Source organism: Barbus barbus (assembly GCF_936440315.1).
Source record: "Barbus barbus genome assembly, chromosome: 23".
NCBI classification, from domain to species: Eukaryota; Metazoa; Chordata; class Actinopteri; order Cypriniformes; family Cyprinidae; genus Barbus; species Barbus barbus.
In genome coordinates, this window is record NC_136751.1 from 6,162,366 (window position 1) to 6,299,119 (window position 136,754).

A 136,754-nucleotide genomic window follows, 5' to 3' on the forward strand; every position below is an offset into this window, starting at 1 on the left:
GTACTAATATGTGCATTTTAGAGATCCATATGAATTTTAAGGTACCAATATGCACACCATTTATGGTTAAAATGGTACAAAGACGTACCTTTTGTCCTAGGTTTCTTCCCAGGTATTACCGTTTGTGTCTTTTTTTCTGAGAGTTTATTATTAAATATTAAAGCAACAAAAACTAATAAAAGTAAAACTCTAAAAAAAAAACATTTCTAAAAATCAGTCTAAAAATAAAATATGTTGTAGCATTAGTTGGAGCTTATTCAATATATTTATTATATATTGCTTCCCAACAAAGTTTTAATATTGTGATTCAAGGCATAGGACTCTATTGAAAATGTTTTTTAAATTAAGAAAATAAATGTGGAAAAAAACAGAAATACAGCAAAAATGATACTGAAAAAGTGGGTGGTCTTTGTTGCTCTTGTCTTCTTAAATCACCAAATCTAACGGAAAATAAATGACCATTGGTTGCTTTATCATTACAAATGGCTGTCAGTGTGAATGTCTCTTTATAGGCTGTCTTATGTTGCACAATTGTTTTACACTAGTAGCATTTCATTCTACTGCTGCTGTCTTTCAGTTTTGGTGTAATGGAAAGTTTAGAATTGCATATGTAAATTAGTTGGCCAAAGTGTTTTAAATTCTTCCTTCTTTCCGTCGACTGAATGCTCATTTGGAATTTGACATCATTAGCATCCTAGCGTGCCCTGTATTTGTGGCCGATTCTACCAGCTCCAATTAGGCTGAAGTCTAATTACTTTCATTTAGTAAGGTATTAATTCAGAATTCACCCTCCCCCCATTCTCATTAGTTCCGGCACAATCTATCAGACGGTATAATTACAGTTGCCTGTTTGGAGTATAGAAAAGGGGAGGAAAAGAATGAAACGTGCCCCTATGACATGATGATATTCATCGACTGACATATAAACATGATTTCTGTTGCTTTATAGTTCACTTCGGTTGTTTTGTTTCCTTGGTTGACATTTATGTAGTTTTGGTAGTTTTACATCTGGGTTATAGGTGGTGTGACTGAACGGTATAACCCTTTAAGGAGTTGTTTGAGCATTTGGTTTATTGTTGCCATATACATCTGGCTTGTTTCACCAGACCTTGAGAACCGCCGCAGGTCATCAGACATCCAGGAGCTTTCCTGATGTCACACACAGATAGATGTGCACTGCTGTATGACCCTTTAGGCCGTACAAGATATTGTCAAAGCGATCTTCCTGATATGTTGTTCTCTCTTTCTCTCCCTATCTCTGAGGACAAAGTGAGTCATTGTTCTGTTGTGCACTTTGTTGAGTAAATCTGCACTGCTTGTGTGTTGTTACTCGAGCTGGATTATTTTTATTACCTGTAAGGCATCTATGAACACCATCATCCATGGCTGTAGATCCGAGCAGGACATGTCCACACGTCCACACCAACAATCAACAGTGCAAGATGCCCCTGGCCACCCCTTATTGTCCCTCTTGACCATAGATCTTGTCAAAAATCTTGTCTCAGTACATTTAATGAAAGGCTATAATCTTATTAGATCTGTCAATCCATCTGAACATGAACATCTAATGTCTTTTTTTTTTTAAGTTTTGGAAAAACTTTTTATTTTTTGTCTATTTTGTGGACACATTAATGTTTTTAGATTTGTGGAAATATTGTGTGTATTTTAATGGAACTGGTATTATTAGAATTATTATAATTTAATATAATCCTATATTATTATTATTCATGTGGTTATTCAATAATTGCACTAGATGTACATTTTAGCTTCAGTATTTACTGAAAGCTATATAGAGTGAAACTGAGTGATATATATATATATATATATATATATACATATTTATATTAGTGCTGCCAAACGTTTAATTCCATCCAAAATAAAAGTTTTTGTTTACATAATATATGTGTGTGTACAGTGTTTATTTATTATGTATATATAAATACACACACATACAGTATATATTTTGAAAATATTTACATGTATATACATTTATATATTTATATAACTATATTTAATATATAAACATAATTTTTTTCTTAAATATATACATGCATGTGTTTGTATTTATATATACATAATAAATATACACAGTACACACCTTTTATTATGTAAACAAAAACCAAGCGTGTGTGTGTGTGTGTGTGTGTGTGAGAGAGAGAGAGAGAGAGAGAGAGAGAGATATCCTGGACCACAAAACCAGCCATAAGTGTCATTTTTTTCGAAATTGACATTTATACATAATCTGAAAGCTGAATAAATAAGGTTTGTTAGGACAGGACAATATTTGGCCGAGATACAACTATTTGAAAATTTGGAATCTGAGGGTTCCAAAAAAATCGAAATATTGAGAAAATCGCCTGTAAATTTGTCCAAATTAAGTCCTCATGCATACTACTAATAAAAAATGACGTTTTGATATATTTACTGTAAGAAGTTTTCAAAATATGTTCATGGAACACAATCTTTACTTAACATCCTAATGATTTTTGACATAAAAGAAAAATCGATAATTCTGACCCATACCATGTATTTTTGGCTATTGCTACAAATATAGCCGTGCAATTTAAGACTGGTTTGTGGTCCAGGGTCACATATATGAAATTATATTCATGTATTGTTTGATAAGGGAGATTTTTAGTGAGCCACTGACCTAATTAATGAAAGTGTTTGAAGGTTGAAGAGTAAAGTCATTACACAGGCTACAGCAGGTTTACGGGTGTTATCTAATGTAACCAGCAGGAGTCTCATGATCTCAAGCTGGCTGCTGCAGAAGTTTGATGAAAGTTCAGAGCGCGGAAGTGAAGAGAAACTTTCGCATGAATCTCTGCAAGAGAGCGACACTTTCCGCGTTTGAGTGTGGATAAGGATGATAAGGATGACACGGATGCGCCAGTGTTTCTGAGGAAATACCGAGTTGAACTGTTTTGTGAGGCTGTATTTCAGGTCTGATCATGGGGTTGCCGACTCTAGAGTTCAGTGACTCTTTTGTGGACAGTCCAGACTTTAGAGAGAGACTCAAATGTCACGAGTTCGAGCTGGATCGAACTAACAGCTTCATCAAGGAGCTGATTAAAGATGGACACCAGCTGATCTGCGCGCTCAAAAGTGAGTACACAACACATCAATACAAAAACACCCGCATCTCTAATATCACCGATCATGTGGGCTGTAACTCAATACTGTGCTGTCTACTTAGAGGGCATGTGGTCACTATAGCGCGTGGGATGCTCAACAGTGGTGTCTATGTTGGCATCTAATAAGAACTATTCGAGTTTGTTTATTCTACCCTGTGATCACTAATAGTTATAATAAAACATTAAAAACTTGCAATGGAAATATTACTCTTATTTCCATAAACAGATGTCCCAGTTTTTAAATCGAAAAAAGAATCACTGATAAAAATTACTGTATCTAACAATTAAAACAGCATGAAATGTGGCTGGTTTTAATCACATCAAACTAAATAATTTTAGCCTCACCTCACTTTCTTTGCTGTATTAAAAAAAACTATTTCATTGAACAATGTGATATTTTAATTAATTTAAAACATAATATTTATCTTAACCCTGTTACTGAATGTTGTCCCTTCCATTTAAAATAAAGCATGACAGGAAGACATGTAAATAAATCAGTACACTTTATCAAATTATGCACACATTTATCAAGGTTTCTAAAGGTCAACTACATTCAACACAGTTAACAAACACAAAATTACCAATGAAACATTTTTCTTGAATTTATGAGACATTTACTTAATTTTAAGTTGAATTGCAGCCGTTATTTACAGTACAAACTTGTTACAGTTGATCTAAAATTCTACTAGTCAATGTTTATTGCTTTGAACTTCTGATATGGACACACAAGATTCTAGTCTTAGTTTGCAGCCGTGAAAGTGACACATTAACAAATGTTATTTCATTATAAATATGCTCATCTGGTCGGATAAGTTAATATACATCCAGTTATTTAATACGATAGCCTAGTTATAAAATTACAGACTTTTTTTTTTGCTGGTCAGGGTAGAGAGACAGAAAAGGAGAAGATACTTTGTGAAATGTCAACATTTCTATTTCAGTTCATGTTTGAATGTTTGTGAGATGGTATCTTCTCAGAGTTTATGTGAAGTTCTAAATGGCGAATAGTTTACTGATCAAGGTTACAGATACTTTGAGACTGTTGTGATTCTCAGTGTAGTCTGTCATTAGAGGCCTTAGGTTTATTAGCTGCTCAAACTGATCAGTGCTTTTCCTGAAAAAAAAATCATGGTGAAATGCAGGTAATTTTTAAAAATTCTTTTAGACCTGTGCAGGATGCCAACGGTGCTCAGATGGTGTATTTCCAACCTGATTTCATGGAAAAACATACGTGATTTCATACTATGTAAATTGACTTTTACAAGAAAGTAAGCAGGTCCACTAACCTCACCCTTAAATAAAATAATAACTGGGATGAAAGCAGATCAAACACATTCGTGCAAATCAGCCACTAATTTGCCAAAACATAAAATAGGAACTGCCATGAGATTGTGCAGGTATTTACAGTTCATTCTTGAAATATGCAGCTGTGCTTGCATCCATGCATGCTTTTTCAGCTACTATTTGTCTACCAAATGCATGAATGTAGATGTACTGTACTGTGTGTGGAATGCTGGAATTGTGATTTGAGATGATTGTGGGTAAATACAATATGAACCCCCTCAAGGTTGCCCCCCTGGATTATCTGATTCCCGTGCCAAGGCCGTGAAAAGGCTGTGGCTTCTTTTTGTGTATGTGTGTGTAATTGAGGCTTTCAATATTATGTGGAACCGCTGACCTTCAGACATCGAAACAAAAGATAACTTGTTTTCAGTGAATGCCACATTAGCTCTAAGATAACAGCAGACAATGGGAGAACTGTTTAATGTTGTTAAAGAAATAATTCACCCAACAATGAAAATTCTTTCATCGTTTAATCACCCATGTCTTTCAAAACTTGTATGACTTTGTTTCTTTTTTTCAGTACTGAAGGCTGTGCTGGTCTCTATTCCCATGCTTTTTTTTTTTTTTTTTATTATCTTACAGTGACTGTTTTAAAACTTAAAAAGGGACACACAAGTGCCATAGAAGTAATATAAGTAATATAAGTGCACCGTGTGACTTGTGGATTATATGCCAAGTCTTCTGGAGCCATACGATAACTCATTGTTGAGTCAGAGAGTCAAACTCAGTCAATCAGATCAGTCCGGTTTGTGAATGAATCATTCGGACCAGTTTAGCTCAACTGCTTCATTAATGGAACAGTTCACCCAAATAATGAAAACTTACTGAAAATGTACTCACTAGTGCTGTCAAACGATTGATTAATCGTGATTAATTGCATCCGGTTCGAAAAATTGACCCTTATGACAGTTTTTTTTTGCTCCAGGGTCACAAATATACACACATGCATGTATATATTTAATATGTTAAAAATATTTAGATATCAATTATTTGAATATAAATATATACATGGAAATAAATATAAATATAAAAATGTGTACTGTATGTGTGTGTATTTATATGTAATAAATATACACAGTATACGCACACATATTATGTAAACAAAAAAGACTTTTAATTTGGATTCGATTAATTGTGATTAATCGTTTGACAGCACTAGTACTCACCCTTACAAGATGAGTTTGTTTCTTCATCTGAACAGATTTGAAGAAATTTAGCATTCCATTACTTGCTCACCAATGAATCCTCTGCAGTGAATGGGTGCCGTCAGAATGAGAGTCCAAACAAGTAATTAAAAATAGTACAATAATCTACAAGTAATCCACATGAATCCAGTCCATCAGTTAATGTCTTGTGAAGTAAAAAGCTGCATGTTTATAAGAAACAAATCCATTATTAAGACATTTTACCTTTGAACATTTGCTTCTGGACAAAATATGAGTCCATAAACCATAATAACGCTTCCTCCAGTGAAAAGGTCCATCCCCTGTTGTCCTCTCACATCAAAATCCATTGACATACTGTATTTGTTTATAATGGTTTTGGACTGTTTTTGCTTGTGAATGGCACTTGATCTTTGCATATTTCTCTCATTCCAATGATACAAATGTTTCACTGGAGAAAGCAATCAGTCGTAATTCAACTGCATGGAAAAGAGCAAATAAGAAGATTTAAAAATCTACCCTTTTGTGTTCCATGCGAAAACGAAAGTCATGAGGGATTGGAATATCATGAAGGTGAGTAAATGATGACATGATTTTCATGTTCAGATAAACTATTCCATTTAAGTTACTTGTCTATTAACGTTAATTTCATTGACACTCAAAAAATTATCATGCCCTTTAGCTTACTTCACACAGAAGACTACTTGCAGTTTAATACACACACAACAAACTAACATCAGTTTCAAAAATTGTACAAAGACTAATTGTCCTAAAAGGTCTGTTTCAAATAGGTCTGTGATCCTCCTCTGTACAGTAAATTTGTTGCTTTAACCTTGTTTCTACCCAGCAGGAAACTTTTAAAACTAGCATTTCCTTTTATCATTCAGAGACGCTTTTAAAATACTTCTCTCCAGTCAAATGAACCCAAATGAATAATACTGTGTCTTTCACACTGATGTGTCACCGGGCGGCAGTGCAATTTTGTTCACTTCATTCAATGCTTCAGTGGGGTGCATGTTTTTGGAAAGGTCACGTAATCCTGTGGTTAACGGCGGCACATAGCGACTCGGTTAGAATCTGGGGTGGTAATTTTCTCTCGCTTTTTCTTAATGTAATACAATACACTATTTGTGCTTCTTTACCATATCTTCCCCTTCTTTGCAGTGGGACACAAACAATAATGTTTTTGTAAAGCAAGAAAAATACAATGTAATTGAAAATATGCAGTTGTTACCTTCTGACCCTTAAAATATACATTTAAAAGTACTTTATGGGTAGATGTTGAAATGTACACTATGGATGTTTGGATATACACTTAAAAAAGTTGAGCCAACTTAAAATTTTAAGGCAACAAGCTTCAGCAGATTTTTGAGTTCTCTCAAATTATTTTTGTAGGACATTCTCAACTTTTTGTCATATAAACTTAAAACAAGTTGAGAAAACTCAAAAATCTGCTGAAGCTGGTTGCCTTAATTTTAAGTTGGCTCAACTTTTTTTTACAGTGTAGTTACTTATTTTTTTATATATAAATATATTTTAGATATCTAATTCCATCCCCAAACCTTAGTATAACCATTTTGAACAGTATACAAAAAAAGCAGTCAGAATATATACATACTGTTTTTTTTATTATTATTAAAAATTAGGACTGTCAACGTTAACGCATGCAATTAATCTAAAAATTTTAACGCGTTAATATTTCTTTAACGCAAATTAATCGTTTCACAAGGTTTGACCCCAACTTCTTGCCGTCATTGCAGCGCGGAAGGTAATCTATCATTGCCTGCGTTCCAATGTGCATCCTAAATTCTAGGTGATATTAGTAATTTTCAATACTATTTAGGGCAGATAGGGTGTATAGTATGTACATTCGGACACAGGGATTGTGTGATTATGAGGCGCCAGGCTAGACAAAAGTGAAGCGAACGCAGAGAGAGAGAGAGAGTGCGCGAGAGATATGTATACTCGTATGTGATAAGGGTACAGCGAACCAGTGTTGCCAGGGTCGCGGTTTTCCTGCACAATTGGGCTATTTTGAAAATACAATTGCGGGAAAACTTACAGAGCCATTGGTTGCAGTTTTTTGGGCTACTTTTATAATGTACCTCGGCCGCCCAAACTGTATGTGTATGTGTACACATGTGATCGCAAAAGGAAGTTATTACAAACACTCGTTGGTGGTTTAAAGTGAGTTCTGAGTAAAAATGTACTATTAATCTCATAAATTGTCTTATGTAGCATGATGCTAATGTTAGCGCTAATGCACCTGCAGAACAGGTCCAATTCTTCTTCATAATGCATTTTGCCATAACTTTGTGTAAGGTCGCGAGAAAATGTTTTGTTGTATTTATTTAGAAATACTTTTGATAATAGTTGGGTAAATGTACGGTCGGATTGAAGCGATGTGGCTTGGTAAATGTTTTATTTCCAGTGGATGATAATGGCTGAAAAAAAGAAAAATAATAATAAGGATTATGTCTCATACCTGGCGGAAGTGTGAAAGGTTCTGTTTCCTTAAACTAGTTTGTCATGCATTCCTTTACTTCAACACTTTTACAGGTAAATCCTAGTATTTTAAATTTGTGATTGTCCATGACTATATATTTGTCCATAAATTGCATACTAGACACCGTTCCTAGTTATTTTTTTTTCTTTTGCATTGTTTTTAATACCTGGAAGAAACATGCATGCTTTCAGTATGTCACACTTGAGTCACAATTGTGATTGTTATTTTTTAGAGCTTAGTCTGTAGACTGTTAACTTTACTGTCCTTACCATTCATACTCAAATCTGCAGTTTACTTGATTAATGCATGTTGTTCATTTAAGTGTTAGTGTTTGATCAGTGCACATGTGAATCCAAACAATAATTGTTTATATTAGGAGCTAGCCATCATACATTGCAGCTGATATGTAACAAACCAGTCTAGCTCTGCTTCAGAGTTTCCCACCCAGCAATGGAAGTTTTAAACGAACCACGGCTCTTCTGCAAACATAATTAGTCCCATCTAGTTTTGCAGCAGAGAGTCTGTCAAGGTAATTAAGGGGAGCTCAAGCTAAAGAAACTACTTACCGCCCTAATGTGTTAGAGGTGCTGCCTGATCAAAAGGCCCTTTGCCTTATGAAGGTGATTAGTGATCTTCAGCTATGAGTAAGAAGGATGACAGGGTCGGATTTCTGTCCACATTAAAATAATGATGATCTATGTAACAGCTATACAATTTGCTCCTCATCTCTGAGTGAAATATTTAGGAAGAAGTATGGTATATTGGAGCCTAAATTCGTACAGGCTGGCGATTTTTGTTTCAGTTTGTGTTTTCTGACTGCTTCCTTGATCTTGTATGTGCAGTAATCGTGTGATCTGTTGACTAGCATAGGTTAAAATCCTAGTTTAAATGGTATTTATAGTTCCTGATGTTTAATAAAACAGTCTGTGTGACTTTGAGGAATATTGTATGAATAATACAGTTCAAAATGTGCATTGGTATGAAGGTTCAAGGTACTTTATTTAAATGAAAAACACTGAGGTGCCGAGGTTGCTGACCCCTGTGGTAAAGGAATGTGAATGTCTAGGTTAGTTGAGATCCATTTATAGTGTCTGTGATATTGTCGATTACCATAGAAAATAATGTTTACTTGTCTCAGAAAAATTGCTTTCGGTAATGGATGTGCAATGGAGATTACAGGTCACGGCACTCTGAAGGCTTTATACAACTCCAAAAATGTGTAAATCCTGCACACTACTCAAGCTTGCAGCATTACAACATATTTTTTAGCAATGTTTTGGTCAATCAGCCTTCCAAAGGTTTTCAAAACATGCTAAAATATCAGCAAATTGAAAACGACTCATTAACAGTAATTACAGCTTTTAATAATAACAAAGGTCACACCTATAATTATGCTAATTTGATGTAATACTTTTTAAACATTGTATATTTAACTAGCAATTGATACAATTATTGACTATATTTTAAGTTTTGTACAAGGTAAAGCAACAGTTTTTCAATAACAGAAGAATATGTAAAAGTATGGTGGCTGAAGTAAAAAGTGACTCTTTTAGGCCTAAAGGCACAATAATTGATAATAAACAGCTGGCTGACTTTTACATTTGTTGACATAATATGGTAAGATTCAGATGGTACAACCCGAATTTCAGAAATGTTGGGACGTTTTTTAAATTTGAATAAAATGAAAACTAAAAGACTTTCGAATCACATTAGCCAATATTTTATTCACAATAGAACACAGTTAACATAACAAATGTTTAAACAGAGAAATTTTACACTTTTATCCACTAAATGAGCTCATTTCAAATTTGATGCCTGCTACAGGTCTCAAAAAAGTTGGCATGGGGGCTACAAAGTTCTGAAAATGCAATCAATTTTGAAAAGATTCAGCTGGGAGAACATCTAGCAACTAATTAAGTTAATTGACATCAGGTCTGTAACATGATTGGCTATAAAAGGGATGTCTTAGCGAGGCAGAATCTCTCAGAAGTAAAGATAGGCAGAGGCTCTCCAATCTGTGAAAGAGTGCGTACAAAGATAGTGCAATAGTTTAAAAACAACGTTCCTCAATGTAAAATTTCAAAGGCTTTGCAAACCTCATCATCTACAATGCATAACATCATCAAAAGATTCAGAGAAACTGGAGAAATCTGTGTAAGGGACAAGGCCGAAGACCTTTGTTGGATGCCCGTGGTCTTCGGGCATTCAGACGACACTGCATCACTCATCGGCATGATTCTGTCATTGACATTACTAAATGGGCCCAGGAATACTTCCAAAACCACTGTCGGTAAACACAATCCGCCGTGCCATCTGCAGACTCCAACTAAAACTCCATATGTGACCATATGTGAACATGGTCCAGAAGCGCCATCGTGTCCTGTGGGCCAAGTCTCATTTAAAATGGACTGTTTGAAAGTGTAAAAGTGTTCTATGGTCAGACGAGTCCAAAATTGACATTCTTGTTGGAAATCACAGATGCTGTGTCCTCCGGGCTAAAGAGGAGGGAGAACTTCCAGTGTGTTATCAGTGTTCAGTTCAAAAGCCAGCATCTCTGATGGTATGGGGTTGTATTAATGCATAGAGTATGGGCAGCTTGCATGTTTTGGAAGGCACTATGAATGCTGAAAGGTATATAAATGTTTTAGTGCAACATATGCTCCCCTCCAGACAACCTCTGTTTCAGGGAAGGCCTTGTGTATTTCAGCAGGACAATGCAAAACCACATACTGCAGCTAATACAACAGCATGGCTTCGTAGTAGAAGAGTCCGGGTGCTGAATTGGGCTGCCTGCAGTCCAGATCTTTCACATACAGAGAACTTTTGGCACGTCATTAAATTAAAAATACGTCAAAGACGACCACGAACTCTTCAGCAGCTGGAAACATATATCAGGCAAGAATGTGACCAAATTCCACCAATGCCCAGACATCTTCAAACTGTTTTGAAAAGAAGAAGAGATTCTACACCATGGTAAACATGCCCCGTCCCAAATATTTTTAGACCTGTAGCAGGCATCAAATTTGAAATGAGCTCATTTTGTGCATAAAATTGTAAAATTTCTCAGTTTAAACATTTGTTATGTGACCTATGTTCTATTGTGAATAAAATATTGGCTCATGTGATTTGAAATTCTTTTAGTTTTCATTTTATTCAAAGTTAAATAACGTCCCAACATTCCGGAATTCGGGTTGTATAATAAAATAGCACATTTATTGTTACTACTGTAAAGCTTTGGCAAACTATTATAGGATGTTATTAGATGCTTTCAGAATCTTTACTTTTATATACATTATACACTATGGGAGAAGTGAAAAGCACATTTTTTGAAGGTATGCCTTTAGACCTGCTGTACCCTACCATCAAGTCTAAGCTGATTTTAAAAGCAGAAATATAAATGTATAAAAGTACTTATATTAAATAAAAAAAATGCTTATATTAAAGGTCAGAACTAAGCACTCATGAGCAAGGGCTGATTCCCGAAGAACGTGTTTTTCCATCCCAGTGCACTATTTTTCCATTGTTTTTTCTATGTAAACAAGAACCCCCAACACTGCACGTTTTTGATGTCTCTCATATCTGACACACACATTTGAGGTCTTGGGGTCTTAAATAATGAGCTGATGAGTGTGTTTGATTAGCGAGAATCTAAAATGTGCAGTGTTCTCCAGGACCAGGATTGGGAACTACTGATCCAACGCTCAAGTGAAAATAAGTAACAAAACCATTGCCTTTTGTCGCCGCTAGTTCTTTGAAATCGGCTTGGTGTGTCTTGGCTTTAATGGGGTGTTTATACGACAACCATTAGCAACTAAAAGCGGAAAACCTTTTATGTGTTTTGGCCATTCATTGACACAACAATGGCGTTTTAAGGGCCTGAAAACGCAAAACTTTGAAAACTGGTTTCAAAGGGCAAGTTTTTGAAAATATACCATTATTGTCTCCATGTAAACTATGAAAATGCAAATTTGTGAAAATGGTGATGTCATGCACAAACGTACAACATGTTCAGTCTATATGTGAATGTGCACAGGCAAATAGTATCGCCAACTACTGGCATGGCATGCATAATACAACTGTTTTAGTCAGTTTTGTCGATCTGTGTGAAAGTTATCGTCTGTACGTTAAAAGTTTTCAAAAACGCAAAGAACTTTTCAATTTTTAGTACAATCGTTGTCGTGAACTAAATATGACAAATTTAATTTTGAACTGTTAATTATTTTTGGCATTTATTACTGTAGTTTAAGAAACCTCATTTAGGAGCAACATTGCCGACATAAAAAAACATCAAATTCACATTGTGGCATTGACAAGTGACATTCGTGCTCCCCTCGCTCTCGCAAAGAACAAGCCACCATTGCACTAAATTTGAAAGCATTTCTCTTCCTCTATCCCTGTGTTAGTAAGGTCTCTGTTTGGATTTCACTAGTCTTCTGGGAGTGGTGTGTGTTTATGTGAGTAAGTGCAATGCTCCAGGGGCTTTGCCACAGGAAATACGCTGTAAACAATGTTGGGTAGGCTTGTCCTTTCCTCCCACACTGATAACTTTCCTCACTGACAGTACAGCAAGTGTGTGCCTGAGTCTGTGTTAGTTTGTATCAGTAGGACTCAGGATGCTGGGAGGCTAATTAATCTGAATAAAGATTGGATTGTGGGGAGTTATTTACACAGTGAAAGGTTCTAATTCTTCGAGGCTCTAAGAAACAAGTTACACAGTTTCCACTGTGTTAGAAAATGTTTCACTAGCCATTCCATCTATAACAATGTCAGCGTGAATACGGCTCTGACCTTTATAGATTCACTCCCAAGAGCTGTTGCCTGATATAACCTGGAGTCCTGGATGAGAGAAACAATCTTTATTGACTAAAACATCATTTAACATCTCAAGTGTTGCTAAAGGACGGTATTTTAACAGATTTTCTAAACCAGTGTTTCACTGTTTGTTTTTGTTATTCTCATTTCAGATACTGTAATATAGTACATCTTAGTTGCTGCATTGGTTTATTATTGTTATATGAGGTGCTGTTTACATGACAGTGTTTTAAACTAAAAATAGAAAACTTTATATTTGTTTTGGTCGTTAATTTACATGACAGCAGCATTTTGGGAGCTGCTGAAAACAATACCATTATCATGTATCGTAAACTACCAAAAAACAAATCTGTGAAAATGGTGGTGTCGTACGCATGCATATTACATATTCATTCTATAGGAATGCATATGCGAGTAGGCGCATAGTGTTTCTTTACAAGGTGACATCGCCATCTACTGGCCGGTCATGCGTAATACAGCATTTTTAGTCTTTTTCACTGATCTGTGTGAAAGGGATCATTTTGACAATGATGTTGTCTGTGTGCAAAACAGTTTTTTGTACAATTGTCATGATTTAAATTTATGCTAAAACTAAAACCATAAAAAAACGTTCATTACTTGAAATAAAATAAACATCAACTGAAGTAAAAAAAATATAAATAATTATTTTATTTCAGGTATAGTTTCCAAGGCAGCATTTCTCAGTTTTGTTCAATTTAATTTGAAGTACTAAAATAGCTAAAGCTAAAAACTAAAACTTAAACGTTTTTCACACTGATAACAATAAGAATTGTTGCTTGAGCAGAAAATCAACATATTAGAATGATTTTTAAATAATCATGTAGCACTGATGACTGGAGTAATGATGCTGAAAATGCAGCTTTGCATCACAGGAATAAACTGACTTTTAGAATATATTTTTATTACGGCTTTTGCAGTATTTTTTTATTAAATCAATGCAACTTAGTTGAGCATAAGACCTTTTTCAGAAACATAAAAAATTTAACTTTTAATTATTCTAAACTTGTAAATGCCATGTATATAGACATTTAAAAAAATGACAAAAACAAACAACAAGAGAAACTATAAAGCAAAAAAGATACAAAAATGTATAAGCACAAATAAAATGGATAACAAACTAAAAAATCTAGAAAAAAAAATAAAATAAAAACAATATCATACTAAAATAACTAACTTTTATAAATAAAGGATTTGCCCCTTTGGCTGGTGCATGTAGAAGTGCATGACCTGGATGCTGTCATTGTTGGTTAATGGCCATTCAGTTGTGAAAATGGCATGCAACTTATTGTGTATTAGAACAGCACACAGAAAAACATATCTATTCACACAGCAATCAGTGTTTAGCTACAGTATTTATATGTTGCAGAAATATGTTTGCAAAAAAAAAACATCTTTGGCCTACTTGATCAAAGCCTTGTTTTATCCTTTGAGGTTTTATATCAGGAAAAAAAATCTAAATCAAACCTATTTATATTTTTTGATCCATGTTCCTAAGTCTTACTGTGCATTATTCATCAGAGCAACAGTTATCTTTGTAATATTTTATCAAAATGTAATTACGTGCTCTGCCTTTGAAACTGCTCTCCTGTTCAAATGACTAGGAATCACTTTTACCTTTCAGTCACATTTTTCAACCACTTAGCTCTATTCTGGTATATGCCGACCACAGTTTATCTTGTTGAATATCCTGGTTCCTTTTGAAATACATCACATTGTTGAAAGTAAAGTTTCAATGTAAAGATACGGTGAGTTACAGAACTGAAAACTTCCTCCTCAGTCCAAACAAAACATTAACTGAAACTCAGCTGAACTTCCTGAACTAGGTACAGTTATACATCAGTATACCTTGATTATTTTTCTCAAGATGCTGCATTGTTTCTTCAGGCCCTTCTGCATATTTTAATCTATATATGAATGCATTCACAACATTTCTTACAATTAAATGAATGAAGCAGCAGGTTGTCTAAAGAATAAGGGTTACACTTTATTTTAAGGTGTTCTTTTTTACAGTGTAATTATACATTTAAGTACCGAGTATTATTAATTAACTACATATACTTGTGCTTACTGTATGCTTAGGTTTTGGCTTATTACTTGCATGTAATTATGCATAATTTGTTATTATAATAGTAAGTACATGTAATGTGTAACAAGAAAATAAAGTGGTGTCTCAGGTCTTTACGACAATCTGCTAAAATAAAAATGTGGTTTACCTTGAAATACATTACTATTGTACAGTAGAATGTACTTATTGTATTATTCATTTTTTTATTATTATGTACTCAGTCAACCTCTGTTGTGAAGAAGTACAGTGAAAAGTTTTACATTTTCACTTGATTACTTATTTGAAAAGTTTAATTATATATTCATTTAATTACCATCATTTTTGGCAGACCATTGGTTTTAAATCACAAGACAGATTTTTTTTTAAATAAAATTAAAAATGTATTATTTCAGTTGATTAGATGTTCTTTTGATTATTACATTTTAATTAAAACATTAAAATGGAATCCAGCTAAAGTAGATTTGGAATCCAGGTGGGGGGTGTTTATGAATTTTATGAATTTGTCACAATGTAATTGCAGACTTTTCAAAGAGGCTGTATTTGAATGATTGGAAAGTGTATTGGACAAGATAGCAAAGTAAACACTTTCTCATTTCACATGCAAATATGGCATTTAAATAAAAGCTTTTAAGGCATAGCCATAACAAACCTGCCTGTTTAATTCTAATCCTTGGCGAAAGGGAAGATGGTTATGAAAAGCTAAATCCTGTTGTTTGTTGCAAGAAATCCTAGTATTATCATGGGACCTTGACTAGCAGTATCACCCAGTGGCCTGTCTTTCATCTTACTGTCTTACATTGTCTTAAATCTTACAAAATCGTGCCAAGATCTGAAGATATACAGTACTGTATAATTGATCATTTATCCAGATGAATTCTCAGATGTCACTGAACTCCATTCAGCTAATGCATATAACAATGATCTTTATATAATCCCTACAGATGTTAATATTTGATGTGCTGTGCTAAACCGAAGTATTTCCCTTTGCTCAGCAGAAAGGAGCAGTTTGCACTAAACAATATGCTCTTTGCTGCTAATTAAAAGTGACACTGTTTGATGGAATCTGAATGAGATGCATTTGTTTGTTCTACTGGATGGCAGTTTGGTTTTGTTTATGCAATATATTTCAGGCATTGTTTTGCTTTTTGTGTATCTGGTGCATCAAAGCTGACACCTGGTTTTGTCATTCTGTCTTTCCTCTTGTAAACATGGCGTGATTACCATTTGAGATGCATGCCACTTTGCTTTTCGTGTAAGAGGCTTGTTTGTAAGACTTGTAAGAGTGATTCTATCCAGAATTAATGTATTTCTGAGACTGTTGAGCCACCGTGAACAAAGTTGTCCATGGTCTGTGGTTCTCATGTCTGACAGCTTGTATTTCCATCTGAATGAGGCTGATAATGGAGGTCTTGTCTTGCCGCTTCAACCCGTTTGATTGGCAGAAATCTTTTTGGCTGGTTGTTTATTGTTTTGCCTTAACCTCTCTTTAATGATGCAACTTTCTTGTAAGTTGGCAAATGTGTCAGAATTTTACATAAATTTTTGACTTGGCATGTTGAAGAAATTTGTCAGTGTGTTGATACCTCACTTCAGATTGCCAGAAACGTCTAATTAAGGCTCCGCTGGAAATACTGAGTCTTTAGGTACACACTCACCCACGGGCACAGAGAAATACAACCTAAAGGTTCATATCAGACATATTAAGTCAGAATACTAGAAGAATAACAGAGAATAAAAAAGTGAATGTGTATTAGCTTAGTGTTCAGTAAGGGGTTACACAGTTTTTTTTTTTTTTTTTCTTTTAGAATAGGGCTGAGCGATTAACTGCATTTGCGATAATATCGCGATATAAAAACGCGATTTTTCAACCACAGAGGCTGCGATTACACTCGGTCACGTGACACGCGAGAGCAAAGAGGTGTGTTCGACTTGAAGATTGATCGGTGTATGACATCAAAGTACGGCGAGAGAAAGCACAAGGAGACGTCCGCTCTCTTATAGCTCTCGCAGTATTTGATGAGACACAGCGATCGGTCTAGCTGCGCTGCTTCAAGTCGAATACATCTAAGCAGTCTTCAGAGCAGAGGAAGCATCAAGTTGGCACTCTATGTTGCCAAGTCCGCAGTTTATCATGCAGAATTGACGCACTACATGTAAATGATATCCTTTGTTGTATTTTCCTGTCAAAATAACGGAGTTCCTTTGGAATTCTTCAGCTTTTAAGAACTGCCGGGTTTTCCGGTAGTAGGCGGGACTAATGCACAAACGGCAATCTCATTGGCTGGCGCTCACCTATTATCCTCCCTGTTTTGATTTCAGCGAATCAGTTCGAGCGAACGCAGACAACCTGATTAATATTCATGAACCCAGCAGCTCAATAATCCTTAGTGCGTTTTAAATTGTTCTTATTAGTAGTAGAATTCGTAGTAGTTTTATCTTATCAGTATTATTTGTAGTGCCCCCCCCCCCTTTTTTTTTTATAGAAACACTAAATGACAAACAATAAACAGACCTAAGTTCAGTCAACATGACAAATATGCATTCATACATGGTTATTCTAATTACTAAAGTTCTATTATCATTTAATGTTAAATTATCATAATATCATATAATGTTTACTGACTGACGCTAAGTGAGATATTTATAAACTAAAAAAAATTACAAGCCAATGGAGATTCTATTGCCAAGGTGTCTATAGAGGGTTGATAATATTTACAATAATCAATTGAATTTGATGGGTGTCTCTCACATTGTCCCACAGAAACATTAAAATAGTGTAGATTAGTGTACACTGTTTTATAATAATAATAATTTATTCTATTTAGTGACCATTTCATTCATTTAACATATTTAATATTTGGGGGCATCCAAGTTATTTGACATATTTGAACATTTAAAAAAAAAAAGTAACAATAGTTACTTTCCCTGGTATTTACTTTCTTTTATAATGATGTAACTCAGTTGCTGTTTGTGAGAAGTAACTAGTAATATAACTAATTACTTTACTTTAGTAATATAACTAAGTAACGTGCCCAAAACTGCATACAGATTTATTACTTGTCTTTATTGAATAATACAGAATATAAAAAGCTTTAAAAAATAATTGCATATTAAATCACAATCACAATATTGGTTAAAAAAAATCGCAATTGGATTATTTTCCAAAATCGTTCAGCCCTATTTTAGAATATATAGGCATCTACTACTGCAAGAATGAAAAATTGGCCTACTTGCGATTTTTTTTTTTTTGGTAATAAATTGCTGTGTTTGAATAACTATTAATTGTGAGAGTCAAATTAAGTGCATGGGAGTCTAGATTGAATGATTTCAAAAGAGCATGGTGTTAGGATTATTCCAAGGGCCTTGCGTTAGAGGGGGCCCCCCGAGGGGGAACGCAATTTCAAATGAGGGGGACAAGGACACCTTTTTTTTTCTTCTTTTTTTTTTAACGTGGGGAACGCAGAAACACTATTTCTACCAAGGGAGAAAGAACGTGATTTCTACCACAACCCACCAGCGCCCGCACCCCCAAACATGATTTTTACAGAGGGGGGCCCGAGTAAATATGCAGTTTAGGGGGCCCACAAACCATAGAGGCGCCCCTGCATCCAGCACACCAGTGATTTCCTCCAGATAGTTGGCAAACTGAAAAAAAAATCATCTATGTAGGCTATGCTATACGTTCTGTGCAAAAATGGGTTAAAATAGATATTGTATTCTAAAATCTGGCCACCATAATAAGGTACTGGAACTTATGTATGTAAATTATATTTATATCTCATTACAAGTCCAAAAATGCATATTTAACATAGCAAAGTCAGAATTATTGTGCCGTCTGTTTGATGTGCATGCACACGCCAACATTCGTTCAGACAACTGAGAAGTTTAAAGGAGTAGCTCTCTCTGTTTTATATTTCTGATGCGCTTTGTCCATGGAAATGGCTGGTGAAAGTTTTCCATGGCCATCATTAATTATTAATCAAATTTGTTGTTGATCATTTGCATTAAAGGAATAGTTCACACAAAAATGAAAATTCACCCTCAGGCCATCCATGAGTTTTTTTTTCTTCACCAGAACAGATTTAAAGAAATGGACCCTCTGCAGTGAATGGGTGCCGTCAGAATGAGAGTTCAGATGATTGGAGGAAGCATTATTATTGATTATGGACTTGTATTTTGGCCAGACGTGACGGTTAAAACGCCTTAATGAAGGGTTTGTTTCTTACAAGCAATTAATGTTGTAATTGATGGACTTGAGTTGTGGATATACTTGTAGATTATTGTGATGTTTTTATCAGCACTCTCATTCTGACGGCACCCAGTCACTGCATAGGATCCATTGGTGAGCAAGTGACGTAATGCTAAATTTCTCCTAATCTGTCCTGATGAAGAAACATCTCCTCTACATCTTGGATTCCCTGAGGGTTGGTAAATTTTCTGGAAATGTCCATTTTTGGGTGAACTGTTCTTTTAACAATCCACATGATTTGATCTAAGTCACCTTGAAAAGTGCAAACATTTAACACTTAGGTTGTAAATTATATATGCTACAGGTGTCAAAAGTGGCACCAAGTTAGTTCCAAGCCGACACTTTTAAAGTGCTGTGGGCCCTATGAGATAGATCTGATGAGCTATTATTATGCAATAGCCATCCATCAGGTCTTAAAGAAGTCACCTGGCCATGTAAATCCAAAGATCAAATATTTATTACCCCTCCGTGTCTTTTTCGAGTTTCGAGGGCATGCAGTGTCGTTTAGGTTGAGATACAGCAGGCCTGACTGGGGGATCGGTGCTCAGAGAGGTGCTGACTGGAGGAGTGCCAGGCCTGATTTCCTCCGGCTGACACATGGGCACCCCCGCTGAGAGGCTGATGAGCGATTGTCATCGTTACCTGGAGCAAGACTCATCCACTTTCGATCCCCTCTGAGTGGAATCAAAGGACAGGGAACTCCTAAGGTTCGATGAGAGAACAATCCCTTGCTTCTTGTTAAGCTGGAGGTAGACGAGGGCCTCTTTGATGGGCCGCTCTCATGGCAAATCAGTACGGTCTTCCTGTCAAGAGCATCTGATTGGGTATCAGAGGAATACAAGTTCTCTCCGAGACGTTCCGTAATACATTACCTGTCAGTCTTCAAAAGAACATTATAATTTGGTGGCTCTGTTTCATGACTTTTATATGAACCTCGATCAAAGGAAATGCTAATGGTCCCTTCACGTGTGTGACAGTCTGTTATGGATAAATGATGTAAGTGGTCCTGCTGGTGTCCTCGTTTATGAAAATACACAGTAGACTTTTTCCAAGAGCTGTGGAATTTGTCAGACTGATAATACAGTTGTAGGTCTGTTTTTTAGACAAGGCTATGCTTTTAAAATGGTATAATTGTTTTGTGTACTTTGGTTTGACATGTAAAGTCATTTCAGAAATGCATCCACAAGCATTTAGAAATGCAACACACATACTTTATTATGCAGAAAAAAAGGCAAAAGAAAGGCAATACATTCTTTTTAATATTTTAAATAATTACGTTTTTAATCATTTAAATAGTTATTGTTTAAAATAATTTTCTGTGTTAAAATAAAGCTTAGACATTCCATAGATGCTTTGATTTTATGGGAAACAAAATTGTATTTTAAAATAAACTGTTAGTTTATGTCCCAGTTTATCAAAACCATGATTTACTGCTCAGTACTTTTAGTTGGTGACTGTGATATAGATGTTATTCATGCACTAAAAGTGACTCCCATTGGTAAGCGATTTTTGACATTGCAGTGTTTCCACATTCAGGTAGGTGGGAGCTGTACTTGCATGTACTTGTTCCCAAGATGGCCATGGAGTGAACGGACTTGCTATTAAAGGGACTTTTTCAAACACATTGTTTTCTATGAATGTATGCACATTGATGGTGACTACGACTCCAGAGGCTGATCAAAATCCTGCCATGAAACAGAAATTTCATGGAAATCTGTATGAATGGTGCTCTATGACATCTATTTGGGACAAATATATGTACATTCTGAGTTCACCCTAGGCTGAAAGATTGCCCATTTTGCCTATTTTTGGACATTTTTATTTATTTGTTTGTTTGTCACTTGAATAAAGTCTGTGCTTCATTTTAGATACTTAGATTCTGCCGCCTTGAACTTGAAAACACAGAAAGATGTATCAATGTGCGATACCTGTGAAATGTTTTAGGCACGGCTTATCTCATCTGGTATCATTCTCACTTCCTAGGTATCTGATAAATGCTACAGTTCCATGACTTATGTGCATCATTCTACAGATGCCATCAGCAACCTTTAGGCCTTTATTGTAATGTGCCATATTGCTTTCATTTAGAAACATTTGCCATTGATATACTGATGCGAAGGTCATGGGAATTTTATTATCATACAATTATTTGCTGGGATATAATTTTATCATCTTGGCATGATGGTTGGGGCATGACTTTTATTATCATTATCTCCTTTTGCGTGAGAATCAGTTGGCTTTTTTTTTTTTTTTTAATGGATGTCAGTGTTGGACAGGCTTCAATGCACTGTACCCTGACTTGTGAGGAACCTGATTATTTTATGAATTGAAAGCGTGTCAGCTAATCTTTAAGTGAGCTAAAATGCTGTTTTATGAGAGAAGTCACTGAGAATTTAGTCTTTTTCTTATTTTTTTATGATATCCTCATGATTGAGGCTTCAGAATCAGATTAAATTATATATATATATATTAAAATTCAAGCTGTGACTTTGATATTCTGTTTTTTTAGTTTTTTCTGAGATTTTTGTTTTGTCTAGTCTAATATACAGAGCCCTGGACTCTAGATATTAATATTAATAAGTATATGGGCCATGAATTAATGAAAATGAAAATTACTCCATGATTTACGTAGTGTTAGCTCCCGTGAGAAGTAATGAATGCGGAAGTGCAAAGGAGAGAGCAATACAAAACACTGGTCATGGATTAAGTAGAAAACAAGAATTTGTAAAGAAAAATGTTGGAGGATTTTGATATAAACCAAGAGGAGACTGGTTTTCCTTTGCTGTAAACAAAACCTTGTTCACTTTCTCATGAACGTGTGTATGACAGTTAGCAGAAACTAGAGATTACGCTTTATAAAGTTTTAAATATGGATTTTTTTTTTTTTTACACAAATGGATCAATTCGCTCAGAAGGCCTTTATTAACCCCCCTGTGCCACATGGAGCACTTTTTATGATGGATGAATGCACTTAATTTTACTTCAAAATATAGACCAACATTCACTGCCATTATAAAGCTTGGAAGTGCCAGGACATTTTTTAATATAACTCCGATTGTATTTGTCTGAAAGAAGAATGTCATTTACACCTGGCTTGAGGGTGAGTAAATCATGGGGTCATTTTCATTTTTGGTGAACTATCCTTTTAAATCCTGGTCACACTGTACTATACTACTTACATTTAAAGTTGTACTGCTTTAAATTAAACAAGGGAATGAATTAATAAAGTTTGGTAACCAATTAGTACATCATAGTCACAATTTGCCTAAAATGAGGAATTTAATTAATAAATCATGGGGAACAAATTAATATATCATAGGAATTAATTATTAATTTGTTGCATTTTTTTCCCCCTCTGTTTGTCATATCTGGGGTTCAATACTTAACTGGCTGATGAGTGAGAACATTAATTTCAAATCCTAATTAGCAAAATAAAATGGTATTTGATTGTCATTTTATGCTGACTTCAAAGCTTCCTTCAAACTCATGTTTAAATTTAGTATCATCCAGTGGAATTCACTGAACACACACTGCATGCTTTAAGCAAGTTTTACAGTGGATGCGCTCTCATTCTCTTTTTAGAGACTTTCGTGTGAGATTATATTATCGCTATAAAAGGTGTGATTGTCCTCATTATTGGCTGTTTTCCAGCCGATGGAATGTTTTGGAATGTGAAGACAGAACTGAAATGCCTTTTCTCTACACACACCCACCCACACATTAAAATATATATATATATATATACGCATACACGCAGCCGCCCACTATCTGCAACACACTATTAAACACAAGCACCATCACTTGTCTCTTATGGCTTGTTCTGGAGGAAATGCCCTTTTCCTAACAGGCAGTGAGCTATGGAGGCACTCTTCCATGGCAGGCTGTGTGGAGGTGTGACATCAGATGAAACCTGTGATAAAAGCAGGCTGGAAGCCCGTCATATGTGCACACTGCCACTGCTGCCAGGTTTCACAGCATGCCCTGTAATTACACTCGCTGCAAAATTGCATGCCAGATGCATTGTGCTTGTTAATGTCATAACAGGAATCTTGCTAAGTGGCGACATGCATGTTCTGTGCACATTGGATCATGTTTAAAGGGATAGTTCACACAAAATATGGAAATTCTGTCATTATTTACTTCCCCTCATGTTATTCCAAGTGCCTGTACTGTTATTTTTTGTAGAATACAAAGAGATTTTCACACATACTTTTTCCATACAGTGACAAGTCTGTCAAGCTCCAATAAAAAGGACAGAAAAGCACCATTAAAGTAGTATGACATCCATGTGTTATATTCCAAGTCTTCTGAGACCATATGATGATCTCCTATCACAACTATGATATATTTTTGTATATTTCTGAATAAGTACTTACTTTTTGGACTGTTCCTCAAACAAATCGTTATTATGGCATCAGAAGAGACTAGTCTATGAATATTGTATGAAAGAAGCAAGTGGAGATTTTTCTATGTTCCATAAATATGAAAAATTACCATACAAGTTTGAAATGACATGAGAGCGAGTAAATAATGACTGAATTTTCAGTATTGAGTGAACTATTTAAAGTTAAATGAGAGCGAATGTAAGAGAGAAAATGTCCATCCTCAAATGTAACGGTCTGAGAGGCAGCATGGTGGATGTATGTGACCTTTTAAGAAATGTCCTCTGAACATGCTCCTCTTCTGCTATCTAGTTTTGCCCTTTGAGCTTGTATTGTCTTGTAAGGGAATTTTCTTTTTTCTGTTCTACCCTTGAAACTTGGAGGTAATGACACATAGTGTCTCTGTGTGTTATAGGGAGTGGTTCCAGCTGGTTCTATGATCATTTGCAGCTTTTGCGAGTCAGTTTGAGTGTGAAATGCTTTGTGACAGCTCACACTGCCCTGTCATCCTTCTTGAATCCAGTATTCTATCTTATTCTTACTGATTTATTATTAAAACCCAGTGTGAACTTATGCAATTATGTAAAATCTTGTACTTGTTCTGACTGGCATATGTCCCATCATGCAGTGGTGAGAACAGCTAGTGTTACTCTTGGCAGTGTGTTCATTACACCAGATGTCTAAATGAAGAGATGTCCAAAACCTATTGAGATGCCTACCTAGGGAACATCTTTAGGCATCATAGTAATGCTGTTGAAAAAGATCGAGAAAAATTAGGCTCCTCAGAACATTACTAGTATGGGTCAAAATCTAAGGCAACATTGCATGTAGATGTGTTTTAAAGGGCTAGTTCATCCAAAAGTTAAAATTATGACATTAATTACTCACCCTCATGTTGTTCCAAACCTGTAAGACCTTCGTTCATCTTAAAATAGAACACAAATAAAGATATTTTGGATGAATTCCGAGAGCTCTCTGACCCTCCCATAGACAGCAAGGATCCTAACCCGATCAAGGTCCAAAAACGTAGAAAGGGCATTGTTAAAATAATCCATGTGACATCAGTGGTTTAACCGCAATTTTACGAAGCTACGAGAATACTTTGTGCACAAAGAAAACAAAAATAATAACTTTATTCAACAATTTGTCTCCTCCGCGTCACCCATTTTGGAGAGTATCACATACATAAAAAACGTATGTACACGGATACATTGTTTACATTTTGATCTGAATGTAAACAACACATCCACTGTCTATGGGAGGGTCAGAGAGTTCTCGGAATTCATCAAAAATATCTTAATTTGTGTTCTGAAGATGAACAAAGGTCTTACAGGTTTGGAACGACACGAGGATGAGTAATTAAATCCCTTTAAATATGGATCCGATATCCAATTTCCAAAAAAAAAAGAAAAAGATGTCTGAGAAAAATATCAGTAAATCCATTTTCGCTCGATCTCTACACATGAAAGACTATTAACAAAGTTGTTTCTATTTCAATCTATATTCCATTTAGACTAGGATGCTGACTTAGAAAGCAGCTGCTTACTAAGGCAGGGGCGGCGTTTCCGTATGGTAGTCGCCATACCTTAGCCCAGCCAGGTGTGCCGTGGAAAATTATCCAAACTTCATATCTCTATAATATTTCGTTATTATCATTTTAAATCAGTGCTAATGGTCTTCCTTATGTCTGTTTGAGGGTTATACAAATATTTAACCAATGAAAAGCTTGTCGGTAAAACTTCGTAACACCATTGGATCCTCAAACTATCAGCGAAACCTCGTAACTTCACGCCGCCTCCATTCAGATTGACGTGCCGCGCTCAGCCTGGAGGAGACAGATCTCCCGCTTGTTCGCAATGCAAGGGAAATAAATAACTTATGTTTGAATAAGAACATTGTTTTCTTTGCTTAAACACTATGTCTGGCTAACTAAAGGCTAAATTTTTGTGTGTTTGAAGAGTGGAGAAGAGTTACATTCGCTGTCTAGTTGTAGCCAATATACATGTGTACATTTTAAATATCCTGTGTATATAGCGCTTCATATCATGAGATTTTGGCCAAGTGTATTAAACAAGAAGAAAAACTAAGCGCCCAGATAGCTACAATAAACGTTATAACCTGTAAGTTGATGAAACCGTGATGCACTCAGATACAGCTGTTCTAAAGACAGACAAAACACAGATCTCCATTGTTCGCTGGTCAAAAACCTTGTTAACTCCATTTGAGCTTGATTTTCTTATAATGTTAAGTGCAAGTGTCTGATAAAACCACAATACCGACTCTAACAAGTGTTTAATTACTGATGAAAATCCCCCCCCCCTATATTTCAGTGCTTCAGTGTGTGATTATTTATTTATTTATATATTTATTACCCCACCCAACCCCGAGCATGCCATACCCTAAGGTTTTGTGAAACGCTGCCACTGCACTAAGGTTTGAAACAGAGCCAAGAACACCCCATTTACAAATCCCAGCTCAGCGATTCCCTGAAGGTACGAAGGCGGCATGTTGTGATGGACGGCATGTTCTACACTTAATGGGCGAGAGGAAGAAACGACAGCAGCTCAAAGTGACAGCTCTGTGGAGATGGACAGCAGATCTACAAGCCATTACCTATAGAGATAAAGAGACAGTTTGGAGAGCTGAGGTAATACAGGAGGGAAAAGGAAGCAAAATGGCCACTAGGGAGACCTCAGTGGCACAGGTGCGATTTTCCAGGTGTTAGAGCAGTGGGAGCGTTAGAGCATTGGACAGCAGCAGGTGTCCTCCCCCTTCTCCCCTTAAAGACATCCGCGTCCATTTTATTCAACCTCTGATCCCGTGTAAAGCCAGGCCTATTAGACATTAATGCTCTCAGTGAAGGTTTTAGGAAAGTACTGTGGTTGTGGATCAGCGCTGCAGTCGTGATGCTGTCTGTCGTACGAGAGGTGAAGGGCACTGCATTATTGATGGGGCTCATTCAGCTTGACTGAGCAGACTCACATCTCAAACAGATTATTGACCAGCACCCTGGAGTCTCAGAGGTGGTGCATGGCATGAGATGATATACATGCTCACTCAACACATCGGTGGATAACCTTGTTATGTGCTCTCAGTGCTTGGGTGACGCATAAGGCCACAGATAAAACCTGATATTGGATTAAATTCTTGTTTATCTCAGTTAGAAGCTATGCCTAGACTTAAGCATTTTCTTGTGTTGGACATGGTTTCTAGGGTACATGGATTCACTGCTCTACTAAGGTGAGATGAGGGGTTTAGTTTGTTGCTGTCACGCTTGGGCAAAAGTGGTCCCTATTGACTTCCATAGTATTTTTTTTATTTATTTAGTTATTTTTTTTCCATACTATGAAAGTCAAAGGGACTGTGTGGTTACCCATGTTCTTCAAAGTATCATCTTTGTGTTCAGCAGAAGATAGAAACTCATACCGGTTTGGAACTACTTGAGGGTGATTAGTTTGAGTAAATGATTAGTTTTGGCGTGAATTATCCCTTTTAAATATTAGCTCCCTTTCAAATCATGAATTTAATTTTAATTGGCCACACCCCATAAGATGTTGAATTGGAATGACAGGAAGAGAAATTTAATTCAGAATTCAAAAGATTCAACACAAGTAATGCCTTCTGGAAGTGTTAAAGGAGTCATATGATGTTGCTAAAAAGAACATTATTTTGTGTATTTGGTGTAATGCAATGTGTTTATGTGGTTTAAGGTTCAAAAAACACATTATTTTCCACATGCTGCACATTATTCTTGCTCCTCTATGCTCTGCCTTTCTGAAACACGCCAATTTTTACAAAGATCATCGTTCTGAGAAGCGAGGTGTGCTCTGATTGGCCAGCTATCCAGTGGGTTGTGATTTGCCGAATACCTCAAGCGTGTGATGGAATTGTTACGCCCCTTACCGTATTTTGATGCCGGTGCGATGAGACTAAAACAATAATACCCACTATAAACAAGGCATTTGTTGCATTCAGTGAGGACATAATTACTGATTATAATGACTCATACAGTCTTTTTACACGTTGCGCCACACCATGTCTGCATTTGTGATCGTAGAACCGGCAAACAAGCACTACTCTACACTTCTCAAAACTCGTGTTTGAATAGTCAGTAGCAAATTCTTTAAATATCGAAATGTACTTACAGGCTGTGAAGCACCAGACTGTTCTTTCGTCGTTGGAATTGCCCCACTTTATATTTTTCACAGCCATTCATAGTGTTCACATTGAAGGCTACTCTCTCCCAGGTTCAGGAAACAGTCCTCCATAAAATGCGCTGCACACACTCAAATATTTGCGTTGTACTGTTCTGGAACAGTGTTGTAACTTAACCACTGATTTCTAGTTGTGTACTTATTTGGAAGGCCAAAAAAGTACTTTCGCTTTCACAACGAAACACAGCGTCTCCAGGACATGGCAGCGGCAACAACAATACTACAGTGAGAATAAAAGTTACGCCTTCTTTCATTGCATATATGTTTAGGCGGTGTTATGCAAATCTTCCCACACAGTGACATAGACGTGGGGGCGTGTTTGAATGAGCCGTTTTAGGGGGGCGTGGCAGAGTCTTAACTTTTATAAAGAATATCTCTTTGGGTTTAATCTTTGCAACTTTACAGATCTTATTTATCCACAAAAAGCTTGTAATACTCCAAAGACAAAGGAAAACATGAAATGTTGTGTTAATTTAATTTACTTTAATTTATTTCATAACTGAACAATGAAAACTCAATGCAGATTTCTATAAAATGTCACGTTTCAAACATTCATTGGCACGTTACAAAGTTGTTGTTTTTTGACAAACTTAGCATTTCTAGTTTTTTCGTTGATTTTCATTTTGTTTTCTTATATACTGTTATCAAATTTCTACATCCTGTTTGCAACCTCAACTCAAATTAATTTCAATTGAAGGATTGATGTAGCATTTAAATGTCATTCTCAATCACTTTGAGAATAATAATATAATTGGATGTCATTACTCATTTATAACCATTTCTGATTACACTAGTCAATCATGAAAAGTTTAATTTATATAGATCTTAAATGCAGAAGATGCAACCTAGTTAATTTTACATGCTAAAAAAGGGAGTAAAATTGTTATGAAAACTATTTTAGTGTATAGCGCACAGTAAATTTCTAACTTCTGTTTTGTGTGCAAGAAACACTGACTAAAATTGTGACCTCAGGGGAACAAATGCTACAGAAGTGGATGATGCACTGTTGTTTTTATGGGATGTGGGAAAAATCACATCACATCCTGTTGCCCTTTGCTGCAATGTTTTCTTTAGTTAGGAATCATGGCTAATTTATCCACATAGAATCTGTAGCCATTAGAATTGAACCCTGTAAGTGGAATGTTCCAGTGTTTACTATAAGTGAGATTGCAGTGTTCTCCGTATCCTCCCTGAACTCTGCATTCTGCATGTATGTTTGATACGTGAGATTCAAAAAGCCAGAAGTTACAGAAATGTTATTTCTGTCTGCTCTGGACCTTGTTAAGTCAAAAAGTGGGCAGAAAATGAGCACAAATTGTTAGATGCAACTGAATGATGCACAAAAAGCAGAAATGGAAGAAAATTAAAGTCATCTAGTGCAAATTACGAGGAAATATGACCGTTCTCTTTTCAGTCCTCTCAGCTATTTTTTAGTGTTCAGTGTTAATGCTATTGATAGATTTGACCAAAGCGAGCCATAAGGCCCCAAATTAGACTTACGTTGAAATTAACAGCAAAGCAGTCATAAGATTGTGAATTGTATGGAATCAACTTTTGATCTTTCTGGAATTACAAGCCACCCTTGTGGCAGATCAGTTTCAGTCTGTATATTAATGCTGGTCTATGTAATAAGCATTACAATTCATCCTCATGGCCTTTCTTGATAGATGGTCAATGAAAAATTTACCAAAACAAAAGTGCAAAGTTAGTATTCCTCCCTGCCACATTGTGAATGCCTACGTATTGCTCTTTTGACAAATCGTATGCTCTTAAGCTTGAAAGAGCCATTTTCCAATCCTGCGTTTTTCCAAATAGAAGATTAAGGAAAAAGTCATGAGAAAACCTGAGTTTTCTTTGTCAGAGAGCTTTTGTTGGTATTTGGAGGAGCACTCGGGTCTATCACCTCTTTTAAGGCATGATGAAATGGCTTTTCTCTGCAGTCTCATTACCGTTTTTGATCGAGTTGCTTCGCATTTCCTGCTGAAGTCCTTTCCACCCACTCTTGATGACTGAGATGTACATTTAGCACTCCAAATGAGAACTCATTTACTCTCAGCAGGGAGTGAAGATTTTGTATTTGCCTTTTTATACAGACTCCTATAAGGTTGTGTTGAAAATAGGAGACACCTTTGACTCAAGTGGCTTTGATTTTGGTTTGATTTCGACTCTTAGTTAGCTTTCATGTGTTTCTAAAGTCTTTGATTGAATGTCATAGCTTAAGATATTTTATGCACCATGATAGTTCTAGTAAAAATACACTTTCATGGTTCGAATCTCTTTTTGTTTGTTGCAGACCTCTCAGCAGCCGTGCAGAAGTTCTCCCAGTCATTACAGGAGTTCCAGTTTGAGTGTATTGGTGATGCAGAAACGGATGACGAAGTCAACATTGGTAAGTGTGGGGTAAACTGCTGATTTGAGGCCTGCTACTTCTAATACTGATTCAGTCTTGTAGATGTATATGACAAATCACAAATGAGATTCCTTTAATATCTCAATTCTGTCTCCTAGACATCAATTAGAATAAATGGAGAGCAAACGCAAAAATTTGCTAAAGTCTCCTGTTTAAATGTTCTCAAGACAAAAAGACCTCATGGAGCTTCAGAAGACATCTCATTAATCACTCGAACTAGGGCTGTGCGATCAATCGATTTTTTTGTTTGGATTTAGATTTTGGCTTGCAGCAGTTGTGAAAACGATTATTTTCATTACAGCGGTGCATTTTCTACTCTCCGTAAAGTCCCAAATTTAGCATCCAAACCAGTCAAATCATGTAACAAGACTTCTGTAAAAAGGAGAGTTCAGGTACTTGGATTTGGGACTCGCACTCACTGACTTGTGTGGACTTGTTGTCAGACTTGACTCATTTTGGACTGGAAGTTTTTCAGAGTACAGACAAATTCATGTCATGTAAGTTAGAAAAAAAACAACTAATAATTAATAAACATCTCCCACTCAAACTCAATTAGTTAAAGACTGTCCACTTTGGAGAGTATTCACATAAACACTGTTGTTTGTGAATTTGTTTTGTTGTTTATGAATTTCAGTGTTGGGGAGTAACTACTTGCATGTAACAGAGTTACATAATTTAATTATGAAATAAATGTAACTGTAATCTGTTATAGTTACTGAGAAAAAATGTGTAATTAAATTACAGTTACTTAAAATATTAATGATTACAAAGCGGGTTACATTTGAATATTCACTCACACACACACACACAAAGATTTAATAGATTTCTTTCCCAAATTGCACTGACTGCTCTAAAATATGAGACACCAATGTTTCAGTTTTGGACACAGAATAGGATGCTTACTCGATAACTTGCATTGTATTTGCTTTATTTTTTAAGATTAAGGTTTTAATACTAAAACTAAAGTTTTAAGGGTTTTTTCCAAGGCATTGTTAGATGCCAGTGATTCCTAGCTATGCAAAGATTTGATTTCAAAAACAAAAATCTTATGATTTTAAATCAGTATTTAACCTCACAATGATCTCAAAGTAAAAAGAGGTGCTAAAGTCTGATTTTGTGGTGACTGTCCTTTAAAGTAATTTTTATAATCTTAATTTAAGTGATGAAGGATTTTGAAAGTCTTACAGTAATCAGTGCTGAGTACTACTGTAGGATTAGCCCTTCCTGGTTTAAATGTTTGAAAATGAATAATGAGAAATTTAGAAAAGTAATCAATTGTAATCAGTTACATTACTTTAAGTAATTGAAAAAGTTACACTACTTATTACGTTTCAAAAAGTGTAACTTGTAATCTGTAACCTGTTAAGTTTCCAAAGTTACCTTTCCAATGCTGGTGAACATTAAATGAACAATAACAGACGCTCAGACCTTTTCTCATCAAATACAAATATTCTTATCAAATATTAATTCCTTTAAAACTGAATTACGTATAAGGGCTATGCTGTCCACACTCTTTTTTTTTTTTTTTTTTTTCCTCTAAACTCTTACTGTACATCAACAGTTGTCTCATTTGAGTCTATTTTTATTTCCCATGGGGAGTTTTAGCAGAACGTCTGAGAAAGTTGATTCACAACCAAGAAGTCCATTAACTCGCCTAAGCTATGAAAGAGCAACATCAGAGCGATAAAATGTTCCGTCAAACCCATTAAAGACTATCTGCTTAACCATTCTAAGATCATCTTAATGGAAAGTTCTCCTAGTTTTCTGAGGAATAGTTTCCTTCCTTGATCCCAAATGTCCCACACACCGTCCCAGATGGCTGGGATTGTCATTTTAATCAAGACCTATCCCTGGAAATTCCATATGAGTTCCTTGGAAGAGTCACCCAGAGTTGAGTAGAATAGACAGATTTCTAGGCTCTTTTTTCTTCCACTCCGACTCTTTACCTTTCGGCTATCGATTACAATCTTTAGCATGTGAGCAGTCACAGAAGGACTTACAATTCATTGTTTTGATTAGTAAATGCATTCTTTTATGAAAGCAAGCATTGGGCATTCTGATATCCTGTCCCAGTCCAGATTTAGCTCAACAGCTCAAGGCAGGTCTCAGAGAGATTGCCTGCCCGGCATGCATAATGTATTGTATAGATTTGCTTACATTCCAGACAAAAAGGTCTCAGCTCAGCCCTTTAAGAGATCAGAGTAACTAATTGTGATTTGTGTCAGAGATTAAGGAAAATGCAGATCGCTCGCCCTCGGTGGGCACTGAGCAGATGTGCTGAGAATTCATACGCCCTGATGGGTTGATCACTCATTCTGTTCTGTCTCTTCTTGCAGCCATTCATCTCTTTCTATCCTTCTCTAGTTCCTGCGTTCTCTCCTTATGTGTCATTACTTTGTTTATTATCTTCCTGTCCTGCTCTGTGCATTGTGTGCTGGCTTGACACTCAGACCATCTGCATCTAACAGTTGGCTTCCAGGCTTTCGGTACTCTCAATCGCACAAGCAACCTGTCATTTAGCCTGCTACCTTTTCCTCTTATTTTCCCAAGCAATCTGATGGGAAAAATTTAATTAAATGTGTTGTGATGTGGCAAAGTACGCTAATAATGGAGTTCAATTTGGCTTTTTCCTATCCCCGTCTGATCGCCAAATAGGAATGGGGTGAATTTTTGCCATTTTTCCCCTATTTGTATGATTAAAAGGAATGTTGGGCGAGCTGGCCATAGCGGGGATGTTTTGGAAGGTAGCTACACAAAGGCATCTTTACGGCTGTTTAGCTAATGGACCGCTTTAATGGACAGAAATGTTCATAGGTATGAAATGATAGGGCTACGGCTATTGATTTACACGTGTAATGCGCCGGATGATTTTGGTTTGCATTCCATGGACACGTGAATGTTGATGAAACCTGTGGCTGCATGTTAATGCCATCTCTTGACATGAATCCAGCATTTTGTTCAAAGTCCTTACAGTGATACACTCTGTGAACAAAAATGGTAGGCACTACAATACTTTATATACTATATATGGGGGCACTTTCAACTAGGGGCACTTTTAGCCTTGTGAAGTTGAACAAAAAAAAAAACTTGTTCAAAAGTCACGTAACACAGTCTCATAAGTTTAATTAATTTGTCTAGTTTTAAGGTCTGTAAGAGCACAAATTTAGATTACAAGAGAAATTGTTAAATAAAATAATAATATGAACAAATGTAATTTCCACCACATCTCAATATACAGCTGTTATTTAAATATAGAATAACGTATGCCACTCAAGAATTGTCTAAGATCATTTTTGTAACTAGTTTTACCAGTTTTCCACAATGTACAATAATTATACATTTGTCAATGAGATAAATTAACTGCCCTAAAGACCAAATGCCGAACCGTACACCTGTCACACTCTGAAATTTAATGTTGGTTTGGGTAAGAGCTTATTAGAAAATAAATAACTTGAATTTTTATATTAAGTAGAGCATGATCTCATAAATTGTGGATACATTTTTAATGTGTGATGAGAACTTTTAAATATTATTTAAAAATACGTGGTGGTGGAAATGACAATGACTTAACGTGAATGAAGAGAAACAGCAGAGATATTTATTAGAAAAAGTCTTAAACTCATCACACTCATTAAACTCAATTCACAAAGTCATTAAACATATCAATTGTACTTTGAAACCATAAATGTCATTTCCACCACAGAGGCGGTGTGGTGGAAATGACATTTCTGTAGTTTTTTTTGTGAAAAAATGGAAGATAGCTTCATTGATTAGCTTTGAATTAAAACTTAGCATTTCATGTATGCAAAATACTCTTATTTAACTGAAAGTTTTAGCTTTTTTTAAAAAAACCTTGACGGTACAGCGTGTTTGGAAATGATGTAGAATAAATATATTAACTGATCAAGCAATATTTACCTTGATTTTTCTTCATATGTTGGTGAAAATTGAAATTCCCTCCATGTCCAACATGTGCTCTGACGTCACTGAACATTTCCATAGAAACCACCTAAACAATCTTTCACACAAACTTTTTAAAGGGACATTACTGTGTTGTGGTGGAAATGACACCAATGCTCTGCGACAGCTATATTTTGTATAAAAAGTAATATTGATAGGTGTCTCACATTAAATACTATAATGTATTTTGATTATTTTACTAGTGCTTAATTCAGGTACATTAATAGTTACCAGATATATCATATTTTTAAACTGTATTTTCATTGTTGAAGCTTAAAAGTTTGGGTGTGCGACAAGGAGAAAACAGTGATTTTGATAAGGCGGTTGAAAAGTATGAAAAAATCATAATAGAAAGGTAGTAAAAAGTTTTTAAGGTGGTTTTATCGTTAGTTTGACAAAGAAAGAGGAATTTGTCCAAAAGTATATGTATTTTTAAAAATATGACCAAAGAACATAAAAGTGCCCATAGTCTAAGAATCACCCATATATATATATATATATATATATATATATATATATATATATATATATATATATATATATATATATATATATATATATATATATATATATATATATGGGTGTGTATGTATGTATGTATGTATATATATATATATATATATATATATATATATATATATATATATATATATATATATAAAACAATCTAAGAAGGGACGTAACTATATATATATTGTTATGTCCCTTCTTAGATTGTTAAATGTCTAGGGATTAAGAAGGGGAACATTAGACCGGATCGGAGCACTGCCGGCATTATACACTGGGTGTGACTGAGAGTAACTACAACCGGAGACTAAGTCAAGCGAAACTTGTTTTATTGTTGAAGACTGTGACACTTACACTGAACAAAATTATAAACGCAACACTTTTGTTTTTCCCCCTATTTTTCATGAGCTGAACTCAAAGATCTAAGACTTTTTCTATGTACACAAAAGGCCTATTTCTCTCAAATATTGTTCACAAATCTGTCTAAATCTGTGTTAGTGAGCACTTCTCCTTTGCCGAGATATGCCACACCTGTGAGGTGGATGGATTATCAAGATGCTGATTAGACAGCATGATTATTTCACAGGTGTGCCTTAGGCTGGCCACAATAAAAGGCCACTCTAAAATGTGCAGTTTTATCACATAGCACAATGCCACAAATGTCGCAAATTTTGAGGGAGCGTGCAGTTGGCATGCTGACTGCAGGAATGTCGACCAGAGCTCTTGCCCGTGAATTGAATATTCATTTCTCTACCATAAGCCGTCTCCAAAGGTGTTTCAGAGAATTTGGCAGTACATCCAACCGGCCTCACAACCGCAGACCACGTGTAACCACACCAGCCCAGGACCTCCACATCCAGCATCTTCACCTCCAAGATCGTGAGAGACCAGCCACCCGGACAGCTGCTGCAACAATCGGTTTGCATAACCAAAGAATTTCTGCACAAACTCTCAGGGAAGCTTATCTGCATGCTCGTCGTCCTCATCGGGGTCTCGACCTCACTGCAGTTCGTCGTCGTAACTGACTTGAGTGGGCAAATGATCACATTCGATGGCGTCTGGCACTTTGGAGAGGTGTTCTCTTCACGGATGAATCCCGGTTTTCACTGTACAGGGCAGATGGCAGACAGCGTGTATGGCATCGTGTGAGTGAGCGATTTGCTGATGTCAACGTTGTGGATCGAGTGGCCCATGGTGGCAGTGGGGTTATGGTATGGGCAGGCGTATGTTATGGACAATGAACACAGGTGCATTTTATTGATGGCATTTTGAATGCACAGAGATACCGTGACCAGATACTGAGGCCCATTGTTGTGCCATTCATCCACGACCATCATCTCGTGTTGCAGCATGATAATGCACGGCCACATGTTGCAAGGACCTGTACACAATTCCTGGAAGCTGAAAACATTGGGATGTTCTTGCATTGCCAGCATACTCACCGGACATGTCACCCATTGAGCATGTTTGGGATGCTCTGGATCGGCGTATACGACAGAGTGTTCCAGTTCCTGCCAATATCCAGCAACTTCGCACAGCCATTGACGAGGAGTGGACAACCTGATCAACTCTATGCGAAGGAGATGTGTTGTACTGGGTGAGGAAAATGGTGGTCACACCAGATACGGACTGGTTTTCAAAGTTACTCAAACAACAACTCAATGTCACATAGAGACATAACATTATATGTATATGTATGTGTATATATATATATATATATATATATATATATATATATATATATATATATATATATATATATATATATATAATATAATATATATGTGTATATATATATATAATATTAGACCTGCACGGTTTCTGGATAGATTGAGAATCATGATTTTTTTTTGGCTCAAATGGAGATCACGCTTCTCCCACGATTCTGAACTAAACAAAATAATGTGTGACAAAATATTAATTGCTGTAGTCTATTTAAAATAGTTTAATTAATTTGAATGAATTATTAAACATTTTAATATATAATATATGTATTTAAAATCTAATGTTTAATACACCAAATTTTAATATTAAATTAATGAAAAAAAGTATTTTTTCAAAAAGTGTATAAAAGGCATAAAGTTGATCATACTGATTTCAAAGTGAAGGATTCATTAGTTTAAATATACATTGAACCAAAAACTATCATAACATCTTAGTTAATAATTCAGTATATTTTATTTTTGACAAAACATCCCATGTTTCGGTAGTGACTGCATTTTCAGTAGTGACAGTAATGCTTTGGTAGCAACCACATCACATTACATAATTTTAACTTGCATACTGAAACACTACGTAAACATACTCAAATACATAACTGTACTACAGTTTTTTTTATTTCACCCAAATATGAAGATTATATCCCTTTTGTCAATTTTATGGAATAACACCAAAAAAAAACAAAGATGTCACTACTGAAACGCCACCAAATAGTGACTGATTCGGTAGTGACAATTTTAGATACTTTTGAGCGTAGGTCAAAGATGCTAATCAGCACATGGTTAGGTAGCACAGTTCTGAACAGTTGTACACATATAAAAACTAAATGTTATGGAATAACTCCCCAAAAAGTGTGCTTAATTGCAGTAAAAAAAGGTGTTCGGTAGTGACGTTCCTTAAAGTTACACACAGATTTCTTGGTATTTTGAGGACATTACCTCAAAATGTTGGGGCCTATCTACTCACCATGTAGTTATGAGAGAGAGGGGGACACAGGAATATTTCCTGATCAAACATTTAGGGGTGTGGTTAAAATCAGTCATGGCCAATGGACTAAAACATACACTGTTTCAGTAGTGACATGAAAAATTCGGGACACTTTTTTTCCATGATCAAAGTTCCATAATTTACAAAGAAAATTTAAAAGTAATTTTTACTTTTTAAAATAATCAAAACGATACTTTTAAAAACAACAATGGAAAAAAAAATACAATACAATATCATTTTCATAAGTTGAAATTTAGGGGTTAGGGTTTGTGACAGCCACCTCCCAATTGAAATTACACAATACATTGATAATATATATTAATATATATTAAGTTTACTAATATTTTAAATGTTATTGTGGGTTTCAATAGATAATAGAAGGATCTTAATAAACATCTAATATTTGAATACTTAGATGCTTTTTAAATGTGTTGTTGGTTGTGGGACAGCAGTTTGCACCAATTCTGTAAAATAGCCTGTGTGTGTGTGTGTGTTAGTTTACACACAGACACACACACACACACACACACACACACACACACACACACACACGCACTGTATTAGTATTGTATATTAGTTTACTTAATTACTTTAACAATGCAAGGAGTATAAAAAAGCATAAACAATAATAATAATAACAAAATAAGGATTGCATAGGCAAAATATAGGGAGAAAAGGTTCAAATATTTGTTATGACGAGAACTTTACATAAGAGTTCATTGTGCAGCCAGACTTAAGGAAATACAAAAAGTGCTGCCACTTAGTTCGAAATGTATAATATGAGTTGGGCTCAAAAGAACATATACCCTCCATTCATATAATATGAAGCATATCATTCAGAGTTTCAAGACAATAAAGAATGAGTACCAGAATACCACAAAATCGCCAGCCCATGATCAAGCTTATTTGTTATATATTTTTTTAATAAAATATAGTTTTTTTTTTTATTATTATTTAAATAAAATACAAACTTTATTTAAAAATTCACAACTTTTAAAAAATACCAATATCATATCAGCCATCAGCTATTCTTTGCCTTCTAGTTAATGTCGTTTTTGGTATCGACCATTGAAACGCCATATCAGTTGACCAGTAGAAAAAAGTTCTCCTCCATCTATGTCTTCATGGAAAGTTTTCAAAGTATTTCAAGATATTTCTGTTGTGTTCTCATAGTGTCCCAACCCTAAAAGGGTAAGATTACACTCACTGAAGAAAAATGTAATTGTCTTGTGGAATCAATCTGGTCATCGATGAAAGTGAGCTTTCAGAGTGACTTGACCGGACCCCTTGTGTGCTGTGGGACCAGTATCTTGATGTAGCTGAGCTGCAATCTACTTTGAAGCTCCAAGCAGTCTGCGTCGCATCAGCAGTCTGTCTGGGAGTACAGACAGGGTCACCTGACCTCCTATCGATTTCATTCCATGACTTCCTGCTGTGACATTCACAATCTACACCAGTTATCCTGAAATCAATCTCACAGAAAGATTGATGTAGCTATAGAAATATTAATTGTCCTAAAAGTACAAGACTGTTTCACTTCAACCATGATGGGCAGATGACTGTTGCCGCTCATACTTTCTGTCCTTTTCTCTCTTTGTTGCTCTTCGGGGCTCTGACTTTCCCATTGTCTCAACAGATTGTCATGATGTCAATTTGTAGAATGACGTTGTAGGAAACTGTATAATGTGAGTCTAAAATTGTCATGTGGTGTAACCATCCGTTACTAAAATATTTTTAAAATGAATCAAACATTTTGAATCATTATTTGCAAGAATGTTTTAAAATATTTTTTCTAGATATTTCCAAATAAAAATGCCATATAACCCTCAAGCAAAAATTAATACCATATTTTCTTGAATCATTATTTTAAAGAATGGTTTTAAATGTATTTTTTATAATGAAAAAAGTTACATTTTTACATTTACAAATATAATTTATATATAATAAATATAAATGTAATGTGTAGAATTAATAGAATATTATAGATGAAATGTTTTATGTGGTAAAAATTTATACCACATTTTCCTCACTTCTTGAATAATTATTTTCAATGTTTTACATGTATTTTTAAATGTAAAACATTAATTTACAAATATCAAATATTATTGGTATATTAAATATTTAGTATACAGATTTTCGTTATTTTCAATATATATAAAAAAATTGTCATCAGACTTGTCAAATTAGATGATATTTTATGTTTTATATCAAAATGATTCTTAATACAAAAATGAAAAATCTGCTCATTGTAGAAATTATGTATTCAAGTGTTTTAATAGACAAAAAACATGGTTATGATGTAAATAAAGCCTAGTTATTAATAAAAAACATTAATTAATTTAAAAAAAAAGAAGGTACCGTCTTGTGCTTCCTGTTTCAATAGAAAATATTGCAAATAAAAATACTTCTCAAGTGATTTCATGAGGTTTTGAAGCACAGTCGTGTGCGACCGGTCTTGATTTATGGATAGTGCATTAGGGGTTTTTAAATGAGAGGGCGATTCCTTGTCTGCCTCTCTCATCAGTCCTTCTCAAATGTATGTACGTCAGATCTCTTCAGTCCTGAGCCAAAAGCCCATTTCACAGAATGACTCATCACTTCTGTCATTCTCTCTATTAACCTGTGAATGATACATACGCTCTAACCCCTTTTAGCCGCTACATCCTGCCTTAAGTACCTCATATAGTTCAACAGAGACATTTATCCACAGCTTCTGCTCTTATCTTCCACATCAAATCTCTCTCACTCTCTCCCTCTCGTTTTCTGTTCTCATCTTTTTATCTTTTCGCAGTTTCTCATTCTTGCAATAACTGTATCTGATAAATAATACACAATTTGTTTCTCTGAGTACAACTCTAATTTATTTGTTTGTTTGTTTTTTTTTATTTATATCATTTTAACATTTAACTTTTTTTCTAAATTCCACATGAAGGCATTAATAAATGTCCCCAAAGGAAGGTTTTTATCTGATTTGAAAATATTTGAATAAATGAATGAATGGATAAATAAATACAAACTAATACATACAACACTATCTATCTATCTATCTATCTATCTATCTATCTATCTATCTATCTATCTATCTGTCTATCTGTCTGTCTATCTGTCTGTCTATCTATCTATCTATCTATCTATCTATCTATCTATCTGTCTATCTGTCTGTCTATCTGTCTGTCTATCTGTCTGTCTATCTATCTATCTATCTATCTATCTATCTGTCTGTCTGTCTGTCTGTCTGTCTGTCTGTCTGTCTGTCTGTCTGTCTGTCTGTCTGTCTGTCTGTCTGTCTGTCTCTTTTTGTTTTTTGTTCAATTTGAATTTTCATAAAAAAAAATTAAAAACATAACAAAAAATGCAAATGTAGGATCTAATTGGGGTCAGTTTTGTCACCAAAACTATTGGTAAGTACATAAACATGAACACATAAACAGTGAGTATGGATAGGAAATATATGAAATATTAATTGACAGTTTTTGTAACAAAAAAAATTAAATTAATCAAAAATCAATCAATTATTTTTCAATCAATCAATCTTTTTCTTTTTTTTAATTTTCATTTTCGCTTAAAAAAAATTTTTTTGTCACCAAAACTATTGGTAAATACATACACATGAACACACGCGCGCACACACACACACACACAGAGAGAGAGAGAGTAGGGATGGGAAATTTATGAAATAATTGACCATTTTTGTAACCAAAAATAAATAATAATAAAATAAATCCATCAATCAACCAGTTAATCAATCAATCAATCATAACTGTGAATATTGCCATGTTTAAGGAACTTTTTAATTGGCTTTTTTTTTATTTTTAAAGTTCCCTAAAGACTGTGTCATTAAACGGGTTTCACAATCATTCCTTGTTTTTAAAGTTGGTGTGTTTGGTTCATTTCTGTGAATCAGTTCACGTTGTCCATTTCATTGACTACATTTGTTTACATTGTTGTGCTAAAGCATGCGTGGCATTTTCTATGTATTACAATCTTAAGATATAATATATAGGTAAATAATGCTGTTTCATCTATTTTTACATTGTAAAAATTCTAAAGTATTTATTTATTTGGTTGGTTGTTTGTTTGTTTATTGCATATTACATTTAATAGGTCCTCTTTACTTAATCATCAAAAGAAATGCTTGAAAAATAACATTGTCTCAGCCCTAACAGTGAGCGTTTTGTATGCGTGTCTGGCATCAGTGGTGTTTTTGGAGTCTTCTGGGACATGGCAGTCTTGCATTCAGCTGTCCATTGTTGCTAAAAGCCAAGGAGCGTAAATGGACACAAAGAGAGTGGACAGGCTATCTGGACTGATGGTTTGATAATTGTGTTTATAGAGTTGGCAAGCTGAACTTGACCAAGTGTCCAAGCTCAAACAGAGGTAAAGTCCATCCAGGCAGAGACAGCAGCTGTCCCTCATCCACAGCCTGTTTAAATGAAGTGAGGAAGCCATCAGTGGCTCACAGACACCTTTCTGAGCAATCACAAGCTGCCATTGTGTTACAGCAAGAGAAAGAGGATAGTGCCAATGCTGGATGATGGTGGGTTTTATATTGAAAAATCTGAAGTTTCTTAGTGAAGCACTAAACGCAATGGTCTTGTTATTCAAACTCAAGAACACTTCATTTAAAAATGTAATTTTGTCATTTATATGCTATGAAGGGGTCAAGGTATTGACTGGCCGTCATGGTACAGATACATGACAAATAAAGCACCATAAAAGGATTTCATAAGTTGAGCACTATATTCCAGAGTTTTATTTTTGTGTGAATTATAACTTTAACATTCAGAGTTATGGGAATGATAGATGGAAGACTTCATTATAGTCTATTTCTAAACATCCATCGGTTATTCTTTTTCTTACTTACATATACATATATATATATATATATAGAGAGAGAGAGGGAGAGAGAGAGAGTTCAGTAGCATGTACATACACTATATTGCCAAAAGTATTGGGTCACCCCCTTCTAATGAACATGTTTGACTATTTTAGTAATTTCTATGAGTACAAATCTTAATGTTAAAGCATATAATGATATTCTAGGGAATTGTGTGCTTCTAATTTTATAGCAACAGTTTGGACAGGACCCTTTTCTATTCTAACATGACAGTGCCTCGGTGTATAAGGCACGGTTCAAAAAGACATGATTGATTCAGTCAGTGTGGAAGAACTTGACTGGTCTGCAGAAAGCCAAATCCTGATCCCAGCTGTACACCTCTGGTGTGACTTTAAATGCAGACCTTGAGCCAAAAACTCAATGGTGATTGGCTATTTTTTTTTACCAACAGAGGCACGAGAGCTCAGCTCTCCCCTGGCCTCCTCCTCCCCTTCTCTATCACTTAGCGGTTGTAATACATCAGCAGATTCAGCACATTTGCGATAGAAAAGTGGCGCTTTCCAACTTCATATGTTATGTTATTACAGCTGTGAAATTACAAACAAAAAATACACATTCTGAGACATGAACTGAAATGAATTGTGAATTTTATTAACATTAAATAGTCCTCCTCCCATTTTCATCTCAAAATTTTGGGGAAGCTGTGCCTCCCCCGACGAGCTGCCACTGCTTGCTGGTAGAAGCCGTAACTACACTATCTGACAGCAAAACACATCTTTCTCCTCTGACAGCCAATTATTGATAGGCTTATATTCTGACATTTAAATCATAAGTATTTCATTATATTGCAGCAGATGTTTTACAAGTTCCCTTTTTTGGAGGCTCTTGGACTTACTGCATGATATAGCCCAGGGATCCTCAAATCTGGACCATTCCTGCAGAGTTTAGCTCTAACCCTAATCAAACACACCTGAACATGCTAATCGGAGTCTTCAAGATCATTAGAAAATCACAGGTAGGTGAGTTTGATAAGGGTTGGAGCTAAACTCTGCGACAGATTGGACCTCCAGGGTAAGATCTGAGGAACCCTGATATAGCCTATATTGAAATAAAATTAATATTGCTGTGTGGGTTAGTGTGATTGTCAAATCACACAGACTCCTATTTATTTAAATATGTTTTATCAGATTCAAGTGTGGCATTTACACATGTAATTCATGAGACAGTGTTTCAGTGTCTGAGAATGGCTTGGTTCATTTACTGTGAATCGAGCCGTTCTGAGACACTGATAATATGCTGTATGTGTGGACATGAACACAGACCCAAGCTTCATTCTAAAACCAGCAGTGCTTTTTTTGCCAGCAGCCCATCAAAATAAAAGTTTGATGTTTTACCATTTGAAAATGAAAACAATAAAACATACATATTAGTATTGCTGTCTGTCTGTCTGTCTGTCTGTCTGTCTGTCTGTCTGTCTGTCTGTCTGTCTGTCTGTCTTCCTTCCTTCCTTCCTTCCTTCCTTCCTTCCTTCCTTCCTTCCTTCCTTCCTTCCTTCCTTCCTTCCTTCCTTCCTTCCTTCCTTCCTTCCTTCCTTCCTTCCTTCCTTCCGCTCCACACTGTTTATTCACATGGTGTTTTCAGACGATTTCTTGGATGACAACAAATGTAAAAGTATGTAGCCTGAACTATACTGAATTTTCATTTTACATTAAACTTTAGCACCTGAAGTCTATCAGCAGCACCTAAAAGCCTTTAAGTGCTCTGTCTGTTGTGGATAAATTATTGAACATAGATATTTCATACCTTTTATGTGACCAAAAGTGGAGGAAGGTCATTCTTAACTGTTCCATATTGATTTAAAAAAAAAAAAAAAAATGGGGTCCATTGTTCATTCTGCATTTTTATTAAATGCTGAATCATTTATATAAGTAGCTGTGGCAATAAATCAATGCTAACAGCATTTACTTAACAGCATTTCTATTGACCCGCATGAATCAAGTTATTATTATAAGTCTGAACTTTAACCAGCAAATGCAAATGGATTAATAACTCTATTTTTCTTCTCCAGCTCAGTCCTTCAAAGAGTTTTCCCAGTTGCTGAACACCATGGAAGAGGAGAGAAGGCGACTGGTAAGTACTTTTTTTGGTTCTGATACCATAGCAATACAACATTGTTTTCCCCGCCATCATTGGTTTCTTGGGTATTAGGTACCAATGAAATTCCATGTTCATGCATTGTCTTGGCATCAAACCTATGACCAAGCACCAGGATTTGCATTGTTTTGAACGTATTCCTACTAATACCATTATTTTGTTTCTATTAAACATGCCTTATCCAGGAAATGTACTACCACGGTATTGTTGTAAGTACTTTGGATGGCCATGATACATGAATTTGGTAATCGTGCAGTACCAACATCCACAAAAAAAATAATAATAATACTAAGTTAAATAAAATAAGAAGTATTTGTATGCAAAAGCCACTTGATATTTTGTTAGTATTCAAACCAAACAAAATTCCATAATTGTAACTTAAGTTGTATACCATACCATACCATGATCATCTTATTATTAGGTGCTCCACCATGGTACCACAGTGCTTTTTTAAGGGACTATCCTTAACAAAAAAGCGCTGTTGTGGTACTCTGCTACTATCCAGAGGTTCGAAGAAAGTATTGTTGTTGTTGTTTCTGTTATCAAATTAACACCCCATAAAATCCTCATGATTAGCTGAGCTGATAATGAGGAAGCAAGTAAACAAACAAAGCCTGCTTTTTTAACTCTGATTGGTAAAACAGCAAGTCTGAGCAAGAATGAATCTCTCAGATAAATAATGTTTAATCACCCTGTTGGGGTTTATTTTGTGGTAATGACCAGTTAACGGTGCGTTATCTTGCTTTTACACGGCTACTTTACCAAATAAAAAATGATATTTTGTAAGAAAAAACAGACCAGTACAGGAAATCAAACAGTCAATTATACAGTCATTATATAAGAGGGATTAAACCGAATGAAGTGGCCCAAGAGCTGTGTAATTTTATTCAGCGTATTAAAGTAGACAAGTACACTGTAAAATAATTTTTTGAATATTATTGTATCATGTTTTTCAAGAAAACACTATTTGAGTTTTTCTGCTTCAAATTTTCACCTTTAGTTTAGTGTGCTACTCGCCATTTTTTTGTAATTATTTGTGAAATTTACTAGAAATTTCTGAGTGCAATTTGTTTCTGCAACAATTTTTCAGCGTAGATCATGGCAAGGATCATGGTAAAACCAGCCACAAACCATAACCACGTTGCACGCTAGACTTGGCCGTACATTGTGTCTGGTTTCTGCGGGTGTGTGTGTGTGTTTCAGAGCAGATGTGTCAGTGACATCCAGAAGAGATGGTATGGTTAACATGTTTGACGTGTGTGGTCACTCGTCACGACTTGCAATGACATCCGGCGGATATCACGTACAGTTCCAGTAATATGTTGTACAGTTCTGGGAATATGAACCCTTCCACTGTAGTTTGACACCAAAGGTTCAGTAGTTTGCATGAAGTCATTGGTGCGGGCAGCCCTTGGGCCTTATTTTCCGTTATTGTCCTTCCTGTTAAATTAAACGTTAAAATAGCAAACACTTCCAGCAAGATGCAGCCTCATTTAGACAAATGTCCTTAAAACGTAACCACAAAGACGTGAGAATAATACAAAATGCTTAATAGCTCACTTAAATGGTGCTTTAATGATGTGTGTGATTATCACACAGTTACCAGCTGCTCATTTAAACCTTTAAACTACCTAACTAAATGGTAAGACTAATACATCAGGGATGCATGCAGTCTTTAGCAACATTCAGTTTCAGACAAATACAAATTCAGGCCGAGCTGTGCTGTAGCTCCACCTTTCATTCTATATCTTTCTACTTTGTGGCGTCGCTAGGGATTCTGGACCCATTGTGCAGATTTGCTATGGAGTCTCAGTCGGCCCCCCAAAGGACATTGTTGGACACTGACTCCCTGCTTCCTACCGAGACCAGATAGACAGCAACATTACCTTTTGAAGATAGATGTGGTCACATTAGCAAATTTTTGTGGGCAAAAAGGTCCATCAATTCATGTGACCAACTTGAACTCGATGCAAAATCTGCGTGGGTGAACCTTTGCCCTCATGCGAAATTCCCAGTTGTGTGGATTTCTTTTGAAATGAGAAATGAGAAACAAATGTTGTTCCATCTCTCATTCTTAATTTTCCTACCAAGACCACATAAGGTAGTGCACTCAGCATGTTCCAAAAAATAGACAGCAAAATCATGCTACCTTTTTAAGAAACCTCATTACATTCATGAGATTTTGGTGGAATTTAGCAGCCAAGAAGTACATCACCTACTGTCAATAGTATAGCGATCTAGGAAGAACAGCTCACACAGAAATCACTTTCAAACCAGGCAGCTTTCTGTGGATCATACTCAGTACAGTGTATCGACATAACCAGCTTGAACCCGTGGTGAAATCTTTTGTCCTCATGTGAAATGTCCAATCACATGAATTCCATTTGAAATGACGAGATTTTGCTAAAACTGAAACGTAAGTTGCAAGTGTAACTTCTCTTTTCTTCCCTATTGCGACATGAGCGTAAACTGCGTTTTCAACAAAAAAAAGTTGATATTGTGAACTGATTGGATCATTGAAATGTTATTTGCTAATTGGTACGATTTCATGCAAGTAGTTTCTGGAGGGGAAGTCATATTGCCCCGCTCGGTGCACACGTCACCAGAGAAGAGAGGTCGTTGTGAGGGGGAAGGAAAGGCAATCCCAGAATGCATCAGGATGAAAAATGTCCTTAGAGATTATAATTGTACTCTCTTTCAGTGCCAATGTAAACTCTGATAATAGCTCAATCTAATTTAAAATGGACTATTTAGAGCTAACTAGAATGTGTTGTTAGCTTAGCGACTTGCTAACATCAAGCTTTGAAATGAAGTTGATTCATACACTGCATAAGAAATCATATCTTTTTGCTTTTAAACAGTGTTATAATCTGTCACTTAAGAGGTTAGATAACAGTTAGAATGTTGCCTTGGTAGACAGCATGAAAGCTCATATATTTTGAAACAGAGTTTATGTAGGCCTTTGTGTGTTTGTAATTGATCCCAACTGGGAGCATTAATGTTTGGTTCCTGTGAAATGTTTGGAGTCAGAAGATAAAGGAAGTTTGATAAAAATGTCTAATGGTTTGTTTTCGTGACCTATGTTGTTGTTTTTCCAGAAGTGTATCTCTGTCTCGAATGCCACTCTGAGGTTCATTTATATACTGCGACCCCTGCTCTCTGATCTCCATATATAAGGAGAAAAGCAAAGTCTGTTTCATTTCAGACAGTGAGTAATAGGGTGAATATTATAAAAAAAGGGACCTTTAAAATATACATTTTATTACTTTACTCCTAAATGCATAATTTATGGATTTATGGCTGGAATAAACTCATTTGTGTGGTCTCACACAGTCAGACACATTAGTTTTATTGAGAACAAAACACTTTTGATGAAAGCAGCCTCAGTGGATTTGATTTCATTTTCCTCTCGTTCATCTTAAACATCTAATCTCTTTTTAGCAGTCTTCATGCATAGTTTGCTGCAAAGACATTCTTTGCAAAGAAGAAACTCAGAAGATTTAGTCTGGGAGGAAGCCCACAGGACAGAAAATATCACAAATGAGATATCTTTATTATCTTTATCCTAGACAGCAATGAGGTTAAACGAATATCAAATGGGGAGGTTTAAAGGTACAGTCACACAAAAGCATGTGAAATGTTTTCGGAACCTGCATATATATATATATATATATAAGTTTTGAAGTTTGTGTTCTTAATATTGAATATACAGATATATATGTATATGTTAGGCAAAAAAGTATTTAGTCAGCCACCAATTGTGCAAGTTCTCCCACTTAAAAAGATGAGAGAGGCCTGTAATTTTCATCATAGGTACACTTCAACTATGAACTAGTCTTTCAAAGAGGGGAAGCTCATTTTCGGCCTACATCATAAAAATTGTCCATTTATTTATACGTAAATTCTGCCATCGTGTGCAGTTTGCTAGCTGGCTAGTTCACCGCCTGGCCTACTGTATGAATGAATGAATGAACAAACAATCTAAAAAAAACATTAAACTCGACGGAGGAAATGTGGGAATTAGGTTAAACTGAAACAAGGAATGTGGTGTATAATTGTGTGAAATGTATAATGAAAATTGGCCAGCAATTTTGCCAAGCAAATATCAAGAAATAGGTTGCAGCAGTTTGTCTTTTGACTACACTTGCAAAATCCACTATGGGACTGAGCTCGAATCAGTGTTGCCAACTTCTTTCGATGGAAAGTAGCTAAAGCCAGTTTGAAAAGTCGCTAAATGTCGCCAGATGCCGTCATGCGCTAATTAGCATATTAATTACGTCATCGCGTCATATTGCCTTTTACATTTGTTTGTCTCTCTGTGCTCATACTGTATTTTAATGCAGCCAAATTCTCAATAAAACTGTTCTCCTTTATATATTTTACTGTTTATGTTGTCAGTCAACGGGATAAATATGAAATAGCGACTGAAACGCAGCCCTTTAAGAATACATAACCAGCTCTCCCTCCCAAGAAGTTAGTCTGCACAAAAATCCTAATTTATAATCGAGCCGTCGTCTGATGAAATCAAATAATACACACAAGATAAGACAAGACAATTCCTGTGCTGTGATTTCGGCTATATTTGCATGTAAAATTAGAGAAGCAACATAATATCTATTTGAACTGAACACGCTGCTCCTCTCAGCCGCTCACTGAACAGAGAAAGAGGTGCGTGCGCGCTGACCTCGCGCCGTTGCGGCAGTACCAGCGATCACAGAGACTCGCTAAGGTTTGTTAAAGAAGTCGCTAGATTTGTCGCTAGTCACTTTTGGGGAAAAAGGTCGCTAGGGTGGTCTGAAAAGTCACTAGGGTGGTCTGAAAAGTCGCTAAATTGGCAACACTGGCTCGAATGGCTTCAGCATCAACGACTTCTTATAGGACACAATCGCTGTCAATCAAAAGGAGATGCAGTCTTTCGACAAACCCTCCAATCATCACGCAGAAGCCCAGAGTCCAGCCCCGCCCACTCCTCCATTCACCCCCAGAGACGCTGAGCGTCCGGGGGCGGGACATAATCGCAGCATTTATCCAATGACCGTCTAGTTTTGAAGCACTGAAAAAAACTGTTCAAAGCAGCCCCATTGAAGTCAATGGACGCTGGGCTTCAACAGGAAAATACACTGCTACGGGACTATATGAGAAGGAAATCGAGTTACCTGCTATATGTAGCTGATTCTGAACGAACTCGTCTTCGAGATTAACGTGTTCTAACGCATTTTTAATCAATAAAATGTTAACACAATAGTACATGTTTGACCATTAATTTTTTGACATTATAGGGGAAGCTGAGCTTCCCTTGCAGTCTTAAAGAAATCGCCACTGGTCGAAGGACACCAGAAACAAAATTGTAGACCTGCACCAGGCTGGGAAGACTGAATCTGCAATAGGCAAACAGCTTGGTGTGAAGAAATCAACTGTGGGAGCAATTATTAGAAAATGGAAGACATACAAGACCACTGATAATCTCCCTCGATCTGGGGCTCCACGCAAGTTCTCACCCCGTGGGGTCAAAATGATCACAAGAACGATGAACAAAAATCCCAGAACCACACGGGGGGACCTAGTGAATGACCTGCAGAGAGCTGGGACCAAAGTAACAAAGGCTACCATCAGTAACACACTATGCCGCCAGGGACTCAAATCCTGCAGTGCCAGACGTGTCCCCCTGCTTAAGCCAGTACATGTCCGGGCCCGTCTGAAGTTTGCCAGAGAGCATTTGGATGATCCAGAAGAGCATTGGGAGAATGTCATATGGTCGGATGAAACCAAAATATAACTTTTTGGTAAAAACTCAACTCGTCGTGTTTGGAGGAGAAAGAATGCTGAGATGCATCCAAAGAACACCATACCTACTGTGAAGCATGGGGGTGGAAACATCATGCTTTGGGGCTGTTTTTCTGCAAAGGGCCCAGGACGACTGATCCGTGTAAAGGAAAGAATGAATGGGGCCATGTATCGTGAGATTTTGAGTGAAAACCTCCTTCCATCAGCAAGGGCATTGAAGATGAAACGTGGCTGGGTCTTTCAGCATAACAATGATCCCAAACTCCCCGCCCGGCAACGAAGGAGTGGCTTTGTAAGAAGCATTTCAAGGTCCTGGAGTGGCCTAGCCAGTCTCCAGATCTCAACCCCATAGAAAATCTTTGGAGGGAGTTGAAAGTCCGTGTTTCCCAGCGACAGCCCCAAAACATCACTGCTCTAGAGGAGATCTGCATGGAGGAATGGGCCAAAATACCAGCAACAGTGTGTGAAAACCTTGTGAAGACTTACAGAAAACGTTTGACCTCTGTCATTGCCAACAAAGGGTATATAACAAAGTATTGAGATGAACTTTTGTTATTGACCAAATACTTATTTTCCACCATAATTTGCAAATAAATAAATCGGCCAAAACATTTGTGAGTTGCTGCCTAGGTTGAGCATTGCAAATCTTTTGAGGTTACATTTCATTTAGGATGATGTTGAAGGCAGCTGTACGTAGGTGGTAGACAGCAAGGCTAGGTTTTGAAACAGAGCCATTATCTTTGTTTACGTTGTGCGGCTCGCTGCTCCTGTCCATTCTTTGTTTTCGACGATTGACTTTGCTCACCGCTTAATCAGACATCCCGTAATCCAGGGCCAGCCGTGGTTAATGAGAAACCACGTGGAATGTAGCTAGAAGTCAGTGAAACTTTCCACTTTACTCAGTTTATTCACATTGCTTTTCATGTTGTCTGCAGCTTAGTGTTTCATCACCTTGGTCTGCAAGACAGCCTTTTTAATAGGACGGAATGGCTGCTGTGCGCTTTTTTAGGGGATACTTTTGTGATTAAAGCACAACCTGGAAGAAAAGGACATTTCAAGTGCTTTCATTACTCAATCTAGCAGCACCTTGTGTCTTAAATTTTTGAACAGAGGAATATGAGTTAGGGAGGAAGGAGATTTTCCAAATATTTTCCATGGTAGAGTTGCTAGTGCACTCTTGATCTCCTGAGCCCAATCAGTCATGGAACATAGAGCACTCTGCTGTCAGACTGAATCCTAGGCAGCCGTATATACATACAAACGTCAGTTCTCTTCAGTCGAGTGGGACTGAAGCCAGGCCCTTGTGATGCAGTAATGCTGTCAATAATGCTGACCTATTGACATGTGCCAATGAGAGAAGAATTGTGATTATCTGTCCATGTCTTCATTAGTATTTCCGTCTTGTGGAGATCAGAATGCTAAATGCTGTTTCAGATTTTAAGCTGTCAGTCTTCAATTCAACAAATCACATCTGTACCTATGACACATATGGTCTGCACCTATGACATGCACAAATACATGAAGACAGCTCTCTAAACACATAATAATAACTGCCAGAAGTATAATCATCATTTACATTGAACCGGAGTCCAGAAAATCCCTGAGGGCCCAAATTCAAGATACATATGAAGTAGCTACCAATGCGATGAGATACCTATTATGATGCAGTGTGAGTCAATTTCGATTCAACACAATGCGATTCAATGCAATATGCATCGTTAACTTCTATGCAGATGCACCGATGCAAATCGGTGAATCTTACCATATCTAACATACAAATCTCTAAATAGAATCTTGACTGTCCAAAATATAATAATCATTTACATTTAAGTAGGGGCCTCATGCTATATCTAGAGACAAGCACCCTTACCAACCACCCAGGGATGCATTTCCCAAAAGCAACTATAGTCGCAAGTTCCATCATTACCAATAGAGTTCAATAGAACTAACGACCATAGTTAGCTAACGATGCTTTTGGGAAACGCACCCCAGAACAGCATAGCAGCCATCTAGCTAAATTTAATCAGCCACCCAGTGGCCGGATACATAAACTGCTTAGACTAGTCAAGACTGGTTGTATCTTTTTAAATTCAGTTAGAAAAAGGTAGATTGGTCGAATTTGAATCTGAAAAGTAAGACTGATTACCTCCTGACCAACTACTAGTTGGACAAACTAGTTCTTAAGACACCGTCTTAACATCGTGGCTATGTTTATGCAACTGGCCCCTGAACCCCTTAGAAACCACCTGTCAGTGCCATATCAACCACCTAGCAACATCTAAATAACCACATAGACCAAACTAGCAATGCCTTAACAACCACCCAAGGGTGGTTTTCCCAAAAGCAACTATGGTCACAAGTTCCTTCATTAGAAATAAGAGTTTGACAGAACTTGCGACCATATCTAATGATGCTTTTGGGAAACTTCCTTGAAACCTTACAACGTCTTAGCAGCCAGCCAGAGCACTGAAGAAAAAACATAACACTACCTTAATAACCAATTAGCGACATCTTTACAACCTCCTAGAACATTCTAGCAAAAGCATAGCACCACATTAGGGAGCCACATTAGAACTCCTTTGAAATCATCTAGCGACATCTTACCAGCCACTCAGAATATTCTATAGCACGAATCTACGGAGAGGTTCATTTCATCATTCAGTCCATCGAGGTCAAACACAAGTAAAAAACATGAGTACCCTGGAGTGCCGTAACTAACAAAAAGGAACTTTGCAGTGGATATATCATGGGTCTTTAGTAACCATCCAGAATAGCCTAGCAACAACCCAGAACACCCTGGAAACCACGTAGCAATGCCCTTGCAACTGTCCAGCTAGAAAACTCTATCAAACAAAAAAGCATGCACTCACATCCCACCAAAACATCATAACAACCCCATATCAACCTTCTAAACCATTTAGAACACTTTGGTAATTGCATAGTAACACCCTGGCAACCACTGGCACTGTTGCAGCACTGTAACACCACTCCCAAATTCTTTTTTGACGTGATATGAATGAAATCTAGAATGAATGGATGGTTGAGGGAATTCACAAATAAACTCAAAGCAAACCCAGCATTCCAGATAAAATTTACTCAGCGGCGTTGCAAGCATGTGCTTTCACAAACTAGAATTTGAAACAAAATCCTCGGCCCCCCACGTCCCCTAGTCACATCTGGAGTCAATCAACAACCCAAAATAGAAAAGACACCAAGCGATAAGAGGCTGCTTTCGCTCACTGCCTCATAGATACATGTGTATCAAATTAGTGCCACTTCCTTTTTTAGTGGTTTATTAACAGAAATATATATTTTGGTGCCAGTACTAATTCAAGGAAATTTTGGAACGGTTTGTACGGTGAAGTTGAGTTATTGGCGCTGGACCGGCATGAAGGTTTTATTACCATCATGATGGTTTGCTTGGCTCAAAGCCACAGAAGAAATTGGTATCCGTGTGAGTGTGTGTGTGTGTCAGCCACCCAAGTGCACAGACTTATCAAATTCCACCGTTTTAAAGAGAAGTCTGGTTTAATTCCCCCGGTGTAAGACAGCAAGCCTTCTCAGCAGAAAGAGAGATGGAAAGCTTGTGTGTGTGAAAGAGAGAGAAAGCATTTTGTGCTCTGCATGGTTGGAGATTGTTCAAGGCCGCTGAGTTCTGATGGCATTCAGAGGCCAGGGGCCTGATGTTGTGGTGCTTTTTTAAAGGTGATCATATCCTTTAGGGAAATCCTCTTGAAGCTGTTCCAGAACAAATCTGTCCTCAGAGCCGATAATGTTGTGAAAGCAGTGAAATTCGGTTCCCTTTTTGTCAGTCTAGCCAGGTGTGGTTATCTTCAGCCCGCACCCTGTTTAGTAATTTCCTCACTTGCTTGACACTGTTCCTTTTGTGTTTTAGATGGCTCAAAGCACACTTTTACATCCCGTCTTGCATTAAAGCTATTAAGAAGACAGGCCCTCAGCTGTGTTCATTCATGTAATCTTGAGTTTATGCTTACATTCTGCCCTAAACCACTCAGCTTATTACACTCTCACATTAAGCTTCAATTTGACGTGATTTGCATTCAAAGGCACTCTTTTTGTGAGCTTAGGTTTGACATGCAGCTATATAGAAGTTCATCTGAGTTTCAGTGAGTGCAATCAAGTGCTAAAGCTGGAGTAAATCTGATGCAAAGGTGCCATATTTCATCTCAGGATCAAAAGAAAAATAAAATCTATCTATCTATCTATCTATCTATCTATCTATCTATCTATCTATCTATCTATCTATCTATCTATCTATCTATCTATCTATCTATCTATCTATCTATCTATCTATCTATCTATCTATCTATCTATATCATCAATCAGCATGTTATTTTCATCAGAAGTGCATTAAAGGGTTAGTTCGACCCAGGGCCTAAAATTAACACTTGCCAAGCGCCAAATGCGAGTAAAAATCGACATTGGCATGTAACATCACATAGCAATGCCCTTGCAACTGTCCAGCTAGAAAACTCTGTCAAACAAAAAAGCATGCACTCACATCCCACCAAAACATTATAACAACCCCATATCAACCTTCTAAACCGTTTAGAACACTTTGATAATTGCATAGTAACACCCTGGCAACCACTGGCACTGTTGCAGCATTGTAACACCACTCCCAAATTCTTTTTTGACGTGATATGAATGAAATCTAGAATGAATGGATGGTTGAGAGAATTCACAAATAAACCCAGTATTCCAAATAACTTTTCCTCAGCGTCGTTGCGAGCATGTGCTTTCACAAACTAGAAATTGAAACAAAATCCTCGGCCCCCCAACCCCCCACGTCCCCTAGTCACATCTGGAATCAATCAACAACCCAAAATAGAAAAGACACCAAGCGATAAGAAGCTGCTATGTGGTGGTATAATTGGCATCGACATGTAACAGTGTCAGTCGCCAGTTGGCAGGTACAACTTTTAAGAAATATAACAATGCAATCTAGTGAAAACAACAGCCAGTTTTTAAAGAGATCCACTGTTTCTGTGTAAGGTCTGTTTTGGGTTTGGTTTCATGTTCTCACGTCTTTTATTTTGAAGTTTAGTCACAGTTCCTGTTTGTTTCTTCTTCTTTGTTGTTTAATGGCAGTCGGCATCCAGCGTTAAGGCGCATTACCGCCACCTACTATACTGGAGTGTGGGCCAACTACCTCCCAGATAATACACACACACACAAAAATATTTCTCTTTCTGCCTGTTTGTTTCATGCTTCCCTTGCCCTCATATATTCATGCAATTGGTTCTCTTGTTCATTGTGTCATGTTCTCATTGGTTGTCTTAGACATGTGTCTTGTTTCCCATTGGTTTATTCATGTAATGTGACTCTCATTGTCTGTTATAAGTAGCCATCTTGTTGTCATTGTTCCCTGTCGTGTACGGATGTTGTAACCTGCTGTCGGTGAGTCTAGTTTGTCCATGCCAAATCAAGTCTGGTCAAGTCAAGTCTCGGATTATGTTTGTTGGAATTCATCTTTGTAAATAAACTGCACTTGTGTTCATCACTACGCTCGCCTCCATTGGAATGAATCGTTACATTCTGACATAAGCGAATAAAATAATATTTTCCAAAGACAAGATCATCGTGATTAGCTGTTCTGTCATAAGCGACAAGAGCGAATCAAATAATAGGATACTAACGGACTGATAAGGTCAGAGCAGTGTGATGGCCAGCTTGTCCCTAGACATGGTTCTAATAACTTTTAGCTGAGACGATTTTGCTGCTTCATTTTGGAAGATTAAATTTTCCCTTCTTTATCCTTCATAACCCGAGAATGTGGCAGTTACGAACGGTGCTTTGAAGTATAGTTTGAATGGCTGCACGTTCAGCTGTACGCACACCAGTAGCATTTTAGTGGACGAAAACACACAAAATTATGTGAAAATGTGCAGTTTTGGCGAGTTACCTCGTAAACGTAGTTTTAAATTAGTTCTAAAGTCTTAAATGACAGTAAAGAGTTCGGAGAAAATCAAATATGTGTTGGATCCGCGTCATGTGCATCAGGTTTTAAAGAGACAGCGCTGATTTAAAGTGAAACCTGCTGAAGTCTGTCATTGATGTAAATCAAAGAACAAAAGAAAAGGAGAAATCATTGGACTTTTCTAGTCGCTGATTAACTTTTATAGCTTGAATAAAGAGTATTCTGTATAGTTTATGCATATACAATTTATAGTTTGTGTTTTAAAATCACCTAAATTAAGTTGTTATATACACTAAACAAAATTATAAACTCAACACTTTTGTTTTTGCCCCCATTTTTCATGAGCTGAACTCAAAGATCTAAGACTTTTTCTATGTACACAAAAGGCCTATTTTTCTCAAATATTGTTCACAAATCTGTCTAAATCTGTGTTAGTGAGCACTTCTCCTTTGCCGAGATAATCCATCCACCTCACAGGTGTGGTATATCAAGATGCTGATTAGACAGCATGATTATTGTACAGGTGTGCCTTAGGCTGGCCACATTAAAAGGCCACTCTAAAATGTGCAGTTTTACTGTACTGGGGGGGTCCGTGACCACCATTTTCCTCACGCAGTGCAACACATCTCAGGTTGATCAGGTTGTCCACTCCTCTTCAATGGCTGTGCGAAGTTGCTGGATATTGGCAGGAACTGGAACACGCTGTCGTATACGCCGATCCAGAGCATCTCAAACATGCTCAATTGGTGACATGTCCGGTGAGTGTGCTGGCCATGCAGGAACTGGGATGTTTTCAGCTTCCAGGAATTGTGTGCAGATCCTTGCAACATGTGGCCGTGCATTATCATGCTGCAACACGAGATGATGGTCGTGGATGAATGGAACATCAATGGGCCTCAGGATCTCGTCACGGTATCTCTGTGCATTCAAAATGCCATCAATAAAATGCACCTGTGTTCGTTGTCCATAACAGACGCCTGTCCATACCATAACCCCACCGCCACCATGGGCCAATCAATCCACAACGTTGACATAAGCAAACCGTTCACCCACACGACGCCATACACGCTGTCTGCCATCTGCCCTGTACAGTGAAAACCGGGATTCATCCGTGAAGAGAACACCTCTCCAAAGTGCCAGAGGCCATCGAATGTGAGCATTTGCCCACTCCAAGTCGGTTACGACGACGAACTGCAGTCAGGTCGAGACCCCGATGAGGACGACGAGCATGCAGATGAGCTTCCCTGTGACAGTTTCTGACAGTTTGTGCAGACATTCTTTAGTTATGCAAACCGATTGTTGTGGGAGGCTGGTCTCAGACGATCTTGGAGGTGAAGATGCTGGATGTGGAGGTCCTGGGCTGGTGTGGTTACACGTGGTCTGCGGTTGTGAGGCCAGTTGGATGTACTGCCAAATTCTGTGAAACGCCCCTTGGAGACAGCTTATGGTAGAGAAATGAATATTCAATTCACGGACAATGGCTCAGGTGGACATTCCTGCAGTCAGCATGCCAATTGCACGCTCCCTCAAAACATCTGTGGCATTGTGCTGTGTGATAAAACTGCATATTTTAGAGTGGCCTTTTATTGTGGCCAGCCTAAGGCACACCTGTGCAATAATCATGCTGTCTAATCAGCATCTTGATATGCCACACCTGTGAGGTGGATGGATTATCTTGGCAAAGGAGAAGTGCTCACTAACACAAATTTAGGCAGATTTGTGAACAATATTTGAGAGAAATAGGCCTTTTCTGTACATAGAAAAAGTCTTAGATCTTTGAGTTCAGCTCAGGAAAAATGGGGGCAAAAACAAAAGTGTTGCGTTTATAATTTCAATTTTATTTGAAATTGCGTTTATTTGAAAATGCGTTTATAATTTCAGTTTTATTTGAAATTGCGTTTAAATTACTTTCAATTGTACTGTAATGTTGAATGGTTATAATTAATAGGGAAAATCGAGGGAAAATGCATTCAGTAGAGACACCAGTAGCAGGACAAATTAAAAACATTGTAAATTTAGTCATTGTAGTAGTAATAATCTATCTACAATCTCAATTAGGAGTGGCAATGTTCCATTTGAGTTTGTCAATGGTCTAGTTTGAGTTAAAAATCTTTGTTTGTGTTCTACTGAAGAAACAAAGCCACATACAATCCACCAGCTGTTGATCAAGAAACAGCTCTTATTATTATCAATGTTGAAAACAGTTTTTGCTGCTAACATTTGTAATATTATTGTACTTCTATTTAACTCTAATATTCAAAATCTATTTTTTAAAGAAATTAATACTTTTATTCAGCAAAGATGCAGTAAATTGATCAGTTGTGATAGTAAAGATTTTTAGAATGTTACAAAAGATTCATATTTCAAATAAATGCTGTTCTTTTGGACTTTCTAGTCATCAAATAATAAAAATAGTTTGGTTAAAATATAAACAATAGAAATCAGTTACTTAAAATTCTTTTAATAGCTCACAGTCTTACTGTTTTTACTGTATGTTTGATCAAATAAATGCAGCTTTGGTTAGCATAAAAAAAATCTTAAAGATTCTAAAATTTTGAACAGTAGTGTATGTGTATATGAATTGTTATACTGTATTTAAAGGCACCAAACACTACCGTATATAGATTATTTTATATTAATGTATCTATTTATTTATTTAAATATTCTTAATTACATGAAATGCAGAGTGAGAAATTTAATGAGTATATGTTAAGTATCTAGCTCTTGCTTGTTTGTGGTTAGAAAAAATGTCTCTCCTAATTTACAGTTTAAATCATATTTAATTTTTTTAATTTTAGAGCAGTAATGAGAATTTGGAATGGAAAATATGCTTAATTGTCATGGGAAGAAAATTGAAAAAAAATATAAGATCGACCACCAAAATTCCAGTAAAGTGCTAATTCGAAGTTCATGCAAACCATGACCTGGTTTAGGCTAGATGTGGTGAGTTGTCCAATCTCCTAGTGCTTTTGTTTATCCTCGCTGTGATTGTGTTGTGTAGTGTGGGTACGCAGTGCGCTGAGGCCAGTCTTATGGAATGTCACATCGAGCGTGACGACAGGGAGGGAAGAGAGACAGAAAAGAAGTGATTGTTTCCAAGGTTTACAGAGTTTGTTAATGGGACTCAAGAGGGCATTTATGGTGAGACACACATGGACTGTACTCTACTGTGACTCCGGGACTCGAGACGAAATCACTGCCCCACAGCTAGAACCAGACAGCAGTGAGGTTTATTTGAGTTTACTGTAACTAAGACAAATGTGTCTTTGAAGAAAAGACACCGCATGCCTCTCACAGCTAAATAAAATAAACAGAGAGAACACAGCTTTATGGATAAAGTCTTTACACTCCTTTTTGAAAGAAGTCTCATGCTCAGCAAGCTGCATTTATTCGATCAAAAATACAGTAAAAACAGTAATATTGTGAAACATTACTACAGTTTAAAAGAACTGTTAAAATATCTTAAAATGTAATTTATTCTTGTGATGCAAAGCTGAATTTTTCAGCAGCCATTACTCCAGTCATATGTTGCATCAGAAATAATTCTAATATTCTGATTTAATTATTAATTATTAGTAGTACTCAATTTTGAATAATGGTTCTTGTATGACAATGTTGAAAAACAATATTGCTGTGTGCAATTTTTGTGAAAATCATGAATGAAATGTGAATAAAATGTTTTTCAGGGTTCTTTGGTGAATAATGTTCAAAAGAACAGATTTATTTATTTATTTGCATGGTTGTGTATCAACAGTTTCCACAAAAAATATGAAGTGGCAAAAATGTTTTAACATTTATAATATTAAGAAGGTTTTCTTGAGCAGAAAATCAGCATATTAGAATGATTTCTGAAGGATCATGTGACACCTGAAGAGATGGGGGAATGATGCTGAAAATTCAAATAAAAAACTGCTTTTTAAAATTGTAATAATATTTCACAATATTACTGTTTTTACTGTATTTTTGATTAAATGAATGCAACCTTGGTGAGCACAAAAAACACAAAACAAATCATAATTATTCCAAACATTTTTAGTTAAACAGTTTTACCTAATACAGTCTGCCAAATTTCCTAGAATAAGTAAAAGCTCCATCAGGAATTGAATAGAATGTTGAAAAGTGCTTTATTCCCCTTGCACCAGAGGGAAGCGACCTGCCACAGCTCTCTCTTTTAACATCTGCCTGTTTTGGGCAAAACAGGACATTCTTCGCCTTACACCTCTACCAATGAGAAGTTTGAGTGCATCTTGCATTACCTTAAATGAGCGTGTAACCAGAGTGTGAAGGATGTGAGGGTTCGTTCAGGAAGCAGGCTAGGCTGTATCAGCACCTGAGGAGGCAGAAAGAGTCGGTGAGATTTGCGTCTCGCCAAGAGCGCGCTTAGCATAAGCACAACTTAATTGATGTCTTAATTGAGAAAATGCTGTCATAAAAAATCAATACGAGTTCATCATAGAAATTAGATGTACCTTGCTGGTGAAATGCCTTATGGGTAACGCTGCAGATCCGAAATGGATTTCCTTCTCTCTTTAGGTTTATCGGTGGCATGCGTGCTGCAAGATCTGTTGAACACCATCCAAATGAATTCAGCAGACATTTTTGCAGTCAACCTCACTGACACCAATTAGAGTCATATATAGATCACTGCCGACTGTTCTCAGGTGCCTGGGATGAACCAGGTGCTTTTGTTCCTTGCAGGCATTTGCTTTGATCTCTTATGAAAGGTTTTTATGAGTAACTTGATGAGTCTGTTATCATATGATTAAGTAAAAGTTTTGATTGCTATCAACTTCATGTATTTTCAGTGTTTTTTAAAAAAAAAAATAGAATGATGTCTTTAGTGTTTCATTAAAATTCATTAAAAAAATTATGAATTTTAAATTGAGTGTTAATTATTGAATACATTTAATTTTCGGTTATTTTCAGAATGCTTTTTATATGTATTTCGGTTTATATGCAAGAAAAAAGTAGGAACTGAGTTAGTTAGATCTTTTTCCAGACACATTTGCATTTATATCTAAAAGTATTATGTCCTTTTTTTATGGAGCATATGTTTATTTTAACCATACTACTCACAATAATATAACATAAAGCCATAAAGTATCTATATTTATTCACAGACACACTGTTTTCCTTTGTGCTTATGCTTTAGATTTTTTATTTGTACTTTTCTTTGTGCTTTTCACATCATCCTACATTCGGATCTTTTAGCGTTGTATTTTAGGCCTCGGGCATGACGTCTCTTGGGGCATTAAACAGTTCCAAGGAGTGAAATGTAAAATCATGCATGTATGTTTTACATAAACTTGCAGCATGATAAAGCAATTGCTTTTTGGATTTAAGCCTTTTTGATGTCCCTGGTGAAATGTGATCCCTACAGGTGAGACTCTCTTCAAAGACCCCGTCAAGACAGGCCATTCCAGATAAGGATGATTACGGCAGCTCATCCCGAAATTAATTCCAAAGGTCAAGTGTCCTGAGAACTGCCTCCACAACTACAGAGGGAAAAAATGCAATGAAAACCTACACTGTTGATATCAAGTCATTCAGATTCAGATTAGTCAAAGTGTCTGAGCACTGCAGCGCAGGGAAGTTAAGACGGTATGAAATCAGCCGTGAGGATGTTCCACTCCAAACGGCTAATAAAGTGCAGCCAAGGTGTCGATTCAACTCATGCATTAAAATCATATAGATCTGATCCCTTTCAGAGCTAAGGGAAGACACACACATGGACCTGTTTGTGCCTTACAGATTGTTCAGAGTTTCAAATACACATGCTTTATTCATTGGTCATAAAATAATAATCAAGGTATGAGCTGGAAATTGGAGTACTTATTGAGTTACTTTCCAGTTAGCCGCATTTAGCGTTTATCGTCTCCACTAGCCGTAGGGATGATGCTCGCATCGCAGTTCTTCTCTCGTGTCAGAATATTAATCTAACCAGTAATTCCTTTGATAAAGCTACGCTTTCAAAATTCTCCATTCAAGGCTCAGGGGGGCCGTTTTTGAATACCAATGAAGCAGTGCTTCCTAAATTGAAACAAAACAAAGGAATGGAATGAGAAACGGATAGAAGCCGTGCAGGGTTTGGGGTTTGCGGCTTATCACAGAGCGTTCGGATGTAGATGAGGTTTGTGTGCCTTTATCAGGCAAGGGTGAGGGTGACCGTGTGTTTCAGGGGGTTTTAGAGACGATGAAAACAATTCTTTTTGATTTATGGGTAGAGAGAGACGCTCTCCAGAGAGGGTGGAGGAGAAAGGTCTCTCTAAAATTAGACCAGGTATTATGTGCTGTGTTATAGCGTTATCACACCCTCATGGCGTGGAATAACTCTGTTAATCAAACCGAGTGTCGTGTCACACCGCCACGGCAGGTCTGCTCCACATACGCAGATGTGCATCCTGACCTGGAATGTTTGCATGTTTTGGGCAAGGAGCTTTATAATACCTGAAGAGAGAAATATCTCTTAGCATTCCTATTCATCTCAATGGCAGTTGCAATGAGCTGCAAAAAATACTTGAAGGAAATCTGTGTGACCAGTATTTAGCATTAGAAAGACTGTAAATACGTGATATATTTGCTGATTTGATGTAGCTTATATATTCTGGTTTCCTTTTTTTACATATATTTTTTACGTTTTTTTTTAAGTCTTCATGAAATTAACATGGGCTCTGTTTACTTTGAGGTGAACAATTAATCCATGCACATACAAGTTTATTTACTGAAAGGAAATTGTGTTTGTCTTAGTAATCTTTAATCAAAAACATTTGCTACCGCTCTGGAATGGCATTCCTTCTTTGATGATGTCAGTTGGGCAGAATATGCTTAACCACTCCCCTCCAACCATTATTTTGCTATGAGTGAGAGATAAACACTAAAATAAAACCCTCTATACAATATTCCACTTCAGTTGGAAACACTGTTATATATTATATTATATTATTCATCCATTCTGTATTGCTATATTATAATTTATTTTTAATCTTATGATTCATGAAGAAATCACTGTGTGATGTAGCCTATAGAGTGATGTTATATGTCCCTAAAATTCAAGATATTGGTGCAAAAATGCCCCTGTATGGGTTTTTGTTTCATATTTATATTATAAGGCATAGTTAAGCAATGTCACGTGAGCAACGAGTGCTGTTTTTGTCCTGAATAGCATGAATACAATTGTGATATTTTGGCATAAAACGTTTTTTTTAATAAGTTAATTTATTTTAGACACAGTATTGTATGTTTTTGCACACTTTTGCCAATGAAAATATTATCTATAAAACCACAGGAAAACTGTTGTGCATCATTTTTAGGTGAACTGCCCATTTAATACCCATTTAAAGCTCATTAATCTCACTGCATTATTTATGCAATTGCAGTGTAAATGTATTCAGGCCAGCTCTGAGGTGCAATAAATGGTCTATAAATGCATATTCAATTGCAGCAACTGAAAAAAAAAAAATCATGGCAATTGTAGCCGGTAAGTTTATGTGTAATAAATTCTGTGCTAAGTCAAATACAATATTTATTTCTATAGCTACTTTTGCAATGTTTATTTGATGAAAAACAGTGGATGACCAATCAGAATCAAGGACTGGAACTAACAATATATAATATAATATAATTAGGGGTGTCCCCGACTAAAGATTTTCATAGTTGAAGCGGAATTCTTGAATCTTACTGATAGTTGAATCATATGTTTGGGGGCGGGGGCAAAATACATTACCAAGAGTCAAGTCAGACATTCGTAACACAAAGGGAAAATGTGTAACGGACGCCTCGCAGATACAAAAATAATGTTTTATGGTTTGATTGAAAGTTTTTGAATCAATGGGATTTAACTCATCATTTATCTCATATAGAATATACTTTTTTAGGCTGTTTATGCAACATAACGGTATATTACGACTTATAGGCTATCTGCACAAAATGCCCCGAATGCATGAATGTGTTTGCACGGCTCTGAATGAACTCCTTTTGTAGACACATTCTTCACTGATCACCTGAAGAGAGGCGCTTTCAGCGCGAGCGCTTCAGGTGTAGAGCCTGCGAATCTGAGCGCAATGGAGAATTTGGATTTCAAACTAAAGTAAAAGACCGCTTCTTAAACCAGAGAAGGTCAACGTTGATATTCTTGTAGAAAAAAAAAAACAAAAAAAACATGCAAGTCCTGTCAGCGACAGCCAGATTAGTTTTTATTTTTGTTTTCGTTTTGAAAAGCTTATTATCTTTGCTGTTTATCTCGCATTATGCTATAGAGGCTTTCCTTTTTTCCTTTTTTGTATTATTATTCATTTGATTCCTCAGTGTTTGCTAAACATTCTGTAATTTAGGCTATTGGTCGGTAAATAATACAGCATGTGATGTGTCCTATGCCTAGTCTTATTCCTTTTTGTTAATAAATGTTATGTAAGCTAGTTGTCATTGTAACCTACTGTTTTATTGTTGTTGTGCTTTTTAATTAAGAATAACAATGAATCCATCTTTGTTTTAGTCTTAAAAAGTGAAAGGTGTATAGATACAAGCAAAACAGACTATTATCTTTTCTTGTAAAACGTGACACCAAGATCGAGAATTTGAACGTGAAAGTGCAGAAAAAAGGAATTCCTGATCACAAAATTTAAATCACAAATAATATAGGCTACTGATGAAAAACAACGGGTTGAATGTTGAACACTTTCATTACCATATAACTATAATATAAACTATGATAAAAGTTCATCAGCATGCTTGATTAATCAAATGTCGTAGCAAAAAAATTATAATAATTGCGACCAAATTATGTGCTTGTGCAACAAACTGAGAAAGTTAGTCGCAAAAGTGCGACCAGTGGGAAGAATGAGTCTAGAGCTCTGTATGGGTAAATAAATCCACACAAACTAGCAGATTAAATAAGTCATTTGAAAACAGCATGAGTGATTCAGCTGGAGCGCGTCTTCTCTCTCTCACTCTCTCAAAGCGGCTTCACATCTGCAATACGAGCTGCTGCACGCTGTCGCTGATCCAAGGCTTGCGCTCGCATTTCAGGACAGATGTCAAAATTGTCACTTGCTTAATCGGGTCATTGTTGCATCGTCACAAAAATTTGCACGTCTTTTTAAGCCAATCGGTACTCGCGCTCCAGAGGCTGTTTCAAGGCTGAGCGCTCACAATCACATCCAAAGCCGCTTGGCCAGTATCATATTGAGTTATTTTTCGTAGTTTGTTGTTGAGTTTAAGTGGCCAAATACACACAAAATTATGCAAAAATGCTAGTTTTATCCAGGTTTTTTCTTAAGTAAATGTGAACAGCTGAGAAAGAAAACGCATGTGTATAGGCTATGGATCCGTGCATGTCTTGTGAGAGCAGAGCAGTTCACATGTCGCGTCTTTTGCGTGCTCAGGTTCTTTATTTCAAATGTAGATGTGCCGCAAGCGTGATCATTATAGAGGATTTTTCATATTATGCACATTATAGGTCAGCACAAACATCTTTCATTGGCGCGTGAGAAGGGGGATCTGACAAAATGAGGTGCCGGATCGGGTTTCGGAGGTGCCGGATCCAGATCCGACTTGTTCCGGCACAAATTAAGCCCTGGTTCTATGTGAAATTAGACATTTGAGCACCCCTGTATAGCCAAAATGCATGATCATAACGAAATCTCAGGTTTTTCTCGGGTGTATGTATCTGCACATGTTCTTTCAGTCTGTTGACATGACTACCTTGTTCTACACTGTAGTGAGCTGGGGCTCTGGGAGTAATGCTGGAGATGAACAAGCTCATCAAGAAAGCAGACTTTTTCACTGGAGAGGAACATAAGCATCTGGAGGTTGTAGAGGAGAGGAGAATGGTGTCCAAGCTGCTGGACAACATCATGGACAGCACTCTCCACCTCCTCCATGACATGCCTGTAGGAATGAACAGCATGTTCAGAAGTATGGCTGATTCAGCTGTGCAACAGAAAGCACTACAGGAAGCCAATCATAGACCTAATTCATCAACCATTTGCAGAGGCACCATTTACCTTTAGAGAATTAGGACCATGCTCTCACTTAAACTTGGGCCCAACATGAAAAACCTTAAAATGCATGCATGCAGTTTAAGGTTCTGTACAGTTAAAGCTGCTTCTGGCTTTCACACATATTCTGGTTATGACACATGCACAATAGATGCCTTTTGTGATACCTGTGCAAACTGTTAAAAAAAATGTTTATTCTTCTATAAAGGTTACTTTAATGAATGAATGATGCATTTATATAGCGCTTTATTGTGTATTGCTGTACACCCAAAGCACTTTACAATCATGTGGGGGGGGGGGGGGGGGGTCTCTCCTCTACCACTACCACTTTAAGCATTATATGTAATTATTATACATCTGCCAGGCGAACAAACACACAGTCTGAAGCTTTAACTAACATTGTCTCCTGCTATCTCTGTCAGTGTGATGTGAGAGGCTTTTAGAGCTCATGATATAGAGATATAGAGACATATTTCATATTTTAAATGCATGCCTACTGTATCCGTGTATGTAAAACTCCTACTCTGCTTGCTGAGGGCCATATTTCTCTCAGCTCTGACAACGTCTGTGTGTTTCATGGCCTGTTTAAAACAAAAAGCCTTTTTCTCAAATTGACAGTGTTCATATTATTGCTCATTTTCCTCATTTTAATAGTCGTGGAGCATACTGCAGCAGTGTGCTCTGGAGTTCTAGTTAAATGAATACTGATTAATGAAGTTTTATCACACTAATCATTACTGATCTCCTGAAGTGTTGGTGTGAATGTTCTCACAAGCAGAAATGTAAACTCGCACCACAAATTTGCTCATAATATAAGCTTGTTAAAATTCTCAGCTTTTGGCGTTAATGTTACATGTGCCTTCTAACTTTAATTCAAGCTGTGAACTTCACAGAAGTTAATGTAAGGCAACCACAACAATGTGGTTTAATAAAAACTGCTTTCTCATGAAATAACTTGCGTCTTTGCTTGACTGTTTGCAGATACAGAATGCCGATGATGTTCTGATCACACCCTTGGAGAGATTCCGGAAAGAGCAGATCGGAGCAGCCAAGGTAAGTCATCCTATATCACTTCAGATAATAACCAAAAATTCTCTGGTATTTGGTCTACTACCAGCGAGGCTAAAACATGCTACTGACTTATTTATGCTTGTGTGTGTGTTTGGAAACGTGTTTGCGTTTAGACAGGACAAATCTTGTTTGGAATATATTCTGCTAAAATCTGTTACAGGGTTATTTATGATTTAAATTATTCCTTATAAGGTTTTTGCTGTTAGCATGTTTTGATGGATATAATAAATACCTGAAGATAGTAATATTTTATGCATATTTAGCCATTACAAGAGTGCCTTAATACCTAAAAAGTACCTAAAAGTGCATGTTTGCCCTGCCATTTATTATTTAAAGTATCTTAGAATACCAAGTAAATACATAGTATATGAATACGGCAACAATTCACTATGTAGGTGTACATCAAAACACTCTTACTACTGTCTATTTATGATTTAAATGATTCCTTATAAAGTTTTCACTGTTAGCATCATTTGATGCATATATTAAGTACCTGAAGATTTTATGAATGTTCAGCTATTACAAGTCTGCCTTCATACAACTAAAAGAAAGGAGCTTAGTACTACCATAGACTTTTTGCTAGTACTGCGTTATTATGTGAAGTAACAATTACTCATTTCTATGGTTGTGTATATATTGATAGCTATGGTAATACCATGATTGTCACTGTACTTCTCAAAAGTGATATGAACAGCTTTTCTCATTTTAAATTCTTAAATACATTTTAAATTGAGGCTTATAGTGCTTTCAATGTGCTGTATTGTGTAGGCCATCAGGTCACTTCCAATTTTTGCATCTGGCAAAATAACTGCTTGTAGCATTGTTTGTTGAAGAAACAAATATGTCAACTTAGCATGTTTCCTAAATATCTGCAAATAGATTGTGGTGTTTTTATGCTTTAGTTCAGTCAAAAAAATTAATGCAATGTCTTTAAAATAGTTATTAAGCAAGATATAATATATTGTGTGATAAAGCACAAATAAGCCATCTTCGTTTTAATGCAGGTATTGTGTGGTACTGCAAAGTACTGTGGTCGTACCATAGTAAAATAATGAAATCATATAAGGAATACTATGATGTGCACCTAGACACAAAGATATTTTAAAGATACAACACAGCATGGCAAACGTGGTAAATGAATTGGCGCTCTTCAGTTAGTGGTATGAAGGAACTCTTGTAACGGCTAAACATTTACAAAATATTATTATCTTCAGGCATTTAATAATAATAAATTAAAACCATGCTAAGGAAAGCACCTTATAAGGAATGTTTTAAATCATAAACAACGCCGTGGCAGATTTTGGTGGAATATAGTCAACAGTCTAAACACAAACACGTCTCCAAACACACACACATTTGGCTGCATCGCTGTAAGGTAGAAACTCATTATTCATTAAAATAAGCAACATCAAAATGTCCAGCAGTTTGAGCCCCTTGGGGTCTGAAAGATCACACACACATATTCAATCACACATATGTACAACTACACTCAGTCCGAAATAAATATATACCTATACACTCAAACACACATGCTGAGTGTCTTCCTTTGGGCGAGTGTTAGGTTCACCCATCTGTACATGAACCAAGCCCTCTGATTTATATTCCTACCTCAAAGCCACTTTTGATTTATTTTGCATGAAAAGGGTTTGTGCGTGTGGCTTGTGCTTTGTGGAAGGTTCACTTGCAGAGGACCAGTATTTTTCTCTGTTTTTGAGCGGATGGGTGGACACAATGCAAGCAGAGACGGATTCTCATAAATTGAGATCAACCAGTGTGGTGTTGTGGAGCTTTATCTTACTTTTCAGTACAAAAAAATCTTGTATTTTAAGGGTAGTTTACCCCCAAAATATAAATTCTGTCATTATTTCCTCCCAATATGATTGTCTTTTCTTCTGTGGAAAAAAAAAGAAAAAATTAGTAGAATATTGATGCTCTTCCATAAAATGGACTTCATTTGTGAAATAAGTTATATCCTGTGTAAATTATAAAACTTTTATTATGCAGTAGTGCAAATGAGATTTGAGAGCTAATGATAAAATCCTTTCCCTCTCACACACACACACACACACACACACACACACACACACACAAAGCTGTTTTCTGAATATATACTTATATCCATGATTTTATATATGGCTTTTTTATTGTACTGTTGTATATCTCACTCTGTTTTTGTAAACTATACAACATTCACCACAATCTCTCTCTGCAGGAAATGCACTTTTCACAGTCATCACCCAAGTCTCTTCTTTCACTCTTTTTTCTCCTTTTCAACCACTTGCTTTTAATAGCTTCTACCTTTCTCCTCTACTATAAACATATTCTAAATGTGGAGAATGGATTGAACACTAGCTGTGGAGTCAGGAGCCTTACTAAAGGATTATGGGAATGTGGAGGATCGGCCGGCTGCCAGACCTGCTTCTTGCTCAAATTTAGTGTTCAGAGGGTGGTTAGGAGGTATAGACGTCCTTATTAGGGAATTACAGCCTCGCTGCATCCCCAGCTGGTTAACAGAGTGAGGTCAGTGGCCGATAAAAGGGCCGCTCAAGCCCAAAGCCTGAACAATTTATTTCCTTTTGGCCAAACACCTCGGCACGTCACAGGCACAAGGTTTTTACTATGGGAGAGCAATTACGTACGGGTCGTCAGAGCTCAGAATCACAAGCTGTGCAGCTTTATAGGAACATGAGGACAGGTTTTGTAGAATTGTACTGTTCGCCCTTCTCCAAATTCAGTTACAATGAATGTATCTTTGTTATGCTGTTTTAAAACAAATACTCAACTTATTGGTATTTAGATTTGTTTTTCACATTTGTCTTATTCACTTTTCCCTTCCTCTGCAAATGTCACTGGCACAAATCTACCCCAGAACAGAAGTTAATGATCTCAGCTAATGGTATTAAGACTGGCGTGTGTAATTCCCTGTGAGCCACGTCTCATTAAACTGGCCCCAACAGGTCATCAAATCAGCATATCAGCTCCAAAACGGATAAATAAATAAATAGCTGTGCCCTCAAACTGGACCACAAACCTAACATATGTCGATACATTTATTACCAACAGTATTATCTAGTTCACTGAACTAAAAACTACAGTAAGCATTTCTTACCTTGGCCATGAACATAGGTTTGTGTAGTTTATTGATAATGAAAAATGTTACTTGCCAATTTGGCCATAGAAACCAGCTGGATCATTCTACAAAACATCTCCTATACATAACTTAAACAATGACTAGCTAGTGCCAACTTGTACTGTGTGTTAATGCTGACTAATGTGTTTTGTGGCATTTTCTAGAAAAAATCTTTAACTTTATTATACACTTTTTGTGTTATTTTCATTTTTCTTCGCCCTTTTACTGTGCTTACTTTCTTTATTTGGTAAATATTAACATTTCATGTTTTTATTACTTTGATTATTTTCACAGTGTGCATTGTTTAAAAGTAGCTTTACAGAAAATCCTGTCGATGTTTATAATAATTTAATATCTTCATGACTTGTAGATTAAGCAGATTTTTAGCAGATTAGAGCTAAATGCAACTAGATCTCTCTCATCTTGTTCTCTCTATATATATAATGTATTTTTTTCACTTGGAAAAATATGTGAAGTTGTGTTCACAGATTATTTGTCAACCCTGTTACCATACGCTTGTGTAGTACATCACATTTCAATTCTCTATAGAAACACCTTTAACTTTCATGACCTCACACATTAAAGTCAAATATGTAAAACATAAAACTATCAACCCTGTTACCTTCCTTTAACCCTCAAAGCATCACATTTAAATTCTCATTCTAAAAGCACCTGTTAGTTTCATGACCTCACGCACCAAACTTGTAAAATCAAATAGATAAAACATAAAACTGTCAACCCTGTTACCTTCCTTTAACCCTCAAACATCACATTTAAATTCTCATTCTAAAAGCTCCTTTTAGTTTCATGACCTCACGCACAAAACAATTTGTCAAATATGTAAAACAAAACTGTCAACCCTGTTAAGTTCCCAAAGGAATAATTATACCACAAGTATTAAAATGGATTTAATTTAGCTTGATATGGAAAAATTCAATTTTTGTATTCGATAGAATTTAATATCTCACACAAAATGTGCTTTAAAAATCACCTCACAAACTTTAAAAAGCACTCGTTTGCCCAGCAGCAGTTAGCTCATCATGGCCTACAGAGAAATATGGAGTAATGATGGATGTGGGCCCGTGGTTTTCTGTCACAGTGACGGCTGGAGATACGAGGCACGTGTGAAGCCACCTCTGGACTGACGGTGGCTAGAGCAGATGGCAGAATGCAGGGGGTGAATGAACATCTGCCCCGACCGGAACTTTGCTAATGAAACATGCCGTTATGAGATTGACTAAGTGGTTAGGCAGACAGATTGGCAGACAGAAGACCACAAATGGGATGCGTCTACTAAAAAGTTCCTATATATAGTTAGATAAGTTACGACGGAGACTTCTTTTGATTCACAGCACGTAAAAGTAGTCAAGTCACCTTTATTTATGTAGCGCTTTTAACAATATACAGATTGTGTCAAAGCACTTATCACAGTATCAAATTGGAGGATAGAGTGTTAATAATATATAATCATAAGATTAAACACTCAATTTTCAGTTAAAGGCATTTCATTATTGAATTCAGAGATGTCATTGTCTAGCTCAGTTTAGTTTAAATAGTATCTGTGAAATCAAATTGACGATAATCGCTAGAAATTAAGTGTCCCCAACTGAGCAAGCCAGAGGAGACAGCGGCAAGGAACTAAAAGTCCCTCTGTGACAGAATGGAGGAAAAACCTTGGGAGAAATCAGGCTCAGTCGGGGAGCCAGTTCTCCTCTGGCCAGGATATTATTGTTTATTTATTGTTTACTTATTGTTTTAATTAAAATTTTAAATGTATAAATGTATTATACAGGTCCTTTTCAAAAAATTAGCATATTGTGATAAAGTTCATTATTTTCTGTAATGTACTGATAAACATTAGACTTTCATATATTTTAGATTCATTACAACACAACTGAAGTAGTTCAAGCCTTTTATTGTTTTAATATTGATGATTTTGGCATACAGCTCAAAATTCCTATCTCAAAAAATTTGCATATTTCATCCGACCAATAAAAGAAAAGCGTTTTTAATACAAAACAAAAGTCAACCTTCAAATAATTATGTTCAGTTATGCACTCAATACTTGGTCGGGAATCCTTTTGCAGAAATGACTGCTTCAATGCGGCGTGGCATGGAGGCAATCAGCCTGTGGCACTGCTGAGGTGTTATGGAGGCCCAGGATGCTTCGATAGCGGCCTTAAGCTCATCCAGAGTGTTGGGTCTTGCGTCTCTCAACTTTCTCTTCACAATATCCCACAGATTCTCTATGGGGTTCAGGTCAGGAGAGTTGGCAGGCCAATTGAGCACAGTAATACCATGGTCAGTAAACCATTTACCAGTGGTTTTGGCACTGTGAGCAGGTGCCAGGTCGTGCTGAAAAATGAAATCTTCATCTCCATAAAGCTTTTCAGCAGATGGAAGCATGAAGTGCTCCAAAATCTCCTGATAGCTAGCTGCATTGACCCTGCCCTTGATAAAACACAGTGGACCAACACCAGCATCACTGACTGTGGGTACTTGACACTGGACTTCAGGCATTTTGGCATTTCCCTCTCCCCAGTCTTCCTCCAGACTCTGGCACCTTGATTTCCGAATGACATGCAAAATTTGCTTTCATCCGAAAAAAGTACTTTGGACCACTGAGCAACAGTCCAGTGCTGCTTCTCTGTAGCCCAGGTCAGGCGCTTCTGCCGCTGTTTCTGGTTCAAAAGTGGCTTGACCTGGGGAATGCGGCACCTGTAGCCCATTTCCTGCACACGCCTGTACACGGTGGCTCTGGATGTTTCTACTCCAGACTCAGTCCACTGCTTCCGCAGGTCCCCCAAGGTCTGGAATCGGTCCTTCTCCACAATCTTCCTCAGGGTCCGGTCACCTCTTCTCGTTGTGCTGCGTTTTCTGCCACACTTTTTCCTTCCCACAGACTTCCCACTGAGGTACCTTGATACAGCACTCTGGGAACAGCCTATTCGTTCAGAAATGTCTTTCTGTGTCTTACCCTCTTGCTTGAGGGTGTCAATGATGGCCTTCTGGACAGCAGTCAGGTCGGCAGTCTTACCCATGATTGCGGTTTTGAGTAATGAACCAGGCTGGGAGTTTTTAAAAGCCTCAGGAATCTTTTGCAGGTGTTTAGAGTTAATTAGTTGATTCAGATGATTAGGTTAATAGCTCGTTTAGAGAACCTTTTCATGATATGCTAATTTTTTGAGATTTTGGGTTTTCATGAGCTGTATGCCAAAATCATCAATATTAAAACAATAAAAGGCTTGAACTACTTCAGTTGTGTTGTAATGAATCTAAAATATATGAAAGTCTAATGTTTATCAGTACATTACAGAAAATAATTAACTTCATCACAATATGCTAATTTTTTGAAAAGGACCTGTATTTCTATTTTTATATTGTTGCAATTTCTAACAATAATAGTATTATGTAGTTAGGCATTTTATAATAGTTTTAGTTATTTTGGTTTATTTTTAGTTTTATTGTATTTTTAGTCGAGGTCTTCACTGGGGATATGTCCCCGGGGCTCATCCAGGTATCCGGCCTCCGCCAATGATCAAAGCCGCAGACAGCATGTCCCTGCGCCGATCTACCATCTGATCTGGACACAGACTGAGAAACAGAATAAGAAAGAAACAGACAAATATTTGCATAGATGCCATTCTTACGATGTTATGAGGAGTGTTCCTGGTTCTGGTTGATCTAATTAATGCAGCCTAACAATGCATTAACTGATTTGAATAATAGAAGTGTTATAGTGTGTTATGTGTAAGCCAGGTTAAAGAAATGTGTCTTTAATCTAGATTTAAACTGACAGAGTGTGTCTGCCTCCCGAACAGTGTTAAGTAGATTGTTCCAGAGTTTGGGTGCTAAATAGGAAAAGGATCTGCCGCCCGCAGTCGATTTTGATATTCTAGGTATTATCAAATGGCCAGATTCTTGAGAACGCAGGAGACGTGGAGGACTATAATGTGATAAGAGCTCGCTCAAGTGCTGAGAAGCTAAGCCTTTATAAGTAATTTACAAGATTTTAAAATCTATACGATGTTTGATAGGGAGCCAGTGCAGTGTTGACAGAACCGGGCTAATATGGTCATACTTCCTGGCTCTAGTAACGACTCTAGCTGCTGCATTTTGGACCAACTGTAGTTTGTTGATCAAGCGTGTGGAACCACCACCCAGTAAAGCATTACAATAGTCTAACCTTGAGGTCATAAACGCATGAATTAGCATTTCTGCATTTGACGTTGAGAGCATAGGTCGCAATTTAGATATATTTTTGAGATGAAAAAAAAACAGTTTTACAGATGCTAGAAACTTTCAAATGAAAGATTGCTATCAAACAGCACACCTAGGTTCCTAACTGATGAAGAAGAATGTACAGAGCAGCCGTCAATACTACCTTTTCTAGTATCTTTGACAGAAAAGGGAGATTTGAGATCGGTCTGTAATTAACTAGATCTTTGGGGTCAAGTTGTGTTTTTTTTAATGAGAGGCTTAATAACAGCCAATTTGAAGGTTTTGGGGACATATCCTAATGACAATGATGAATTAATTATAGCCAAAAGAGGATCTATGACTTCTGGAAGCAGCTCTTTTAGTAGTTTAGATGGAATAGCGTCTAACATACATGATGTTGGTTTAGATGATTTAACAAGTTTATACAATTCCTCTCCTATAGTAGAGAATGAGTGGAATTGTTCCTCAAGGGATCTATAGTGCACTATCTGATGCGATACTGTAGCTGACGGCTGCATGGTTACAATTTTATCTCTGATAGTATCAATCTTGGAAGTAAAGTAGTTCATAAAGTCTCTTGCTGTGCTCTTGGGAAATTCCAACACCTGTTGATGCTTTATTTTTCATTAATTTAGTTACTGTATTGAATAAATACTGGGGGTTATGTTTGTTTTCTTCTAGAAAAGACCAAAAGTAATCAGATCTAGCAGTTTTTAATGCTTTTCTGTAGGATAGGGTGCTTTCCCGCCAAGCTATACGAAATACCTCTAGTTTTGTTTTCCTCCAGCTGCGCTCCATTTTCCAGGCTGCTCTCTTTAGGGTGCGAGTGTGCTCATTGTACCACGGAGTCAGACTGTTTTCTTTGATCTTCCTAAGATAAAGCGTGAAGGAGCAACTGTATCTAAAGTGCTAGAAAAGAGAGAGTCCATAGTTTCTGTTACATCATCAAGTTTTTCTGCGCTGTTGGATATGCTGAGTAATTGAGATAAATCAGGAAGATTACTTACAAATGATGGTTTTACCATACTTGTAACAAGGAGTAGAATTTACAGTTTTAGCTATATGGAGTTTACACAAGACTAGATAATGATCTGAGATATCGCTTTGCTGCAGAATTTCAACACCACTAACATCAATTCCATGTGAAAGTATTAAATCTAGAGTATGATTTCGACAATGAGTAGGTCCTGAAACGTGTTGTCTAACCCCAATAGAGTTCAGAATGTATGAATGCTGATCCTAATGCATCTTTTTTCATTATCGACATGAAATTAAAATCACCAACAATTGAAACTTTATCTGCAGCCAGTACTAACATCACAGGGGATTTATCAATAACACGTGTTTCTCTAGATAATGTTATACGCAGCACCATAACTTCACATAAGTCTGAAAGAAGTGAAGGACGAGAGGTGTTGATTATGTGTGAAATGTGTGTGTTCAGAGTGTTTGTTTTGAATCGACATGTACGGTCATGTTTATGACATGCCTTGGTTGGAAGAACAAGCGTAAGAAATTTTTGAGGTTGTAGTCACACTTCAAGATTTCATACCTTCAGGGCATCAGTGTGGCACTTCATGCGTACAGTAGCTGCATGTAGGTGTGTTTTTTGTGAGGTTGCTTTTCAGTTAGGATTCTATTTTACAAGGTACATAGTGCAAAAAGGTGGCTGACTGAGATTGTGGATGTACAGTGTTCAGTTGTGTGTGTATCTCTGAGACCTTGCATTTCCAGCTGGCAGGTCAAGCTAACTCTGGTCAAAGAGCTGAGGCTTTGTTTATGTCCTTAACCACTCAGAAATTCACAGACAAGACCTCGCTTACACAAAAACTCACGCCGTCAATCTCGGCACACTCCTACTTCCCTAGACCAGCGCATATCTGATGACATTCAAGGTAACCGTGAAACTCGGAACATTGTGCAAACATGCAGTTACTGAAAGAAGTACATTGTGAACAGCGAACAACTGGGTAATCATGAGAAAGAATTACACCATCTGTACTTTGTTCACAGACTTCAGAAACTGATATTGTAGATGCACGTCCTTTTGTTTTTAACTGTTTATTTGATTAAATACTTAAGCAACCAGTGTGTTTTTAGATGTCTACCATCTACAGTTCAGTAGATCAGTTTTTATCCATAATTTCCAATGTAAAACTTTGGTAACACTTTATTTTAAGGTGTGCTTCTTCCCAATCTTACATGTACTTACTATTATAATAACAATAAATTACACATAATTACATGCAAGTAACCCTAAATCAAACCCTAACCATATAGTAAGTACATGCAGTTAATTAATAGTAGTCAGAACTTAAATGTATAATTACACTGTAACAAGGACATCTTAAAATAAAGTAACCAACTTTTCAAAATAAATGAATATCAAAAGTGTACTGGAATTTTTAAAAACAAGATTTTGGGTTGAAATGGATATGTATGGATATACACAGTTTAGCATTACTGAATTTAATTTTCAACACTTGTCACAATTTTCAGTAAACATCAACCTTTTTGATGAAAGTAGCTTTTTATTGATATGGGTATTAAAATGTATTCAATTATAAATCATGCACTATGGTAAAAGCGTTTTGATGCCATAACCGGTGCTGGGTAGTAACTTTATACTTGTAATATGAATTAAAAATGTAGTACTTGTAATTAGATTATAATATATTTGATAATGTTTATAATCAGATTACAGTTCGTTTTTATGGATTACTGTACATGATTACAAATTGGCAGATTACACAATGGCTATTCATAATTTATCGATTCCCCAATTCTTCTTTTTTCTTTTTTTAAATGATTCTTTCTAAACAATTTTACTGTGTGTCATTTCGTTTAGCATTGAATATTAATTTGCGATACATGCTTCTGAATTTGGGGACAAAAACACCATGTATGAGACAAATTATTAATCAATAATCATGTCCTTGTAATCATAATTTGTGTGCAAAAGAAACTTTACTTCACCTGGAAACTGAAATGTAGGCAGATTCACGTATTTCCCGTCTGCCTGGATTGCATGGATGTCTTCAACAATTCTAAAATAGAATTACAATCAAGACTCACTGACCTTATCACAGGATATTCTGGGATTGCATAATCCGTGAAGGATACATGCTGTCTACTTTTTGGAACAGGTCTATGATGCCTTACAATGTTGTCTAGGTAGGCAACTTTGGAACTCAGCTAATGATATCTGGCTGGACAGAAATACAGAGATGCCTGTTGTATCTGAAGTGTTGCTGTCAGGCCTTTCACTGGTTTTAAAATTCATGATGAACGGTCTGCATACAGGTCATCTGGGCAGCGCCACTGGAGGCCTGTCTAATCTAGGGCACTTCCTGTCTGGTGCAAAGTGCAGTACAGTGTGTTTTTGAATAACTCTTCTCTACGGGAGGTGGACCGATTCAAAGATTACTGCAAACCTTAATCAGAATAAGAGCTGTGAGAGGAGCTTCTTGCCTCCAGAAATGGTTTCAAAATAAGAGGTGGGAAGTTGACCTTTACCCTTATGTGCTTGGCAGGAAATAATAGCTTTTATGTCTAAGGTTGATCAAACGTTGAGGGAAGAAGAGTTCTCTTGTCTCTGCGATGCTTTTGTAAAACAAGAAGTGAAATGTGCTTTGGTTTGTTAGTATTCAGTTCTGTGATTACAGAGTTCTGTTGTTTGCATAATAATATTAAAAATGGCAGCTTAGTTACTGTTGTGCTAAAGGTCTTTGAACAAGTCATGATAATTTTCATAATAAGGTACCGTGCAGCTTCCTTATGATCACAGATATTGCTCTTTTTTAAGTGCACACAGAAGCACACAGCAAGGTCTATAATATATTGAGAAAGCAAGCCATTAGCATTCCCATTGATTTCAGTGTCAATTGTTTAGCTATTGCAATTTTAGGCTTTTAAGAGCCCTCTGAAAAACTGGAGACTGGCGAAACCTGAGGGTTATGAGGGGTGTCTTTTGTCATGCGTTTCCAGCTAAATACACAGCTAGCCATCAATGGAGAGAAAGGCTTTTTGTTCACATAAGCCCCTTTCGCACCTCTTTAGTTCCAGAACTTAAAAGTACAGTACTAAAGTACTGGGACGATTTTGCGAGAACTATTTCCCAGTACCATTTAAAGGGTTGCATTCGCACCGACAGTGGGTACTAGGAAGTGACGTAAGACAGTCGACAGCAATGTAATTTTTGCGCGCAGTTCAACAACGAAAACAAAGAACAACGACGTTACCAACAGGAGGATGGAGGACGCTGTGATCAGAGCTGTGTTTTTGTTGTGTCTCGCGGGTTTCACAATAACGGACATGGAATGTTTACACAGTATGTGTTTACACAGCGTTTTAAATCATGGCGGTTTAGGGCGTTTTCGTACGCGTTTAGCCAATCAGCGTACGTCACGATAGTTCCTATGGAACTGTTTTAGACCCTACTCTGAAGTAGGAGCTAATTTAGTTCCTCCAAACGGAGTTCCTGAAACTAAAACTGTTCCTAGTTCCCGCGGTGCGAACACGCCAAAAAGTGGGTAGTTCCACAATTATTTTGGGTACTATGAAAAGGTTCCTGCAGTGCGAAAGGGCCTATAATGATGTACTTGCCATCATCTGCCAGAAGGCTAACTGAACCAAGCTAACAGCTAAACCAAATGGAATTACAAACTGATTGTTTTCAACCAAGTTATAAGCTTGTCCTGAAGTTCTGAACCCCCCCGTGTGACATTGTTCCCCAAACAGGAAGCACCATCCCAAAGTAACACCATTCATTGTGCCAGATGTTTGCATGATTAATATAAAACCATCAGTGTTAGTGTTTCCAAATGGCATATTAATAGCAGTTCTGCACCATAACTTGAGTTTTGATCAAATATTAATGCAACACTTTAGCATAGGGACCAATTCACACAATTAACTAGTTGCTTATTAGCATGTCTATTATAAACAACTTGGCTGTTTAGTTACTCACAAAGCACACATTCTCCATGACCATATTCTACTTCCCCAATCCTACCCAATACCTAAACTTAACAACTACATTACTAACTATAAGGAGCAGCACATTAGGAGTTTATTGAGGCAAAAGTCATAGTTAATGGTTTATTAATAGCAAGAATTGGACCTTAAAGTGTGACCAATATTAAAATTGCACTTAAATATGTTGAAACCCTGAATTTGAATATGGATTTGATTTATTTGAAATATGGTTTTGGTTGCCTTATTTCATTAAAATTATACAGGCAAGAATCTATGTATATCATCTGCTGATATAAAAGAGTCTAAATGGTAAAAAAAAGTTTTTGTCAACATATACAATCCACACGATTCCAAATACTCCTGTTACACAAAGTGATGATGTGTGTTTAGAATATTTTAAATGGCTATTTTATTTCTTTGTTGAACTGTTCTATACTATGTTAATTAATTATGCTGCATCCGTTATGCAAGTTTGTTTTTGTGTTTTTCTTGGTTGTAGCCTGCTAGAAAGGTGATGACATGTTTTGAGTGCCATCAAACTAGCTCAAGTCGAAGTGCTGCTTCTTAATTATTATCGCCGGACTCTGTGTTCAATTAACCGTGTGACAATTTGCCAAAAAAAGAGCTGTTTTTTCAAGAGCACTGCACTGCACCAGTTGAGCTTCAGATGTTTTCCACTGACTGCTCAGGCACATGTACTATCCCACCTGCTCTTATCAGGTAACAAAGAACTGATTAGACCTTAATGAGTTTAATTGAAGTGCTGTGTGAAGATGTTGAGGATGTCACGGCTCATTATGATCCTCAGCTCTCTAGAGAGCAGCACAGGACTAAGACACCAACATCTACCTCCATCCTCATTCTTCTCTTCTCTTCATCTATGATTTAATCTCTACATATTTTCTCTTTCATTCGTGTCATGTTGTCCTCTCCTCTTGAATCTTAAAAGTAAAGGTTCTTCATTGGCATCAAAAGTTCCTCAAAGAACCTTTACCAACCATGGAACCTTTTCATTCCACAAAAGGTTCTTTACAGCAGAAAAGGGTTCTTTAGATTATTAAGATGTTCTTCACACCATAAGAAAAAATTGTTCTTATAAGAACTGTTCACTGAAAGGCTCTTTTGGGAACCAAAACTGGTTCTTCTATGGCATCACTGTGAAAACCCCCTTTTGGAGCCTTTATTTTTAAAGAGTTCTTTCACATTGTCTAATCTTACCTCTCTTCTCTTCTACAATTTCAGGTCTTTTCTCTTGTCTTCTCTCATCTTGTGTTGTGTCCACTACTATTTTCTTGTGTTTGGCTCATCTCTTCTTTCTTTTCTCTTTTCTCATCTCATCTTAGTTTGTCTCCTCTCCTCTGTTCTTGTCTCTTCTCTCGTCTTCTCTCATCTTCTCTCTGCTCCTTGTCTTGTGTTGTTTTCACTTCTCGTCTCATCTCAGTTTCTATTCTCTTATCCTCTCATTTTGTATCAAATCATCTTCTCTGTTTTTGTCTCATCTCATCCCATCTCCTCTGTTCTTCTTCTTGTCTCTTCTCATCTCAGTTTGTTTCTTCTTTTCCTTTTTCTTATTTTATCTTGCCACATCTATTTTCTTGTCTCCCCTCTTCTCCTCTCCACTTGTCGTGCCTCAATTTGTCTGTTTTCTTCTCTCATCTGGTCATATCTTGTCATTTCTCCTCTCCTCTCCTCTTTTATTGTATCTTTATTTTTTTCAACTCATCTCATCTCATCACTTTTCTCATCTAATTTTCTCTACTCTATTTTCTCAATTTTTTTGTCTCATCTTGTATTCTTGTCTCCTTCACTCATATTGTTCTTTCCTGTCATCTTGTCTCAGTCCTTTCTCTCTCTTCTCTCCTCTTCTGGTACTTAGTAAGTTGATCCTATCATATTTATTCGATGAACTCATATCAGAGTGTAATAAACAATGGCAGGACATTCCATCACAGTTGTTTAGATTTGGCACCCAGCTCGGAAATATGAATATTGGCTAATGTCTTCTAAAAACAGAAGAGAAAAAGAATAAAGAATAAGAGCCTGGGCTGTTTGTGCAGTGCACCCCTGGGGGTGTTGGTTTGTTTCACCTTGGAGCTGTCAGCATCTGAGGCAGTGATCGTTCAAAATCGGTGCCATCAGCTCGTCTGGCCAGGTGGCTCCACAGGATCCAGGATTTTCTGTGAGTATGTGTGTGTGCGCTCATGCACATATGTTTGTCTGCCTGGCTTTTTTGTCACACTGTGGGGGGTCTGAAGTCTGTCTGTCATGCAGAGCCCCATCCGTTGCACAGCGGTCTTTAACCTGGCTGCAGTTCACACTGCCCCTGTGAGCAGAGGTCACGTGAGGTCATCCCAGTAGAGGACGGCAGTAAATTGTTGAAAGTCTGAAACAAAGCCCCGATGGTCAACAGAGACCCGGCTGGAACAACAGAAGAGGATCACACTGGGTAGCACATCTCAGCGCCTTATGGGGTACCCCTGCATTGATTCTGTTCCTGTAGAAGCACCTCATTTCCAGAGATATTAAATATGAATTTGCAAAGTTCTGTTTATCCCCTATGTTGTCTGGAATGTTTTAATGCTATCACTTTTGGTGCACACCCGTGTTCATTGACACCAGAGTTTGGTTCGTTTGGATGATAAACTCTATATTCCGAACTTGGTTGTGGACCTACGAACTGAGTTTGCTACTGATATGAATGAAGCTGCAACGTCCTTTAGAACAGTTATAGTTATGTATGGCATGTGTTTGAAATGTGCCGTTTTGTGTTGACATTTTGCAAGCAAAAACAAAGGTTCAAAACCAGAGTATTAAAGTAAGGCGAGCAACGCTATGCATTTTGCCGCCTTCTCCTGAATTGTTCTTACCTAGCCATAGGAGTAAACATCTGCCACTTTGAGCAACCAAACTCTTGTTCAGACCAAGCAATTGAACCAAGTGTGAAAGCACACTTAATTTAAATATGTTTGAGGCCGAAAATAGCAGCGTTTGGTGTTGTGGTTCTAATGTCATAGAAACATTTTTAACCTCAACTGACATATAGATAAAAAATATAGATATATAGATATTGTTTTGTTGTTACATTAAAAATGCTATTATTCATCTCAGTTGTTTTGGACTTAAGATTGACATGTTGGTATTAAAGCATGCAGTTTTTTCTTTTCTTTAGTTCCCTTGTTGTTTATTTTGTCCTCTACTACACAAAACAGTAAAATGTAAATTTTTTTGACTCTGTTCCAACTGTTTTTTCCTGCTGGTTTGGAGCCGGTCTGTTGCCAGTTTGTCTTCATAACTTCATAGTGCAGTATTTGTGAATGGAGTGGCTGTGTTTTGGACTACTGAGGCATTTGTTGGTGTGGTGGCTGTTGTGTGTTTGTGGATGGCCCTGGAGGTCCTGCCATTTGTCCTCACTGGGGTAGCTTGGGGTCTACGGGTCAGTGTGCTTTGTTTCTTTGCTTCAATAGAGACTGCTTGTTTGCAGAATTTATTTCCCCTTTCATACACTGGAGTTTCTGGTGGATCAAAGACAGTCTATCCATCTATCTATCAATCTATCATAGCTATCATATATCTATCTGTCTGTCTGTCTATCCATCTATGCATCTGTCTGTCTCTCTGTCTATCTATCTCTCATATATCTATCTGTCTGTCATTTTGTTTTTTTTGTTTTTTTTCTATTACTGTTGTTGCATTTATGGAATTATTAGTAGAAATTGTCATGTGATTCCAACATGGCTGCCCCATGACCTACTGCTGGTAAAAATAAACTTTTTTTTCAGGTCGCTGTTATGATTTTTCATCTCATGTGACTGCACATCATTAAAATGCTTAAAATACATCTAATTGTCAATTTGTAAGATGATGTATTTATAGTTTCCTTTGACACCTTTGAAGTCCTTTGATTTCCTTTGAAGTCAAAATATTATGTAATATAGCTACAGTACATCAACCTAAATACATTAATTTATACAAACAAAACTAAAACTTTATATGGGTTAAATCAGGCAGAAATATATATTTAACGTAACAATTGCAGGTTACCAGTTTTTGCAGTGTACTCTGTATCTCTGTAACACATTTCACTCTATTTAAATCACTTTTGCAGACTTCCACTTTTTCCTCTAGATTCTGAATGCAGATACTGCATGGACCTACTTATAAACAAGCTCTGAAGTTATTTGTAGACCTTTTTAGTATTACAGTCTTTTTTATGGCATAAATTCTTATCAAATTTTCCATTATTGTCGGAATAAACAAACACGAATGAATTCTGTAGAGATTTTGTGTGGGCCTGGTTATGATTAAGCCTCTGGCTTATTTTTTTGGGTTGTTTTGAAGCTTTTTAACTTCTAGTGTGAGTGGTTATAGTGAATTATCCCATTGATTTAAGACAGTAATGGGGCAATCCCAATACATTTCAAGCTTGCTAATTCTCCTTTTTTCCTTCAGTCAAGTGTTTGCCGTATTCATCTCACAAAAAAATGTCATCAAGCTAAAGATCCAGTATATTGTATTCCTCTGTCATCCTCTCGTATAAAGCAAACAAACCCGAGGGGAAATGTATTCGCTGTCAAGACACTATCTAATGTATTTATTCATTTATTTCTCTGTTTTATTATATGACTCATATCCCATAGGAGTCAGATATAGACACTACGGTTTCCTCAGGAACGATTTTCTCTTCTTTTTTTTTCTGGACATAGTAGAGGAAGCGTCTAAAGACACAATCTTGAAATTATTTATTGATTGTTGTCAGGAATTTGGAAACGCGGTGGATGCAGGACTATTATTATTTTGTCACTGAGGTGGTGAGATTGTTCAAGCGCACTGTTTAGCTACGTTATATCAGTAGCCGTTATATGGAGTCAAGGGTTAATAGAGGGGCCATGAGAATGAAATACACACACAAGCTCAAGTTTCACTGGCCGTTTCCTTTCACTGCATGACTGTCTATAAACTATAGCTGTTTTTCGCAGTATGCATACTGTGCTCAGTATGCACGTTTCTCTGTATATCTTTTCTTCAGGAAATATACTTCCATATTTGGAATTATTTTTTGATAGAAATCGTATTGAGGTGCTTGAACATTATTGGGATCACATATATGGAGCTCATGCATTAACCAGCTAGGCCTTGCATTAACCCTGGCCCTCAAACAAACCAGCTTGCTTCTTTTGACAGTGATCCAAACAAACCCTCTGTCATCTCCCATGGTCCCACTCAGAGCAGCACTTGAGCTGCTGCAAAGAAATAGAGCACTTTAAAATTTACATATGACCTTTGAAAATAGCGATAACTGTAGAATCCACGTATTGCATCGCTGCGTGAAAGGCCTCAGGCAAGACAACTCAGGTGTGAAAACAGACTGAATGGAGTCAGGGCCTTTTGAAGGGTTCGGTGTTGCGGATTCTCTTGTGTGGAAATCTCCTCTCGTGAAGATAGTTATCTTGTGAGTTGTGGCAGGGAATGGAAGAAGCAGATGGATGTCTGGATTTTAAATTCTGAATTCTCCTCTTCATCATTCACATGTTACTCTTCAGTCTCTTTTCATCTAAAGCTAACCTATAAAATGTGCGCCAGGTAATGTTTTCAGGTAAGTTTAGTTTTGTGCAGTGGTGCCTCCACAACAATAGGTGTCAGTATAAAGTCCAAGACCACAGCCGTGTGGTTTCTTAATGAGCTACAACAAAATAGAGAGAGCTTTGGTGATAACTAAGTGAATATTAAATTATTACATTCACGCTGCCTTCAAAAATCTGATGAGGGTATCTCAGTAGACAAGTGTCACATGATCATTGGATTTGGATGTGCTACTTGCGGAGGCAGCATTTTTCAGTTTTTGGACACAGCCAAGTGGTCAGGGTTTGGCAGGGTGGTCCAGTTAGCCCCTGTTGGTCAATGGTGTAACTATACTATTGTACTGCCAAAACAGCATTTCTGCATTGATGGCCTTTCAGAAGTCTCACTTTATTGACAACTACCATCTTGACTTTTAATACCCATGAGATTGAGCATACTTTGTGAGGTCATGTTCCTGTAATTTGATTCTCTAGGCTGAAATTTTAGAACATTTTTGGTTGTTTTTTCTCGTATGCTTGACCGAACAGTTCTTGTGTGCATTTCCACAGAAGTCTGTCTATCAAAGGGTACACACTGTACTACCTGTGCCATTAATGAGTCAGCATTTAGACTAATGCAAATCTGACAGACGCATCTGTCAGGGAATGTAATCTTAATAATAACTGACCCACAGACTTTAGATGATATTTCAGAGCTGCATTCAAATGCCAGTGAATGCGATTGTGTATATTTTCAAGAGTTTTGTGTGATTTGCTCTTCTCTGTCTGCTGAGAACAGAAAGAGATTAATCTTATCTTATCTTGTAACTATGTATGATTAAGTAGCTATATAATCATCTTTACGCTTGGTTTATGTCATTTCATTTCCTTGACAATATATTTATTTACTTGCAATATATCAATTATGGGCTAAACAGTTTCTTTAGCAGTAACTGCATGTCTCATTGGGAGACAGGAGCGGGTTTGTGTGATAAAGCATTAGAGTGCCACCTAATGGCCTGACAGGCAGATCACAGGCACACTTTGTTGTTGTCAAGTGTAACATGTTCATAGTTAATGTGATTCTCTGTGCGACTGACCTAATTCACTAAAAACACTAAAACGTACGTTCTTAGAAAGGCTTTGTACTATTTGTTCATCTTTGCTCAGTATTTTTTATTAGTTGACGTAACTGACTATTTAAATATGCTAATATAATAACAGTAACCATTTGTTTTCCATAGGAGGGGAAGAAGAAATTTGACAAGGAGACGGAAAAGTACTACTCCTCACTGGAAAAACATCTCAACCTGTCGTCCAGAAAAAAAGAATCCTCTCTCCTAGAGGTGAATCATTCCACAAATAATGCTAGATTTGCATTTTCCAAAGGAAATACTTACATAGCATCAAAAGAATTACAGTAAACTCAGATTTAGGTTTTAGTCTTAGATCTGAGGCAGATATTAGAAGTGTCTTTCCATCATGACTTCTGTGTACAGCACACTAGACTCTACATTGTTAAATATATGCAAGAAAGACAACCAAATCACAATTCTGATTAACAGAAACAAATGGCACATGCAATACTGAAATGATGTACATATCTTACAGTAATATTGTCTTTTTTGATGACAACAATGGTGATGGTGATGTAATTATTTAAAGGGATAGTGTCAACATTTACTCACCCTCATATCATTCCAAACTTGTATGACTTTTTTTTTTTCTGTTAAACACAAAAGGAGAATTTGAATAATGTATATTCTGCTCTTTCCGTGCAATTATAATGACTGGGAACAATTTAATAATAACACACTACTTTTATAGTCCTTAGTGTTCTTTTTGCAACTTGAAAGCTTGAATTTTTCCTTTTTGTTTTACAGAAAAAAGAAAGTCATATGGGTTTGGAACGATGTGGGGATGAGTAAATGATAACATTTCCATTTTTGGATGACTAATTCTTTTAAAAAACATAAGCGTTTTAAAAACAAGCAAACTTTCGTGCTGTTCAGTTGCGTTTGTTACACAGATTCTCACAAAGCTGAACCAGAAATTCTCACATGTATCCATTAACCAAAGCCCAAACACGTCCAAATGAGCGAACGAGCCTGGCAGCCATAAATGTCTGTCCGTCCGTCTCTTGGGTAACAGCGCTCTTTGTTCGTTTGCAGGCTGATGCTCAGATTGATAAGGAAAGGCAACTCTTTTATGACGCCTCTCTAGAATACGTCTTCAAAATCCAGGAGGTTCAAGAGAAGAAGAAATTTGAATTTGTTGAGCCGGTAAGATTTTTGTGATACATACAATTTCCTCTTATGCACACGAACCGCAAAACATATAGTCGAATGTGTATCTTGCAAAAGAAATCAGATGCCCATCATGCAGTATACTGCAATGAGAGTCAAGCCATCTGGTCAGTAATGGTTTTGTAGCCAACAGGAAGTAGCTGGACAGTTTATGACCACTGGAGTCATAATCTCACTGTTTTATCACGCCAAATTACAAACCTCAGCTCTCATTTCCTGTCCCACAATACCCCTGAGCTATTAAAGTTCACCCAAAATTCACCATCAAAATTCAAGTCATTCCAAACTTGTATGACTTTCTATCTCAAACTGTACTCATATTTGACAAAATACAGTAACTGCAACCAAAAGTCACACATCTCAATATGAGCTCAGACATGCCTCCACAAACTCGTCCAATACCACATGATGTCAACTGCTATCCACGATGTCAAGTTCTCTAATGAATCTTTGGAAGGAACATCTGAAGCAAACTTGATCCTTCCTCTTAAAGTAAAACAATAACTGAAAGTTTTCTGCAGTTAAGGATCGTTTGAGAGAAAGACCTCTTACTGTTCTTTTTTTCAGCCCTTTTCATGTTTAGCATCTAAATCTCCACTCAGCAGACAGTGCACAATATACAACAGCTGGACCTCACATATTACAACAGTGGACTGAATTTGCATGACTCATTTCTGCATTAAGCATATTTATATGCATAAGTGTGAGCGGTAAAGTGAGCCAGAGAATGTGCTGTATAGATTTAGAGGAGCATCCAGTGTTTATCACCTGGCATGGGAAAAAACGACGCTGTTAATCTCCCAGAAGCACCGCAGTCTGGTCTGCTCTTGAGTTTCAGGGTGTGACATCAGCGTCTTTGAAGTCTTCTGCTAAAGTCACTTATCAGAAAGTCAAATCTTTGCACAGGCCTTGAGTAGAAGAGAGCTGGGATAGCTGTAATGATTAATAGATGGAACATTAGTCAAAATGGTATGCACTCACCGAAATGGCTTTGAAACACAAAATTGCTATTAAATGTCACAAATAATTTCAAAAAATGTCAAGAAACACATTGATTTAAGCATGATATTTTGAAATAGAAGGACTGGTATTTTCTTGTAAAACATGCCAGAAACTATTTTTACAGCTTTGGAAAATTATTCTTTACAGTGTACATCAGGTCTGTGCAACAACATTTTTTATTGATTAATTTAGTATATCAAGTAAATGTCTTTCTAGTAATTTGAGGTTGTAGGGTTTTCTGAGATTTTAGCAGAGGTGTTTGTGTTGCACATCTTAGAAGACAATGTTAGCATCCCATAAACTGGTTAATTTTAAGCTTTTTTACGCTATTTTCATCTTCCGGGTTTAAAATTTGTACATCGATGACTGTAAAATTATTCACGAGACTCATGTTCTTATCCTACGAGAAGACGCTTCACTTAATTATTCACAACAGCATGTGTTGAGTTGCTATGACAGACGCTTCAGACTTCAGACAACATTCATGGATTGAAGGAGAGTGTTTGTTTTTGCTTTGCTTCGAAGAGATCGGTACAAACGCGATTCACTCACTTAGTGTAGCCTAACCGTTTTTACAGCTCCTTGATACAACCCGTCAAAAGGCTATAAACACCTCAGAATAAATTGCACACTGAGTCCAAATTTTTTGCACGTTAAAAAATAAATACGACCTCACGTTGTGTCAATCATGTTTACACACTGCCTCCGAAACTTTCCTCTGTCATTAAAAAAAAATCGGATCAGGTTCGATTTTCTGTGTTTTTGCATCCGTAGCAAGCATTTTGATAGGAAAGGATGACTAATATGAAAAATATGAAAAACGCATATGAAAATTTCGAACTCAGTGTGCAAGGATCTTAAAAAGTTATCATAGCTGCAACAGCGCATTCATATAAATGTTTTCGATACAGAGTGCAAATTTGTGTTTTTAACTTAATGGGAGCGATTTAAAAAAAAAAATGTTTGCGTTTTTTAAAACTGTGGTGAGAACTAACCAGTGCTGAAACAGGGGGTTTCATGACCCTTTAAATCAAATCGTTAAGTCTGACTTGTACTGACATCTAGTGGTGTGGATGCAGAAACATGCAAAAGCAAAAGTTTTCAATTACCAGTACTACTGTAGAAATGGACTATTCACTAGAAGCCATGATTAATTTATATTTGTCAGCAAAAATATCCAATAATATAAAGATTTACAGAGATAAAGCAAGTAGTATTTGGCTGGTCATGTGATCTCAACATGGCTGCCCCCATGAGGCGACCCACTCCATGTAAAATTACCGTACTAAGATGACCCCCTTTTTCCAGATGTACCTTTTGGAAAAAGGCTTTTTGAAAACCAAATATTGTGTTTTACTGAGAAAAAAAACATTTTATTTCTTAAATAATTTTCATATTGGATATTTTTCTTATTTTAATTTTTGTTTTGAAAGTATACTGGTAAAATGAACCAACAATTACATTTAAAAATATAAAATTTTTGATAAACCTTAAAATAACAGGTGGTAGCCCATCTGAATTATATAACAAATAGCCTATCCATCTCATAGTAGCCTACCAAACTTTTATTAACAGTACAAGTTAAACCTTATTGTAGTTTATCAAATCTGGGTACTGTCTTACGTTTTAAAATCACTTACAGAGGAAGTTTGGTCGCATTCATGACATGACCAACATGAGAGTCACGACTCATGCTGCTGTAAGCTTTTCTTTTTCTTTTGTTTTCACTCGCGATCTTTACAACACACATTGCATTACGTATATCATGGCACACTCGTTTTACGCGTATTTGGTGCCCCCTATTGTTGTGGGTGTATTATTGACATGTCGGGACCCTGAATATAAGACGACCGTGTTATTTCAAAGGTATTTCCAAGAAAAAACATTGTCTTATATGCGGGCCAATACGGTAAACAGTTTTTATTGGGCTACTGATGACTACAGTCTTCATATCAAGCGAGTGTACATCATTTTCACATTTCACAAAAGTACTAATTTATTTATTTCTATTTCTAAAATATTCCTATTTTAACACATTGTTTTAGAGAACATTGCGCTGAACTTTGTGTTCAAGTCTTGTCAGGATTTTGATTGAGCAGTTATGTGAAAAGTTCAGAATTTACAAACTGACACAAAACATTGTGAAATCCCTATTTGCACTGAGAAAGAGGAAGAGATGGATATGTTGTGCAACAAGCATATGATGGGAACTTGTTGTTTACATCTTGCTGTATTTACATCTTATTTGGGGTTGCAGCTCTTGGCCTTCCTACAGGGTCTGTTCACATTCTACCATGAGGGTTATGAGCTGGCCCACGAATTTGAGCCCTACAAACAACAGTTACAGTTTAACCTGCAGAATGTAAGTACACATCTCTTGTGGATCATCCAGATTCTCTTTCACCTTTTGACTTACTTCAGCCTCCTTTTGACCAAAAAAGCATTTTTACTTTTGAAAATATTTATAAAGCCACATGGCACATATAAAATAGTTTTGCCATTCATTTTGCCCTCTGTTTTCATGCTGTAACCTGCTCTGTGTGTCTTTGATCAATATTGGCCTATAATAAACCACTTCCTGCTGCTCGTCAGCATCTCTGTGTCTGGGTTCTGTGACCTTTGACTCTTTCATTGCATCACTGTCACTGTGAACTCAAAGCTCATGTAGTGTCACAAAATTTCAGCTTGTTCTAAAGCACAAAAGACTTGTGCTGCAGCACTGTGCCAGCACTGCGGCATATAACGCTGCTGTAAAAGCGTGAGACATTAGCCTTGACAGTAATTCACTACCGCAGGACAAGCACCTTTAATATTGTAGGAGTGGCATTGATAATTCACAGTGATGTATTTGGCTGAGATGTAAGTACTCTAGAGGACAAAAGAAGGATATGAAGCCATTTCTTTTAATTTCTTTCCAACAAACTGTGAAAAACAATTTGAATGCACTTGGTATGTACATAAATGAATATTTATGGGATAATTCATGGCTAGCTAGGTGTGCCTTAACTGAGGGATAAAGCATATCCAGCTGGTTGTTATTGAAAAATAAACCCGGACAGGGTGATCAGGACAGGTCTTGTATCACCCGGAGGGGTTTATTTTGCAATAACAACCAGCTTGGTGTACATTATCCAGCTTATTATGCGGCTACTTGCCACATAAGTAAATAATTGGACACAAAATATTGATTTGAGTTGAAATATTTTATTAGCTAATTTGTAAAGCTTCCACAAAGAAAACAGTTCCTTTGAGCCACAACAAACGACTTAATTCATGACTTTTCACTAAATAAATAATTACCTAGACATGAAATATTGATTTTGAATTGAAAATGGTTTAAAATCCATTACAGTGCACAAAACAATCAGTCTGGCAACTATGAGAGCATTACAACAGTACTGCAGTACTATTATTGCTGATTTAATTTTCAATACAAATGCTAAATGGCACAAAAAATGGCACCAGTTGAATTTGAATGGAACGAGAGAATGAGTCTGCGTTGTTATATGAGATAAAAGAAGTGCCAGCTTCAGATGCCAGAAGTTGTCTGTTATGCAGCATTGGTATTGACGTCAGTCATTATCAGGAAGCATTAGATCTTTTAATGTTGTGACTGACCAGTCAGAATCAAGTATTCCAAAAGAGCCATTTAATAAACACCTTGCTGTAGATTATCCCGCTTATACCACGGTCACTTGCCAGCATGGAAAGCTACATTGATGTCTGCAAAAATTCAAACATCAACATTATCGCCTGTGAAGTAAAGTATAGCTTTTCAGTAGTGAAGCTAGTTTATTCAATAAAATCAAAGGGCAGTGTTGACCACAAGTCTTTGTGCTCCTGAATGTTTCTTTGTGTTCACATTTATCTGTCTCTTTTTGTCTGATTTTCAAATCCGTTTTTGCTTCTAATCAATGTCGATTCACTTCGTAGCTTTCATAGCTTATAACTCTGTAATGACGACTTTTTGTTTGGAGAGAATTCACTTTTAAACCAACACAAGAAATCTGAGGAAAATGCTTTTCGGTCTCTGTGCGATTTTAAAAGCATCGTCCTCTGTTAGATGGCAGCTGCATTACTCGAATATGATTTCAGGCCATTCTCAGGAAATGGTGTAATTTATGGCAAATAAAAAAGATGATTTCTGTTCCCATAACTACCTAAAACTATTGAATTTTGATGAGCTTTTGTTTTGAAGAGCATGCTAAAAGTGTTACAGATAACTCAAGATGCCGTTCGTTTGAAGACACTAACAAAAATGTACTAAAAATGGTCATGCTCTTACCATGGTTTTAGTACTACTGTGGCATTTTATGAAGTACCTTTGAACACACACACACATATTTTTTTGCATCAATGCAAAGAAAGATTATGCTTACAAAACACCTAATTTTGAAAAAAATAAAGTACTCAAAGTGAAATGTCCGGTGAGTGGCACTAAAATTGCATTCAGTTTTATCTGAAACAGATGAACATGAATCTGGCAATGTTTTATGATGCTGGTTTTATACGTAAAGTGGTAGTTTGGAATTGAAATGTTTAATCATTGGTGCAAAAATTTAAATGCTCCATCACTTTTAAAAGTAATGCGTACAGAAAATCTAACTGATAGTGTTAGCAAGCACATGTCATGTAAAAAAAAAAAGTATTTGCTGAAGCAACCATATCATTGTAACTTGCTTCTACAAGTCTTGGAGCTTTTTTATTATGACTTGTGTTTCGTGGGACTCGTACCCGAGCATTCCTCATCGTAATTGCAGTGTTGTATCAGGTGAGCTATCAAGCAAGTTTACTACATCAGAAAAAGCTGCTGATTGAATGCCAACATCAAAATGTATTATAAATCATGCACTATGGTAAAATCACTATATTTTGCAACAAAGCTCCTCTTTCCTATGCATGTCTGTATGCTGTAGATGTCTATTACTATATATTTATTTCAGTCTCATGTCTGGTTTTAAATGTATTTGCATCTGTCAGATAAAAGATAATTGGCTGTTCTAAAATGGCAGTTGATATTCCTATGATCTGTACACGTGTTTTTATTTGTTGGATGAAGACAAGAAACAACTTCCTGAGCACCAAGCAAGAAGTAGAGAAGCTGATGAACCGAGTTCGATCTGCAGATCAAGACCAGAAGCCCCCAGGCCAGTGGACAATGGAAGGTTACCTCTATGTCCAGGAGAAACGTGAGTGTTACAATCTTTCAGACACTAAGAATAAGCAAACAGAATGACAGACAGTCTATGGCCTTCCATACCAGACACTTTTTAAAAAATATAATGATTTTGGTTTTCATGCGTCATTTTTATCTTCCTGAAGTGACCTCAATTTGGTCTTATCCTGTGTTTTTCCTGTTTCTTCATACTGCAGAGGAAATGCCTGAATGAAATTGCTCTCCACATGTAAACGGTTAGATTACATTCTTAGAATTAGATTCTAGCATTTCAGATAAGACTGTGAATGACCTGGTCTAGGAAAGGATAACATTGCCCTCTGGTGGATGGATACACAATACAGAGTTAGTTAAAAAAATGTATTGCATAATATAATTTTAAAACAGATTTTAAAATCCAAAGATATTAAATGATCACAGTAAAGAAATAAAAGGTATAAATACATTTAAAATAAATATTCTAAATTATTCTATAAATGTATTTTTTTTTTTAAAGTTAAATAAAGCTAATTAAAGGTACTTTAACCAATCGAGTTTGTTGTAGTCCATTATTTGCTTGCATATCTATAATGTATTGTGTTATTGTGAATGTATTTTCTTGTTTGTAAAGTACATTTTGTAATATTTGGAGGGGGGGGGGGCTTTCAACTGTGCTATTCACAATATATTCATTTATTTATTTATTTGTTCCAATTTTAGAGCATGGGAGCTGCAAATGACAATGTTTTTCCAAGCAAGAATATCACTTATGCCTTATGCACATCTCGTGCGTGTTTCAGGGCCTTTGGGTTGTGCATGGATACGCCATTATTGCACATACGAAAAAGGCAACAACATCTTCAGCATGTGCAACACAGAGGCAAAACCCACAGCTAAACAGGTACAAAGATGCTCATGTTTCAGTCATCTGTAGGAACAAATGCTGTTTGCGTCAGATCCTCACTATCTGTCTCTCTCTTTTCACAGAACGGTGTCATGTCAAACCCCGCAGAGAAGTTCAGACTGAAGTCCTGTATCAGGCGGAAGACTGACTCGATTGATAAGCGCTTCTGTTTTGATATTGAGGTTGTTGAAAGGTGGGTGTCTGCACTGACAACACAGTACAGGTGTTTTAAATTTTTAACACTCTCTGAGAAATACAGAAAGACATATTGTCATCTGTTATTCACCCTCATGTTGTTATGAACCTGTGTGACCATCTGTCTTCCATGGAGCACAAAAGGAGAAATTTTAAAGAATGTACATGCTCCTTTTTCCATGCATTGTATTTTATATCCGGTTATAGACAGTGCTGCTTGAAAGTTTGTGAACCCTTTAGAATATTATATATTTCTGCATAAATATGACCCAAAACATCATCAGATTTTCATATAAGTCCTAAAAGTAGACAAAGAGATCCGAATCAAAAAAGTGTGAGAAAAATGTTTCTGTGTCATTCATTTATTGAGAAAAATGATCCAGTGTTACATATCTGTGCGTTGCAAAAGTATGTGAATCATTGCTTTCAGTATCTGGTGTGACCCACTTTTGTTGCAGTAACTGAAGGGAAAGTTTCTTGTAAATGCTGATCAGTCCTGCACAATAACATGTAGGAGTTTTAGCCCATTCCTTAGTGCAGAACCACTTAAACTCTGTGATGTTGGTGGGTTTCCTCCTATGAACTGCTTGCTTAGGTCCTTCCACAACATTTTAATTGGAGTAAGGTCTGGACTTTGACTCAGCCGTTCCAAAACATTAACTTTGTTCTTCTTTAACCATTCTTTGGTAGAATGACTTGTGTGCTTGAGGTGGTTGACTTGCTGCATGACCCACGTTCTCCTGAGACTCTGCTCTTAAACATTGTTCCATCAATGATGGCAGGCTGTCCTGGCCAAGATGCAGCAAAACAGGCCCACGCCATGATACTACCACCACCATGTTTCACAGATGGGATAAAGTGTGTGTGTGAAGTGTGACGTGACATGTGGCCAAGTATGGTAGCCCAACTCGGAATTTGTGTTCTGCATTTAACCCATCCAAAGTGCACAAACACGGCAGTGAACACACACCCGGAGCAGTGGGCAGCCATTTATGCTGCAGTGCCCGGGGAGCAGTTGGGGGTTCGGTGCCTTGCTCACGGGCACCTCAGTTGTGGTATTGAGGGTGGAGAAAGTGCCGTTCACTCCCCTCACCTACAATTCCTGGTGAACCTGAAACTTGAACCCGCGACCTTTGGGCTACGAGCTCGACTCTCTTGGGTTACAAGGCACGACTGCCCCAATAAGATTCTTAAGCTGGAATGCAGTGTGTTCTTTTCTATAAACATAATAGCTTCTCATTTAAAGCAATAAGTTCTAGTTTGGTTTCATCCATCCATTAAACCTTTCTCCAATAGTCTTCTGGCTTGTCCACATGATCTTTAGCAAGCAGTTTTCTTTTTGGAGAACAGTGGCTTTCTTCTTGCAACTCTGCTATGCACACCATGGATGCTCAGTGTTCTCCTGATGGTGGGCTCATGAACATTAACATTAGCCAATGTGAGAAAGGCCTTTAGTTGCTTAGAAGTTAGCCTGGGAACTTTTGCAACCTCGCAGTCTATTACACATTCTGCTTTGGAGTGATCTTTGTTGGTCGACCACTTCTTGGGAAGGTAACAGTGGTCTTGAATTTCCTCCATTTGAACACAATCTGTCTGACTGTGGATTAGTGGAGTCCAAACTCTTTAGAGATGGTTTTGTAACCTTTTCTAGCCTGATGATCAACATCAACTCTTTTTCCGAGGTCCTCAGTAATCTCCTTTGTTCGTGACATGATTCACTTCCACAAACATGATCAGACTTTGATAGATCCCTTTTCTTTGAATAAAACAGGTCACGTACTGACATTTGATAGTCATTGCACTGACTGAAAATACCTCTGCATAGACTCTAATTTCACCTTTAAATTATCTGCTAATCCAAGAGATTCACATACTTTTGCCACTCAATATTGCAATGTATGCAATATTGGATCATTTTCCTGAATAAATAAATGACAAAGGAAATATTTTTGTCTCATTTGTTTATTCATTCTCCAAAAGAAATATAGCACACAGGTTATTTAGACTACTGGGATTCATTTTAATGATGCTTTTTTTATTTGAACATTTATTTTATGTTTTTTGTACGGAAAAGAACTGCGTGAACATTCTTCATAATGTCACCTTTTGTGTTTTACAAGTCACACAGATTTGAAACTACTCGAGGGAGAGTAAATGAATACTAAATGTTACCTTTTTAACATGTGTTATAGCTTCTCTTTCTCAAATATGAATTCTTCCTTCTTATTTTAAGAGTGGCCTGAATTATTGTTTTTCTGCATGCTTCCTGTGTCTTTTATTTCACACCATATTATCTGTCTTCTGTATATTTTAACTGTATAATCTTCTCCTTTTTTACTTACATCTGCCGTCGTGACACAGTCTTACGATATTAGGTGGCAAATATGTTTTTATATGTGCATACGTATTAGACCGTGCACATTCTACTAACACTCAGCCCATCAGATCTGTGTGTAACAAAGTAGCAAATGTAACTTTTTGTGTGTTCAGGTACTTTGCCACCTAGTGTAAGGTTGCACTGTTGTTTTTCTGACAGTTTACCTTGTGCTGTATGTGCCCATTTCCCCTGTCCCTTCTCTGTGTTTATTTCAATCTAGAAATACCATCTATCGTGGATCTCTTTTCAGACCACTGCAATTTTTCTGTAAAGCCCGGTATGTGACCAGACCAGAAGCATGTTGAAGCGCATGTGTGCTGCTTGCGAATCTCATGCCTTCCAAATCCCACGCTGGTTAAAGCTCATTTCTCACTCCGATGATTTTAAAGGATTGCATGGTGAAAATCCAACACATTCCCTGCACCTATAATTGGTGGGATAACAGTTTGATTTAATTTAATTGGCTGAGTGATTTTTGATCTGGAAATCACATTATCACTTGACATCAAGGAACAAACATCACAACATCAAATCAACATTAGCTTTGGCTACAAACATCCAGAGGAAACATCCAGTGATAGAATTAGGACAGATTTACAATTATTATATTTATATGATCAGTTTATGAGAAAAACCGAGTGAGCTGCCTACCTTTTTTCTTTTTTTCTTTTTTCTTTTTTTTTTATCATTCACTGACGAGGTTTTATGACAAATAAGATGTTATTTCCTTTGGAATAAAGTTGTTCAGTAGTTCACTTAAAATTTCATCTCAAAATGTTCCATTTCTGGAACATTATAAATGCTATGATAAACATACACTTGTTCATGTACAAAAATCTCCTCTCAGAAAACACAGCTACCATTACCTTTAAACTGCACTGCAGCGTGCTTGCCCTAACAAGCAGGAGAATAATCAAAGCATAGCTGAGCGTATAGCTGATTCATCCATGCACAGATATTAGTGACAGCTGTTGCACAGGCATGGCTGTATCTGCAGCGAGGAGCGTGTTAATGGCTATGAGCTCACTCTAACGTTCACCTTACAGCTGCGGTTACCGCAAATGCTGTCAAATCATGTGTGATGATCCACGGGTAATATTTATGGGTGGATTAATTGGTCCTTGTGATTCTAAATGGTGTGAAACTCATAGTGCAAATACAGAATATGGGTAAATTTATGCTTATGTAAATGAAGTAGTACTTTCATGTATAATTTTTCCCACAAGTGTTTAGTGTTACTGAGCTTGGGAAATTTAAAGGTTTTTAAGATATCACTTTTGATTTTAGTTCAGACATTTAAAGAAATAATTACCTTCAAACGCATTGTCATTTTAAACTCATATGACTGTTTGTTTGTTTTCCATGGAACACGAAAGGAGATGTTTTGAAGAATGTTCATGCTGCCCTTTTCCATACAACAACAGCATACAATGACCAAGAGCTGTAGAAATTAAACAAAAGTATGCAAAGTATGCTCATATACAATAGATTCCAAATCAATAAGACTAAAAATAAGTTTTGCATTCTCTGTGTATTACGTTGTATGGAAAAGAGCAGTTTCATTCTTTGTGTTTCGTTTATGAAAGTCATACAGGGTTGGAATTGCATCATTTTTTGTTGTGGTTACCAACTTTCTGCAAAATATCTTCACAGAGGAAATAAAGTCATACAAATTTGGAATGACATCAGGATGAGTAAATGATGACACAATTTTCATTTTGGGGTGAATTGTATATGATGTGGCAACATTTAATTTGGGTCTAAATCCTTTAAATGCTTCAGTTTCTCCAAAGGCTCTATTCAGGAACTATTTTAGATGAGTAGATGTAGTTGAGTAAGATATTTCTAGAACATGTCAGACTTTTAAGTTCTGTGTTGTCTTCAGGCATGGCATTATCACGCTACAAGCACTGTCCGAGTCCAACAGGAGACTCTGGCTGGAAGCTATGGATGGCAAAGAGCCGGTGAGTCCTGAAGCAAATTTCTTGCCTTATTTTATTACAATATTGACGTAGTTGTCATAATTTGCTTCTATCGAGTCATGCTTCAGAAGATCCTCAAGCTCAGGTATTTTTGTCAGAACATGTAAAAATCGATACGCCATTTGTCTGCAATTTCATTGCTTGACAAGTTATACTTGATTCACTTAATATGATCTTTCAGATCTACAACCTTCCTGCTATTCTGAGCAAGAAAGAAGAGAGTAAGTATTTAAGTCTTTAAGCATAGCCACAGTGATATTAATGAATAATTCATTTTATTTGCCTATTTGTTTTTTTTTTTCAGTCAGAGTGAGCTTAATGTTTGAATCTGACCTCACATGCTCTCATCAGATTTACTGTGTTTAACAAACGCTCGTTCAGATAATGTGCTCTGTTTCCCTTCACTACACCCTTTGTGTGTCTCTGCTCTCTCAGTTCCTTTTACAAGGTCGATCGCATTGCATTTAGCACAACCGGAGTAAGCCGTATCCCCCAGAGTGTGACACAAGCTAAATCCATCTATTGAACATGTTGTTTCTTTTCACCTGTCTTTTGTAGCATTTTTAAATGAAGCTGGCTTTAATTTTGTGAGGAAGTGTATACAGCTGGTGGAGGTGAGAGGTGAGTTGTGTGTTTACTGGAATACTGATCATTTCATTTTTTTTTTTTTATTACATCCTTATTGTAGTAATAATAATAGGCCTTTGTGTGTAGTATTTTATCAGATATATCACTTAATTATAACATAAATATATTATTGATTAACTGTTTATGTAATCCAATTAAAAAATGTGTTATAATAGGTAAAATCTTACATCAGATTAAATCATTCATACATCATTTGGTCTCTCTCTTTCAGTGTTTCTATGTATGTTCTGTATGTACTGTATATATTCTTCTCTCAGCAGGGCTCAACACTATGGGTTTGTACAGAGTCGGTGGAATAAACTCAAAAGTGCAGAAGCTCGTGACCACAGTCTTCTGTAAGTTACATCACTCTACACAACTAATGCCAGCCTCGAGAACTAGACAAATGTGTGATTCAGGCCAGGGTCATAAAAATCTACTCCTCTCGCAAAAACTCTGTCAAATGAATTTATTTTGGAGCTTAACGTCACATCTGGTGGCTATTAATATTGTTCTGAAATATCTCAACAAATGTCTGGAATTAGTCTGTAAACCCTCAATCAAGTTTAAAAACTTCACAGACCAACTTAAAAAATAAACACCATGTCACTATGAAACAACATTGACAATTCTTATTTTATTTATGGAATGTTGCATAGTTTAATATAATATATTCATAAATATACATCATATAATAAGAGCGTACAGTAGGCTATAATATGTTTTCAAGAAAAAATAAAAAATAAGAGACTATTTTTGAATAGGAAAACACTTTCTTGACAGTTGTCTACATTTTCACCTCCAGTTGTCACTACTGTAATGCCGAAACCAATAATAAATAAGGATATTAAATTATTTTTTAAGGGATGAATCAAATTTATAGTGTCCTTAACTGTCATGAAATTTATGTTACTGTGCAAAAAATCTGGTAAATTTTGGTTTGTAATATGACATTCTAAATTCCTTTAGTTTTTCATGAGTGCACAATTAATGTTTTACATATTCCTGGTTTTCTCTCACAGCACCCAAAGCAGCCTCAGATATGGATCTGGACCCAGATACCTGGGACAACAAAACCATCACCAGTGGCCTCAAGAATTACCTCAGGTTAGTGTGTTCCTCAGGTTTTTCTACATGTTACAGGCTGATGTTATTACTGTTATTATTAGATTCAAGCGGCTAGTGGGAACCTTACATTCAGGAAAATAACACTGAAATTGTGCATACCTTTCTCTGCTCGAGCGAGTTGAAAATAACAAAAGCATTTCATAGCGAAGAGCTAACAAGATGTAATTCTCGTCTCCATCCACCAGGTGTCTTTCTGAGCCTCTCATGACATACAAGCTCCACTCAGACTTCCTCTTGGCTGTCAGTAAGTACTAAAGCTTTTGAATTATGATATTAACACACCAAAAAGTTATATACTGAATGTATATATTTGTGATGAGTTGGTTTTGATGGTGTGTTGACACATTTGTTCTGTTTTCTTTCAGAATCTGATGATCAGAACTACAGAGTGTGTGCAGTTCACGCGCTGGTGCATAAACTACCTGACAAAAACAAAGAGATGCTGGAGATATTAATCAAACATCTACTCAAGTATGACTGAACATGTAGATTTGTATTGATTTTTTATTGTTGAAAGGAAAACTTTCCGCAAAAATGAAAACATTTCTCTCCCTTCTTTTCAGTCTTTATTGTTGTAGATTTATTTAAAGTGAAGATAGTTGATCACCAGGATGTGTTGTGTTTTGGGTGCTGGCATCTTCACAAGACTTCTTCACTAACTTAACCAAGACGTACTTGATCAATGTTCTTCACCACTTAAAATTTGGTGCTAAAAAGCATTGCCCACTAGATAGCAGAAGGTTGCATTAAGCACCAAAATCTGGTCTGGTCCTGCATGTAAGTGTACGTTGGTGTCAGGTTTTGTGTGGCAATGAAGTATTTTTAAGTGTGATATTGGTCCCTGCATATGTGTCCCTGCAGTGTGTCCACTCACAGTGAGAGTAACATGATGACGGTGTCCAATCTGGGAGTGATCTTTGGCCCAACGCTCATGCGCTCACAGGAGGAAACCGTTGCCGCCATGATGAACATCAAATTCCAAAATATCGTGGTAGAAATTCTCATTGAAAATTTTGAAAAGGCAAGTGAAATCAAAGATAATACACAACAAACTCCTGTAAGAAATTATACATTCATACTGTATCTTTATTTGTATATGTCTATATCGACTACTGTTCAGAGTTTTGGGGTTGGTAATATTTAGGGCCTGAGCACTGATGGTGCAAGGACCCTATTGGAATTCTCAGATTCTTCTTTTTCTTCTTCTTCTACAAAATGAATTGCATTTTTGAAGACCTAAACATGCTTGAAAACTCATAATAAGTGGCAACAATTTACATCTATGGGTATGGATTTCAGAAGTGGGCGTGGCAAAATTGCTCAATAGCGCCACCTATAAATGTCAATGAAGTGCTTCTCAAGCTATGTTTCATTGTCATGTTGCTATTGTCATATGTTAAATTGCTAAGATCTTGAGTTCTCCTTGAAGGGCGTTTCCGTGGCGGCCTGACAAACTTTGATGTTTCGCCATGAAATAGGAAGTTGTTATATTTCAGACAGACAATGTTCGATCTGCCCCAAACTTCACATGTTTGATAAGAGTCATGTCCTGAACACATCTAATTGGCCAATATTCTGTTATAATCATAGCGCCACCTTCTGGCAACAGGAAATGACTTGTTTTACACTAACTTAAACATGAAATGTCCAATCTACACTAGACTTCACATATTTGGTAAGAGTCTTGGCCTGAAGATATCTAAAGGTCAATATATAGTTAAAATCATAGCCCCACCTGTTGACAACTGGATATGTCATGCTTTAGACTAATTTAAACATACAATGTTTAATCTGCACCAGACTTCACATGTTTGATTAAAGTTCTGGCCTGCAGACATCTACGTAAGGAATAATTGAGGAAGGGGCCGTTGAATTATTAGAAAAATAATGCACACCTGAGGTGGTGATGATGGTGTTACACCTCGGGTGTGTAACATTCAATTATTCCGCTTATACTACGGTTGCCACACCTCAAGTCATTGATCAGATGATATATTTCAAGGCATTCGTCCGGATCCCTTCAAAAATAATTTCTAATATACTGATGTAGTGCTAAAGAAACATTTCTTTGTATTACCAATGTTGAAAATGGTTATTTTTGTGAAAACCATTTTTTTTTTTCTTCCGGGATACTTTGATGAATGGAATGTTCAAAAGAGCAGCATTAATTTGAAATAGAAATCTTTTGTAACAATGTAAAAGACTTTGTCACTTTTAACCAATTTAATGCATCCATGCTGTATAAATGTATTATTATTTTATTTTTATCTTCACAGATATTTCATCAAGCGCCGGACCCTAATGTTCCCCTGCCACAGCCGCAGTCTCGTCCGGGGTCTCGCAGGAGCAGAGCCATCTGTCTCTCATCTGGACCGCGCAAACCCAAGAGCCTCTACACACCCTCAATGTGCCTAGCAGACGCGGACAGTGAGTCTCACAAGACCAGTCGTCCTCACATTTCACATTCACTGCTGAGAGTACATCCTCTGGGTTTTATCTAGGAAATTTAACATAATTAACACATTCATTTACTTTAGTGGTACTTGCTAAGGCTTGATAAATCCCATAGACTCCCAGTAAAGGAAGTACCTGAGCTGTGTGAGCTACACTGATTACTTACTTTAGCCAGGGACAACTTAACCTGGATGAGAGCAGGGTGCTATTGTCATTAATTATTATAATGTGTTTTTTATGTACTATGTAACAGGGTGTGGGAGTGTTATGCACACAATTTTAAACATTCACATTTTACTGTATAACACATAGGTGAAAGTACACCCGATTATGTATGAAAAAACTAATAATAATAACAATAAAAATAATAATCAATTAGACAATTACACTCGCAACAATTACATTTGCAGAAATCGCATACTTTTGCTCAAAATTAGCCTAAATGCTAAATAATAAGCCAAATTAGGGAGAAACAGAACTTGTTAATAACACTTGAAATGTAAAACACAGAAATACATTGCGGCATTGATAATAGTATATATTAATAGTATTGAGGAAAATGTGCCTTATTGCCACAAAAAAATTCACAATACAAAAAATAGGCTTCATAGGCTTGGATATTTTTTATTTTCTTTCATTTTGACGTGCAGTGTGACCAGGACATTTTCACAAGATGGAACTGTATTAAGAAATGTAATGAATTGAAGATAGTTTTCAGCTGTTATATATCTTCACAGCACATGTTCGTTCTGCCTTTGCAGGTGACACGTTCAGCAGCAGTTCAGGCAGCACTCCAATCGGCAGCATGGACTCCCTCTCCTCCCACTCCTCAGAGCAGAACAGCTCCTCCAAAACCTGCTCCTCTCCTAAGCCCAAAGACAAGCCCCCCTTCCCCGGCCTGCGACGGACCCCTTCCTCCCTGTCCTCCAGCGAGCCCCAGGGCCCCACCTGCACCAGCAGTCCAGACTCCAGCTCCAGAGAGGACACGGCCCGTGCGGACTTGGAGGACTCCTGCAGGATGAACTCAGGCTCAGCAGCTGCCAGATCTTCACCAGCACCCACAAAGGCTCCTCACTCTGGAGTGGGAATCAAATCAGCACAGCTTAACCGCTCGAGTGCCCCGTCTCTAAGATCTTTAAACATCACAGAAGGTAGGGGCCAGTAACATACATTACTGCATAAAAGTTTTAAGTTTAAGATGTTTTTTAATTTGTTTAAAGTAATCATTAGTTACTTATAAATATCATGTTGCATGAAGATATTTTGTAAATTTCTTACCGTAAATATCAAAACTTATTTTTTGATTAGTAATATGCATTTCTAAGGACTTAATTTGGACAACTTTAAAGGCTATTTTCTCAATATGTAGATTTTTTTTTGCACCCTCAGATTGCAGATTTTAAAATTCAATTCAAGTTTATTTGTATAGCGCTTTTTACGATACAAATCGTTGCAAAGCAGCTTTACAGGAAATACTTAATATATTTAACTTAATGGCAAAATTTGTATGATGTCTGAGCATTGGCATCCTCTGAGGTCCTCTGAGGGGTTGGCATCATCTCTTCTCAGGTGTTCGGTCATCTCAGATCATTTAAGGGTTGGATCCAGGCTGAAGCTTCTTTAATTCCTAGAGAAACAAATAGAGACATAACTAGCGTAGCTGCTGTGCCATCTAAGCAAAAATGATTTGTTCAACCCAAGCTAAAGAATAATAATAATGTACATTTGATCAGATATAACTGCAGTACAAGATTATAAGATGCATTATGTGAATGCTTGGCTAAAGAGATGTTTCTTTAATCTAGATTTAAACAGAGAAAGTGTATCTGAACCCTGAACGTTATCAGGAAGGCTATTCCAGAGTTTGGGAGCCAAATGTGAAAAAGCTCTACCTCCTTTAGTGGACTTTGCTATCCTAGGTACTACCAAAAGTCCAGAGTTTAGCGACCTTAGGGAGCGGGTTGGATTGTAGTGTGGTAGAAGACAAGTTAGGTACGCAGGAGCTAAACCATTTAGGGCCTTATAGGCAAGTAATAATATTTTGTAAATGATACGGAACTTAATAGGTAGCCAATCCAGAGACTGTAAAATTGGGGTAATATGATCATATTTTCTTGACCTGGTAAGAACTCTAGCCGCTGCATTTTGGACTATCTGTAGCTTGTTTATTGAAGATGCAGGACAACCAGCTAGCAGTGCATTACAATAGTCCAGTCTAGAGGTCATGAATGCATGAACTAGCTTTTCTGCATCAGAAAAAGGTAGCATGTTTCGAAGCTTGGCAATGTTTCTAAGATGGAAGAATGCTGTTTTTGTAACATTGGAAATATGATATATATTATATATATAATATTTCCAAATATTTGTATCTCGGCCAAATATCGTCCCATCTTAGCAAACCATACATCAATGGAAAGCTTAATTATTCAATTACTCAAATTGACCATTATGGCTGGTTTTGTGGTCCAGGTTCACATATACACACACACACAAACACACATTGTGGTTTAAAACCTCAAACCTTATTTTGTTCTTTTGTGTTTTGGGCTCTCTGGAGGTCGTAAGAGCTGTGTGGGGTCTGTACAGAATCTAGCATGTGTGGTGCATAAAGATGGCATCAGTTCCACAGCCTACCATGATCTGCCACCTAAAACAATCCTGCGCCGAAAGCTGGACAACAAGAGCTCTACCAACGGCTATCAGAGACCAGGATCAGTGTAAGTGAAACTCTCTAATCAGTATCCAACCCACTAATGCCGAAGCTGACATTTGATGAAAATCCAGCTCTGTCTGTTCCTCTAGTACTCATTCTCAGATCAAAAATCATCCAGTTTTGTTAGAAGTTAGAAGAAAAAAACTTGATATGTTGGGGGACCATGTTTACCCTGTGAGCCAATCAAAAGTTCAATGACAGTTTTTAATCAACATTTGAGGATGAAGATGATTTAAAAAAAAGTTCTTAAGAATCTAATATTCTGGCCTTTTTTCCCTCAGAATTGCATGATATAAACACAATTGAGAGATAAAATCAGAATAAATTGTTTCAGATTTGTGTGATATGAACTTGCAATTCTGAGTCCAATTCCAATTCTGAGGGAAAAAATACTATTTACTATGAGTATTTCTCACAATTCTTTCTATATATCTCACAATTGTGTGTTATAAAGTCAGAATTGCAAAATGCAATTGTGAGAAAAAAAGTCACAATTGTGAGATAAAAACTCACAATTCAAAGAAAAAAGTCAGAATTGCAATTTATCTTGTTTATCTTGCTATTAACATGAACTCACAATGAGCAGTAATTTTTTTTTACAGTATTTATTCATCTTAGTTAATGTTTTCTAATAAAAAATACAACTGTTCATTGTTAGTCCATGTTAAATAACACGTTAATTTAATCATTTTGCATTTTGCATTGTTAGTTAACCAAGGTTAACAAAAGGAACACTTCTGAGGAATAAACGTTTGAGGAAATAGATTTGGCAGGCAAAAGTTTAAAAATACATTCATATATATATATATTTATTTATTTTTTATCTCCGTGCAGTTGATATATAGTTCAGAAATAATAGAACTGATCTTGTTAGATGTACATTAAAATTATTGTTAGCTTTTAAAGAACTACAAAATAGAAATGTAAAAACATTATTCAGTGTGCATAGTGAGGAAACATCGTGCATTACGGTATTTTATAGTGCAGTGTTTTGTAGAGGAAGCTGCTGAATGGAGATTGATGGCAGTTGTTCTTTGTTGGCAGGAGTTTTAATTATGCTGCTAAAAGGGTTGATGTGACCTAGCACTGGTTTTTAAACTCTCTCCAGGGAAGGATATATAATTGTACTTGTCATGACAGAAAAAAAAGAAACATCACAACTCACTTAGGAGGACTCGATTCAAAAACGCTTTTATTTGCTTATATAAGATGTACGGCCACAAGTGTTAGAAACATGTTGATTTGAATTTGTATGTTACTTTAATAGTTATAAAGTGTACATGAATCAAATGTGATGCTCATGTCTATATAACTATGCATATATCCTTACTGTAAAATGTACCAATGATAAATGTAGAATTTTGGCTCACACCAATATTTTTTACTCTAAATGTAAGGGTCAAATTGTAGCTACAGTACCTGCTTTAGCTAAAAATTGTTTGTTTATTCAGCCTAGTTCTTGTGATGTCAGATCATGAAGTTGACTGCCCTAACATTTGGCATGGTTGTATGTTCCAGGGTGGCTGCCAGAGCGCTGCTTTTTGAGAACCCATCAGCTGTAAAACCTCCTCCTTTGGGAAGGTACCAATGGATACGGCCCATAAAAACATCACTGATTCAAATATATTTGATGGCAAACATCATAAAAATTAAAAACCAACAAATATCCCTTTTAAAACAGTGTATGAGCACATCTGTAAATCATTTCTGATTTGAATCCACAGAGATGCCAAAGCCATATATTCATGTGAAGCAGAACACAGTAATGAGCTGAGCTTCCCACAGGGGGCTCACTTCTCCAACGGTGAGTATATCTATCTATCTATCTATCTTTGACCTTTTATGACTTGCAGTGACGGTTACAAATCTCAAAAAGAGAATGAACTATGACTGGACTGATGCACATTGCTGCATACCAGGGCATTAATATTGATAGAAAATAATGCATTCCTGTGTGTCTGCTCTGTGGAATGGCCATCTGCTGTTGTTCTTCGTACATGTCAGTACTGGGATTTTACAGCTGGATGTATTCTCCGCAAAGGAACAAACTTGGCTGGGCACCAGGGCATGGTAACAGGTCACAGTAACCTGTTGAAGGCAGCGTCTTCCCCTCTCTAAAGCTCAGCAAACACTTAGCCTAATATAAACCTCCTCTTACCCATCAACCTTCTCACCATGTTGACTTTTGAGAGCTCTGCTTATAAAAACCGATTTAAAACCTCTTTATTTTCTTATCTCATCTGCCTTACAGTCTAAACAGATGCTTTGTTAGTGCTGAGTATGTTAAAATGCGTCATAATTACAGGGTGAGTCATTTGTGAAGTCCTTTGAAAGCATTTATGAGAGTCATTTGTAGGAGCAAACCTGACCTGACTTGAACCATCATTAATAAAACTCTGCATATGCGGTTCATTGATGCCCCCCTTTCCTGAGGTTACCATTGTTTTGTGAAGATAATGGCCAAACAAATCACTTTAAACATAATGGCTCCAGTGATTCAAGGACTTCTACACATGCTGTGTTTGTCTGAGATGAGGTTAAATTGTCAACTTATCAAAATCATACTGATCACACGACTTAGAAAAATAATAGCACACCCCAGTAAGCCACATGATTTAAGGTAGCATTCAAGTCTGTACTTAAAGGGATAGTTCACCCAAAAATGAAAATAAGCCAAAGATTTACTCACCCTCAAGGCATCTTAGGCGTGTCTGACATTCCACTTTCAGACGAACACATTCGGAGTTATATTCAACATTGTCCTATCTGTTCCAATCTGTATAATTGCAATGAATGGTGCCCCTGTTTCTGAATCCGGAAAAAAGTATCCATCCATCACAAAACTACTCCACACGGCTCCGGGGTGTTAAGTGAAGTGAAGTGACATACTGCCATACTCGGAATTCGTGCTCTGCATTTAGCCCATCCAACGTGCACACACACAGCAGTGAACACACACACACCGTGAACACACACCCGGAGCAGTGGGCAGCCATTTATGCTGCGGCGCCCGGGGAGCAGTTGGGGGTTCGGTGCCTTGCTCAAGGGCACCTCAGTCGTGGTATTGAGGGTGGAGAGAGCGCTGGACATTCACTCCCCCCATCTACAATCCCTGCCGGCTCGAGACTCCCACAACCTTTGGATTACGAGTCCGACTCTCTAACCATTAGGCCACGACTTCCCCCAAAAGACTTCTGAAGTGAAACGATGCGTTAGTTTAAACGATGCGTAAGAGCCGGGGAGAAGCACGTAGTCTCGCGAGAAACAAGTTTTGTTTACATCACAGGCAAAGCACGTGAACAAGTATATTGTATCTGTTTTAAAATGGTGCGTTCGTGTCAATACCCCGGGTGCTTCAATAAGGCTAAATGTTTAAGATTACGTGCACCTGTATCAAAGGGAGTTGGACGGTTAACATTTCTCAAATTACCTGTAAATGATCCTGAGCGATTGAAGCTATGGCTGCTCGCTATTCGTTGGGATGTAAATACTCCCATTGAAAAACTTCATGCAGTGAACATTTCAGCACGATGATTACGAGCCAGAGAAGGGAAAGTCAAAACGTCTTCTGAAATCGTCACCTGTGCCTGGACCCACGCTGTTGTTTCAGCCAAATGAGGCATATATTCCACTTCACTGTAATATGATTGTTATATAAAACTATGTTATCGGTCGTGTAACTGATGTGAAGTTATTATTTTAACTAACGCATCGTTTCGCTTCAGAAGTCCTTTATTAACACCCCAGAGCCGTGTGGAGTAGTTTTGTGATGGATGGATACTTTTTTTTTTTCGGATTCAGAAACAGGGGCACCATTCACTGCAATTATACAGATTGGAACAAAGAGAACAATGTTGAATATAACTCTGAATGTGTTTGTCTGAAAGAGGAATGTCAGACACGCCTAGGATACATTGAGGGTGTGTAAATCTTTGGCTAATTTTAATTTTTAGGTGAACTATCCCTTTAACATGTGGGATGAAATCCAGGTAAATGCCAAATTTAATGCTTAGGGTTTGCCTACAATTTTACTGACCCCATCAAACCAGTGCCATTTTATTTTTGACTATGTATTTTTGTGTCATAAAAAAAATACATTTAAATTAAGTTTTAGTCATGCCTCTAAGATTAAGACATTAATCAGAATCAGAATGAGCTTTATTGGCCAAGTATGTTTACACATACAAGGAATTTGTTGTAGTGACCGAAGCTCCACAGTGCAACAGAAAGACAGCAACAGGACAGGACACAGATAATAAAGGAATAATATACAAATATCCGAATAGGCAAAGCAGCAAAAACACAATATATAATATAGACAACTATGTATGTACAGGTCAAGTATGTGCAAATTATAAATGAGAAAATAAAAATAAAATAAGTGAGTGTGGTGAATGGATAATGTATTATAGTTGTGTGTTCCACATTTATTGTTGAGTGTTCATGAGATGGATTGCCTGAGGGAAGAAACTGTTTCTGTGTCTGGTCGTTCTGGTGCTCAGAGCTCTGTAGCATCGACCAGACGGTAACAGTTCAAAGAGGGAGTGTGCTGGATGAGAGGGGTCCAGAGTGATTTTACCAGCCCTTTTGCTCACTCTGGATAAGTACAGCTCTTGGAGAGTTGTGAGGGTTGTACCAATGATTCGCTCAGCAGTCCGGACTACTCTCTGTAGTCTTCTGAGGTCAGATTTGGTAGCTGAGCTGAACGAGACAGTTATTGAAGTGCAGAGGATGGATTCAATGATGGCGGAGTAGAACTGTCTCAGTAAGTCCTGTGGCAGGTTGAACTTCCTCAGCTGGCGAAGAAAGTACAACCTCTGCTGGGCCTTTCTGCCAATGGAGTCTATGTGAATATCTCACTTCAGGTCCTGGGAGATGGTGGTGCCCAGGAATCCACTGCAGTCACAGTGCTGTTCATGATGGTGAGTGGGGGGAGAGCAGGGGGGTTTCTCCTGAAGTCCACAATCATCTCCACAGTTTTGAGCGTGTTAAGCTTCAGGTTGTTAAGACTGCACCAGACAGCCAGCTCCTTAACCTCCTGTCTGTAAGCAGACTCGTCACCGTCCTGGATGAGGCCGATCAGTGTGGTGTCGTCTGCAAACTTCAGGAGCTTGACAGAGGGGTCTTTAGAGGTGCAGTCGTTGGTGTAGAGGGAGAAGAGCAGTGGGGAGAGTACACAGCCCTGAGGAGCTCCAGTGCTGATAGTACGAGTGCTGGATGTAAATTTACCAAGCTTTACTAACTGCTGTCTGTCTGTCAGGAAGCTATTGATCCACTGACAGACGGAGGTGGGGACAGAGAGCTGGGTTAGTTTATTCTGAAAGTTTTGCGTGATGATGGTGTTAAAAGTGGAGCTGAAGTCCACAAACAGGATCCTCACACAAGTCCCTGGTCTGTCCAGATGCTTCAGGATGAAGTGCAGTCTCATGTTGACTGCATCATCCACAGACCTGTTTGCTCTGTAGGCAAACTGCAGGGGGTCCAGTAAGGGACCAGTGATGTCCTTCAGATAATCCAAGACCAGTCTTTCAAATGATTTCATCCAAGTCCAGTAATTTTGGGTTTCTTTGGAACGGGGATGATGGTGGAGCGTTTTAAGCATGAGGGGACTTCACACAGCTCCAGTGATCTGTTGAAGATCTGTGTGAAGATGGGGGCTAGCTGGTCAGCACAGATTTTCAGACAGGCTGGTGACACACCGTCTGGGCCTGGTGCTTTCCTTCTTTTGTTCTTCCTGAAGACCTGGCACACATCTTCTTCGCTGATTTGAATTGTAGTTGTGAGGGAGAGGAGGGTTGCTGGAGGTGTTAATGGTTGTGTGGATTTTGTGGTGTGTTCTGCCGAATGTTCAGCAGGTCATCCCTGGTAAAACTGATCGTATTTGAAAAACAAAAAACTGGAAAAACAAACAAAAACAGTACAAACACTGGAGAGCAACACACAATAGCTGCCATCAGCGAAGCCATCTTGGTTTGACTTCCAATTTATGCTACTGTATGTCATAATGTTTTGGTAGCATCAAATTAGCAAACATTCAATTTAATATGAATTCATTTAAATTAATTGAATTATTAATTTAAATAAACACTTAACACTCAGTTTGACAGTTCAACAGCTGAGCCCAAGCCTTCGTTACTAATTCCAAAACGTCACTTTAGAACTAGCAACAAAGGAACGTTGAGTTGCTTCATTAAAAGCTTATTGTATTACTGCATTAAAAGCTCACTGTATAATGATTACATGTTTACATCTGATACAGCATTCATTCTTCAGTTCAATCTCATATTCACAATAAGTCATTAGATTGAATGTCCACTAAGGAAAGCAATATCTTTGTCATACTATGCTTTCATCTGTAAAGTGTGATTTCCGATGACAGAGCTGCTCAGTGCATTTGTTGCCTGCACCTTACAAGATGTTGGTGAAAGTAAAAATAACTTTTGTTTACAACCCTGTTTCAGTCTCTTTCAGTATAAAAGTCTTTACTGCTGGCTCACTCATAAAGTCTCTTGGCATGGAATAATGCAACTAAAATCACCATCACAAACACACACACCGCACTGTGGCCTTGTGTCTTCAGCTGAATCACAGCTGTGCTGATAAACAGCCATATCGCACTGCTACTTGTGTGATATTGCTCATATATAGTCAGTAATTGATGGAAATTATTTAGAAACCATATTTTTCTGGAATTTTCTGTAACCTTACTGATTGATTTGTAATTTCTAATGTATGCTTCTAAAATTAGGACATTATTGGTAACATCAAATCAGCAAACAACATTCAATTTAATACTGAATAATTAATTAAATTTTGCTAAACATACAAGGCATGTACAAGATCAACATAGGTAAGCTCTGTTGACCCAATGATGTCATCTGTCTCAAAACTTTCTCAAAAATGGTCTTAGGCCACATATCGATTATTGTGTCCCAATTTATTTAAATCCCTATGTATGAGTACTAATACTATAGATTTTTCCTATCAAGTCTTCACCTCTAAACGTTCTCATTTTCCTCTGTGTAGTGTATCCTTCAGTGGAACCAGGCTGGCTCCAGGCAACGTTTGAGGGCAAATCAGGCCTCGTTCCTGAAAATTACGTGGTGTTCCTCTGACAGGAGAGGCCAAGCATTTCATGGTATCCATGGCAACATCAACTTTAGACCAAGGGCTTTAAATATATGTCGATTTTTGACGGATGTGTAAGTGGACTGTGACTGTGTTCATATGACATTGAATATTAAGAGATCATGGACAGTACACAGACCTCAATGATGCAGCACAAGGGTGATTAATGTCGGAATCGCAGCTGTAATAATCTTTACCAATGGGTTCCAAAGCGTTTGAGGAGGCAGAAATGTTTAAATTGACATGTGCTGTTTGAGTCTAGATACACAAATTCACATACACTGAGATCAGGAGGTGCGATGGACTGCATTAAATGGTCCTTTTAGGTCTAATATGTGGTGGAATACTGTAATTTTGTTAAGAAAGATCAGCTAAAAGGTCTAAAAGACAGGCTTTCTTTTATTTTAGCTCACTATTTAATAAAATAAATGAAGAATGTTAAACCTCAGCAGTATTTGAGCTGTGAATCACTGTCATGTTTAACTTAGTTCAGCAGTACCCAAACTTTGCTGTGTGTGTGGTTTATTTCATCATGAATGTACTTACTTTTACTGTCATTAATGTTCAAAAGTCTGAAACCACATGTTTAGGATTCTGAACATTTTAAACAGATAAACTTTAACTAAATGAATTTCCGCAATATTTCTTGGTGACTAATCAATTAAGTTTAAGTTTTCAAGAAAATTGTGACTTTTACCATATGGTCAGATTTCCAGCTTAACACTGAATACTCTTTGAACATCTTTAAATCATGCTGGAGAACATGATCATCAGGTTTAGTTATGCAGCTTGAGTGCTGCTGACATAAAAGAGACAAAAAATATATATTTACATATTTTCAGTTCTAATATTCATATGCATCACATTATTCTGTTAATAAAATGTGTATTGAAACAAGTAAAAATGTATGGTATTGAGAAATAGAATTCTACATGCAGTACTGAAATCAGCCATTTAAGCATAAATGTTTGGTTGACAGTGAAATGTTCCAGTTTTGTGCTGAAATATCAGCAACCTTGAAATACTGTTTTATTCAGTCACATTACTGGAACACAACTAAGTGTTCCAATTATTTATAATTGAAATATCTAATATTTTCGTATACACATTCCTAATCCTGAAAGTTTGGAAATCTGTGGTTTAGAGCATAAGATAGCAGTGGATCATGCCTCAGTTTTGTATCCAGGTCACTGCAGAATGTCAAGTAAAATTCAGTCTTTACAAATATTAAAGGCATAGTTCAGCCCAAAATGAAAATTCTGTCATTAATTACTCACCCTCATGTCGTTCCAAACCCGTAAGAACAAAACACAAAAAAAGCTTTTTTTGCACAAAAAAAGTATTCTCGTAGCATCGTTGAGCCACTGATGTCACATGGACTGTTTTACCGATGCATTTACTACGTTTCTGGACCTGGGAACATTTCAGTTGCGTTTCTGTCTAGTATGGAGGGTCAGATAGCTCTCCGATTTCATCAAAAATATCTTAATTTGTGTTCCGAAGATGAACGAAGGCCTTACGGGTTTGGAAGGACATGAGGGTGAGTAATTAATGACATAATTTTCATTTTGGGGTGAACCCATAAAAGAATCAAGTCTAGCTGTAGCATCTTCATTGTACATGCAGGGCTCCAGACTGCGAACAAATGGTTGCATTTTGTGACCATTTTTTTTCTGCCGGTTAAGGCCCTTTCACATGGGTCGTGAGTATCTAGTTCATTTTCAATGGAAGACATGCGACAAGTGGCAAAACGCGGGCGGTTTTGATGGCGGCACGGAGGCGGAGCGCAATTGGTGCTTGTGCACCCAAAATCCTGCAGCTTCCACGAGCGCGGCACATTATATTTTTAAAATATAACAAATATTTTAGCTTTTTGTGAGCGGCAGCTGCGTCGGTTTCTACCAATCAGAGAACTGAATAATAACAGCCAATTATAACATTTCACTGCATTCAAATCGGCGCTGACGTAGAAACCCAGAAGCAGTAACCCTAAATGAATCAAATGTTATTAGACTATTCATTTCAGGGTTTGTACAACCTTTTGAGAGAGAAATTCAAGCAATTTTCAATGACTTACAGGCATTTCACACAACTGATTCCAGCACTTTAAAGCTCCTAAATGATCCAGTTTGAGTGTTATTTTCAGTGGGATGACCAACACTGTGGTGAACAAAGACTTAATTAAAAAATACATCACCATTATAACCTGTAAATGGCAGCTTATTGGCTTATTAGTCATTCATTTATACTTTTTCCTTCAAATTTTTAAATTGTAAAATCACTATTATAAAATATCAAATCAAGAAATCAGATTTTGTCAGTTTTCCTCTTTTTTGTGTATGAAGTATGAAAAACCACAGTGGTTTTTCAAAGTGCTTTGAAAAACAAACTTTTCTTCAATTTGCGAAGTTGTTGGTCAGTTCCATATAATACTATAGAAGAATAATAGTACGTTTAATAAGAGTACAATATATACCTTTTCCACATAAAAATTGATTTTGCCCATATTACTATTAATAAAATAAATTTTGTAAGCTCCCCATCTCAAGCTTAATGCTTTACTGTCAAATGTGTATAAACATGAAAAAAAACAAGAAATGAACATGTAATATTATTAGTAACAGCACTTATTAATGCAAAACTATAGTATATATATATATATATATATATATATATATATATATATGTGTCATCCCTCTGAAATAAAAAGAATACTGTACATTGTAAAATAATTTTTTAGTAATACAGTTAAAATGAGGAAAATATGCGAACGATTGCATTGTAGGCTGATTTAAGGTGTTCTCCTAAATTTATTGCTTGTGCTACTAGAAATGTTCAGTCAGAGGCTACAGTGCTCCTAGTAAAAATAGTTAGTCTGGAGCCGTGACATGATGTTCAGGTCATACGAGTTTAAAATGACACCAACTGTCAACAACACCCAGTCATCTTATTGTCCAAATAATGAAATATTCCAAACTTGTATTATGAAGATAAAAATCTAGATGATAGAAGTTTATATATGGATGATTTTGTGAATCATATATTTTTTTTTCTTAATTCATTTTTGTTCTGCCAATAAATTTGTTTATAAAATGAGATCCACTTCTTGTCTTCTATTTAAAAAAAAGCTATATCAGAAATAAATCTCAGAAATCGGTAACTTTGTTCCAGTGGAGATCTGAGGAGAAACAGCATCAGAAGTATTTGGAAAGGAGGCAATTGCCAAGATCCCAGTGTTCTTTCCCAATTAAATACATGAAAATGCTCCGTGCCCTTGACTGCTTGTGTTGGCCCAATACTCCCTTCAGCTAAACCATCAAGGTCACAGGGAGGAAATGACAAATTATAGATTTTTTTTTTTTTTTTTGATTTATGCTCTCCCAGATGAAAAACAAGTGCACTTCCATAATGTACTTAGAGTGCTCTATTTCCGTGCGCTAATTTAATACTTAATAAAATCATTCTTTAGTATTTCTTAAGATCATCTAAGTGTACTCACCTGTGCTACTTTGAGACACCAAGAATATGAATTTAAATGCACTTTTAACATAATATCTCTGTATTAAAAAAAAAAAAGTATTTAATTTGTCATTAAAGTTTGCCTACAAAACCACCACTAGCTCTGCACCCCTTTACCTAAATTCATCACTTCAGACTTATGTGCCCTCTAAAGCTTACGTTCTGCTAGTGAACGTCGCTTTATTGTGCCATGCCAAAGAGGCACAAAATCACTTTCACGGACCTTTAAATTAAAGGAATGACCTGCCCAACTCAATCCAAGCAGCTGAGTCATTAGCCGTTTTCAAGAATCGACTAAAAACACATCTCTTCCAACTTTATTTGACCCTCTCTCTTGCTATTCTAAAAAACTAACACTAGCTTTTCTAATCTTTTTCTATTCTATCCGTTTTCTTTTTATTTATTACATAATTTAAAAAAAAAAAGCCTTAAGCTAACTGAGACTTGTTATAGCACTTGCATATTATTGCTCTTTTGTTGATTTTGATTGCTTCCATTGTCCTCATATAAGTCGCTTTGGATAAAAGCATCTGCTAAATGACTACATGTAAATGTATTTATTTACCACTTGTAGTACACTTCAACCATCTTTCATACACTAGAACATGCAAGTGTACTACAACCCCTTAACAAAAAGTAGTATAGTAAAATAAATTAGTTAATAAATTCAAGTTTATTTTATTAAATATACGTAAGAATACGTAAGTAAAGTTCAAGTATATTTTAAGTATACTTTATTTAGTAAGTATACAAATATACTTGTGTTTTTTGGAAATTCTGTAAAGAAGATGTGTACTAGCACCCCCTACCATATAACAATGAAAACACGGATTCCAGGAGCACAAGTATAGCTAAAATATATTTAGATTTTTTCTAAGTATAAGGCCCCGTTTACACTAGTGCATTTTCGTTTTAAAATGCATAACTTTTGCTACGGATACGCTTATCGTTTACACTACTCCGGCGTTTTCAAGGTTGAAAACGGAGACTTTTGAAAATGCTGTGGACCGCGTTTTAGTTTGAAAACTCCGGGGTTGCGTTTCAGTGTAAACAGACCAAAACGGAGACTTTTGAAAGCGATGGCCTGGCTGCCCACATTCGCTCTGCGAATCCTTGACGACCGTGTGAACAATAACATCATTTCTGTTACTGTACCCATAGATATGTATGGGTAGATTCCCCATTTGACCGCTTCAAGCACGCAGACGCGTCTGCGATCTAAATAATAGGGATCTACCTATACATACCTATGATTGTACTTGTACCTGCATAAATGGTCATGTTTTCGGTTGTGTAGTGTAAACGGAGATCGTTTCTGAAACGCAGCGGAAACGCCAGTGTAAATATTGATCGTTTTCATTCTAAAACGCCGTTTTAATACGAAAACACACTAGTGTAAACGGGGCCTAAGTATACTTAAATGCCATTTTAAGTATATTTCTGAGAAGTACATAAACCCCATTTCTGAGAAGTACACAAAAAGTGAACTAAGAGTAGCTATACTTTCCTATTTTTTTAGTTTAAAAGATTTATACTAATATCACATTTGAATAAACTTCTTTTTCATAAGGGAAGTGGTAACTAAATACATTTTGTAATACAGAGATAGTATGTTAAAAGTGATTTTTAGTTCATATCCATGGTGTCTCAAAATAACACAGTTGAGTACACTTAGATGATCTTACGTTTATCTTAAGAAGTACTAAAGAATCATTTTTAGTACATCAAGTACAAAATTAGTGCACAAAAATAGAGCACTTGTTTTTCACCTGGACTTGGCTTCTGATAAAACATTTAATATTCTGCTTTAAATATAAACATCAGACTGAATCAAATTATACAGTGATCCATTAATCATACAGCAATGGCTGAGCCGATGTACAATTGAACTCTTTAGCTTTCAAACATTATTGTATGCAATCAGTGTTTTTTTTATTAGATACTTCATATGTACTTTTCATTTGACATGATGTGAGCAGATACTGTGCTAATGTAAGTACAATCAAAGGTGCCTGGCACTGGGCGTTCGTGAAATCTGACCATGGAAACTGTCCACTTGACATTTATCGGAGTGAGACAGATAAGCATTTCCTTTTCATCACACTCAGACACATTTCCTGAAAATCTAGCGTTTAGAAGAAAAAAAAAAAAAGTTTATAATTTAACCATAGTGTACCATTCACTTGAAACCATTCACTTGAAAAATGAAAATGAACTTATAAAAATCCATACACCACATTTTTAGCACATTTTAAGACCGTCCAAGTTATATTCTGTGTGTTTATCATAAAAATACTCAAAAACATCTTATGTAAGACTGTAATGTTTTGTAAAAGGCAATAGCAGGTTTAATAATTTAGCATGATTACAGGTCTTCGGATTCTAGTTCTCTCTACACATTAAAAATTTTTACATTTTCAACAACAACATTTTTGATCATAACTTCTGACTATTATAAGGGGATGATTGTATATGGAAAGATGCTTGTCTATGTTATTTAGGTGTGGTACACATATATCAGCGATGTAAATCAGCACAGACACAAACGTCCTGTCTGGATCACTTGTTGTGAAACATGAGGGGTCTGACCATTCCCGCCAGCACTTTCGGCAGCTGTGACGCAATGACCTCTGACATCATCTCTGGAAACTCCACCTTCATGGCGTCCGCCTGGATATAAGTGCTCAGACAGTAGAGATTGACCTTCTTTACAATCTACACAAAGATAAAGTCAACATCACACTTCAGGCTCCTCTATCATTCTTTTTTTGTATTCTGATATCTTACAAGTGATGACGTGAATAAAGCTGCTTCATTAGTGATGTGACCTATTTCATATGAAAGATTTTATACATGACATAAACTATTAATTTCAGATATTTTACACATTGACATCACACAGCTTATTACAATGTGTTCTAAAACAACAGATTAAAGGTGTTTTCAAGCCAATCAGCTAATCAGAATCCACCTGACATTAAAGAGCTTGTGCATTTAAAGCAGAAAACAACATACTGTATATATCAAGCTCTCATAATAAACAGATTATTGTCCTGCGTTGGTGTGGATGCTAATATAGTTATTTCTTGTTATGTTTATAGGCTCTAAAAACAAATGGTTTGGCTTTAAAAAACAAAAAAAAAGTTTGCATAAAATTTTTTGGGTTATGACAACTTCAAATAAAATTTTGTCAAACTACATTATGGTGGTAGCGCTTTATTTTACAGTCCTACTTATGTACTATGTTCTTATTTTAGTATTTACAATAACTAGGTACTTACCCTGAACCTACCCCATGTAGTTACCTTATATCACCAGTACTTTCTTAGATAGTACACTGTAACTACACTGTGAGTACATATAAGTACACGTACTATAAAATAAAGTGCAACCATCATTTTAGAGGAACTTGCTTGTCTATACACAATGTATTCAAGTTGATTCTTTAAAAAAAATGTAAGTTATTCCAAATAAATGTAAATCTAAGGTACGAATATCAAAATACAGTTTACAAGAAAAAATGTAATTGTCAGTAAAATGGTGACCACAAGATCAACATAACAAACTCTTAACTTGTCGAAAAACATCTTTCCCCCTACCTAAAACAAAATAACACTTAATTGCAATATTTATTCTACTTATCTAGTCATGCAAGGCATCCTTGAAACTGGAATTCCGTTATTTATAACACTTTTAATTAATATATATATATATATACAGGTATACATTTTTAAATATAGCTGCAAGAGGCGATTACCGGGGTTCAAGCGCTTTAGGTATTTAAGCACATAAGGGAAAAGACATTACATATTATTTAGCAAGCCTGTAACCACCTAAATCAATTCTTTAAAAAGCATTTTTGGCAAATCCAGGTTATTTACCTTAGAAATATGATGTTTTTGTAACGTTTATGACTGTTATAGCGCCAGCTGTGGTCCGATCGCCCTGAAACTTTGCATGCTTGTTTAGAATCTTCTGTTGCATGTGCTCAGCAGGTTGCGTGAAGTTTTGAGTTTTCGTTTAGGCTTTATAGGCTTTTGGGTATATTTGGACAGGCCCCTTTTCTAAAAGACCCCGTTATAGGGTTATATTCCCAAAGGGTAAATTTCAACATGTTTTTGATAATTATTGACGTAGAGTGAATTTTTTCCAGATTGAGCGAAAAACCTAGGACTAGTTCACAAAAGTAGATTTTTCACATCTTCTCAATCATTTAAAAAACTGATTGACTGAAAGCAGTGGTTCTAGAGGCAAAGTTCTCAAAGACGTCCCCAGCTATATCATAACTAGTTACCTAGCTGGGGACTACTTTCAGGCGCTGCGTAAGATCATTGCGTCTGCTGCAACCACGGTACGGCAGCAAAGTTCCTTGATTATTACGCCGGAATGAGAGTATAGTTCCTAGCCATATCGGTCTAGAAAGTCGCAACTTTTCATTTTCCGTCGGCCTTAGTATACGATGTAACTACAGAAGAGTCAAGTTTTAAATAGGAAAATTATCGAAACTCTTTGGTCATTTTTGAGCGAGATGCTAATGGTCTAATCCAATTCAATGATCTATGCTAAGCTAAGCTAAAAGTGCTACCGCCAGTCGCTACGCGCTTGAACCCCTAAAAATTTAAATGTTTAAAAATAAAATGTTATAAGTGCCTTTTTAACTTAACTATATTGTGATGATATGATGATCATCATTACCACGCTCATCAGTCAACATTACCATACTCATCGAAATAATGTTTGTAACTTAAAAAGTTTACTTAAAGCTGCAGTCCGTACGTTTTGCCTCTTTGTCACCATCTCTGTTTGAAAACCTGGAATTGCAGCTGCTTGTGGAATTCACTTCCTTGCATGGGATGTGCTCCAGCACGGATGAATCTAATGTTTTGAGGTGAATGTGTGGCAGTCAGTCACGCACCGGTGTGGATGTTTACTGTACTTCGCAATCACAGATTCTAGTCTACGTCTTGGAATATATGACCCAAATAAGAATTTTCACCGTATATTGCCATCTGAACAAGTAAGTAACAAGTCTGCCAAGTTTGTTCTGACCTACTAAGGAAAAAAGCATTCCAATAAATTGCGCTACCAATGGTGATTAAATCTAATGATCGGTTAGCTCATATCACATCAAACCGTGCAAATTATTATTACTGTTATACTTTATTCTCAAATTATTAATGTGAACAACATCAGCATTGCGTGACAATGAGTATAGTGTGTATTAACGTGTAGATTTAAATTTCTGTACAGTCTATTTATCTAATTATCATCTAATTGTCATGCCATTCCAATTTCATATTAAGAAATTATTTTAACCCAAAAAGCAAATTATATTCCCTTCCAACTGGTTTTCTTTAAAATATAAATCTTGTGTAATCCCAGGCTATCTGTAATCAGAAGCATATTTAAAACTAATATATAATTTCATTTCATTCTCATGTGTTTCATAAACACATAATCCTTTCTGGATTACAATCCGCCATCAAAATGATGCATGTAATTATTCTAACTAAACGATCTGCCACCTCCAGGATCCTGCGATAGCCTAGTAGCCGGAACAACTTGACGTAAACATGACGTAATGATGCAGTGCAATGCTCGAATTTCCCTTGAAAACCTACCTGTACCACTCAAATTAGAAAACATTATTATAAGATAACTGTTGTGAATCGGGCTAAAGTAAGGCGATAGTTTTGAACACTGGCTGGTTGTGTACTTGATCAAATATTGATATCGGATCATTTTTAACCAAAAAAGTTACAGACTGCAGCTTTAAATCAGGAAATTATCATTTTTAACTTGCAACCACGCATTCATTGAAGTTGTGGTAATAGGTCCCCAGCATTTCTTTTTAGAGTGTAGTTATTCTTGGTGTGAACAGGCCTTAAATTTAATTGTGTTGCAATGCTTTTATAAACTTGAAGTTCAGCAGCTACCTAAATGCTTTTTTTTTTTTTTTTTACTCATGCTGTACCTCGTGCATGGCGTCCATGAGTTTGGTCAGGAGGTAGAATCTCTGTGAGCTGGCCACCACGCCTTTCTCTTTCAGCTGGATGGCTTTCGTCAACTCACAGATGTAGTTCTGTCTCATTTCATCAAACTGTGTTTGACTCTTCAAGCCTTCCAGAGGAACTGTCACAAATACATCATGTTAAATCATTACAGATACACCACTGCCAAGAGTTTACCACAGCATTAGTGTTACAGATAAATTAAATGTCCCTCCTATAAATCACCGAAGAGATGACAACTCTGTAAACAGTAAAAAATATCTTCACTGACAGCGTCCTGCATTGGCGGTTTACCTAAACAGCTTTTAGCAGCTTTAATATTCTTTTAAACTTAGTTACACAGTTACTTATATTGTCAACTGAAAAATACTATCAGTAATGTTGTAGTCAGCTCAAATGGAAGACTGCTTTAGCATTACTGTTGTTATTTGAAAATTGTTAGCTTGGAATTTAAACTTAGTTGGACTTTTCAAGGTCTCACAGTTTGCCAAATACATATCTTTGTCGATCCGTGCAGACTGGCATGGAGCCATTGGTTTGTTATTGTCCAAATTGTTAATATTCCATTCTGGAACACTAGTCTGACCTGTAGAGAGTCAGTCAGAAAGAGTTTTGTAGGTCAGAGAGGATTTATTACCGGTGTTGAGGAGCATCAAAGCCTTCATGCATAGAAACTCTTCCTTGGTCACTTGCAAGTTGGCAAATTCCTGTGGAACAAACTGCATAGCCAAGCACAAGTCGTAGATCGGAGACCTCCTCATCTGATCTCTAAAATGTAAACAGTTCTGTGAGAATACTGAGTATATGCACACCTCGGTGTCTGTTCTTCATTGCATATACAGTATATACAACTGTTATTTAAGGGTTAGTTCACCCAAAAATTAAAATTCTGTCATTAATTACCCTCATGTTGTTCCAAACCCGTAAAACCTTCGTTCATCTTCAGAACATAAATTAAGACATTTTTTATTAAATCTAAGAGCTCGCTGACCCTCCGTAGACAGCAATGCAATTGCAATATTCCCAAGTACAGAAACATAGTAAGGACATCAGTAAAATAGTCCATGTGGCATCAGTGGTTCCGCCATTTTGGAGAGTACCCCAGAACGCAATCAATGTAATCAGCGCTGTTTACATTCAGTAGAAACCGTACTGATTACGTTGATTATGTTCTGGGGTACTCTCCAAAATGGTGGAAGATGGTAACTTGGGGAGACGTATTGTTGAATAAATTATGTTATTGTTATTATTGTATCCACCTTTTTATTGCCGTAAAAATGGGTGCAGCCAGCTTCCAGTGTCATCTGCGTCCAGCTATTTTTAGCTGTACAAAACAGCTGTTCATTTTTCTGCTTGATATTGAAAATGTGTGTGTCTTACAACATTATTTTAATGTATTATCTTAATTATGAACACACTGGTTTGTAGTGCAAACAGTTTTACCAATTACTGCATCTGTAATGGCTAATGAACCAGAAGTATCACCCATAGGCTTACTTCCGCGTTGAAGAAAAAGGTGGATAGCTTCGTAAAATTAACTATTTTCCAGATGTCCTTGCTACGTTTCTGGACCTGGAAACATTGCAGTCGCATTGCTGTCTACGGAGGGTCAGAGAGCTCTCAGATTTGATCAAAAATATTTTAATTTGTGTTCCGAAGATGAACGAAGGTCTGGTTTGGAATAACATGAGGGTGAGTAATTAATGACAGAATTTTAATTTTTTTGGGTGAACTAACCCTTTAATCGAATGTAGCTATTAGCGATTGTAATTGCCAGACACTTTCCAGAAATAGTGAAAGATATTTTTCGTTCTTTGCTTGGAAGTTTGAAATACCTGAGCTGTGGTATACTGTTAGCAAGCAAATATGTGCTGTGAACTATTTTCTTAAGAGTACAATAAACAAATAATTGAAAACAGTGAGAAAACATTAAAGCATTTAAGAAAGCATCTGATCATAGCGAAGTGGAAATGTTTGCACCAGCTCTGCAATTCAATGCTCTAGTCAAATCAAGTCAGGTCACATACAGTTACATATCACGTAAAGTTCAATTGTTTAAGTGTGAGCATAATTACCATAAAAACATGAAAAAAGTGTCAGTTTTGCTTTCAGTTGAAATTACAATTATGTAATCGCTATAGACCAATGGTAGCTCAAAGGTGTTTACCAGTCAGTGCAAACTTTCCATAAATTTTGCATGGCAAGCTGTTATGAAATACTAAGCAAAATTTGTTTTGGCCTGATTTTGTTTCCGAAATGATGTTGTTTACCAATTTTGCTCGAAGTATACTAGGGGCCTTCACTCTTCAAAAGATTTTAATTCAGTTGTTTTTACTGTTACTTACTGGTTCAAGACGAGATCAGGAGCAAAGTACAAGAAATCAGTGGTGACATTCTGAAAGGTTCTCCAACCCAGTGAGAACAACATTAAACCCATCCAAGAATACTGGATTAACGTCATCTGGTCATTGATGTGCAAATTGCGAAAACCTGTTAAACACAGAAGTACAACAAAAATCTTTAGTAAAGCCTTTGAACTCGCTCTTTAAAATGAAGATTCCAAAAGAAGGTTTTCGCAGCAATGCCATAGAAGAACCATTTTGGGTTCCCCAAATAACCAGTGAACAGTTCTTAAAAGAACAATTTTTCTTCTTTGTGTGAAGAACGTTTTATTAATCTGAAGAACATTTTTCCATTATAAAGGGCCTTTTGTCCAATGGAAAGATTCCACAGGTAAAGGTTCTTCACAGAACCAGAATTGCAGATTCCTTTAAAGAATAAAGATTTTTTTAGGCTGATTGTAAGGGTGCTACCTGGAAGAGACTTGGACCATCTGACAATCCAGAGCAGCTGCCTCTCGCAGAGTGTGTTGAGACTGTTGAGGAGAAGGTGGGGAAGCTCTGGTTGTGAGTTGTCGTAGCCAGAGTAAACCACCTGTGGCTCAATGTTCTCCAGAATGCTGATCATCTGCGGGGACAGCTGCAGCTCACGGATTGCTGGCATAGAGGGCAGGGAGGACAGAGGTTGACCATCAGCCCGCAGGGACAATGGACCCTGGAACATCAGCGATGGATTCAACCCCATGACCTTCAAACCTGCAAACCGTTTCATCTTACGGCCTGAAACACACAAATGTACTGTAATGAGAGACCATCTTGATCATCTTGTCACTTTTATTCAATATGCTACTGCACAGTAGAGTCTTTAGGGCTGAAGCCAGAGTGTTAGTTGATATTTAAGGTCACAATTTCTTTTAATGCTGAAAATATATTCGTGTGAGAAGTTTAGGGGTTAGAAATATATTTCTTTTTAAATTCAGAAATAGATTATCCATGTTTCCTAGTGTTGATCAAAGCATTATGCTTTTAGAGTCTGTTCCTATGACCTCAGAAGACTTATATGAGCAACAAAGAGTAATATGACCAATGATTATGAAAGTGTTTTGACAACCCCAGTCCCCATTCACTTTCATTGTACAGAAACAAGCAAGTCGGACATTGTGCTAAACGTCGTCTTTTGTGTTTCACTGAAGAAATTAATTTGGGTTTAGAACAACACAAGGGTGAATAAATTATTTTAAATGAACATTAATTCATTTTACACTACTTTCATATACTTTACAGTAAAGTCCCTTAATTAATGTTACTAGCAATCTTTAACTTTGTTCATTTTAGTTAAACAGTAACAGTAAAAATACTGTTTATTGGTCATTTATGTTAGCTCAGATCTTCACATTTTAATAATGTATTAGTAAATGTGGGAACTAACATTAACCAAGATTAATAAATGCTTTGGAAGTAATTTTGGTCACACTTTATTTTATGGTCTCCTTGTTACAGTGTAATTATACATTTAAGTAAACTACATGTAGTTACTATATGTTTAGGGTTAAGATTGGGGTTTGTCTTAGGGTTACTTGCATGTAAAACTTTATGGTCACACTTTATATTAGGTGGCCTTAACTACTATGTACGTACATCAAAAAATAAGTACAATGTACTTATTGTGGTCATATTGTATTGTAAAACACTTTTGCGGCTATTGAGGTGGGATACGGGTAAGGTTAGAGAGAGGTTTCGTGGTATGGGCAGGTTTAAGGGTGGGTTAAGGTGTAAGGGATAGGTCAAAATGTAATTACAGATGTAACTACATATAGGTATTTTTAAAAAATATAAGTACAATGTAAAAACATGTATGCACACAATAAGTGCATTGTATCAAATGATTAATTTAAATGTAAGTACATATCAGTTAAGGCCACCTAATATAAAGTGGGATCAAATTTCTATAATGTATTGTTATTATATTAGTAAGTGCATGTAACGTGTAACAATGACACCTTGAAATAAAATGTTAATAAACTATTTTTCATTGTTAGTTTATGCTACACTCTAAAAACGGCTGGGTTAAATAAAACCCACCGCTGGGTAAAATATGGACGAACCCCGGACTACAGTTCCCATCATCCACTGCACTGATTACACACTCACATCTGCTACCAATCAGACACGCGTTATAAGCCCTGGACTTCCTCATTCAGATCGCCGAGTATTGTTCCGTGTTTGTCACTCACCTAGTGATAGCTGCTTCACCGAGCCATTCCGTGTTTCCCGTGTTTAAGTTTAGTCTCGAAGATAGTTCTGTGTTTATCTCTCTCCTAGAGATAAACAATCCTAGAGATTGTTTTTTCCTTAAGTTTATTGCCTGTCTTGTATTTTTCCCTCACCTTGTTGTTTGGACTCTGTTTGCCCCTGCCTGTACTATTACTGTGCATTTGGATTATCTCTCTTTGTTTTGCTCCCTGGATTATGTTCACCGCCAATCGACCCCATCTGTTCACTAGACTATTCTTGTGTTTTGCCCTTGCCATACCTGTTTGCTGGTGTTTGGACCCTGCTTTTGTCCACATATCTGTTTAATAAAGCTTGCAAATGGATCCGCACGTCTCTCATCTCGTTCTCAACTGTTGGTTGAAAACAGCCCAGCATGTGTTCTGTCCAATATTTACCCAGCAATGGGTTGTATTTAACCCAGCAGAGTGTAATTACTAATGTTAACAAATGGAACCTTAATTCTGATATGAACCTTCATATGACTGGCCTTTGGAAAGTATTCAACTTCTTAAATATTAAACAATCTTAAAGTATGACTGTCCATTAAGGTCTATTAAGTCCAAGAAGCTTGATAAATTATATATTTAATACATAAATACAAAACATGAATCACATGAAAGATACCTCCAAGCATCATCCCTGCCTGGTAGCACTTTCTAAGGCGACATGCAGGGCAGTTTTTCCTCCTGATTTTATCAACAATACAGTCATTCCGTCCAGCACACAGGTAGTTATGGTGACCTAGACAAGAGACAAAAAAACAAAACAAAAATCTGGTTGGATGATTTTGAGAGTACAGTGAGGGGGAAAAGGAGAGAGAGAAAGGTACAGATTGAACTGGTTTGAAGCAAGGCTGACAGGTCATAGTGACATGGCCATGGTCAGACATTGTGGCTCTTACATATCTGTCCTCAGTGATAAGGAGAATAACAAGGCAGAAAAAGAACATGGTGAACATTGGTCCAAATGATAATAACTGTCTTCTGGGACACGGTATACACCATGACTCACATACACTGAAAAAAAATTATATAAAAAGTTTCTGTGTGCAACAACACTTTACAAAACACAAAGAAAATGGAGCAAAACCCCTATTCAACCACAATTTATGTTTTACAGATTATAGTCCAAATAGTTTGTTTGCTTTCTGGCCATTTACTATATGCTAGCATCTTCCTTAAATTTGGAAAACTAATATTTAGCACATGTGCACATTTATATATATATTTAAAAAAAGCCTTGGTCTGGTAGGAAAATGCCAGTTTTTGCCCAATCAAATGCTCTCTAAAATGAGACTGTCCCACCCCCAAGATCATCTTCTAGCCAGGAGCAAATCGTGTTCATGGCTGTGAGGTAACTGAAGCCTGTTGGCTAGCCCTTAAAATGTCCCGCTCAGACTTCCTGTTTGGTAAGTTTCCTGTTTACGAAATACATCAACAGTTTGCCAAGTTCATGGGGTCTTCAAGATAGATTATTACATTTTACAGAATTATTACAATAGTTTTAGCACAATGTTGCTCACCCTCAACAGCTCTCTTGAAAAACACCTTGCAGCTTCCACAGGTAAGAACTCCATAGTGACAACCCGAAGCCTCGTCTCCACATATAACACACAGTCTTTGAGATGGAACCCTGAATGTAAGCAAGACACAATATTCTATTGATGGTATAACCAAAGCACATCTTAGATACCTATGGCTCAAAAACTTATTTAGACCAAATGGTTGGTAATCTGCAGATGTTACTTTGATATTTTACATCTAAGTATTTGTCAGACACTTTTATCCAAAGCGATATACATTGCATTCAAGGTACATTTTATCAGTTCTTGCTTCTCCTGGGAATTGAACCAGTCACCATGACATTGCTAGCACCACAATCTACAGTTAGCAATGACACACACACATTTCTAAGTGTTCTACAAGTGACCAAATAGGGTCACTGTACAATATGTTTTGACCTCTGACTTTCTGATCAAGTGATTTTTAATGGTTAGTTTATTCAGTGCTAAACTACATGTGCTCAATCCAGCTTCTGGAAAGAATTTGGTTCTGGCTCACCACTTTTTTTTCTTTTTTTTTTTATAAAATGTACTTAAAAGAACTACTTACAACCTCTAAAAGTTATTTTTTACAGTGTATAACTCATTATTTTTAATCTGTTACCATTAAGTTTATGAGAGGAATTCACAATGAACTGGCCAAAACCATGGTGTCAAATGTGTTCCAGCAGAACAAAGAAAACATGGCCATTGGGCAAGAACACATTTGGTTCGCATTAGGTTCCATTTTGAAGACAGTGGTGTACAATAGAGAAGTTGTTCCATTATGCACATTAAAATGATAAAATTTAATATATTTCAATAGTGACATACAAATTTGTAAAGGTGACATTTCCAAAATAATGATTATTGATTGATTGTAATTCACGCATTGTAATTCTTCCACTTTAAATTCCGCCAATTCAGCTTTATTTCGCTTAAATTTCATTCTTATGAGGCACAACATACATGACATTCTTACCCTGGGAATGCCGTGTAGACTGTCTGTGAGCGCGAGACGAGCCCATCTGATGAAGAGTATCCAGCGCGCTCTTCATTAGGGGTTGGATACCAGAACGGAAAGTCCGCGGGTGAAACCCATTTGGAAATGTCCGTTTTGGACATCAAGGTAGCTGCGCTCGCTCCATCGAAGTTCAACATACCTCTACCGAGAGAAGGCGATACTCTTCTCGGAGGTGGCAAAACCAATGTAGATTGATTCATGTCTAACTGAAAGTTAGAGGAACTGTCCACAACTACCTGTTGGGCAGCTTGAGATGAGAGCAAAGCTGAAGACTCCTCAATAAAGTCACTCTGCTGTTTCTTTTCGGCTGGGCCGTAGCAGCTTTCCAAGGCGCTGATGTTTAAGCCGAGGTCGAAATCAGTGTTGGGTGGTTCCATAATGAGAGACTGCTCATTCTCATCTTTGATAAACGCACTCTCCGAGGCACCTGTCTCCTTGGGCAGAAGCGCTTTTGCGCTCCACTGTCCGCTTTCGACTTTCAGAAATTCATCCATGTGGTCAGAGTACGTTTTGGTACCGAGAGGCAAGTCAAGGAGAGAGAGCTGATCCAGAGCGTCGCTGCTTGATCCAGGCGCGCTGCTGCGTAAAGACCCCGTTTCTCCAAAATTACGCACTGATCTGCCGTGCCCAAAACTTTCGACCGTGAATTTTTCCATTAAACTACTTATTCCAGTCCTCATCTCCGTGGAATCAGCGAGAGATGCGTTCACAGTGTCCATTCTGCTGTTAGTTTTCGTTTCCATTTTCACAAATCTGGCCGACAAGATGCGTCTTCAATGTTTGGTTGGATGTTGTGATCTGTGGCGCATAACCTTCTCTGTGTATTCCTCCTTGTGGTAAAAGGGCTGTACAAAAGTGTCCCTACGACGTATTCCTAAATCTAAAAAAAAACCAAGTTGCTTTATTAATTATAATATTTATTTCACAACATTTCATAACAATATAGGCTATATATATTTAATATATTTAATGTTACCTTAGAAATTAAACTTTCCTATCTTCACAACGTGCCATTGAACTGTGCTGCCTATTATATATATATATGTATATATATATATATATATATATATATACTATATACATATACTATGTTCTTTGGCACGAAGAAGCGCCGTTCCGGGAGGGGGCGATATGTTACATGTTGATCTGTTTTAGTTTAGTTTTCTATGTCTCTGTCATCCTACCTAGTTTGTTTCCATGGTTATTAGTCAATTAGCTCCACACCTGTTTCTGTTTCTCCTTGATTGTGTTTAGTATTTAAAGCCTGTGTTCTCCCCTGTTCCCTTGTCTGCTATTATTTTGGATTTATGTTTGGTTGTGCCAAGTTCCTTCTGTGGATTATTAAAATACTCTTTGATTTTGACTCCTTCGTCGTGCGCTTTGCTTTACACACCAAACCCATAACAGATACTTTTAGAGATAAAATTGTATCCATGCAGGCATCAGCTACAGTATTGCATCAGAGTGCACTATAGATCCCTTGAGGAACAATTCCACCCATTCTCTACTTTAGGAGAGGAAGAATTGTATAAACTTGTTAAATCATCTAAACCAACATCATGTATGTTAGACGCTATTCCATCTAAACGACTAAAAGGGGTGCTTCCAGAAGTCATAGATCCTCTTTTGGCTATTATTAATTTGTCATTAGGATATGTTCCCAAAACCTTCAAATTGGCTGTTATTAAGCCTCTTGTTAAAAACACAACTAGACCCCAAAGATCTAGTTAATTACAGACCGATCTCGAAACTCCCTTTTCTGTCAAAGATACTAGAAAAGGTAGTATCTCGCAATTATATTCCTTCTTGGAGAAAAATGGTATCTGTGAGGATTTCCAGTCAGGATTTAGACCGTTTCATCGTACTGAGACTGCTCTCATTGGAGTTACAAATGACCTGCTCTTATCATCTGATCGTGGTTGTATTTCTCTATTAGTGCTACTGAATCTTAGTGCTGCGTTCGACACTATCGACCACAACATTCTTTTGAATAGACTAGAAAACTTTATTGGCATTAGTGGAAGTGCATTAGCATGGTTCAAATCGTACTTATCTGAACGCCATCAATTTGTAGCAGTGAATGAAGAGGTATCATATCGATCACAAGTGCAGTATGGAGTACCTCAAGGCTCAGTACTAGGGCCGTTACTTTACATGATTTACATGTTACCCTTAGGAAATATCATCAGGAAACACGGTGTTAGCTTTCACTGTTATGCTGATGATACTCAGCTCTATATTTCTTCGCGGCCTGGTGAAACATACCAAATTGAGAAACTAACGGAATGCATAGTCAATATAAAATACTGGATGATGAGTAATTTCTTACTGCTAAATTCTGAAAAACAGAGGTGTTAATTATCAGACCTAAAACCCCCACATGTAATAACATAGAACACTGTCTAACACTTGATGGCTGCTCTGTAAATTCTTCGTCATCAGTTAGGAACCTAGGTGTGCTATTTGATAGCAATCTTTCCTTTGACAGCCACGTTTCTAGCATTTGTAAAACTGCATTTTTTCATCTTAAAAATATATCTACATTGAGACCTTTGCTCTCAAAGTCAAATGTAGAAATGTTAATTCATGCATTTATGACCTCAAGGTTAGATTATTGCTTTATTGGGTGGTTGTTCTGCACGCTTAAGAAACATACTCCACATGGTCCAAAATGCAAAATAGAGTTCTTACTAGAACCAGGAAGTATGACCACATTAGCCCGGTTCTGTCAACACTGCACTGGCTCCCCATTAAACATTTTATAGATTTTAAAATCTTGTTAATTACTTATAAAACCCTGAATGATTTAACTCCTCAGTACTTGAGCAAGCTCTTATCGCATTATAGTCCTCCACGTCCACTACGTTCTCAAAACTCTGGCCATTTGATAATACCTAGAATATCAAAATCAACGGGAGATCATTTTCCTATTTAGCGCCAAAACTCTGGAACAATCTACCTAACACTGTTCGGGAGGCAGACACATTCTGTCAGTTTAAATCTAGATTAAAGACCCATCTCTTTAACCTGGTTTACACATAATACACTAATACGCTTCTAATATTCAAATCCGTTAAAGGATTGGTACGCTGCATTAATTTGGTCAACCAGAACCGGGAACACTTCCCATAACACCCAATGTACTTACATCGTAAGAATGGCATCTATGCTAATATTAGTCTGTTTCCTTTTTATTTTTCCGAGATCACCGTAGCCACCCGATCCAGTCCGTATCCAGATCAGATGGTGGATCAAGCACCCAGAGATTACCTCTACAGCCCTGAACGTCAGCGGAGATCAGGACACCTAGATGAGCCCCAGAGACAGATCCCCAGTGAAGACCTTGTCACCTAGACGGCCATCGGGACAAGACCAAGGGAACCAGATGAGTCCTTTACACAACCGATGGAGTTTTGATTCCTTGCCGCTGTCACGCCTGGCTTGTTTAGTTGGGGACACTAAATTTCCAGCGATATCGTCGACTTGATTGCACAGATACTATTTAAACTGAGCTGGATGATGGCATCATTGACTTCAATAATGAAATACCTTAACTGAAAATTGAGTGTTTAATCTTGTCATTTTACATAATTGACACTATTTTCCTATTTTGATATTGGACAGTTGCTTTGACACAATCTGTATTGTTAAAAGCGCTATATAAATAAAGGTGACTTGACTTGAATTTTAGTATACTACCATGTCCCTATTTAGGTATTAATTTGTATATATGAATATCTGAACATACAAAAAAATCAAAAGAAAGAACATATTATAAACAAAATTGTAAACAAAAACATTTTATTCTAGCTTCTTGTGTTCTTTTTTTAAACACTTGAATGTGTTCATAAATGAAAAATAAAAAAATAACATTTTGAACAAAAGCTGAAAAAAGACTACAAATTGGATTCAGAATGATAATCAAAACATAGATGTCGATTGACACCCCATAGCTTGACAGTCATTATTACCTATTCATTGGTGACATTTTATTCCATAATGTTACACAGTTTTGATGCTGTTTTATGTCAGATGATAGTGTTAGATAACTTGTGGAAGAATCTGTTGTTTCATTTTCTTCCTCACTTGTGTTTGTTTTTTTTGTTTTTTGTAAATTCTGTAAAGAAGATGTGTACTAGCGCCCTCTACCATATAACAATGAAAACACTCTAGGAGCGCATACCTGTATATTTAGATTTTTTCTAAGTATATGTCAAGTATACTTAAATGGCATTTTAAGTATATTTCTGAGACGTACATAAAAATAGACTAAAAGTATACTTTCCTATTTTTTAGTTTAAAATAAGTATACTAATAGCACACTTGAAAACGTATTTTTCGTAAGGGATGCTCAGCAAAGTCTAAGACTAGGCTTCTAGGCTGGTTTTATATTGTGAATGATCTTTATTTGAGGTCATTAATTAATTTGATGTGAACATCCTGTACTTGTGTGCTCAGTTCCAGAAGGCCGGTTAAAAGCTCTCTTGAAGCTCATTTCCTTGCAGCAAAGCATCATTTACTTGTTTTAACATTAAATAATTTTCCACTAAACTAAAGTATATTGGTTAGTCCAGGTGGTTAATGCTATGAGGAATTAAGTTCAATTATCCTTTCAAAGTGTAATATTGGTAATGTTCATTTTTAATGTTTGACTAATAAACAACAGCTGTTCTACGAAATGCAGGTTTTCGAGTTAGATTGAGCAAATCATTAACAATTGCCGAACACACCAAAGTTTGTTCAAATCCTAATCTCAAAGCAACTGTATCTAAGTTTTAATTGCAGAAATATTAATTTCAAATCATTCTAATGGTACACTTATTTCTAATAAGTTTCCTTCCCATGCTCCCCTCTCTGGGAGTATCTTGGTTGCGGGTACGAAATTCCACCAAAATGGCATATTGCTTACAGCAACAACAACAAAAAAAGTAAATGTAGAGCTGTCCACTGTAATTACGACAGTAGACTGCACTCTGTATTGGGCAATGTAGCAAAAAAACAAACGAACAAAAAACCTACAAACAATACAGGCAATAGGCTACTAATGATTGCTTTTGTAAGCACCACTAATTATATTGTGCTCCATATGTTTTGACCTGTTTTTTCAGCCTTTACTCATAAGTTGCTTAGCCTCGGCTGAATGATATGAACAAGTCTCTAATAGCTGATAGACCCAACAATCAAATCTTTCAGAATATTACTAATAGTGACAGCTCAATGGCGACAAAACTTTCCTATTCTCCAAATCTAATTCAACGTCTTTTTCTCTCACACTTCTCACATCAGAGTGCTCAGCTGAGAGGGTCAAAGTGACCAAACGTGTTCTTTTCTTCCCTTTCTTGCATCTTCAAGGCATTATTTCCGATCACCTTGACAACCAAGCTTCAATGACACTGATGTGATGGCAAACTAGTCCTTAAAAACACAAAAAAATGTATCTCGTGCTACCATAATTAGACAATTTAGAGTATAATTATTTATTGCGTGAATCTCTGGAATACTTGGCCAAGCTTTTAGCATTTTTAAAGTCCGGGGCCATCTACATTATAACGTATATCTATAGATATATAATTTTGTGTCAAAAAATTATTCTTACAAAAGATGTTTAACTCAAATCAGTGCTTCATGACTTATTTACTTATTTGGTCAAAAAAAAGAACATTTGATTCTGATACATCAATAATTGAATACAAAATGTCAAATCCAGTCAATATTTCATGTCCTTTCATGTATTTATGTTCTTGTGAAGCAGCAGTGTAACAAGCTAGATAATGTACAATGAGATTAGCAAGAAAGAGAGCTCACAATGATACAAAACTGCTACTCATGTTGGGATATAATTTAATGGATGCAGTCAAGCAAGCTGTTATTGAGGTCAGAGCACGGGTAGCAGGTCAACCAATGCTGATAAAAGCTTTTCACCTCTGCTGTCTATTTCTGACTCATTTCCAGGCAGAGAAGCACCTGGTAAATTATAGCTGTATGGGCTGCACTCAACACACAGGTGTTGAAAAAAAAAAAAAAGGTGTGAGGCTCTCGAGAGGTCAGGTTGAGCTAGCTGTAACGTTGTTACCGTTCAAATAGCCTATGTGTCATAATAGACGTCTATTAGAGAAACCTCTAGAATGAATGCATAACAATTGTGTGTGTAAACTACCTATCCCCAGTGACCTGAACCTCTGGGTTGAACAGAATTACAAGGAAGACCAGCTACAGGTTTCACGTACTGTAGGGGTATCTAACAGGGAAACAAAAGGTTTCTTGTAGGGATTTAGTGTGTTGGTTTCTCAAGATCTCATTTGGGCCAGGCCACTATTCTGCCATCTTTGATTCTGGCAAGCCAAATGGTGGGATTATTTTCTCAACAACCTAAATCGTCTGATAACATATTGTTTCTGAATTATGATAAGCCCCGCTACCAATGTAAGGGATTACTGAGAATCTCAGTAGATTCATTACAGTAACTGAGTGTAGTGAACTTATTAGGGTTTATAGTGTAATAAATATACAACTTAAAGGAACACTCCACTCCACCAAATAGGCTCATTTTACAACTCCTCTAGGGTTAAACAGTTGAGTTTTACCGTTTTTGAATCCATTCAGCCGATCTCCAGGTCTGGCGGTAGCACTTTTAGCTTAGCTTAGCATAGATCATTGAATCGGATTAGACCATTAGCATTTGGTCATCAAAAATGACCAAAGAGTTTCGATAACTTTCCTATTTAAAGATTAACTCTTCTGTAGTTACATCGTGGTCTGTAGTTACAAAGTAGTACCCAGCTAGGTAACTAGTTATGATGTAGCCGGGGACTACTTTCAGGCGCTGTGTCCCTTGATTATTACGCCAGAACGAGTGTAGTTCCTAGGCATATCGGCCTAGAAAATCGCAACTTTTCATTTACTGTCAGTCTTAGTACACAATGTAACTACAGAAG

At 36.8% G+C, this 136,754-nt stretch overlaps 2 protein-coding genes across 6 annotated transcripts; one reads left to right on the forward strand and one right to left on the reverse strand.

Annotated features, from left to right (window-relative positions):
* Positions 1-2,748: 2,748 nt before the first annotated feature.
* On the forward strand, positions 2,749-114,411 carry LOC306842958 (rho GTPase-activating protein 42-like). 5 transcript variants are annotated; one of them, XM_079374186.1, is made up of 25 exons: positions 2,749-3,105; positions 30,184-30,279; positions 44,379-44,440; positions 67,166-67,237; positions 86,386-86,487; positions 87,313-87,423; positions 90,707-90,811; positions 93,509-93,638; positions 94,405-94,505; positions 94,592-94,701; positions 97,301-97,357; positions 98,966-99,044; positions 99,244-99,283; positions 99,621-99,683; positions 99,968-100,045; positions 100,712-100,796; positions 101,003-101,061; positions 101,183-101,288; positions 101,679-101,838; positions 103,094-103,244; positions 104,033-104,422; positions 105,829-105,988; positions 107,503-107,565; positions 107,709-107,788; positions 113,011-114,411. In XM_079374186.1, the coding sequence occupies exons 1-25, from the start codon at positions 2,952-2,954 to the stop codon at positions 113,097-113,099; spliced, it is 2,703 nt and encodes a 900-aa protein (XP_079230312.1). In that variant the 5' UTR covers positions 2,749-2,951; the 3' UTR covers positions 113,100-114,411. The 5 variants fall into 5 exon arrangements, with proteins under 5 accessions (XP_079230312.1, XP_079230313.1, XP_079230314.1 ...); XM_079374187.1 differs by having other exon boundaries at positions 99,971-100,045; XM_079374188.1 differs by lacking the exon at positions 97,301-97,357.
* A 3,997-nt stretch (positions 114,412-118,408) lies between these two features.
* LOC306842960 (progesterone receptor-like) lies at positions 118,409-130,844 on the reverse strand. Its single transcript, XM_079374193.1, has 8 exons — positions 129,778-130,844; positions 128,778-128,887; positions 127,880-127,996; positions 125,456-125,761; positions 124,988-125,132; positions 123,280-123,410; positions 122,606-122,763; positions 118,409-119,346 (listed from the first exon to the last, which is right to left on the reverse strand). The coding sequence occupies exons 1-8, from the start codon at positions 130,560-130,562 to the stop codon at positions 119,191-119,193; spliced, it is 1,908 nt and encodes a 635-aa protein (XP_079230319.1). The 5' UTR covers positions 130,563-130,844; the 3' UTR covers positions 118,409-119,190.
* Between the last annotated feature and the right edge of the window lie 5,910 nt (positions 130,845-136,754).

What these genes read in the sequence shown, in the direction of transcription:
- LOC306842958 (XM_079374186.1), top strand. Translation starts at nt 2,952, where the DNA reads ATGGGGTTGCCGACTCTAGAGTTCAGTGACTCTTTTGTGGACAGTCCA. An exon ending in AAGAATCCTCTCTCCTAGAG is followed by an intron (nt 86,488 to 87,312) that starts GTGAATCATTCC and finishes GTTCGTTTGCAG; the next exon opens with GCTGATGCTCAGATTGATAA. An exon ending in GATATTGAGGTTGTTGAAAG is followed by an intron (nt 94,702 to 97,300) that starts GTGGGTGTCTGC and finishes ATTTCAATCTAG; the next exon opens with AAATACCATCTATCGTGGAT.
- LOC306842960 (XM_079374193.1), bottom strand. Translation starts at nt 130,562, where the DNA reads ATGGAAACGAAAACTAACAGCAGAATGGACACTGTGAACGCATCTCTC. An exon ending in TTTCAAGAGAGCTGTTGAGG is followed by an intron (nt 127,997 to 128,777) that starts GTGAGCAACATT and finishes TCTCTTGTCTAG; the next exon opens with GTCACCATAACTACCTGTGT. An exon ending in CCTGATCTCGTCTTGAACCA is followed by an intron (nt 123,411 to 124,987) that starts GTAAGTAACAGT and finishes TTTACATTTTAG; the next exon opens with AGATCAGATGAGGAGGTCTC.